General features: G+C 38.3%; 14 protein-coding genes, 3 long non-coding RNA genes and 1 pseudogene across 31 annotated transcripts; 11 read left to right on the top strand and 7 right to left on the bottom strand.

Annotated features, from left to right (window-relative positions):
* Positions 1–2698: 2698 nt before the first annotated feature.
* LOC126593838 (kinesin-like protein KIN-14S) lies at positions 2699–7180 on the bottom strand. 2 transcript variants are annotated; one of them, XM_050259978.1, is made up of 13 exons: positions 6987–7180; positions 6799–6882; positions 6555–6608; positions 6235–6371; positions 6045–6141; positions 5696–5959; positions 5294–5573; positions 4769–4930; positions 4363–4578; positions 4229–4266; positions 3975–4138; positions 3779–3892; positions 2699–3693 (listed from the first exon to the last, which is right to left on the bottom strand). In XM_050259978.1, exons 1-13 carry the CDS (start codon positions 6991–6993, stop codon positions 2923–2925), a joined length of 2388 nt encoding a protein of 795 aa, XP_050115935.1. In that variant the 5' UTR covers positions 6994–7180; the 3' UTR covers positions 2699–2922. The 2 variants fall into 2 exon arrangements, with proteins under 2 accessions (XP_050115935.1, XP_050115934.1); XM_050259977.1 differs by having other exon boundaries at positions 6235–6383; positions 6987–7179.
* A 715-nt stretch (positions 7181–7895) lies between these two features.
* LOC126593560 (uncharacterized) lies at positions 7896–10603 on the top strand. Its single transcript, XM_050259657.1, has 9 exons — positions 7896–8293; positions 8590–8677; positions 8952–9065; positions 9152–9234; positions 9501–9615; positions 9763–9854; positions 10000–10065; positions 10167–10260; positions 10349–10603. The coding sequence occupies exons 1-9, from the start codon at positions 8001–8003 to the stop codon at positions 10457–10459; spliced, it is 1056 nt and encodes a 351-aa protein (XP_050115614.1). The 5' UTR covers positions 7896–8000; the 3' UTR covers positions 10460–10603.
* On the bottom strand, positions 10577–17745 carry LOC126592336 (pentatricopeptide repeat-containing protein At3g05340-like). Its single transcript, XM_050258032.1, has 15 exons — positions 15667–17745; positions 15288–15357; positions 14977–15077; positions 14872–14889; positions 14464–14666; positions 14237–14383; positions 14058–14143; positions 13648–13757; positions 12323–12559; positions 12156–12236; positions 11662–11699; positions 11458–11537; positions 11214–11294; positions 11029–11137; positions 10577–10872 (listed from the first exon to the last, which is right to left on the bottom strand). Exons 1-15 carry the CDS (start codon positions 17644–17646, stop codon positions 10731–10733), a joined length of 3483 nt encoding a protein of 1160 aa, XP_050113989.1. The 5' UTR covers positions 17647–17745; the 3' UTR covers positions 10577–10730.
* A 490-nt stretch (positions 17746–18235) lies between these two features.
* Positions 18236–23562, bottom strand: LOC126592900 (mannosylglycoprotein endo-beta-mannosidase-like). Of its 2 annotated transcripts, none has more exons than XM_050258702.1 (11): positions 23292–23562; positions 22973–23111; positions 22662–22889; positions 22429–22523; positions 22122–22170; positions 21475–21705; positions 21147–21316; positions 20829–21033; positions 20043–20711; positions 19732–19959; positions 18236–19372 (listed from the first exon to the last, which is right to left on the bottom strand). In XM_050258702.1, exons 1-11 carry the CDS (start codon positions 23432–23434, stop codon positions 18566–18568), a joined length of 2964 nt encoding a protein of 987 aa, XP_050114659.1. In that variant the 5' UTR covers positions 23435–23562; the 3' UTR covers positions 18236–18565. The 2 variants fall into 2 exon arrangements, with proteins under 2 accessions (XP_050114659.1, XP_050114660.1); XM_050258703.1 differs by having other exon boundaries at positions 22429–22487; positions 23292–23561.
* A 433-nt stretch (positions 23563–23995) lies between these two features.
* LOC126592901 (mannosylglycoprotein endo-beta-mannosidase-like) lies at positions 23996–29722 on the bottom strand. 2 transcript variants are annotated; one of them, XR_007612824.1, is made up of 12 exons: positions 29408–29722; positions 28732–28870; positions 28405–28632; positions 28197–28255; positions 27777–27825; positions 27446–27676; positions 27138–27307; positions 26839–27043; positions 26051–26722; positions 25739–25966; positions 24797–25654; positions 23996–24763 (listed from the first exon to the last, which is right to left on the bottom strand). XR_007612824.1 is itself a non-coding variant. In XM_050258705.1 (11 exons), the coding sequence occupies exons 1-11, from the start codon at positions 29551–29553 to the stop codon at positions 24857–24859; spliced, it is 2925 nt and encodes a 974-aa protein (XP_050114662.1). In that variant the 5' UTR covers positions 29554–29722; the 3' UTR covers positions 24716–24856. The 2 variants fall into 2 exon arrangements, 1 of the variants encoding a protein (XP_050114662.1); XM_050258705.1 differs by having other exon boundaries at positions 24716–25654.
* A 3452-nt stretch (positions 29723–33174) lies between these two features.
* On the bottom strand, positions 33175–34124 carry LOC126592385 (uncharacterized). The gene is made up of 2 exons (XR_007612607.1): positions 33792–34124; positions 33175–33700 (listed from the first exon to the last, which is right to left on the bottom strand). It is a non-coding gene; the product is annotated as an uncharacterized LOC126592385 (long non-coding RNA).
* LOC126592384 (protein ACCELERATED CELL DEATH 6-like) lies at positions 33512–42589 on the top strand. Of its 3 annotated transcripts, none has more exons than XM_050258068.1 (4): positions 33512–33558; positions 40032–40709; positions 41021–41568; positions 41676–42589. In XM_050258068.1, the coding sequence occupies exons 1-4, from the start codon at positions 33549–33551 to the stop codon at positions 42336–42338; spliced, it is 1899 nt and encodes a 632-aa protein (XP_050114025.1). In that variant the 5' UTR covers positions 33512–33548; the 3' UTR covers positions 42339–42589. The 3 variants fall into 3 exon arrangements, with proteins under 3 accessions (XP_050114025.1, XP_050114024.1, XP_050114023.1); XM_050258067.1 differs by lacking the exon at positions 33512–33558 and adding an exon at positions 34129–34736 and having other exon boundaries at positions 39642–40709; XM_050258066.1 differs by lacking the exon at positions 33512–33558 and adding an exon at positions 34129–34789 and having other exon boundaries at positions 39642–40709.
* Positions 42590–42944: 355 nt separating this feature from the next.
* On the top strand, positions 42945–45633 carry LOC126593747 (protein AUXIN RESPONSE 4-like). Its single transcript, XM_050259862.1, has 2 exons — positions 42945–44444; positions 45119–45633. The coding sequence occupies exons 1-2, from the start codon at positions 43221–43223 to the stop codon at positions 45356–45358; spliced, it is 1464 nt and encodes a 487-aa protein (XP_050115819.1). The 5' UTR covers positions 42945–43220; the 3' UTR covers positions 45359–45633.
* Positions 45634–47402: 1769 nt separating this feature from the next.
* LOC126593565 (F-box protein At1g55000-like) lies at positions 47403–48667 on the top strand. The gene is made up of 2 exons (XM_050259664.1): positions 47403–47850; positions 48071–48667. Exons 1-2 carry the CDS (start codon positions 47440–47442, stop codon positions 48455–48457), a joined length of 798 nt encoding a protein of 265 aa, XP_050115621.1. The 5' UTR covers positions 47403–47439; the 3' UTR covers positions 48458–48667.
* Positions 48668–48770: 103 nt separating this feature from the next.
* Positions 48771–52667, bottom strand: LOC126593564 (vacuole membrane protein KMS1-like). Of its 3 annotated transcripts, XM_050259661.1 has the most exons (9): positions 52402–52667; positions 51831–52030; positions 51526–51604; positions 51016–51315; positions 50301–50458; positions 50010–50126; positions 49529–49708; positions 49409–49451; positions 49144–49287 (listed from the first exon to the last, which is right to left on the bottom strand). In XM_050259661.1, exons 1-8 carry the CDS (start codon positions 52451–52453, stop codon positions 49440–49442), a joined length of 1098 nt encoding a protein of 365 aa, XP_050115618.1. In that variant the 5' UTR covers positions 52454–52667; the 3' UTR covers positions 49144–49287; positions 49409–49439. The 3 variants fall into 3 exon arrangements, with proteins under 3 accessions (XP_050115617.1, XP_050115618.1, XP_050115620.1); XM_050259660.1 differs by lacking the exon at positions 49409–49451 and having other exon boundaries at positions 48771–49287; positions 52402–52665; XM_050259663.1 differs by lacking the exon at positions 49144–49287 and having other exon boundaries at positions 49408–49451.
* A 1078-nt stretch (positions 52668–53745) lies between these two features.
* On the top strand, positions 53746–60459 carry LOC126592335 (probable linoleate 9S-lipoxygenase 5; annotated as a pseudogene).
* On the bottom strand, positions 55994–58062 carry LOC126594424 (uncharacterized). Its single transcript, XR_007613268.1, has 4 exons — positions 57839–58062; positions 57669–57737; positions 56872–56931; positions 55994–56191 (listed from the first exon to the last, which is right to left on the bottom strand). It is a non-coding gene; the product is annotated as an uncharacterized LOC126594424 (long non-coding RNA).
* A 1411-nt stretch (positions 60460–61870) lies between the features above and the next one.
* LOC126594426 (uncharacterized) lies at positions 61871–65501 on the top strand. Its single transcript, XR_007613269.1, has 5 exons — positions 61871–62231; positions 62327–62428; positions 62550–62744; positions 63737–63800; positions 65423–65501. It is a non-coding gene; the product is annotated as an uncharacterized LOC126594426 (long non-coding RNA).
* Positions 65502–67741: 2240 nt separating this feature from the next.
* LOC126594423 (probable linoleate 9S-lipoxygenase 5) lies at positions 67742–72774 on the top strand. 2 transcript variants are annotated; one of them, XR_007613267.1, is made up of 8 exons: positions 67742–68422; positions 69336–69625; positions 69729–69978; positions 70161–70499; positions 70606–70691; positions 70825–70932; positions 71084–71725; positions 71767–72095. XR_007613267.1 is itself a non-coding variant. In XM_050260728.1 (8 exons), the coding sequence occupies exons 1-8, from the start codon at positions 67960–67962 to the stop codon at positions 72111–72113; spliced, it is 2340 nt and encodes a 779-aa protein (XP_050116685.1). In that variant the 5' UTR covers positions 67743–67959; the 3' UTR covers positions 72114–72774. The 2 variants fall into 2 exon arrangements, 1 of the variants encoding a protein (XP_050116685.1); XM_050260728.1 differs by having other exon boundaries at positions 67743–68422; positions 71084–71652; positions 71879–72774.
* A 4925-nt stretch (positions 72775–77699) lies between these two features.
* Positions 77700–82008, top strand: LOC126593283 (probable linoleate 9S-lipoxygenase 5). The gene is made up of 9 exons (XM_050259310.1): positions 77700–78197; positions 78741–79030; positions 79167–79416; positions 79504–79830; positions 79909–79994; positions 80113–80220; positions 80363–80667; positions 80755–81018; positions 81119–82008. Exons 1-9 carry the CDS (start codon positions 77795–77797, stop codon positions 81870–81872), a joined length of 2787 nt encoding a protein of 928 aa, XP_050115267.1. The 5' UTR covers positions 77700–77794; the 3' UTR covers positions 81873–82008.
* A 3588-nt stretch (positions 82009–85596) lies between these two features.
* On the top strand, positions 85597–89294 carry LOC126593284 (probable linoleate 9S-lipoxygenase 5). Its single transcript, XM_050259311.1, has 8 exons — positions 85597–86039; positions 86169–86458; positions 86616–86862; positions 86959–87297; positions 87387–87472; positions 87566–87978; positions 88079–88342; positions 88431–89294. The coding sequence occupies exons 1-8, from the start codon at positions 85664–85666 to the stop codon at positions 89182–89184; spliced, it is 2769 nt and encodes a 922-aa protein (XP_050115268.1). The 5' UTR covers positions 85597–85663; the 3' UTR covers positions 89185–89294.
* A 1070-nt stretch (positions 89295–90364) lies between these two features.
* LOC126592697 (DNA polymerase zeta catalytic subunit-like) lies at positions 90365–101957 on the top strand. Of its 3 annotated transcripts, XM_050258450.1 has the most exons (23): positions 90365–90651; positions 90917–90999; positions 91239–91296; positions 91598–91647; positions 91773–91885; positions 91964–92006; positions 92641–92709; positions 92945–93100; positions 93237–93408; positions 93507–93598; positions 93682–94050; positions 94343–95735; positions 96000–96224; positions 96501–96769; positions 97067–97209; positions 97522–98113; positions 98541–98687; positions 98838–99113; positions 99248–99355; positions 99889–100094; positions 100204–100507; positions 100759–101376; positions 101554–101957. In XM_050258450.1, exons 1-23 carry the CDS (start codon positions 90552–90554, stop codon positions 101725–101727), a joined length of 5760 nt encoding a protein of 1919 aa, XP_050114407.1. In that variant the 5' UTR covers positions 90365–90551; the 3' UTR covers positions 101728–101957. The 3 variants fall into 3 exon arrangements, with proteins under 3 accessions (XP_050114407.1, XP_050114408.1, XP_050114409.1); XM_050258451.1 differs by lacking the exon at positions 92641–92709; XM_050258452.1 differs by lacking the exons at positions 90365–90651; positions 90917–90999; positions 91239–91296; ... (2 more) ...; positions 91964–92006; positions 92641–92709 and having other exon boundaries at positions 92968–93100; positions 93241–93408.
* A 5396-nt stretch (positions 101958–107353) lies between these two features.
* Positions 107354–121012, top strand: LOC126592699 (FBD-associated F-box protein At5g18780-like). 5 transcript variants are annotated; one of them, XR_007612760.1, is made up of 5 exons: positions 107635–110631; positions 110718–111586; positions 111673–111843; positions 111932–113189; positions 113652–113681. XR_007612760.1 is itself a non-coding variant. In XM_050258457.1 (4 exons), the coding sequence occupies exons 2-4, from the start codon at positions 118323–118325 to the stop codon at positions 119727–119729; spliced, it is 1233 nt and encodes a 410-aa protein (XP_050114414.1). In that variant the 5' UTR covers positions 107354–110631; positions 118263–118322; the 3' UTR covers positions 119730–121012. The 5 variants fall into 5 exon arrangements, 4 of the variants coding, with proteins under 4 accessions (XP_050114414.1, XP_050114411.1, XP_050114413.1 ...); XM_050258457.1 differs by lacking the exons at positions 110718–111586; positions 111673–111843; positions 111932–113189; positions 113652–113681 and adding exons at positions 118263–119120; positions 119207–119380; positions 119469–121012 and having other exon boundaries at positions 107354–110631; XM_050258454.1 differs by lacking the exons at positions 111673–111843; positions 111932–113189; positions 113652–113681 and adding exons at positions 119207–119380; positions 119469–120991 and having other exon boundaries at positions 107613–110631.
* Positions 121013–121257: the final 245 nt, after the last annotated feature.

The following is a 121257-nucleotide window of genomic DNA, read 5'->3' as shown; positions in this document are numbered from 1 at the left end:
TTAAGAGATTCAACTGGTTTTTTATTATTTCTGACTTGAAAAACCAAACATTCCCTTTGATTTTCCTGGTGGAAACATGACCCGTATGGGCCCTCCTTTCTCTCTTATTCCTTCAAATTTGGAGATTTTCTTCTTTTCTTTGGGAAAGGGATCGTCTCTAGATCCATTCCACACAATCCTCCTCATTAAACAATCCGAACTTTTGAAATTTGAATTAATTTCAGAGTGAGTCCGTGTTTTAATTGTTAAATCAAATTTCAAGAATCTGAATTATTTGATAAGAAGAATTAGATGGAAGGGATCCGAAATCCCTTTCCTTTTCGTTGAATGGTGTTGATACATTGCCCATCATATACTATATTTAATTCCACTTGTACACACTCTCATAATAAATTCCTTCACGAAAATGATTTAGGACCATATGAGTGTATAAAAGTGTTCAAGGATTTCAAGGGTGCCAAGTATTTTATTTGTTTTTATCTATTTTTTCAACTTTGATTGCATTATTGGAGATTTTTAATTAATTAGGACCATATGAGTGTATAAAAGTGTTTACAAAATATACATATGAAAGTACAACATGCTAGGTTAGCTCAACATGAATTAGTCAAATGATTTCAGATTGAATTAAATTTTTGCAAGAATGATCTATGAATCGAGTCTTACAAAATAAATTGTTCAGATCGTTAAAATTCGACGTGAAATGGATCCCACAACTAATTCCTATTTTAAAAAATAATAATAAGGATCCATCTGCATAAAGTGCATGTATTTACCTAAAGTACATACTAGGGTACCTTTAAGCTATATATTATTAAAACCAGAAACTCCCATGCATGTGATTCGTTCCGGACATGGATCATCTCCGGATCTAGTTGTCCTAATCCACCTAGTTTCTAACTTTTAAAGTGGACCCTTGATCGTAGCCGGTGAATAAAATTTCAATAACTCAAATGATTTGACTATATGGATTAGAACAACTGGATCCGGAGAGGATCCATGTACATTCGTTCCCACTGAGAATGTGATTGACAAGTCTGTCAGTCTATGTCACTATAAATCACTCTTTACATAACATCCCACTAATTAAAGTTAACTTAGCCTTATTTTGCTTCCGACCATACCAACCATCATTTCATAGCATCACTCCACTAAGAAAGTCACTTGTTCAAGCCAATACAAAACTGGAAAAACTTACTCTTGTTGTCTACAGTTACAAGATTCAGTTAAATATTTATTAAATGCACTAATAATTCATCCCAAATTAGCAAACAATGCACACGTATGTCAATTTTGATTGCAAAAAATGTGGGGAATATTAGAATCCCAGCTCGATCATACTTAGCGAAGCTTTTTCAGCTGAAATGGCACCTTCACGGAGAGTGCATTTCATACCATCACTACTCTTTTGTATGTGTCTTGAAGACGACAAACACATTTATTTAGTTTGACGTTTGGTGTGTATCAATAATTCAATATCAATCTATATATAACACGTAACATCTCTCCCACTCTTCTCTAGTACTCCGTTTGAAGTTAACGGCAGTTAGAAACTTGAGGTGCAAGCAAATGAATCAAACAAAATACAAAGGAAAAATAAGTAGGACCATTTCCATGCTATAAGGTTATGACATAGACATGTTAAAAATTATTTTAGATACCAATCTAATTTGGATACTTAATAATGATGGCCAATTAGCAAACTCTGCATTAGACACCCAATACCAAAAGGACTACAGAGGGAGTGAGCATTAAGGTATAGTTGAGTTGAGTGTGGCTGCATTACTAATTAGGAAAATGAATAAAAGGAATGGAACTCATATGAGTGTACAATGGAGTAATAAAAGTGTTTACAAAATATACATATGAATGTGCAACGGGTCAGGTCAGCTCAACATGAATTATTTAAAACCGGCCCAATTATATAATATGCAGACTGTACGTAATTTTATGTCAACTGAATATTCAAAAAAGGTATTTATTACAAAAATAAAGTTAGGAGATTACTTTGTGTATACCCACAAGTTTTGAACAAGAATCAAAATCAAAAGGAACATTCTATATGTTTTTCAATAATTTGAACCACATTGCATTAGGAGTCTCAGATTTGTAATTTTGTTTTCCACTTTCATTAAGAAAATGTCATTTCCCCTTTCTTGAATTTCTCAGAGAAAATTTATGCTAACGGAAGACTTAGTGTAACACTAAGCGCAATTACGTTCTAGGATTTATCGCTGATGGATATTCGTGATTTCCGATTGCCGCCCCCCTCCCCCTCCCGAGAACTTGTATGAAGCTTCCTCCTAAACTTTTAATTTTAGCGGATTACCCTCCTTCCCCCTCCCCTTCCCTCCCTCTCTCCCCTCTAGAATTTTTACAATTAGTCAATTTTCCCATTGAACTATTTTAGCGGATTACCTCTCTGAACTTTTATAAATAGTCAAATTCCTCCTGGCGCTAGATTTTAATTTTTTTTAATCTAATTTTCTATCCATTTTGATTACATGGATAACACATGACAACTGTATGAGACCAAAAATGATGGAAAATTAGATGGATGAAAAGTTCTAAAATTTAACGCCATGGGAGAAAATGGCTATTTATAAAATTCAGGGGATAATCTATTAAAATTAAAGTTCATAGGGAAACTGGCAGCTCCATACAAATCCAGGGACAAATCGACAACTACCTCTTCTAATTTATGAAATCTAACTTTTTTTTCCTTCAACAAGAAAGTGCTACAAAGTGGTTTAACAATGAAGGCAAGAAAATACAAAGGGATATTATGGGTAGGAGAAAAATGAATGATTAGTAGGCAAGAAGCATACATTTTCAGTACTATCACAATAGTTTTACGGTAAAAAAGAAAAAAAGGATTTACTGTTTAAAGGTAGTTGAAAATATAGACAACGACGAATTGGTTCACCGCATGTCATTTGAACCTCGGAGAGGCAGTAACAGTGATGGCCTTCTGTTTTTCATGCCTCTCAGCTTGAGTGGACTCCAAATCACTGGTTTCCGTTGTAATGCAACTGCTGCCGGATGCCTCGCTGCCCTGACTGAACCAGCCAGTGTCGGGGGACTACCCATGAACTTGCTGCTTCTCCTCATTGTGGTTGGCGTTGTCTCTGCTTCCGACTTCAATTCAGGCATCGGAGAGAACAGCCTCGAATACCGTGACTTTCGTGGATCCCTTGCAAACGACAGTCTGCCACTGTTAAATAGAGAGGCAGAGGTGTGGAGGGGTGTTGTCATGTGAGAGTTCGGGTCAGGGCGATATGTAGCAATAGAGACTCGTCTCTTAGGCTGGAGAACCTGTTGTGTTGTTGCGGGTGGAGGTCTGACAGCAATGGAGATTCTTCTCGGTAAAATTTGGTTTTTCTGGTTTCTTCCTGCTAGTGCTGTTGTGGAGATGTTTTCTTTTCCGTCAACTGAAGATGGGACGGGAGTTCTAGAGATGGTTTTTTTGGGCGGTAAAGCAGATGATGGGGGCATGAAGTTGGAAATTCTTCGCAAAGGTAGCCTTGATCTTGGAGGAGCCAATGGCGGTTTCTTCTCTGCAGCAGTCTTCTGAGCTCCTTGTTTCCGGAATGATGATGCTGAAGACTGATGAGAAACCGCTGCGAAAGCTCTAGTCTCCTGTTTCAGTCTGGTCTTCCTTTCCTCAGCCAACTGGTTCTCAAGGTCCCGATTCTATGAAAAAAAATTCAGTTATTTAACAATGAACAAACTGAAAAAAACTCAATAAGAAATTCAAGTCGCCTTGAAGATAGATTACCTTTTCTTGTAGATTTCTGCAAATGTGTTCCCTTGAAGCAAGCCTCAACTGCAGAGACTGTATGCAATCCTGTAGTTTCTTTGTTTCTTTCTCGTCATGTTTAGCCTTTTCAGCCTGTTAAATTGGAATTAAAATTTTCGTAATGTGAAATCAAGATAAACTAGAACAAAAGTATGCTTTAATTTATAACACATACCATTTGTTTGTACTTCAACAGCTCAGTGAGGTCTGCTTGTTTGCGAGCAGGTCCACTCTCTATTCCCCGCACCCGGCTGGCAAAGTTCAATGAACACAGTGTCTCCCCAAGATCTGAGGCACTTGGGCTGATTTGGACAAACATCAAGGTTTTGCAATCTCCCCCTGCAAATCAAATTTCAATTAAAATCATGCATATATAACCGACTTTTAGGAGCCACTCCCCTGAAATGAATTATTACTATAAAGGCTCACCTAAAGAACTCTGCAGCATATGAGTAAGCTTCGAATTCCTGGTTTTTTTTCAAAAAATTGAAGTTTAGATATGGTAGCCAAATGTGTTTGTGTGTGTGCGTCTGTGAGAGAGAGAGAGAGAGAGAGAGAGTTGCCTGTAAGGAATGTGGGCTGTCTTGGATGCAAGGGATGAGATAACATCGCCAAGGGCCGAGAGAGATTTATTTATAAACTGAGATTCCTTCAGTCTTTCACCTTCAACATCAATCCTCCCCACACGTTCACTGCCAGCCAAGTCTACGAGCCACAGTTGACTCCTTGTCTTTTGCCCATTTATCAAGTTCTCCCCCTTCACCGTCACCCGTAACAAGCTGTAGAAAACAAATTTTCACTGAATAGTGGATACAACCATAGAAAGAAAAATTGGTTGCCTCATATTTCTTTATATTCACTCTGCTTTGAAACATTCAGTGTACTAGTGCCTTTTCATTTAATCTAGCAGAGAAAAAAACAAGAATCTGAAAACGAAGATATTTAGGAGATTTTGAGCATGAAAGTTACCAGTGAGAGCGGCTGCTCTGCTCGTTAGCACTGGTAGATCCAACAGACCTTGCTTGGCTTCCAGACTTTAGCAGTTCCCACATCTCTTCAAAGCCATAAACACGCTCTTCAACAAGTCCTGGAACATCTAAGGTTCCGTCTGCACATTGCTTTATTTCCAACCTTTGAACAGAAAACAAATAAGTACATCCATTAGGGATCAACATTATATCCTCCAACTGAGATTCTAAGATTGCCAAAGGATGTAACATAAAAAGGTTAGACAGTTAACAAACTTAAAATGCAATTAAACTCGTGGAAGCGCCAAGGGTGGTGAGGGTTAACTATAATCTATTTCTGCAATTGTCTATGTTAATTGCTAAGTAAGCATTTCAATTGTCAATCAGAGGCCAATTCGATTCTTCAAAATCTTAAGAGCCCAAATGATGCATATGATGATACTTGATTTGAATAAACAATTTTTCAAATGGCAAGGTTATGGTAGCAAAGCCTACTCAATTAACATCTATGCAGAAGAAAACTCACTTCTTTGTGGGTTGATTAGTGTTATCCACCAAGAGGTCCCTAATCTTCTCATTATAAACCTCCAGCATACTAACACATAACTCATATCTCATAAAGCCACCTCTGTCTTTTGAAATCCGAAACAACTCCTCCAGAGTCCTGTAGTTAACACCTCTGTTTTCAGAAGTACCCTCCATCGTAAAGGTCTTGCCAGTTCCAGTTTGTCCATAGGCAAAAATGCAGACATTATACCCATCCAACACCGAAGTCACAATAGGCTTCGTTTGAGCAAAAACAGCCTCTGCACATTTGAAAAGCTCAGCATCAAAGATACAAAATCTATCTAAAAGTTATCCATCGTAACAAAATCAACTGTGGAGTATCAGACAGTGCAATTACAAAATCGGTAGAGTTTTCAACTACCTTGGTTGTCCTCAGGTCTGAAGACATGGTCAAACTTGAACTGCTTTTTCGAGGAATCAGAACAAATGACCTGCAGCTCGTTATCTAGGGAGGATTCGAATTCAACAACAGAACCAGATCCGCTTGAAATTTCAGTTTGATTCAAAGGTCTACATCTGCAGAAAACTCGGATGTTGCCTTTAAGCTCAATCACTTCATTGTAAAGTCTCTTTCGCTCGGACGACTCATCTAGGTACTTCTTCTTTAAAAGTTCATGTTCCATACCTAGAGATCCAGAAACAACCAATTACAATCCAAGATAGAAGGAAAGTCAGAAAATAATCGTGAGTGATCAACACAAATGGCTCACTTAGTAGCTGAATGGTGTTTAGAACTGAAGGGTCCGGAAAGGAATTCGTTGTGAGCTTGACTTGATCAGACAAGACAGTATGTTCTTTCTTCAAATCCTAAAAAATAAGAGCAAAACCGAAAACTTTTAGTAAATTTTTTTCAAAGATTTAAAACAAAAAGAATGTACAAATGTTATATTAAAGAATTACCTGAATTTTGGTTGTCAAATCAGTGATCTTCTGCAAAACTGGAAGGAACCTTTGACATGGAGAACCTTCTGTTCCGTTCGACGCGCTACTCTCACCAATCAAATCAGAATCTCCGTCGACGGGTTTGGTAGCAATATCTGGAGTACAGTCTGAATAATGTTATAATTAGTGCCTGACTTCAACCACCACTCAAAAATTCACATTTCCATTTTGTTCAAATTAACCTCCTTGATTGAATTTCAAAATGTAACAGTTCAGTGGCAACAATTCCTAATTTAAATTACAAAATTAAAAGGGCAAGAATTGCAGAAATTACCCACCTTTGTCGCTCACATCACTGTCCACCCGGCTTGCAATCGTCTCTAGGGTTTTAACTGAAGAAAAAGAGGGATGCAATCAAATCAGAATATCTCCAAATTCTACATTTTCTTGGACTGGAAAATAAAATTAAAACTATAAGAAGCAGTAATCTTCGAATCCGAACCTCAAATTCAAACTTTTCTTGTAATTCAAAAATTTTTAAAAGGGGGAAATGAAATATAAAAAAAAAAAAAAATCATAAACCTGCTTCGGAGGTTGCGGAAGGCTTGGAGTAGTGATCTGGAAAGACGTCGGTGCAGTTTTCATGGAACATTTCCACCGTTTGATCTGAATTAAATCAGGAAAATTCGCGATTAATACAGCGTTCGCTCATCGATTTACCAAGAAATTAAATAATAAAAAAACAAGAAATAATTGAAGAGAGAGAGTACCTTCCATGGATTCGAATCGGAGCAAGAATCCGAGTTCTGGAGTGAGTGGGAGAGAGAGAGAGAGGGTTGTGAATGTTAGACAAAGATCTCAGAGAGCTAGAGAGAGAGAGAGAGAGAGAGAGAGAAGGAAAGAGAGAGAGAGAGAGAGAGCGTTTTGAGTTTTGTTTTCAGGGCCGGAGGGATTTGTGAGCGTAGGGTTTTGATTGCGTTGAAGTTTGAATTGAAGGGATCTTAGCCGTTGGTTTAAATGGTGGGAGCTCTTTCTTTCCAACGGCTATCAAAATTTTCTCGGTGGACCACTTCGTAATGGCCCAATAGGCCCAGTCACTGCGAAGGCAAACGACGCTTAGTTTCACGTCGTCTATAATATATAATAGGATGCAACATTCACGTTGTTTACCACTATAACTAATTGCTGCAAAATCGTTCAACTTTCAATAGATAAAGGAGTGTGATATCCACACATCTCATTTTACTTCTCACACACTTTTTTAATTTTTGGCGGTCGGATCGGATGAATTGAAGAAGATCAATGGACAGAAATTATCAAGGGATGTGTAAAATAAGGTGTGTAGATAGCACATCCCTAGATAAATAACACATTTCAATTTTTTTCACGTTATCTAACGCCAAAGAAGAAATTAACTATTTATAAAAGTTCAAGGGAATAATCTGACAAAATCAAAGTTCATAAAGAAATTGGCTAGCTATAAAAATATAGAAGGTAATCGACTAAAATTATAATTCAGAATAAATTGACAGCTCTATACAAATTCGAAAAGTAAATACACAAATACCTCTTATAGAAAACTATTCCCAAAACTTCAATGGTGCATTTTGTAATTATTCTAAAACATATAGTAAAAGGTATAGTTGGCCTTGATTGGTCTTCTTCCTAATTCCTATATAGATCTTCCTCAAGTCAATCACAAAATAAATAAAAAATATATATCTGATAAAAATATAAATCTCTGCAACTTTTGTACAAAGTAATTGGTGTAAGTGGCTGAGTTGATGATGGCTTCCTCCACATCCCCAAACTGCTTGTTTCACTTCAGCTCCCTCTCTTCTTCTTCTTCAGTATCCAACTCAACCACCACCACACATTTGCCCTTATCTTCTTCTCACTCTATCTTCAATGGCTGCGGTGCACTTTCCCTCACCAAATCTTCTTCCTCTTCAAGAATATCTGCCAAGTTTGATAAGTTCCAAGGTGGAACTCCCCAGGAAATTCTTCAAGATGCCACACCACCACCATCTCTAGAAGCTCTTGAGGAAGAAGATGGTGAGCAGGAAGATGATGACAGGTGAATTGTTTTTCATCTTTTTATACGAGCGATATTTTACTTTAAACTAATTTACAGTTGAAGGAGAATTCAAACTTGAATTCATAAGGAGAGCACATATCTCGAGTTTGTGATATGGGAATTAGTCTTAACAAATGAATCATTCAATTGTTAATTGGGTAAAGTTGTTGGACTGATTAGTTGTTGTGGCGTTTGTCCATCTCTCTAATATCTTAATTAACAAATCGTTAAGCCGTTAATTTTCGATCCATAATTTGATTAATTTGGATTGATGTGATTGTCTTGGTGCGTTTCAGCTGCTTGCCTTCTGACTTGGAGGGTGCAGTGCGTCAATCAGGTGTAGCAAGTGCAGATTTTGTGTCTTCAGGAGGAATGAGAGCCATAGTACGTGCTCTAACAAAAAAAATATAATCTTGTCGATAAAGGTTTAATCTTCTTGTAATGCAGTTTTGAGCATTAGGCAAAGCTTTATTAGAAAATAACATGTATTAGTCAAACATCGTAACGAACTATCTAGCTAATCTGAGGTATAAAACTTTGATTATGTTGTAGAATATGTGCTTAATTTTGTGCTGGCTGGTGAAAAATGGCGAGCACATTACCCGTTTTAGTTGCCAGTCTGCCAAGTTTGATTTGTAAATTCGTTATGTTTTCACAGGTTGAGCTTTTGATCCCTCAGCTGCAATTTCTAGACGAAGAAGGTGCACAAGCTGAGCTCTGGGAATTGTCCAGGGTTTTCTTAGATACGCTGATCGAAGAAACCGGCGGTCAGGTTAGTTGAAAATGTTTCTGTTGCTAACTGCCATTGGCTTCAACCTATAGATAATTTCAGCTGAGAAGTGCTAATTTGATTGCCAGAGAGTTAAAGCTGTGTTTCCTGATGCTGGTGCGGCAGCGCTTCTAAAATACCGTTGGAAAGATGCTGCTTTTGGATTCGCCAGGTGATTTATAATATGAGCGGTTCTCTTCAGTTGAATATGGGACTTAATGGTGCCATGTATTTACTAGCCATGGTTGCCTGCCATCAGTTTATTGTGTTCTTCCAGTTGAGTCCCAAATCTGAGACATGAGCATAATTAATATGGTTTAGTATTGTAGTTTAGTAGGTTGCACCCATCATTTGAATCTATTCGAATTTCTTTTTGACCTGTGCTCGTATGTTAGATTTCGCGCCTCATTATACAATCTTCTGTCGCCTTGCATTCAGCTTAAGTGACCGAAAGCCTATAACGAGTGAAGATGAGATTGTGGTTATGGTTGTTCCTGATTACCAGATGTTGGGATACGTCGAGAAACTTGCAGCTACTCTCTCAGATGACCCGGTAAGCTAGTGATTCTTCTTGTTTCTGAAGTTAAATTTACCTGATATAGACTCCATGCGGTGTAGAGACATGTTATTTTTCGGGTCATTTGGTTTTTTTCAAAGTACATCTCAAAGCAGTTTTCCTCATTTTCTTGTGAATTGGCAGCCAAGGCCTCTCATCATGTGGAACCCCCGTCTCATCAGCGAGGATGTAGGAGTTGGATTCAATGTTCGACAGTTAAGGCAGTACTTTCTCAGGTATTAATTTTTAAGAGACCCCCTAAAACTGTTGGTTGGATGAATATATTTGGCATCTTTACTTATTTTGGGTTATCGACGATCAGTTGTTAGACAGTTAACCGCCTCGTTGTGTCCTGCTACCTTCTGTATTTGTGGTCTGCAGAACTTTTACGACGGTCTACTCAATGAGGCCAATGGAATCTGGTGCTGTATTTAGGTGTTATCCAGGGTAAGAGATGTGAATATTGCATCAAATTCTTAATATTTAGATTGGCCCCTTTGGTCTACGGTTTCTGCGGCTAAGGTCTTGTTCCCCTGCTCATTTACCAGGCTATGGAAGGTGTTCTACGATGACAAGGATAGACCGAACAGATACCTGCTCGCGAAAGAGCTCATTCAGCGCCCCGATGCTGAAGAACTTGAGGTTGGTAGTTGATGCTAACTCCTTGACTTGAACAAATGAACACACAATGTATTAACAAGGTAAACGAATGCGATTTCATCTTTTGCAGATGATATTCGGAAATGTAGATGAGAGCTCAGAGAAGGGCCAATCTTTGTTTGATCAAGCTGCAGGGATGTTCTCTTCGCTAAATCGATTTATGAGGGTCATTTCAAGATAGAATTATAGTCTGCAACGATCTATCTCCTTCACTGTAACGCGATTGTATTATGTTTCGCTGCACAAACTGAAGTAGTGTTTGCTTTACATCTGATATTTTCCGTCGAAACAAATGAAAGACCGAAAACTTCACATTTTCGTATTACTGAAACCGAGTTCTGGCATAGATATTCTCGAGTACAGTAGCTTTAACGATCTAATTTACAGGCAACCCTAATCGACATTTCTGCTCTCAGTTTCTTCCTCCTATACAGTGGCATTGATTCCACAAATCAAAACCAATCAACATGCTGTGTCGAAGCCTTTGGCTGCTTCTTCGGTTTCTGATACCTGTTGTTCTCAAACATGGCTTTGACTGTAAGCGAGTAGAGCAAATCTGCCTCGGGCGAACTATCATACGGTGTGTTGATGATACTGCAAAATCAAGATCAACCACACAAAGGAAAAGTTAACGAAGGACAACAAACTGCTTCCTCGTAAAAGCGCTAATGAGTAAAAAGGCTTTAGTAGCACATCCAAACGAGCCGTGATAAAGGTAAAGTATGACAAGGTAAATAATAAATTAACCACCTGTCAAGTAACTCCTCCAAAATAATTCTCTGTGATGGAGTAACATAATGAATGCAACTTCTCGGGCACTGACCAACTGCAAGCTGAACTTGGTAATCATCCCCAAATCCTACAAACATTAATCAAAACCGGGTTTTAATCCGAAAATGTATCAACAAAGACGAAACAAAACGAAGGAAACGAACCTTGAGATGTAGCTCTTGCAGTCCCAGTTGCAGCATAAGTGAAGGCATGAGGGGCTCTTTGTACACAAGAATATGGACAACCTGCAGATTGTTATAAAAACAGAAAAAGTTCGACTCATGTTCTCTCGTAGCTAAGTTGGTTAGAGCATCCGTCTAGTAAGCGGGAGATCTTGAATTCGTCTCTTAACAAGATGATTTTTGTTATAATGTCATTTGTAAGAACAAGTGCAACTTAATTTAGTACCTTTTCCCACACAAAGAACCTCGTTAACAAAAACATCAAACGCTTCACATTCTGGATTATCAAAGGGATCTACACATTCCCTACAAAGCCAAGCAGAAATAGTGAGCTTAGCGAGCTATAACAACTCAATCATCCTTCGTACGTGCAAATCACAGTCTGACACATATGCGTAAGCAAATTACAAAAACTAAACACAAAGTTTACCTTTCTATTATCTCCGATCGGCTGTAACTCGATAACATCTGCACATATTTTATTAACCGCAATGATCACCAATTTTCATTGCTAGCAAAAAAAAAAAAAAAAAAAAATCTTTTTTATTTGAAAAAGGTTTTTATCTAAAATGATCCATGCGAATAACATAATTCTTCATTTTGGTCTCTTATAATGAAAACCGATGCAAGTGGTCCATGAGTTTGTCCAGTGTAATCATATTGACCATTTCGTGAAAAATTTGTCAATATCCTCGAAAGTTCTGTAATTTTGGTCCTTCTGTGATATTAACAGATTTTTCACGAAATGATAAAATGATTCACAGTAAATAAACTCAAAAACCACTTCTATCGATTTTCATTGACAGGACTAACATAAGAAGTTATATCAATGTCAGACACCGTTTTGGCTAGAAACAGTTTGAAAAATATTACGGAAACAGAAATTATAAATAAAAGTGGCATTTTTTAAGATAAAAGAATTACCTCATAGGCCTGAATTACACGGCGAATCATCATATCAGCATCTTTCCCGTTCCTATTTACATCTGGATGAAACTGCTTCACCTATTTTATCACAATAATAATATTTTAAATTAAAAATATGTTTTAATTGAAGAAACAAGAAGAGAAGAATCTGATGGGACAAATACTTTGGCGCGGAAGGCGGCTTTGAGCTCGGCGGCGGAGAAGGAAGGCTGGACACCGAGGATGGTGCAAGCGGTGGAAGTGGCGGAGAGAGGAGGAGCATCCTCTCTGCAGTTCTTCACTGTGAATTTCTGGCGGTTACGAGTTTTAACGGCTTTTTGAAATGGTAGAACCGGCGGTATCTTCCAACCGCACACTGATAAACCTTCCATTTTCGCTCTCTTCACTTCAATAAAGCACTGCTACTCCATTATTTAATGTTAGTAGAAGGGCCAAACGCTGCGTTTCAGTTGGATGGGCCCATCCTTGAATATATTAAAGTTAATTAACAGCATGTCCAATCGTACTCTCTAATTTAAGTCGAATTTTTATTAAAAATTATTTTTGGAGCTCCTTGTAAAATTCTCTTCCCCCAAAAAAATAAAAATAAAAAATCTCCCTATAAAATTCCAACTTCTCCCTATATTTTGGCTAGAAGCACATTTAGAGAGCCCGTTGGAGATGTTCTGCTAATTAATTGATATGTAGGCCTTTCACGCTGATTTGCATGGGTTTGATTCCATATATAAGAATCATGCTGTGTTATGAATTTGATTTTCATTTATAAGAATTAAAGTCAAATTTTCCGGCATGTTGTTATAATTATAAGAGAAATAGATTATTAATATTAGTAATAGTCATGCATGTACCTTTTAGTGTAGTGACATTGTGGGAAGGGGGTTTAGAACACTGACCTCAATGGCCAGGATAACACTCTTAACCATTTGAGTAACAAGTTTTTTTGTGAAAAAATAGTGCTAGACTAGACATGGCCATTATAATACTAGACATAGACAGCTAAACCAGTCATACGCTTTTTTCATATATAATACAACAATGTTATTTGTACCACATTTACTGATCACGTTGAGAAACTAGTTTACATATGCATTCTTTTGATCAAGATGTTTCCATTAAGAGAATTACATACACTATAAAAGGACTCTCATATGCCCCCCAACTTCACACACAAGCAAAAGATCGAAAGAAAGAACAACTTGTAAAAATTGAAGTTCTACTATATATCATCTTCCAGCCGCACTTGAAGTTGGAGCTTCAAATTCCTCTTATTTCCAGACATTTGTTTTCAACATTGACACAACCGAGGACATCGAGGGTCGTTGTGTGGACTCTCCTCTGTGCACATCATCCCTATATCAAGCCTTTGAATGCTGCATAGTTCTAAAGTACCAGGCGTGCCTCGTGAGTATGCCTCCAGCTTCAGTGTGGTGTCAACAACATCCAAAATCCGGCCTGGAAATGCAGAACTCAGTCACTTCCTTAAATCAACCTCACCCAAAAAACAAATTGCTTGTTGGTCTTTTGTCATCATCTCAAGCAGAATCACACCAAAGCAATGCACATGCCTTTTAGCAGATACCTCAATTCCCTGTCCATATTCTGTTTCACAAGCAATTTATAAAGATGGTTAACTCAATCAGAAGCAATTTCTCTCAATCGAAGAGTATAAAAAATCAATGTGATATGCATACCTGGTGGGATATAACCAATTGATCCGTGTAGAGAGCCCGTTGTTGACATGTTCTTTCGGTTGGTCAGTTGAAATGAGCTTTCCATTCCCAATATCTGCTACATGAGCCACCATATCAGTGCTGAGAAGCACGTTTTCCAGTTTTAGATCACAATGTATCACTTGGACTGGACAGCCTTCTTATGGATACTCAAAGCAATTGGCAATACCTGTAGCTATTGAAATTTTTTCGTTCAAAGTTAATTTACAAGCTCCTTCCTCTAGTCCACCAGGATAGAGATGCTCTCCCAGGTTCCTGTTGCCAATAAAATCAAGGATAAGAGAGTGTTCCAAGAATATCCTACGAGTCCAACAATTGACTTCTCCAAGAATATCTTATGAGTCCAACTTATTCTTCGAGAAGTCGATTGCTTGCAGGGACACCAACTTTCCAATGCTTGCTGGTAGTTGACCTTCGAAATGACTGTTTGGAAGGTTAATTGAGAAGTCTAATCTTGAAAGAAGGCCAAGCAGTACAGGAATAGAACCTTGCAAGCTGTTGACAGATAAATTAAGAAGCACCATCAGAGAACAGTAAGGTTGACGGGAAATTTACCGGATAGGTGGTTTTCAGACAGGTTAAGATATCTCAGCTGTAAGAGATTACCAAGTGAAGGTGGAAAAGACCCGCCAATCAATTTTTTTCCAAGATCCAGTACACAAAGGCTAGACATCTTCCCCATGTCATCTGGAATTGATCCAAGAATTCTGTTTTTGTAGAAGTATAACCTCTGCAAATTCCCAAGCTTCCCCATAGATGCTGGAATTTTTCCTTCCAACTAGTTGATTGACATATATAAACTTACTAATCTGCTTAAGTCTCCAACACTATCTGGTATACTTCCAGTAATGTCGTTATCCAGAAGATTGACGTAAAAGAGGTCTTTGAAAGACCGCCGACAGAAGATGGTACATTTCTTCTCCAACAAACATGAAGCAAAATGCAGTTTGTGAGAGCTGTTAAGAAACCAAGGGAAGAATTACCAGATCTGCCGCCACCACCTAAGGCATTGATATGACAGTAGAGAATCTCAAGGTTCTGTAGCATTCCCAACTCTGCAGGAACTTCCCCCTCTAATTTGTTCATACTGTCAGCTGAGAGAGATTGGAGAGGGTCACTGGAATCCTACCAGAAAGCATGTTATTGATCAGGTACAACTTCTGCAAGTTCTGGAGTTTGGCACCCAGCTCTGAAGGCATTTCTCCACTTAATCAAATATCAATCAGTGCAATCTCATGTAATGCAGTTTAGTTACTAATTGCTGCAGGTATCGACCCCTCATTCAATTAACTACTAGATTAGGATTTAATCATGCGGCCCCAGGCATTAAAACAATCAAGTTATCAATTCCATAAATGAAGATTACTAATTCATGGTGGCTTTTGCATTTGATACTGACCTGGCAAACTCAAATCTCCAGTTGTCCATAAAGAAGCAAATATCTTGACACCCAAAATAACAGATCTTAACTGCTCAATGTAAATGTAAAAGATAATAATTCATTATACCTTATGCAAATAGGTTTCTCTTTATTTGTCTACGAAATATTATGATAGGTCTGCAATCCCACATTTCGACAAGGTTCTTTTAATTTTATCCAGCCGCTGAGAGAAAATATTCTGGATGAGAAATAAAAAACCCAGCATGAAAAAATTCAAAAGTTTGACTTTATAAGGATAGATTAAACATAGAAAATTCGTATAATAAAGGAATGACAAACCTAAATCATTCTTATATGTCTTCATTTCGTTAAGAATGTAACAAAGAATCGGCTCTCATATCTTTTCATCTTGATCCAAATAGTACAGTATAAACCTTTCATCTGGTACATACCCTTCATCTGTCATCAGTCTAAACAGTTCGCCTAAAACCCTATAAATGGGCTCTGCTTGTGGATGCATCCTATCCCCAACAACAAAGCTCTGAACTTTCTTTTCAATCTCGATCCAACTAATACCCGTTTCTTTTGTCACCCCCATCTCCTTCATCCCCTTAATAGTCCTTGCTCTCTCTTTCCACCTTCCTTCAGAAGAATATATATTGGCAAGCAAAACATATGGTGCTGGTGTCTCAGGTGCTGCCAATAACAACTGGTCCGCAGCATATTTGCCAATCTCTGAATCGCCGTGAATGCAACAAGCACCAAGCAATGCTTGCCAAACAAGTACACCAGGATTCTCTGGTAGCTTTTCAATAAAACTTTTGGCCTCAGTGAGATGTCCTGCCCGACCTAACATGTCGACAACACAAGCATAGTGTTCTGGCCTCGGACTCATCCCATGATCTTCATTCATGGATTTCAGGAACTCCATGCCCCTTTCAACGAAACCAACATGGCTACAAGCATGAAGCAGAGACAGAAATGTAACATCTGTTGGTTGTACACCTTCCATATTCATCTTTTCATACAACTGTAATGCTTTTGAGCCATCTCCATGACGGGCAAAAGCTGCAATCATGGAATTCCAAGAAATTGAGTTCCTTTGAGGCATCCGACTGAACACTTTGACTGAATCCTCCAACTCTCCACACTTGGAGTACATATTTATAAGCCCATTGCCGACAAAAGAGTTTGAACCAAAATTCTTCTTGACAATTAAAGAGTGGAGCTGCTTCCCTAGACCTAAAGAAGTATCAACACCAAATACGCCAAGAACTGCTGAAACCATGTTTGGGTCAATGTCAATTCCTGCCTTTATCATTTTCACAAAAATATGGATTGCTTCATCCTCAAACCCATTTTGTGCAAATCCCACCAGGATAACAGTCATAGAAATCTCATCAAGTTCTTCCGTGGATTCAAAAATTTTCCATGCATCTTCCACACTACCACATTTTGAATACATGTCCATTAGTGCACTCTCAATGCACAACTCGGATTGAATTCCCAATTTCCATGCAAGTCCATGAATTTGCCGCCCTACACTTATTGCCTGCAAACCAGAACATGCCATGAGTAATCCCAAATAAGTCATAGAATTTGGATCCACCACTCCACCACTCATCTCCAAAAACAACTCCAAACTTTCAACATAGTATTCATTCTGTGCAAGGCCCGAAATCATCGCAGTCCATGTAATCACATTCCTCTCAAACATCTCATCAAACACCCGTCTTCCGGACAGAAAACACCCACATTTACAATACGATGTGATCAAAGCATTCCCCACAGCAGTTTCCCGCTCAAATCCGTTCAAAACCACCAAACCATGCATCATCTTATTCAAGTGACAAAACTCCGGCCCATCAAAAGCTGCTAAGATTGAAGTCAAAGTCGCTTTATCAAATCGATAACAACCCAATCCACCCATTTGCTTGAAGTAGCCAAAACCATAATCCAGCTCCCCATTCCTCAAAAACCCAGATATCATCGTATTCCACGAGACCGTATCTCTCACGCGCATATCATCAAACAGTTGGACTGCATTCCGTAATTCACCACATTTTAAGTACATTGATAGCAAAGAATTCCAAACAACAAGGGCATTGCGGTGATCATCGTGATTCTCAGGGTGAAAGAATTCAGGGTTCTTGATGAGAGAGGCGTGGAGGGAAGAACCCAGCTGAAAGTTGCGAACTTTTCCACAAAGAGAGAGGAGCAGGCTTATGTCGACATTGTTGAGGACCAATGTTGCCGTTGTTTGTGAATCCGGGTTCCGGTGGAGCTTGGTTTTGAAGGCGGAGATTAGAGAGGAAGCGCAGGAGGGGAAGTGGTGGGAGCTGAGGTTCTGTAGCTGAAAGACCCACCAGGATTTCATCCATGAAAAATGGGACACAGAGACCAAGTACTGACAGTTGAGGTTTCCGGATGCTGGCACTCAGGATTTTTATACGCGAGAACGGGTTCGATATCAAGGAAAGAGATACTCCCACCACCGTTACTGAATCAAGTGATTCAGACTTTCGAAATTTCCTCAAACGGTCAAAAATTATTATAGTTTTTAAGGAATCAAAATAGGTGGCCCGTTAGGTGAAATTTCAAAAGTCTAGATCACTTAATCCGGTGATCTTGGTGGAAGAGATAATCTCTTCCTCAAACTCAATACTTCGGGTTAAGAATTTTATACGAGTGATATTGAGAAGATAAATAATACTAAATTAAATTGTATTTAGTCAAGTGATACGCTCCTTGCAGTTGAATTTCGGGCATAGTATTTTTATTTATTAATGAGAATAGGTGATTTGAATGTAGTATTCTTCTAATATTGAGAAGAGAAATGTTGCTAGATTAAGAATTTGACGGTCTGAATAAATGCTATAATGTGAATTATAAGCTCTTTGAAGTTGAATCTCATGCTTCTTTTTTTTCTATTTCAAGGCGATGCAATCTTGGTACCTCCTCTAATATTGAGAAAGAAACACCATTAAACTAAGTACTCTTAATCACGTGAATTACAAGAAACACCATTAAACTAAGTACTCTTAATCACGTGAATTACAAGCTCCTTGTTGCTGAATAAAAAAATATTCTCAACTTATATCTTGATTCTATTCCAACCATCATTCGAGGAGGTTGACGTAAAATCTTTGTAGAAACAAAGAAAGGATAAACAAGACAAATAATGTAACATGTGGAAGTTGGAGCATGACACCTTGTTGGTCTTCTGCTAGGGGAGCAAGAACTTTTGTGCTAACTGTTACAAACAGCAAAGACTGATTGAAAAAAGAAAGCAATCTTTAACCAAATGAATGGACTGTATGGACGCCATGGTAATTCCATCCATCGAGAGTAACTCGAGGGATGACACCGGGATGGACCTCGAAGGAGATCTTTATCGACATAGCCTCACCTGGCACCAGTGAAAAATAGTTGTCCGAGTAATGAACCGGAAGGATTCTTGTGTCCTCTCCTTCCTTATGGTCCTTCTTCGCTCCATGTACAGAAAAATGAAGGAAGAAAGCAACGCCTATGTTGGCGCCGTTGATTTCAGCAACCCTCAAACCGTCAGTCTCCTTTGTGAAATGTCTGGATATTTTATGAAACCAGCCAACTTCAAGTTTTCTGTCTGCTCCATCATGTGTAGCTTCCAGCGACTCTACATCGAAATTGCCATCACCTTGATTAGTAGTGAAATTATTTTGAAAGGTCAAACTTTTTGGCTCTGGTTTCTTAGATGTGTTCTTCACGCACATATGCATTTCGTAGGTGGTTCCTTTGATGAAAACCTGAGATGTAACCTTGAGTGGTACTGTCTTCTTCCTATATGGTTCTAACAGCTTGTAATCCCCACCCGACAGATGCAACCAGTAAAAGTTCCTGGAAATAATGCGATAATCTGACTTGTGATACAGCTTGAGAAGAAGAAAGTAAACCGGCCTTGGGTTTTTAGATTTTGGATATTTCATCTCAGCAATCGGTACTGTTCTTTTCGGTGGCATTGACACCTTTTCGTGAACTTTGTAGTATGGGCATGTTCCATCTAGATCCCACACCAAGGCTTCTATAGCGATGTCGGATAGCTCCTCTGATGTAGTGTTGACAACCTGTTCAAGGGAAGAAGAGAAAGTCATCAGCAGATATTAAAACATGTATATGGTAAACTCTGTGAATAGCACGGTGTAAAAGAGATTATGTTCCACTGATAGGTGTTCCTTCTGTGAGGACTTTTCATTCTTTTTCTTTCGCTTAAATGGAAATTGTCCCCGAAGTTGGGTATGTTGTGAAGAAATCAGGTATTTGCAAGTCATTAATTAGTCTTCTCAAGAGTTTGTTCATTGCACCCAGTTACAGAAATGGATCAATGAACATTAGTTCTACTAAGATTCACATTCAACGTGAAAATATTAACGATTTCAACATCATGAAGGAGATAACATTTGAACTGTGTAACTCTACAACTTACCTCTATAAAATATGTAGCTAAGTTAAGCTGGACATGTATTGGCTCAGCAGCACAGCGACAGCCATAGAAACCTGCAGTTTGGTCCAGAAAGTGATCGTAAAGTTGACCTCTAAGACCTGGCCACGGATTTTGTGTTTTCCAAATCAAAACACCAGTGTATTTAGTCCACATTCGGGAAGTCCACCCCTCCAATAGAGCTTTATACTGGATGTAGTTAGCTAGTTGAGCCTGAGATGATTTAAAGTAAGCCAAATCGTCACAACAGAAAATCAGTCCAAAGTGCACCCTGAATAACCAAAAGAGTAGTTTACCTTTAAGCAAAAATCATCAAGATCTTTCGGCGACCCATAAAGCAAAATCTGATCATGAACCTTGCCTGGATTTGAATAAGGCTTGTACTTAAAATGTACCCACATGCCGTTTGGAACTTCTTCATAACCATTTGAAACCTTCTTAAACAACGGAATATGCCATGCTTCTGGAGGCATTGCCGCTCTGATGGTAGCTGCAACTGGTGTGCCTACAGAACCAACCGCAGGATTGAACCCATATTGGTAAAACCCATCCTTAAAGAAGTCTTCAGGATTTTGGATTTCATAAGGGCCAGCGGTGAAGCCTCCCTTTCCATTTGCAAATCCATCCCACAAGGACCCTTGAATGTAAATGCGTGTACCATCAAGATATTGGCTTGGATCCTCTGAAGTCAGGGACAACTTTTCAACAATCTTGCCACTCTCATTTGAAGAGTTTTCGAAATATGGATGGAGCCTGAGGTCGTGTTTCAAAGCTGTGTTGATATCGTCTGGTGGAATTTGTTCATTTCCACCCACCCAAAGGACAAGACTTGGATGGTTCCTTAGAAGCCTGATAGTATCTCTCGCACATAGCAAGAAAAGATCATGGTCCAGTGGACCATTTAGATTTGATACTGGTTTACCTCGTCCGTTGACATCTCCAGTAATCCAAAACTCTTGCCAGACCTACAAATTTAAAACAGCATCCATATGGTTCACGCGCTACTTAGCCCGTATTCCTCGATAAAACCTACCGAAATATGCAAAGCTGAAGGGAAAACATAGATAGAGAGGTATGCTTACCAGCAGACCATAAATATCACAGTAATGATAAAATTCTGGCCTCTCGGCCACTCCACCGCCCCAACAGCGTAGCATGTTCAAATTCATATCAGCATGAAACTTGATGGCTGTTCTGTAGCGCTCTTTTGAAAGTCGAAGGAGGCCATCTGACACTGTCCAATTACCACCACGAATAAAAATAGGCTGACCATTGACCTTGAACAACCTGAAGAGCAGATTATACAGGTAACAGAACATAAACACCAGAAAAAGAGTTGACATGTTCAAGCACTACATGTAACCAACATTACAGAAATAATGATACAATAAATCGAATACCTCCCGCCAGTGGCAGTATCAATGTGGCTCTCAATTTTGCGGAATCCAAATAATTGGTTCCACAAATCAGATTCTCCGTATCCCTTCACATCAACAGTAATGTCAACATTGTACAAGGATTGCTTTCCCATACCATTTGGCCACCATAAATTCGGCTTGTAGAAGAAGAGCTGTTAAATTATACTATTTAGAAATTAGAATACAGGTCTTGAAAGCTAAATCTAAATAGATAGACCAAATTGAATGAAAGATAAACACCAAAGTGATACTAGAAAAGTGTTGTGTTCTACTAAGATAATGAAAATGCATCATATATTCTTTCACGGACCTCAGGAAATGTATATTTCACCCGTGATCCAGCAGGGATTGACAAATGTTGAGTCTGAAGATGCTCTACTAAGCAAACGTTTCCTTCAAGTTCTGTTGTTACTTGGATATTCAAAGAACACTCAACAACCGAGGCACTTCTATTTTCCAACTCAGTTGTAGCATGCAAATACACCCTCTTGTAGTTGTCAAAAAACGATGAAACCAAGTGCGGATCAATTATTTTTACTGGCTGCACAAAAAAGATAACAAGAAAGAAAAAAAAGAACTTATAGTCTTATACAAATAACTGTAACTGAAAATTGGTATCTGAAGACGAAATTGCATGACCAAATACATTGTCTGTGCAGAATAATATGATTATGAAATTAGAAGAAATCACTATTGATCTCATCATGAATGCATCACTTATAGAGAGATTGTAATCTGATTCTGTTTGGAAATTTCAGGAATTTTAGATGCTCGGTAAACTGTAGATCAGAAAGCCAAAGAAGTACAATGAGACCAACAACTTTGCATATGATCAAACCATAAAGATAAAACTGTTATCCTTCCCTACGAAATGGATTTTGACATATCATCACAAAGGACAGTTAATCTCATTAAAAATTCTATGGTAGGAAGTGAATCATTATGAATAAAACTCACCCCTGTTACAGAAATTGACACCTCGTCCCATATGCCCGTGTTTCTATCCCTGCAACGTTATATAAGTGGGTTACAACTAAAAATTATTTTGCAATGATAATATCTATAGGATTAGGAAAAGGTACACCAGAGGATGCATTGGTTTTTCTGAGTAAACAATATAGGATACTTCTTGTATCATTTAGCTTTAAACAGGAGGAAAAATCTTCAACCAAAAAAAGAAACATGCTTAAACGTTTTCTCGCATCCCATATTAAAAAGAAGATGAAAAACAATTCATGATCAAAAAACAGTAAAACATCGTCACCTTATAGGACACATCCAATCCCAACCCTCCACATATTGTGCAGCTACATCTTTCCCTATCTGAAAGAAGAATTGGATTATAATAACGCACATTGCCTACATTAGATAATCAGCTTCTTCAGATTCATCATCGCTCGCTCTTGCATCAGTAATTAGTATAAGGATAAAACTTTGATCAGATATCTAGAAGAAATAGAATGTAGTAAAATAGGGTTCTTGGATATCGATCTGTACCTCGTGATCGCCACCCTGCCCTCCCTCAGGAGGAATAGTCCCTGGATTATCTGGGGGATAAACACGAATAGCAAGCAAATTCTGAGCATTGGGAAGCACTATATCAGTGACGTCAAGAGAATGCCTTTGAAACATCCCTCTTGGCAGGTCTTTTCTGTGCCCATTTAGATACACCTCGGCATAGTAATTGATTGCGCGGAAATTCAGATCCACAAACTGTGTGCTTGACTGAAAAACAAAGACTAGTATGGAGATCGTAATCCAACAAATGTTTCAGAAACTGCATTTATCATTCGAACGTATCAGCGTACCAGATTACACCGAAAAGTTGTAAAGAGCCAAAATGTATAGTACTGCCTCCCGGAGTCAGAAATGTCTATAATGTAGTCGTTTTGCAAAGCGTAGAAAGGATCGGGTACATCTTTCCCCTTCACCAAGGTTGCCAGAACACTGCGGATTCAGATTAATTAGCAGCAGCAAGTAAAGTTATTAAACCCATTTAAGAACTTGAGGAATTGAAGTTAATTAACCAACTTAAACCCAGAAGAGAACCCCAAAAGATTAAAGCTCGAAACGTTAATCAAATTAGACCACATTTGCTGAAATTTGAGAGAGAGAGAGAGATATTACGTTCCGGGAACGACGGCCTCCATCCAAGGAAGGGCGGGGGAGGGAGGGTGGGTGGTGGTGAGCTGGGTACCAGTGACGGTGACTTCCCTGTCCCTGGTGCCGATCCACCCCGAGTCCAGAATCGTCTTCCCTATCGCCGCCATTAAGTTCCAGCTAGCTCGGTTCAGCTCTCTCTCTCTCTCTCTCTCTCTCTCAGAATCTGAGTGTTTACACTCAGTCTCAGTGTACTTCGGTCGGTGGGTGTGCTGCTGAGGTGGGTCGTCAACAAGGATGGTGTATCATTTAATAGCACGTGATTGGTTGTTTCCAAGCCAACATCCTCTTCGGATCCTTTTGGTGAGGATTATGAAATATGTGAAATATGTTCGTATCGTATATCATGCCGTTAGTTTTTATCAAGTACTGTTTGTACTTAATTTTAAATAAAAATATTTAAAATAATTTCTGACAGCACGATGTATAATATACGTACGGTTGTATCCGTTATATTTTTACAACTGTATTTTGATTTTTTACCGCGCATTCCATACTCACATCCGGCAAACGACACCGTTTGGTTTCGATTTTTCTCGTCAATGGTCGTTTACTTGTGTTTTTTGGTTCAATCAAAGTTTGCTTGGGGTTGAGGAAAAGTTCAGCAATGCCCCAAAATTATCACATTTTCTTCTGGTTTTCACGCTTGAATGGACAGAAGTAATCCACAATTTGAACAAAAACTTGACAGATTTAACGGAATGAGGCAAATTGACACGCTTTAAAATATTAGAGTACTCGTAATCAAATCCAAAGCCTAGAAAGGAAATCAAAATAAGGTACTAAGCTCCGAGATCATTACTAAAAAGTAAGGGCCTGTTTGGTATCCTATTTGAAAATTTTATCATTTCTCAAAACATTTCTTGAAAACAATTTTCTTTAAGACTCAAAAAGGTGATTGGTTTGAGATTTAAAATTTTTAAATCTTACGACTTAAACTAGACAAAGAGATCTAAAAAGAGGGGGTCGCAAGAGAGGGAGAAAGATGAGAGAGGGGGAAAGAAAGTAAGAGATGATTGAAGGAAAGAGAAAGAAGGGAGAGGATCGGACGAGATAGAGAGGAAGATAAGTGAAAAAAAGAACCAAGATAATGAAGATAGCGGATTGGAGGAGAGACGAAAAAGGTAAAAAAAAAGAGGAAAGAGAAAGAAGAAAAGAGAGAGATGTAGATTTGGAGTGGAAGGGGAGAAGGGAGAGAAAAGAAATGAATGAGTTTAAGTTTAAAAAACTCTAAAAACTCACTTTTTATGTTTTTAGATAATAGACTATATTTTTGAGTTAGTCTTGAGTTCAGTTTTTGAAAATAGTCCTACCAAACAAGTTTTAAAGGCTTAAAACTTAAAAATTATTTTTGAGTTTAAAAAGTTGAATTCCAGTAGATACCAAACAGACCTAAAAAATTTCGCTCAATTTTGAAAATATTTCAAGCAACACTTGTTCTTTCTTTTTTTTTTTTTTTTTTTTTTTGCAACACTTGTTCTTCACTGTGTATAACTCAGATATTACAAGGGGCATAGACAGAACAGAACAACTCAATGAACTGTATGGACACCATGGTAATTCCATCCGGCGAGAGTAACTCGGGGCGTGACACCGGGAGGGACCTCAAAAGAGATCTTGATGGGCATAGCCTCACCTGGCACCAGTGAAAAATAATTGTCCGAGTAATGAACGGGAAGAATTCTTGTGTCCTCTCCTTCCTTATGGTTCTTCTTCACTCCATGAACAGAAAAATGAAGGAAGAAAGCAACGCCAATGTTGGCGCCATTGATTTCAGCAACTTTCAAATCATCAGTCTCCATTGCGAAACGTCTGGATATTTTCTGAAGCCAACTAACTTCGTTCTTTGCACCTGCTCCATCCTGTACACAATCCACCGAGGCTGTATCAAAATCGCCGTCACCTTGTTTAGTAGTGAAATTGTTTTGATAGGTTAAAGTCTTGGCATCTGGTTTCTTCGATGTGTTCTGGACACGGATATGCATTTCGTAGGTGGTTCCCTTGATGAAAACTGCGGACGTAAACTTGAGTGGCACTGTTTTCTTCCTGTATGGTTCTAACAGCTTGTAATCCCCACCCGACAGATGCAACCAGTAAAAGTTCCTGGAAATAATCCTGTAGTCTGACTTGTGATACAGTTTGAGAAGAAGAAAGTAAACTGGCTTCGGGTTTTTAGATTTTGGATATTTCATCTCAGCAATTGGCACTGTTCTTTTTCGGGGCACTGACACCATTTCGTGAACTTTGTAGTATGGGCATGTTCCTTCTAGATCCCATACCGAGGCTTCTATAGCGATGTCAGATAGTTCCTCTGATGTAGTGTTGACAACCTGTTCAAGGGAAGAGAAAATGATCAGCAAATCGCAAGGACTCAAACCACGTCTAGAGGGTTAGCTCCATGATAGCCAATTTACCTCTATAAGATATGTAGCTAAGTTAAGTTGGACGTGGATTGGCTCCGCAGCACAGCGACAGCCATAGAAACCTGCCGTTTGGTCTAGAAGATGATCATAAAATTGACCCCTAAGACCTGTCCATGGATTCTGTGTTTTCCAAATCAAAACACCGGTGTATTTAGTCCACATTCGGGAAGTCCAACCCTCCAGTAGAGCTCTATACTGAATGTAGTTCACAAGTTGAGCCTGTGATGGTTTATAAATTAAGTCAATCAATCAAAACAGAAATGGATCCAACGTGCACCCCAAATACTCGAGAGATTTGTTTACCTTCAAGCAGAAATCATCAAGATCCTTTGGTTGCGACCCGTAAAGTAAAATCTGATCATGAACCTTGCCTGGTTTAGAGTAAGGGATATATTTATGGTATTCCCATATGGGGTTTGGAACTTCTTCGTAATATTCGGAAACCTTCTTAAACAAAGGAATTTGCCATCCTTCAGGAGGCATTGTGGCTCTGATGGTAGCTGAAACCGGCATACCTACAGAACCAACTTCAGGATTGAACCCGTATTTGTAATAGTCATCTTTAAAGAAGTCTTCGGGATTTTGAATTTCATAAGGACCATCGGTGAAGTCCCCCTTTCCATTTGCAAACCCATCCCACATGGATCCTTGGATGTAAACACGCGTACCATCAAGATATTGGCTTGGATCCCTCAACACTGGGGACAAATCTTCAGTGGACTTGCCACTTTCATTTACCGATTTTTCGAAATGCGGATGGAGCCTGAGGTCATTTTTCAAAGCCGTGTTGATGTCATCTGGTGGAACTTGCTCATTTCCGCCCACCCAAAGGGCAAGACTGGGATGGTTCCTGAGAAGCTTGACAGTATCTCTTGCACTTAGCAAGAAAAGATCATGGTCCAGCGGACCATCTGGATTTGATACAGGGATACCTCGTCCATCGACATCTCCTGTAATCCAAAATTCTTGCCAGACCTACAAAAAAGTTTAAAGTCCAAAGCAGAGCAGTACATATTAGATTCACCCGAGATTTCCATGTCCTGTCAAACCTAGCAAACATGCACTTGAAAGCAAGAACAGGCATAACTTACCAACAAACCATAAATGTCACAGTAATGATAAAAGTCCGGCCTCTCAGCCAGCCCACCGCCCCAACAACGGATCATGTTAAAATTCATATCTGCATGGAACTTGATGTCAGTCTTGTAACGCTTCTTTGAAAGTCGGAGGAGGCCATCTGACAATATCCAATTACCGCCACGAATAAAAATAGGCTGACCATTGACCTTAAACAACCTGAATAGGATAATGTACAGGTTACACTACATACCAAAAACAGAGCACGCATGAATAATGAATCTATATAAAACATTGTCTATTTATATCATACCTTCCTCCTGTGACAGTATCAATGTAGCTGTGAATTTTACGAAAACCAAATAATTGGCCCCACAAATCAGACTCTCCATATCCCTTTACATCAACAGTAATAGATACTTTGTACAAGGATTGCTTTCCCATTCCATTTGGCCACCATAGATTAGGTTTATAGAAAAAGAGCTGCAAATTAACATTTAGTAATGAACACAAGTATCGAAAGCTAAGCCCAATAAATAGAACCGATTGAATAAAAAGATAAACAGAAAGTAATTGTTTCTTTTAGCATAATAAAAATGCATAGTATGTTCTGTCACGAACCTCGGGAAAAGTATAGTGCACTCGGGATCCAGCAGGGATTGACAAATGTTGAGTCTGAACATGCTCTACTAAACAAAAATTTCCTTCAAGTTCTGTTGTTACTTGGATATTCAGTGAACACTCCGCAGACTGGGTGCTCTTATTTTCCAACTCAGTAGTAGTATGCAAATATACCCTCTTGTAATTGTCGAAGAAGGTTGAAACCAAGTGAGGGTCAATTATTTTTACTGGCTGCATGAAATGGGAACGACTTCATTAAGTTATTTCCTAACAAGAATCAATTCATGGAAAATTCAATGACAGGAAATGAATCATTAAGACTAAAACTCACCCCTGTTACGGAAATCGACACCTCATCCCATATGCCGGTGTTTCTATCCCTGTATCATCAATATGCAAGTGAATCAGATTGCAAATCCTTTTTAAAAAGATAAGATCTGTATAACAGTATTCTGCATGGGCAGAGTACCAAATGGAACCGAGAAGAAACTTTCTAGATCAATTTGCATTAGAGTATAAACCAGAGAATGCATGTATATTATTGTTTTTTATCATCAGGAAATTCCGATGCAGAGCATTGATTTTCCTGCTAAACAACAATGGATAGTTTCATGTCTCAGTTTACTGGCAGGTGGTCGAAAAATCTTCCATGACATAAGAATAGAACATGCTGACACAGTTTCTCGCATCCCATTTTAGGAAGAAGATGAAAAGCATACACTCCCAACTCTCAATAGGAAAACGTAATCACCTTATAGGACACATCCAATCCCAACCCTCCACATACTGCGTTGCTACATCTTTCCCGATCTGAAACGAAATTCTAAAATTAACACTATAATAATCTCAGTTTGCACAAGCCATACATTTCATAATTAAGTTATAAGTAGAAGGTTAATCTCTGAGAAAAAAAAATGTTAAAGAATGTCATCAATAGGTTTACGGATATAGAGATGTACCTCATGATCACCGCCTTGCCCACCCTCAGGAGGAATACTCCCCGGATGATCCGGAGGGTAAACAAGAACGGCAAGCAAGTTTTCACCACCAGGATGCACTACATCAGTGACATCAAGAGAATGCCTTCGGAACATCCCTTTTGGCAGGACCGTTTTGTGCCCATTTAAATATACCTCCGCAGAATAGTTGATTGCGCGGAAATTCAGATCAAGGTGCTGAGTACCTGACTGGAAAATCGAGAATAATCTTATAAATCTTTCCGAAAGGAAACAACACATCGGAAGTCAACCACAAAGTCCATTTCATCATTTAAAAGAATAATGTACCAGTTTACAGCGAAAAGTTGTAAAGAACCAGAACGTGTAGTACTCCCTCCCGGAATCAGCAATGTCTATGATTGACTCGTTCTTTAACCCGTAGAACGGGTCTGGTACAACTTTGTTCTTCACCAGGGTTGCCAAAACACTGCCAAACTAAACCAACATTAGCATTGAGCTTCAAATTCTAGACCTTCATCAATTGGTAATCCAATAACAGTAAATGTGAGAATAGGATCCTCTCCGGATCTTCTTTGTGGGGATCCGGAGGATCAATCAATCGAGTCTGATCATCGTACATTGTGCAATTAGAAATCATTTTGAATTTTGAATTTAAAATTGAATACGCACGATGTACGATAAACAGACACGATTGATTGATTCCGGGATCCTCACAAAGTGAATCCGGAGAGGATCCAAAATTTGAAAAATGTCGCACGACAATTTCAACCAATTTTACCATTACAATTTTCCCCATATATCTATGTCAAGCAAAACAATTCGACAACTTTAAGGATTGAAATTAACTGTGAACCCACAAATACAAGATTAAAGCTCGAAACTTTAATCAAATTAAACCACGTTTACTTAGTTAATCACACTGAAACGTCAAATGTGTGTGTGTGAGACACACAGAGAGAGAGAGAGAGAGAGAGAGAGAGAGAGAGAGAGAGAGAGGGATTACGTTCCGGGAACAACGGCCTCCATCCAAGGGGATGTGCCAATTGAGGGAGGGTGGGTGGTGGTGAGCTGAATCCCACTGAGACTGACCTCCGTTGACCTCGCCGCGAGCCACCCGGAGTCCAGCTTCGTCTTCCCAATCGCCGCCATTAAAACCCTAGTAGACTCAATTCAGCTCTCTCTCACTCATCAGAGTCTTTCTTTCTCATTCCTGATCAGGGTGTCTGTGCGTGTGGGAGTCGGTGAGAGTGGGACAAAGATGGGGCAGTCTTCGGATCATCCACCGTCCTCAATTATTAGGATCATCTTTGAGTCGCCGAGATTGGATTTTAATGGCTGAGATTTCTATGCGAAACGGTTGTCCGTTACAATAATTTCACAACTACTTTTTGATTTTACCGCGCTCTACAGTCACCACCGCACGACGTCGTGTCGATGTTTTGTAGAAATGTTTCATTTATCTTGTGACATTGGTAGCCTGTGGATTTAAGTTTTCCTGCCCATTTCATACCCATGATATTTTCTTTTTCCCATAACTTCTTTCTTTTCATCATGAGGAGTTGAATTTAGGGAGACATAAAGGGAATGACAGATTACAGGCCATGTGAATCATTCAGCCTTTATTTACCTCCAAATTTGCTTAAAAAATAGTGTTTTCTGCACATGTTTTTTGTCTTCTGCACTCCTTTTTAGTTATTATGAAGTAAAAAATAATCAAGAAAATTATGAAGGTGACATGTGGATTTTTTGGTAAAAATGATAAAATTACTCTTGAGGCATATCGGAATTCCTATGAGCATGTAACGAACAATAACGGCTCAATCAAGAAAGAGTCAAAGATGATCAAAATGGTATTTATTCAAATCTCTCTCATCACTCTTCATCAAATCCTTATTCAAAAGGTAATTCCCAATTTTTCTATTTAATTTAGGATTAATTATCATGTTAATTGCAAAACATTATTTCACATAATATCTTACAATTATTCACACAAATTCACCATATATGGCCGGCCACTATTCTCCAAATAGGGCTAGCCACTCCTCTATAAATAGCCATATTCTCCCACTAAAAAAACGAATCATTTACTATCCACAAACTCCTATACACATTCTTTTCATAATTCTAACTTTGGCATTGAAGATTCTTAGGCCAAAACACCCCCCCCAATTCATCGTGTGGTCTTAATCTTAGGTGTTATTATTTTGCAGATGCATTTTCGTCAAAAGAGAAGACAACGGAAATTTATATCCACAGTTATGACTCTGAATTCTTATTTAAATTGTTTAAATTAATAATTAAGAAAAATATTTGTGCAAGAGGTGATAAAAAAAGAGTGCAGAAGCATTCCATCATGCGTGGTAAATTATCCTAATAACTAAACAGTCACATAGTTAGCTTCAATCTTCCTGCAAAACCCTACATTGTCCAATTATTTCAGGTTCAAATGCATCTCCGCTTTGGGACAGCTTGGTATTCAACAAAATTAAGGAAAAGCTTGGAGGATGCGTCGTTTTATGCATCCGATGCTTCACCCTTGTCCCCTGATGTCATGGACTTCCTTAGGGTGTATGTTTGCTATCTTACCGCATACATTTTAGCAGAATTTTACACATTTATCATATCATGAGCTTCATCACTGAATAATGATGGCTTGACTTTTTAGAGATTAAGCCCACGTGGAATCGTCCCTCACCTTACCCCTTTAATTTAAGCAAGTAAATTATATTTTTTAACTTCTTAAATAATACTACTGTTACTATATAATCTTATGAATTACGCGTGTCAAAATTCATCTATGGATTTCCGTAGCTGGTTACAAAAAAAACCTTTCTTTCTTTACAGAAATAAAACTGGTAGATGTCCCTGAAATGAACTACACCTCCGGTGAAATCTGTGTCAGGGGTCCCATCGTTTTCCAAGGCTATACTACACAGACGAGGTGCAGACGTACTTAACTCTGTTATGATTATGGTAGATACAAAGTTTATTACTATTGAGGTCTGGTTTGGTATTGAGGTGATTCTGAAAAAAGTGGGTATCAAAAAATGCTAACAGCTTTTTTGTGTTTGGTAAACATTCAGTTTCAGCTTTTTTTCACAGTTTTGGGTGAAAAAAGCCAAAAACGCAAAACCGAGCTTTGAAAAACTAGTTTTTTTTCACATCTGTTTTACATAAAAGTTTACCAATTACTATAATACTGTTTTTTTTCAAAAGCACTTTTACAAAAAAATTTACCAAACACCCTGCTTCATTATTTCACGGCTACTTATTCTCACAGCATAGCGAAAACAATTTTTTTTTCAAAACACAACAATACCAAACCAGCTATGAGTCTACCTGATTGTCCACTTTGAAGGGAAGAAGTGATTGACGACGATGGCTGGCTGCATACTGGAGACATCGGTTTGTGGTTGCCCAGAGGCCAGTTTAAGATCATCGATCGGTGAGATGATCTTACTAACGATCAAGGTATAAAATATCGATAATATCGGAAATATCGGTAGTTCAAAAACACGAAAATTTCAATGGAAATATTGGGATATTATCGATATCGATAAAAATTGAATAAAAACCACGAAAATTGTAAGAAAAAACTTGAAAATTTTTATTAAAACTTTGCAGAATGTTTATTTAGTTAATTATCTATTAGTTTATCACAAAAAATTGTAAGGAAATGCATTGCATGATAGATATAACTTATTTAAGTTGATTATATAGCGATATGACAAACATTGTGAGTGTAGAAAATATGTAGTAATTAATGAAAGAAGTTTAAATACCATAATCATTTATATCTAATGAATTAGTACAATATTTTACACTTTATACATTGCATGGTAAGATACAAGAGTGACTTAGCAAGGTTTAAAATATCGATGATATCGGAAATATCAGTAGTCTAAAAAAATATCGGTAGTCCAAAAACACGGAAATTTCGAAAGAAATATCGGGATATTATGGATATTTTAGACCATGCTAACGATTACATTTTATATTTTTACAGATGCAATTTTAGTTGGTACAGAGACTGAACTTCTTTAAAGGTATAGGGTTTAGGATAACTAATTAAGTGGACTAAACTCAACAATTAAGGTTCCATAGACCGGCACTAATATTACGACTCTTACATGAATAACAAGTTTGATGACAATTTATTTTGGTTAACCAATTGTATGGTTTAACCAAAATCATTCATATACTTTCGTCAAATGCTGTCGTGGTATGGAACCTTTGTAGAATTGACTTTGACGTATGAACAACCCCCCAGTCTTAGGGCTGGTTTGGTATTGTTGTGCTTTGAAAAAAAAATGTTTCTGCTGTACTGTGAGAATAAGCTCATTTTTACTGCTTCATGTTTTCAGCTTTTTTTCACCTGAAACTTTGAAAATAAGTTGTTTTTAAGTGTTTACCAAACACTTTTTTGAGCTCAGCTTTTTTTATACACACTTTTTATAAAAGCACATCAATACCAAACCAGGACTTACAATATTGTTAATATAATGTATGTATGCGGACCTTTTAAGGGAAATGATCCTCATTGTTTTTCAAAAAAGGGTATTAGTTGTGGGACCCCCTCCACAACTAACTTCAACGATCCTTGAAAAAATTCAATTTAATACAAAATCATTTGCCTATTTAATTATCACGATAAAATTTCAATGTTTCTTAGGGAACAAGGAATTCGTCAATTTCTTTTTACTCAATTAGATGCCTCAAATATTTCTGATTTTGCTAATTTTTTTATAAGAATAATTTAGGAAGTGCAACTGGAAAAATAGATGGTTTGGATATTTAAAGTTAAATGTGGTGTGGACCCTACAACTAATCCCTATTTTTATAAAAAAAAATAGAGATCCTGGCTTCCTATATGTATGTATGTGTGTGTGTGTACACATTAATATTTGGCTTTAGGTAGCTTTCATGATTGACTCCGAGGTACGAACAATCTTGCATCATCAGTTCGGAGATCGGACAACTTCCTCCTCCTCTAGTTTGCTTCTCATTAATTTTCTTTTCTTTTATTGATACTAGTTATATATAGTGCTTCCATCAATCTTTATTTTAGTCAGTTGGCCGAGGCACTGCTCATATACATCATGGCTGCTTCAAGTTCAAGAGAAGACATTGAAACCTTGGCAAAGATGGAAGAGGGTGCTGCTCATGATCATGAGCACAACGTGGAAGATATCGAGATGGCGAACCATGCATGAGCACTAGATGGAAGATATCAAGATGGCGAACACTGCAGAGCAATGGAACCAGGAGGAGGAGAGTATTGACAAATGCATGGATCCTGAAATATACGAGCATGCAGCAAATCTCAGTGATCCAAACTATACAAAACCTGAGAGCTCAGTGTAGAAATGTTCAAATAGATGAGCCACCTTGGGAGTTACATGATTTACTTGGCTGAAACCTTTCGAAAGCGCGGAAACAGACAGAAAATACAATTGGGGTAAGGTTCGGAATCTAACCAGATGGGTTTTGAGAGGAGGAGATCCGTGAGGCGGATTGAAGCCGAAGCTTAGTTCTTGTGTTGTGGTTTTTCTCAAGTCGAGGGCGCAGTGAAAGGGAAAGTTTACAGGTGAGGAAAGGATAACGATGAAAGCAAATGGAAAACGAAGGGATTTTTCAACCCTTTAAGGACGTGACAGCACCACGCCCATTTCTATCGTTGCAGGACCCCCGCCAACCACCAGCTACGGATACATTCGTAAATTCACTGTTCAACATAAAAATTAAAGCAGGTGTGAACAGAAAAATATTATTTCCCCCGCTACACTTTACTAATCATAATGACTAAATTCCACATGTAATTGTTATTACTTTGTTAGGCCTGGTGGTTGAGCTAAGAAAATAAAACAAAATAATGACTTCGATGTTCGATCATGAAGTATGAACATCTTGTTGGAGTAGGTGGCCAAGTGGCCAACTTTTAACTATAAAAAATTATAAAGAAAAAAGTGGACAATTAAACAAATCAAAAGAAAAGAAATGACAACATGATTATGTTTTCTTGTTTTGTGGCATGTTTTGTGGCTTTTTTTTAAAGCCATAATTATGAGGCTTTTTCGGATAGAAGAAATAAGGAAGGAATAGCTCATTTTCAGTAAGTGAGCTCATTTTTTGCCAAGAGCAAGGAGAGTTGTAGAAAGCCCAAAAGAAAGAAGAAGTTGCTGCTTCATTTGGTTAGTAATCATCCACCAAAGTAGTTGTTGTTGTAATAGCTTTGAGCTATATGTATAAAGAAGAAATTATTCATTATATTTCTTCCTCTATTTGTTTCTTTGGTGTGTGAGAGCTATTGGGTGTATTGGGTTATTTGGGTTGTGAGATTGTCAACACTTTGTAAACTCCCATTTGGTTGATAGTGGATTATTGGGTGAGCTCCTACTGCTCCGAGAACGTACTCTAGTTACACTGACTGTTGAGGAACCTCGTTAAAATCTTGGTGTCTTTAATATTTTGTTCTTGCATTTTCATTAGATAAATTTCCTGTGGGTTAGCTTGAGTTGGTTCTAACGGGTTTGGTGCTATCCTAGCACAACAATTGGTATCAGAGCACTGGTTGCTCTTGGGTACTGTCTAGTTGCCAAAGATGTCAGACGGGCAAGATGAGAATCCTTTTGGAAGCAGCTCCGGGTTTGCAAGAACTACGGTGCAAAATGCAAAGTTAGAAGTGGAAAAGTTTGATGGCACAAACAACTTCGGGATGTGGCAATGTGAGGTCAAAGATGTGTTGGCTCAACAAGATCTACTTGCCGCTTTGGGAGAGAAGCCGGAAGCTATGTCGAAGCCAGAATGGGAAAAATTAAATTTGTGGGCTTGCTCTTCAATTCGGTTGTGCCTTGCAAAAACTCAGAAGTATTTTGTGATGCGGGAGATATTAGCAAGTGTGTTGTGGCAAAAATTGGAAGACAAGTATATGACAAAGAGTGCAGAGAACCGGCTACACTTGAAGAAAAAGCTCTACCGCTTCCAATACAAAGAAGGTACAAAAATGATTAGACACCTTGATGCTTTTAATAAGTTGATTGCCGACTTGTTAAATTTAGATGAGGATATTAATGATGAAGATAAGGCCTTAATATTGTTGAATTCATTGCCGGACTCTTATGAGCATTTTGTTACCACTATTATGCATGTAAAGAAATTGTGAAATTTGAAGATGTGTCAAATGCCTTGATGAATTATGAAATGAGGCATAGAGATAAACATCATGATAGTACCTCTGAAGTTTTATTTGTTAGAGGTAGATCATCGGAGAAGAGATCATCTTCTAGTAGGAAAAAATCAGTCTCGACCTAGAGGAAACTCTAAAGGTAGAAAACCTTTGGAAAGGGATGAATGTGCCTTTTGTCGTAATAAGGGCCATTGGAAGAAAGATTGTCCTAAATTGAAGACCAAAGGCAAAGAAAGTTCTGAAGCTAATGTTGCTGAGGTTGAAACAGATTTTTCTGATTTTGCTTTAACCACTTCCTCATCATTTGATTGTGCTACTAAGTGGGTGTTGGATACGAGTTGTACTCATCATATGACTCCTCACAAGGATTGGTTTTCAAGCTTGAAAGAGTTTGATGGTGGCGTTGTGTTCATGGGAGATGACAATCCTTGCACAACAAAAGGGATTGGTACAGTTCGTTTGAAGTTGCATGATGGCATGGTTAAAGAGCTGACAGGTGTTCGGTATGTACCGAATTTGAAGAAAAATCTTATTTCTTTGGGTACTTTGGAATCCAAGGGTTTCAGGTTTCATTCAGATGGACAGACATTGAAAGTTACTTATGGTGCACTTGTTGCGATGAAAGCTCCTAGATGTGGCCATTTGTATTTATTGCAGGGAAGCACTGTGACAGGTGAAGCATCTGTAGTCTCTGAAAATATGGGCACATCTGATTCAGATACTACTAGATTGTGGCATATGAGATTAGGCCATGCCGGTGAGAAAGCTTTACAAGGGCTTGTGAAAAAATGTCTTCTAAAAGGTGCCACGACTTGTAAACTTGATTTCTGCGAGCATTGTGTCTTGGGGAAGCAAACTAGAGTGAAGTTTGGTACTGCTGTACATCAGACGAAGGGCATTCTTGATTATGTGCATTCGGATGTTTGGGGTCCTACAAAGACTCCATCTTTGAGTGGTAGACATTGGTTCGTGACCTTTGTTGATGATTATTCAAGAAGGTCTTGGGTTTACACTATGAAGCACAAGAGTAAGGTATTGAGCATTTTCTTGAGTTGGAAGAAAATGGTTGAGAACCAGACTGGGAGAAAGATTAAGATTTTGAGATCGGATAATGGTGGTGAATACACATCCGACCCTTTCTTTAAAGTTTGCAAAGAGGAAGGAATTGTGAGACATTTTAGTGTTCGGGGAACTCCACAACAAAATGGAGTTGCATAAAGATTGAATCGAACCTTGCTTGAGAAGGTTAAATGTATGTTGTCTCAGTCGGGTTTAAGCAAGTCATTTTGGGCAGAAACAGTTAATTATGCATGTCACATCATCAACCGGTTACCCTCAGCTGCTGTTCAGGGTAAGACACCAATGGAGATATGGACTGGAAAACCTTCTTCTGATTATGACTATATCCGTATTTTTGGTTCACCTGCTTATTTTCATATGACTGAAAATAAAATTGATCCTAGAGCCAAAAAGGCTATCTTTCTTGGTTTTAGTAGTGGTGTCAAAGGTTACAGGTTGTGGTGCCCAGAATTGAAAAAACTTGTAATCAGCAGAGATGTGACATTTGATGAAGAAAGTATGTACAAAGTCTCTGAGAAGAATGTGAAAGATGTCCAACAGGTGGAGCTTGAGAAAGTTGCTTCTGGTACTTCAAATCCTATTTCCGCTGATGTCGAAGCCACTACAAGTGAAGAAGTTGGAGACCATGAGGATGTTGAAGAAGTTGAACTTGAAGATTCTATTCAAGTTGAAGAGCAAGTTTCACCTCAAGAGTCTATTGCCAAGAACAGAGGAAAGAGACAAATTACCAAGCCAGCTCGGTATAGTGACTATGTTGCTTTTGTTCTTCATATTATCATTGATGATATTCCATCCAATTTCGAGGAAGCCATTGAGAGTGAGGAGAAGGAGAGGTGGTGCAATGCCATGGGTGATGAGATGAATTCTCTCTTGAAGAACAAGACTTTGGAGTTAGCTAAATTGCCTAAAGGCAAGAAAGCTATCGGTTGCAAATGGGTGTATGCCAAGAAGGAAGATGCTGATGAGAAAGCAATGTGAGATTCAAAGCAAGATTAGTTGCTAAAGGGTATGCACAAAAGGAGGGCATTGACTACAATGAAATCATTTCTCCGGTTGTGAAGCACTCCTCAATTCGCATTATGTTAGCTCTTGTTGCACAATATGATCTTGAGCTTGTGCAACTTGATGTGAAGACGGCTTTCCTACATGGTAATTTGAATGAAGAGATTTATATGTGTCAACCGGATGGGTATATAGTAAAAGGGAAGGAGAATTTGTTTTGCAAATTGAAGAAATCACTTTATGGCTTGAAGCAATCTCCAAGGCAATGGTATTTGAGGTTTGATAAATTTATGAGAGGCCAAAATTATTCTAGAAGTCAATATGATCATTGTGTGTACTTCAAGAAGTTGCAAGATGGGTCTTTCATTTATTTGTTGATATATGTTGATGATATGTTGATTGCCTCAAACAATGTTGAAGAGATTGAAAAATTGAAGAAGCAAATGAAAAATGAGTTTGAGATGAAAGATCTTGGTGAAGCAAAAAAGATCCTTGGCATGGAGATCACTAGAGATAGAGCGAAGGGTTTGGTTAGTTTGAATAAAAAACAATACCTTGAGAAGTTGATTCGGAAGTTTGGAGTTCATGATTCAACCAAACCGGTTAGTACTCCTTTGGCTCCTCATTTTAAATTGAGTTCTCTATAGTGTCCTAAAACTGATAAAGAGAACCTGCAAATGAAAAATATACCATATGCAAATTTGGTTGGTAGTTTGATGTATGCAATGGTATGCTCTAGACCGGATATTGCTCATGCAGTTGGCATGGTGAGTCGATATATGTATAATCCAGGTAAAGAGCATTGGCAAGCAGCTAAGTGGATATTGAGGTATCTCCATGGTACTCGAGATGTTGGTTTATGCTTTGAGAGAGATGACTCTAGTATTGGTCATTTTGCAGTTGGTTATGTTGATTCAAATTATGCAGGTGATCTGGATGGAAGAAAGTCTACTACAGGCTATGTGTTTACTATGGCTAAAGGACCAGTTTGTTGGAGGTCCATTTTGCAGTCGTCTGTTGCCTTGTCTACTACAGAGGCTGAATATATGGCAGTTGCTGAAGCTATAAAGGAGGCCATTTGGATACATGGGCTGATTAGAGATTTGGGGGTTGATCAGAAGCAAATGGAGGTACATTGTGATAGTCAAAGTGCTATTTATTTGGCTAAGTATCAGGTTCATCATGCGAGGACCAAGCACATAGATGTGCGTTATCACTTTGTTCGTGAAATTGTTGGTGAAGGGGAAATCATTCTCCAGAGGATTCCAACTAAAGACAACCCCGCTGATATGTTGACTAAGGTTGTTGGTGTAGCCAAGTTTGTTCATTGCTTGAACTTGGCTCATATTTTGCCTATATAAAGAAGGCGTTGAGCAGTAGGAGTTTTGGAGCATTTGGCTTCGCATGAGTTGTTCTTTTGCTAGTGTTTGGGAGTGTTTTTGTGTTGGTTGGCTTATCATGGTGATTTCGGAACTTGGCCAAGGTGGAGATTGTTGGAGTATGTGGCCAAGTGGCCAACTTTTGGCTATAAAAAATTATAAAGAAAAAAGTGGACAATTAAACAAATCAAAAGAAAAGAAATGACAACATGATTATGTTTCCTTGTTTTGTGGCATGTTTTGTGGCTTTTTTTTAAAGCCATAATTATGAGGCTTTTTCGGATAGAAGAAATAAGGAAGGAAGAGCTCATTTTCAGTAAGTGAGCTCATTTTCTGCCGAGAGCAAGGAGAGTTGTAGAGAGCCCAAAAGAGAGAAGAAGTTGCTGCTTCATTTGGTTAGTAATCATCCACCAAAGTAGTTGTTGTTGTAATAGCGTTGAGCTATATGTATAGAGAAGAAATTATTCATTATATTTCTTCCTCTATTTGTTTCTTTGGTGTGTGAGAGCTATTGGGTGTATTGGGTTATTTTGGGTTGTGAGATTGTCAACACTTTGTAAACTCCCATTTGGTTGATAGTGGATTATTAGGTGAGCTCCTACTGCTCCGAGGACGTACTCCAGTTACACTGACTGTTGAGGAACCTCGTTAAAATCTTGGTGTCTTTAATATTTTGTTCTTGCATTTTCATTTGATAAATTTCACGTGGGTTAGCTTGAGTTGGTTCCAACGGGTTTGGTGTTATCCTAGCACAACACATCTTACTAACTGTATGACCAGATCTTGCATCATCAGTTCGGAGTCGGACATCTTCCTCCTCCTCTAGTTTGCTTCGCAATTTCTTCTTTTCTTGGTATGAGTTATATATAGTGTTTCCATCAATCTTTATTTTGGCCAGTTGGTCGAGGTAGCGCGCATATACACCATGGCTGCTTCAAGTTCAAGACAAGACATTGAAACCTTGGCAAAGATGGAAGAAGGTGCTGCTCATGATCATGAGCACGGCGTGGAAGATATCGAGATGGTGAACACTGCAGAGCAATGGAATTGGGAGGAGGAGGAGGAGGAGAATATTGACAAATGCAGGGATCGTGAAATACGCGAGCATGCAACAACTGTCAATGATCCGAACCGTACAAGACCAAAGCTCAGGTCAGAAATGTTCGAACAGAGAAGCACCCTTGGGAATTACTTTATTCACTTGGCTTCAAGTGTGGGCGATCTGGGGAGTGTCAAACTGATAACTGAGCTACATCCGTCGCAAGTCCTGAAACAAAACAATGAAGGAAACCTTCCACTTCATTTAGCAGCAACCGCAGGACGTCTATCTACGGTCAGCTTTCTGGTGGAAATTTCCCAAACTAACAATTATAATCTACTGGTTGAGAAGAATACGAGAGGGAACACCGCGTTGCACGTTGCCATGGAAAATCGCCAAAAAGAGGTGGCTAAGTTCTTGATTAATAATGACGAATCGAGGTTTTCTCCAAATATTTATGGCAAGACTCCCTTGTCCATGGCTGCTGAAGCTGGGAATGTTGAGCTCTTTGAACATATGATATTTGGCAGACCTAGTCGGTTGCCCCTTAACAATTTTCCCGAGGAACGATGGGAAGGGAACTCAGTTCTGCGCGCTGCCATTCTAGGAAGGAACAGAGGTAATTTCTGTGTACCACAAATTTTATTTGACCTTTTTTCTGTTGAAATTGTAAGGGAGATCAGTTCGTCAGTGTTGTATTATGTCCGAGTTCCAAGTGATTCGCGCCAGGTTAATAAGGAACATAGTTAATTTCTGACGAACATCCATTCTTTCTGTGTTTCACTTTTATATATAAGTGATGCTAAACACACAATGTTGTGGTTCACCACTTCTATTAGAGGTTGTGTTTAGCAGGTATGTCAGTTTTGAGTGTCGAAATAGCATCGTTGTTTCCTTTTCTTCACACAACTATTCGTAAAATTCTTGTAGAAATCATAAACATAGTCCTGCTATGCATTTCTTCATCTCTAGTCGGGGCAACGGATGAAGAGGGGATAACTCCTCTCACACTTGGGGCATATATAGATGACTTTGAAACTGTTAGCACCGTGCTAGCAACTGTCGGAGGTTCAGCTGCCGCAAACAAAGAGGACAAAAATGGCTTCACTCCCATACATTTGGCTTCCAGAAAGGGCCACATCACGATTGTTGAGTTGCTTCTCAAACATTGCCCACCTCCGAGGAACTTACTTGACAAAAACAACTGGAATATTCTTCACACGGCAGTGTGGCATCGAAGAGACAACATGGTCAAATATTTTCTTGGCAAGTTTGAGTTTCAAGAGTTGATTAATCAAAAGGATAAATTTGGAAACACTCCTCTGCATTTAGCCGTACGGCAAGGGTACCCAAAGACTGTCAGCATTTTGGCATCAAGCAAGAGAGTTAACTTCAGCGTTAGGAACAATGAAGGCCACTCAGCAATGGACATTGCACGAATGTCCTTGATGGGCGAAAAAACCTTGTTTCTTCGCCGGGTAACTAATTTCCTCAACACATTTTATTTCCTGAACGAGCGCAGATTGAATTTTCTCAGTGTTCAGAACAATTCCCTTAATTAACTGCAATTTCCTTCTCCTTGCAGCCTCTAACGGTCATGGCCTTGACATTAGCAAGTGCTTCGCGTTCTCCAGAGAAGAGTATTTCTTCCAAAGTAAAGCCAACGGAAGCTAATTATTTCAACGTCACGGAGCAAAGGGGAGCATTTCTTTCTGTTGTCCCCGAGGACGCTAGTAGCCATATACAGACTGTCAATAATCTCCTACTGGTGTCAACACTCGTAGCCACTGTAACCTTTACTGCTGGCTTCACCATGCCAGGTGGATATATGAGCTCTGGAAACAACGAAGGCAAGTCAACTTTGGTTACAGATTGGCTATTCCAAACATTCTTGATATGCAACACCATAGCAATGTATAGCTCAATCACTGTTGCAATTGGTCTTTTGTGGGCGCAGACGGGTGATATGAGTTACGCTTGTTCAAAAGTTGGACCACCAATTTTAGGCTTAGCTCTTTCGATGATGCTTGTGGCGTTCATGGCTGGTGTTGCTTTGGTAACAAGTAACCTTACTTGGCTTGCCATATTCGTCGTCATCACGGGTTCAATCTTCCTCGTCATTGTATTACTGTTGCTTGTTTCATTGATCATCCCGATTTCTACCAAGCATCGCATTACATGTTTCGTTTTACGTTGTGTCTTCCATATGTTACTGAACATACCCAAGTATGACGATGTTGACGACTGATTATGAAAGAAGATTGAACTTTGGATTCGAAATCTATGCCATGGAAAGTTACAAAGACAAAGCATGTTGAGTAGGGTGTGAGAAGTAAGAAGGATCTTTGCGTGTCCTTCATGTATCTGTTCTGTATGTTTTCATAAATTGAAAGCGTAGGACGACTGTAGAATGCCAATAACATTCTCTTACTTAAATGTAATTTTGCCCTAAATTAGTTTATGAGTGCTTGGAATACCAAAGTACGTTACTTAATTCAATTGAACAATTTAATAATTTTGATAAATATCACTGCCTCCGGAGCACAGCATGTACAAGCTCATATATTTGACTGGCTTATCGTTGTCACTAGCTACTATTCTTCCCAGCCGAGCATCATAACTTATGTGGCCTAATTTTCTTACTTAATACAACATTAAAATTGAAGTGTGTTTGCCTAGTCATTGCCCATAATAAGAAAAAACTAGTTTAATTAATAATGGCATTATTGGAAGTCATCTGTCTAACACGCATGCATGTTTTTCTATGGCAATGGAGGTAAAGAGCGGGGCTCCGAACCGGAGCTCTTGTTTCGGAGCTCCGAAGAAGGCTTGGCGGAGATGGAGAGGTGCAATTTCGGATAGTCAAGGGCGGGGCTTTTGGAGAATGTCAGTCTGTATGTGTATACACAGCGTAACGACATGCCGTTTCCTTCTCACCTGAGAGCTCCAACGAAAAAGCACACACCAAAAGTCGGACCTCTGCTTTTTTTTTTATGCTCCCTCTCTCTCTCTCTCTCTCTCTCTTACTTTCCCACTTTACTTTTCAGTTCTAATCCGCAGATCAAAAAACCAACCGAAATCCCAGTTCAATTCGAACTCCCCATTTCCCGAAAGCTTCAAGCTTTTTTCAATGGTGACCATCACAGAGGAAAACGAAGGCCAACACCGCCGTGACCCGAAACCGAAACCGAAACCGAAACGGTCGTCACCAGAAGAGATCAAGCCAACTCCACCACCAAAACGCACTTCGCCGCCGCCAAAACCACCGCAAAACTCTCAAAATCCATTCGCTTTCTGGTTCTACTGCACTCTCACTGTCTCTCTCGTCACCGTCGTCTTCATTTCTCTCTCCTCTCTTTCTCCGCAAGACCCAAAGTCTTGGTTTTTGAGCCTGCCAGCCGCTCTCCGCCAGCACTACTCCAAGGGTCGCACCATAAAGGTACAAACTCACCCGAATCAGAACCCGGTTGAAGTTTTTTGTACTGAGAAAGGGTCTGTGGGATCGGAAAATGTTGTTATTGTTCATGGGCTGGGACTCAGCTCCTACTCTTTTCGAAAAGTTGTTAAATTTTTAGGGTCCAAAGGGGTTCGTGCGGTTGCGTTTGATTTGCCCGGAAACGGGTTTTCGGACAAATCGGTGGTGGAGGTTGGAGAGGGGGAAACTGGGATTTTAGGGAGGTTTTGGAATGTATATGGTGAAATTCAGGAAAAGGGTTTGTTTTGGGCATTTGATCGGATAATCGAAACAGGGCAGATGCCGTATGAGGAAATCGAAGCTCGGGTTTCAAAACAGAAGGTTGTGAAGCCGATTGAAATGGGTCCTGAGGAGATTGGTAAGGTGCTGGGGCAAGTAATTGAGACGACAGGTTTAGCTCCTGTGCATTTGGTGTTGCATGATTCAGCTTTGGGGATGATTGCCAATTGGGTTTTGGAAAATGTGGGGTCGGTGAGGAGCGTAACGCTTATTGATACCTCACCCAGATCGACGGGTGCTTTGCCTTTGTGGGTTTTGGGAGTGCCAATGATTAGGGAGTTTGTGCTGAGGTTTTCACATGCTTATGCTTGGTTGGTTAAAATGAGTTGCTCAAGGGGGATTGATGTTTCGGATGTCGATGCACATAGACTTCTGTTGAAGGGTAGGGATGGGACAAGGGCCATTGTTGGGATGGGAAAGAAGTTGAATCATAGCTTTGATATAGCAGAATGGGGGGGCTCGGATGGATTGAAAGGTGTGCCAATGCAGGTGCTTTGGTCTAGCAGTTGGTCCAAGGAATGGAGTGAAGAGGGAAACCGTGTTGCAAGTGCACTTCCACAGGCAACTTTTGTCACCCATTCCGGTGGGCGGTGGCCTCAGGTGAGGATTCGATATATTCATGAACTACTGCTTGTTTTTCTTGTATGTTACAAGGCTAAAAATCTCAATATTTAGGATACGTTTGCCTATGTCTTGGTTTCCTTGGAATAATACTGTTAAAAATTCTATATGGTGGAAATTATGGAACTTATTTAGCGATTAAACTTGTTTCCAGGGGACACAAGACAACACAAAACACTGTCCCTGTTTGGTTGTGAAATTGACTATGTACTGCATGTCACTAGAAATTTATGACTTAAAATTGCTGTAAAAGATTACGATATAATGGTATATTCACAAAGAGCATCGGTTGCTGGGTGGAGGAGGCTAGCTCTTGGACAGCCAGCCGAATCAATACAAACCGGATAGTTCCTGCTTGAACATGTAGTTGTTAAGCGGTTTGTGGAAGGATTTATGCCTATCTTACCAATGTTGTAGTCGATAGGTCAGGATACCTAGTGTATTGGGACAATGTTGTTAGTGAAATCAAAATACTTAATGATTTTGCCTACTTTATGCAAAGGAGTTTGATTTTACTTTCCATTTTTACAGACCAACTTCGTCCTGTGTTGAACAATATGGCATGTAGTTGAAGAAATCACTCTGTTTCGAGGTCTTCTCATCGTCGGTTGTGGAAGTTCTAATAAGCTGTTCTATTTATTTGGTTGATGCAGGAGGACGCAGCTGATGAGGTAGCTGAAAATATTTCTTATTTTGTGTCCTCATTGCCTGCAACTGTCAGAAAGGTTGAAGAAGAGCCGATCCCCGAGCATATTCAGAAAATGCTCGATGAAGCAAAAGGCAGCGACCATCATCACCATGACCATGGTGACGGGCATGACCACCATCATAGTCATGGAGCTAGTTATCCTGATGCGTACGGTCTTGGCCATAGCCATGGATTGGCAAGTTGATGAGTTTTATTGTGTTTTCAACTTTTTCCCAAGTCACCATGCGGTTGAGGTAGAAAGTAGATTCAGGCCACTGGATTAATCCATTTGCTCTGCCATCAACGGTTGGAAATTTTCCTCGATCAGCCGACCCCATCTAGTGGGATAAGGCTTTGTTGTTTGTTTGTACAATATTCCTCGATGAAGACGTTTGTTCTGCTGAATCTTTTAAGTTTGTGATGTATTGTATTTTGTATTCTGAATTTAAGAAAGGAAGCTGGTTGATATATGTGATCAAATATGATACTTCTTTTTACCAAAAAAAAAAATATATGATACTTCTGTATTTATATACGTAGTAGGAGTGTGAGACCTCTCATTCTTCCACTTCTGATAATGTATATTCATTACATAAATTTCTATCGTTCAACTTCTTAGTATTTATTTGAAGATCATTTTTACAAAAATTCATTCTAATCAGAGATCATTTAGTCCTCGAAATGTATGGAAGAAATTGCTGGTGTGAGTAGTAAGTAACATATTCAAGATGAATTGTTCATTTATTTAATACATTTGGATGACTAAACGATATTCGATTCGGATAATTTTTTGTAGGAATGATTTTAAAATGAAGATTAAGAAGTTCAACAGTTCCGATTATGGAGTTATACGATGAAGATGTGTTATCTGTAAAATGTGACGTACGTGTATTCCCAATGGGGGAACATAAGTATTATTTTTTGCAGATATACACCTTGTCTTGTATTGATTCCACTTTCTCCCATATAATTTCCCTTTGGCATTCCCATTTTCCCCATTTAGAATTTCCTCCACTTTATAAAATGGGCAAAGGAAGATTTTTTTCCTTTTTCGATAAAAGGTAAATTTTCATTACCAACAACTTACATACAAAAACAAAAGCTCAAAAACACAACTAACACAAACAAAAGATGGCCCAGCACAACAACAATCCAACTCAAGGGTTGAGCCTGAAAAAGAAAAGCACATAACAAACTGAAAACCCCTAGTTGCATGGTTCCCCGGCCACCGCTAAAGCATGCTCCGTCGACAACGAACCAGCATCCCATCATACGCCAAAGGTGAAAACCAACCAAGTCCCAACGTCAAAAAGAGAAGCAAACGTCGTCGTCATCAATTGAACTCCACACAGAACCAATCTGCCGCCACAATTGGTAGAAAATCGGAGAGGACGTCAGTGGAACCACTGACACCAATGGTAGAACAATCGGGGAGAAATTGAAACACTCACAGTGAGAAAAGCTCTCACATGGAGAGAAAACTAATGTTGTCCAAAGAAAAATTCTTAAAACAAATAAGACTAATTATAAGTATATCTTATTGAAGTAAAATCATTTGCTGCCATAAATTGTTTCACATTTAAAGTATAATTGACTTGCCAGGTATATGCATGATATTTTATAGGGAACTTTAACGAAAAGTATCCGGTACTGTTCACTTTAACGAAAAACCACATTTTTTCACTAAAAAGTCAATCCTGGTACTATTCACTTTACCCTTTATTTTGTCCTTATCATTAAAACTCAAAGTTTTCAAGCCCTTTTCATTAGTTTTCCTTATTTTATATTGCTAGAAAGACCAATTTATCCTCAAATAATATCAAATTATTTTCGATGTACTGTCATATTTGACTAATTACAAAGATTTAAATTGTGAAAATTATGTGCAATTAACCTCTTTTTTTTTTGGTCAAAGTGAAATTAACTTTGTTCAAACAACACAATCAAAACAGAGCAGGGACCAAGTATTTACTTGGAACTTTATAAGAAGAAATTAATATTTTCAATCGAAAACTTAAGTTGGTGGATTAGAAACAAAACGAAACTATGAAGACGAATATGATAAGAAAAAAAAAGTAGATGAGAGAAAAGTGAAAATCCGAATAAAATACGAGGACTGTTGGTGAAAAATCGGTGATATTTCTGTGGCCCAAAACTTCTTTATATGGCCCAAACAAGACAAACCGCAAGTTTTTTGGGCAAGTTAGTTGACCGTTAGATGCCCGCCTTTTAATTCTGTTTTATAGCCCAAAACTAATCTCAATTCTCTCTCTCTCTCAGACGACAATGGGTTGCTGCGGGGACGAAGAAAACGACAACGACATCGTCAACCCTCTTTACTCCGACGCCGCCGCCCCAACCCTCGGCGACTCCTCCGACTCCACCACCACGATATCCCCTATGAACTCTCACTTCTCGGCCTTAACTTGCCGCGACACCCTCCGCCTCATCTTCGAGAAGCTCCCAATTCCCGACCTCGCTCGCTCCAGCTGCGTCTGCCGAGTCTGGAGCTCCGTCGCCTCCGATCAGGAGATCGTCGCCAAAGCCTTCAAAGCTCCTTGGAATCTGAAGGAGGTGATCGGAAAGCCGGCGTCTTCAAGCTTCTGGAGGGACAATTCGATCGGAAAATTCGCCATCTCGCACCGGATTGTCCGCGGGGACAGCGTCGCCAGCCTCGCCGTCAAGTATTCCGTTCAGGTACGCAAGCATTTTGGTTCTTAATTCTTATCGTCTGTTTGGTTGCCGAGAAAAATGAAAATGGAAAACACTTTTAGACCAGTTTGGGACTCCTTAGGTAGAAAACATTACATAGAAGTGCTTCTATAAAAGAACAAAAGTCGAAATTTTTGTTGAAAGTGCTTTTTGGAAGAGCAGTTGGAAGTGCTTTGAAGCACATAAGTTCTACAATTTCTTTCAGGTGATGGACATAAAACGATTGAACAACATGATGAGTGAGCACGGAATATACTCTCGGGAGAGATTGCTGATTCCGGTAAGCAATGCGGAGATCCTTTCGGAAGCTACGTGCTATGTTGAAGTGGATAATTATGCTAAGAGAGAGGTGGCTGTGTTGTATTTGGAGGGCGGCCCCGACCCGAAAACCATAAACAGCGGCAGCATCTCTTCGTGCTCTGTTTTGCAGAGCAAGAAAAGAGTGGTTGAATCACTGAGGAGAAGCCTGCGAGTGGATGATGCAACTGCAAGCTACTACTTGTCCATTGCCGATGGCGATCCAAGAGCTGCAATCTCTCAGTTCTCCCAAGACCTTAGGTGGGAGACCAACACCCACCTCGGCTCTGCTTAGGGCTGGTTCGGGACTGCTTGTGTCATAAGCGCTTCTGCCAGTAGCGCTTTCGCCAAGTGAATTTCAACTTGTAATGCTTGTTCTATCAGGCAATGAATCGACTTCAAATGTGTATAAGTGTTGTGATTTGTAATTGTATCCACATTGTCAAAGTGTTGTTATTGATAGAAAGCTTCTTGATTTGAATAGAGAATAGCGTTCTGCTTTTCATTTTTTGATTAACTATCGTTCATGAAATTTGAACTCAGAATCTCCTCCAACAAAGTAGAGACTACATGTCACTAAAATAAACGAAATGACGGTGGATATGGAATAGCAAAACATAAAAATGTCTTGATGGATTTTATTCCATTGCATTTCCCAGAATGGGCAGATTTCTAAGATACAAAGTCAGATCAAGAATCGCCGATAAACTTCCCCCTATAAATATGATACATGTAGATACTTCTACGGGTTAACCTATGTTTCATTTCATGTTTTATACGTACAAATTGAAAGAGAGATAAACGGGTGGAAGCTACGGGAGAAATAATCGCGGCAGATACAAAAATCCTGCCGCTAAACTCCAATGCCGTGAATACCAGATAAGGAAAAATATAACCAAACCGGAACAGCCTTCGGAAGATTCAATCAGAGGCTTGGCTGCAACTAGCAATACTTTTTTGTTTGGATGTATGCAGATTGTTCGACAACGCAGTCAACTCCTTTTCATGTTCTTCCTTGAGAACGCTTTGTGCACTTGCCGTCACAATCTTGATGAAAAAGTTCATGAGCATGAGCCACACAACAGTGTTCCAAATCGAACTAAATGATAAGTCCCACTTTTTCTCCTGAAAGCAAAAAATGTGCAAAAGTTATATGTTACGGACAAGCATGCCCGCTTATTAAGTACTCGAAACAGAAGTACCAAATTCCTCGGGTTCAGGAACGTGTATACAGAATTCAATCTACCAACTGGCCAATAGATTGCATTCCCCCACTTTCAGTCCAAAATCTGCCCGAACACTGTTGTTGGAAAATGAACTTAAACACAACATATAGATGCTAAAGCCGTAATTCAGAAAACACTACCTCGCTGTTAGAGGCGACTGGAGGTGAGGCGTGTATATACTTTTCTTTCATTGTATGTAATTTGGTGATGAGGTTGGGCACAAACAAACCAAATCCAGGGAAAAAGCTGAACAACCAAATCAATTTATTTTCTACCAAGTCGAGAAGCTGATTGTTGCAAACTGAGATGATGAAAACTGTCTGCAATTACAGGGCAACATAACCGCCTCAATTTATGTAAAGTTAAATGCAAGGAATCTTTAAATAGGAAATTATAAACCTCGGTAAGCATGTTCGGTAGATATAAAAACAAAACAATGTTTAAACATCTGATTGGACAAGCAGGATCCAATCAGTGATGCACAGATTGTTTTAGAAAAACAGTTCTTAGAACTCATCATAAATGAAGCAAAACACCTCAAAATAACAAGATAAAACCTCTGCCAGGACGAGCAGGCATCAAGAGGCTTCAAAATTTGATATATCTTATAAGTTCACAAACCTGTATGTGAGTCTTAATAAATGCCTTTCCAATCAATGTTGCTAGAAAGAACGTCCAAAATCGAATGCCAAATTGTCCACACAATATCCCAGCAAGGTCAAATAGAGGGTTGGGCACCTGAAATTTATTTTGAATAAACACCCTTAAAGGTCTAAAAAATATTTCTAAAAAATAAGAGCCAAGAAAATAAAAAAGTGCTGCACTGCAAAAAGGATAAGTACAACATGTGTTGAAAGAACGTTGCAACTCCACGGGTACAACTACTCAGTAGCATTAAGAAAGAAAAATTACCGAAGCAAGAACTAATATAGTTAAAAAGTTCAGATATTGTGTATGTGAAAGAAGCCATGATTTCATCCGGTTGAGGCGACTAGCTACCATTCCACTGTCTTCAGTTGATGAAGAATCCAATTCTTTCATGACTTCCAATTTTTGACCTGATATACTAGCTGCACTTAAGTATAGATAAGGAGAAATTCAGAAATTTGTTCAGGGTAAAATTAGTGGTTTAAAATTTCAAACGTATCCAACTCACTCATCCTTACGGTCGGCAGTCAGATTAAAGAATCCAGAAAATTATCCTGACTTGTAAAGGGCCATGAAGTAAGTAAAATATGAACATCGCCACATGCGTGCACACAGACACAATTTTCATCATAGTGCCTACAGTTCTGAATTAAGTAATAGCCAGACATAAAAGCTAACAAGGTACCTATGATATATGTCCACAAATTGAAATTATAGTAAACTATTCAACCAACGGCAGCATTATGAACTACCCAAGAAGTAAAAAAAAATTGTACTTTAGAAATGTAGAATGTTAAGGCATCTTATGATCTTTGTACATGCAACTAAGTAACCACATATGCTCAAGATGCATCTATACAAATAAGAACATAGATAATGTGAAAAATTATACCAGATGAAGTTTTTCTAACAGGTTGTTCTTGACTAGATATTGCTTAATACAAAGATGACAGAGCTTAGCTTGTTGTTTTGTACTCACCAGCTCTTGATATGAAATAAGGAGGAAGCTCCCCCAGTGCAGTTCCAACTCCCCATAGAATAGCCTCTAACTGAACCTGAGGCAATATACTGCTAAGCGGAACCCTTGAACCGTGCTGTGATAACAATAGGGGTGTCCCATATTCAGAGCATTCTCTATCCAGCCATGAAGGACCACTTCTCCACTGAATGGTGTCATATGGGGCACTTTTTATGTCAACTCTGCCACAGTGCACGGCTTTCATGGTAAACAGAGCTACATGAGGCCCCAAATACAGCACAAACGTGTGCAAACCAGATCCTGCACAAAATAGTGATACAAGAAAAAACATTCAGAGTTTTGTGACAAATGTGCTACCACAGAATTTAAAAAAAAGAATCAATTGCAACTTCTCCATTTGGTTTAGTGTGTAATATAAATATGTTTCTACATGAGAATTTGGAGACAGCACAAATCCATCAACCCGAAACTCACAGTTTTCATGCTAGTTTGAATATAACTCACACTTACCAAGACCAATAGATGATGCTACACCAAGAGCCAGCCACCAGAGTCCAAATTGCAGATAACGAATAAGCTCCCGGATATGCTGCATTTTGATTAATTGTAAAATCAATAAAGGAAAGTCCAAAAGTATATCAACATTATGCAATAAACATGCTCGATAAAGTATATATAATGCAACATTCATGGGAAATCTTTATCCCAACAACCCATACAAACAATATTAAGCAAACTATATTAATCAAATAACGGTTACTCTAACTAAAAATCTAAATGCAACTGAACAAAAATGTCGCCCTGCGAGTAAATACCTCTTGTTGAGATCCACCAACTGTCGCAGTGATCACTCCTATACCTCCTGCTAACATAATTAGAAGCAGAAACCAACCACCTCTCGCCATAAAACGCCGAACATATTGGCCAATAGCCAAATTGAAATACTTTAATGTCTTTAACGGCTGCGTTGCAAGCGTTAAATTTTCTAGTTCCTGGTGATGCTTCAAACGGAGTTCTGCGAAATTCAAAGATTACAGACAACCTTCAGATTTTCAATCTGAAAATTGGAAAAAATAAAACTACTTTCCTCAATTGGAATTTGATTAAACATTTAAAGAGTTAAAAGAATCAAACTTTTTGTTTTTATTTACCTACCCATAAAAGTTTGATTTCCATTTTATTTAAAAACGTACAAAAATTGAAACCTTCGGTTTCCATTTGATTTCCCCTTTCATAATTAGCTACAAAATTATAAAAATAAATTAATTAAATTCAGATTATTTTTGCTTCCCGAAAATTTAAAATTACACACCCCCACAATGTGATTGTGTAATTGCAGAGAAAATTATGAAAGGAATTGAAGAAGCTGCGTGCGATTTAACTCACCGGAGATGGAGGAATCCGTGGAATTCGACGAGGCTGCGTCGGTGGGATCCATTCAAAAACCCTAAAAACTGAATCGATACGTGCGATTTGGAATTTTTGGATTGGAAATTAGGGATTCGTAGAGAGAGAAATCGAAGAGCGCGAAAAGTGGAATCGAGCTGCTGGGACGCGGGGAGAGAGCGAGCAAGCACGGTTTAGCGTGTTTGTTGGAGACTTGGAAAGTGCCACGTATAGTGTAGGTTTTGACTCGGGTCGGAATTCTGTTTCTTCCGTTATGCTGACTTGGGCAGTCGTGACATATGCAGATGGACTTCAAAACGACGAGCGTGGAAAGGGAAACGCAGGTTTTTTTGTTGTTGTTGAAAGGGAAAACGTAGTTTGTTTTTTTTTTTTTTGAAAACTTTGATTATAGTGGTAAGATTTGTGTTCGTAGTTTAGTTTCGACCCTTTTAGATCATCTTTAATGGATATGTCAAAATTTATGAACTAGAACATTTTCAGAAAGACAAAGTTTTATTTTCGTATTTAAGAGATAAAAAGAGAGAAATCAAAATATTTATAATTTTTTTATTTCAAAATATTCGATAGATCAGTGCAATCATAACCATTAAAACGAGTTTAATCTAAAGGCCTAAATAAAGTCTAAAAATATTATCTTTATATATATATATATATATATATATATATATATATATATATATATATATATAGGAGAGGGATACGTGACACTATTTTTTTTATATAACTTTTGGCACACATCATTATGGAGCTCGCTTTGTAATTATTTCAACGATCCAAACCGTCTATCTTTTATATATTGTTTGAAAGATCATATCCAATGGATTTTGGTCACCATCACTTAGCCATCCTTACAAGTAATTTTGATAAGTTGTGCTAGACTTCTTCCAAAAAAAATACCGATGACTTGGCACCAATTATAAAAATAATAATAATAACTCGAACGTGCCTCCATTCATTTAAAATATCGCGGTCCTTATTAGTTCATTTTATTGATTCACCTCATACAAATTAAGAGTTCATATTTTTCTTTCTCTCTCTTCAATGCCCGAATCTCTGGATCCTTGAGCTCCGGAAAGAGAGGATCTCGACTCCATAGCAGATGAACATGTACTGAAACTTCTCCTAAAAATGCTCACTTTTCGTTTTCCCTATAAATACCACAGCGCCCTGCTGCACTCTTCCATTACCAACTTTCAACTTTCGATTCATTTCAGCACCCACCTATTTTCTTAATTCACAAAAACATATATATTCTTTTGGTTTGTAACTCGCAATAACATATGTTCTTTGCTTAGTTCGTATAAAGCAAAACAGAAGAACAAAATGCTGCAGAATATTGTTGGGAAGCTCGCAGGTCACCAGGAAAATGGGAATCATGGAAAGATCAATGGGACTGTGGTGCTGATGAAGAAGAGTGTTTTGGACTTCAACGACATCAACTCTTCGGTTCTCGATCGCGCACATGAGTTGATCGGCCAAGGGGTTTGCCCTGCAGCTCATCAGTGCCGTTCATGCTGATGATGCCGGTGAGTTCATTCTTTCAGTGAAAGTTTATAGTTTCTATGGTTTTTTATGTAAATGGTAAGAATGCATGATTAGGGAGAAAATTGAATATTTGAGTAGAGGTTTCATCAAGCCTAGAGATCATTTGAGTTTTGTTTTAGATTGGTTTAAGATTTGAGCCTTTGCTCTTGATTATCGTTTCATTTTTCTTCTGCTTCTTTTTCCTTGATGCAATATTTATCACAAGATTAATCACTTGTCTTGGTTTTTTCAGAATAATCGATATTCAAACACACAAAATTGACCAAATTACTGACGTACATTCAAATACAAGTAGGTAATATACAACTGTAAAATTTACTTATGTTAAATATTATGTCGTGATTAACTTTGCATGTCTAAATAAGATTATTGTAATTGATATGGGAATGAAATTCTGATAGCAACTGTTCTAGTTTGTTTCGAGAGGGTACCTTTTTTTTTTTTAATTCATTTTTTTATAAATTTTTTCTTTGTACCTTTTACTTGGCTGGGAATGGAAACTGATTTATGACACATCTTCAAAGTAAACGACTTGGGTCACAAAAATTAGTCTCTTTTTCCCTTTAATATTTAGGTTCTAGAATATGAGTAAAAATACAACCAAGCCTGCTTCCACTCATGAGTCCTATTTAGGCATGAAGGGGGACCAAATCATAAATTTGGATTATGAAAATAGATCATATGCTTAAAGTACAGTAGGAACATTATAAACTTTTTTTTTTAATAAAATAAGTTCTTAAATTCATCAAAAACTGTTAATTTTATCCCTACTATATAATCCAAAGCTATTCTATTAAATTTTTCATCAACTAAGTCACGTGACTTGCATGTGACACATTTTAGAGGGTAATACCATCATTTTCTTTCCTACCATCCATAACGTTGCATATTGGTTGTAAATCTAATTTCTAATTTACTCTCCAAAGTAAACTACAGGCTTGGAAAACTATCAATCTATCTTCCAAAGTATATCACATGCAAGTTGCGCGACTCAAAAAGTTGGATAGAATACATTTGAATCTAATATTAGGGATTTAATTGGCAGATTTTAACTAGTTTAAGGATTTCTTTTCAGAATTGTTTAGGGACCTAATTTTCACACAGATAATAATTTAGGGACTAAATATGCACAACTTTTAATATTAAGGGCACTACAGTCAATATATCTTAACAAAAATCAAAATTATGACTCGTTTGGAAGTGCTTTTAAAATGGTTGAAAGCACTTATGGTAAAAATATTTTTGGAATCAATTCTTAATAAGAATACAAGTAAATTCTGAAGAAAAAAAACACTTGATGTGCTTCCTTCGAGTGCTTTTAGAACCCCAAAAATATTTAAGGACCTAATTTTCACTCGCATAATAATTTAAGGATTAAATCTACACATTACTCTTAATTAAAATGCAACTAGGTCTAATTCGAGTATGAGTTGCAACCAAAACGTATATGGTAGAACTTATAGAGGGGTCTTTAGAGGTATTATAGACAATATAGACAATATACCTTAACAAAAATTAGAATTAAATATTAATGGTGCACAACATGAGGAGCTATATAAATAAATATATATATATATATATATATATATATATATATATATATATTGGGTGGGGTGGGTAGGGCTCTATGATATGGACTAATTAGTCTGGTTGTGATTATGTCATGATAACTTGATAAGTAGGATTAGAAAACTGGTATTGGTTAAGTTCAAAAATTGACCTAATTAAGCTTGTGAAAAATATGATCATGATTTCTAAATCATGGTCATTAGCCATTCCCTTTGTTGTTTTTCTTAGTGGTCATGTCATTGACTGATTAGACGGGTAAATTCTTACCTTTTATAGCCAACTACCTGTCTAAGCCATCAGTTTAACCTGAAAATGAAGCACCATTCAACTGGAGATGGCTTTCAAACTGACACGCCCCGATCCCGATGTCCTAGGGACAAAGGGATGGTCACGTGCTGGCCGACACCCGAAGGGTGACGAAAGCCATTTATTGAGTGCAAATGCTGACAACAAGGGATAGATAAGACTTATAAATATAAGAGAATAAAGAATATGTATTTAAGGAACGTGTTCAGAGCACACATCTAATCTAGAATATTAAAAGAGTTAATATAAAAATTGAATGAACACAGAAGTGGGTCCTACACCGAGAGGACTCGAAGATACCGATGCGGAAGTGCCTGGATGCCGGGATTGTATGCCTCGATCCTAAATCCTGAAGGGGGCGCAAAACAAACATGAGTGGACCAATTTGATATAAATATAACAAAACAGTTATCAACGTACTAACCCCCAAGTTTTATGAAAACACATATATAATGATAAACATAGGTTTTCCGAAACCTAGCATGATGTGCAGTGTCTCAAATCATAACTTGTATATATAATAATCACTAGTGAATTGTCCGATAACCCCCAGGCCCCATGCCGGCTCCCCGTCTCTGAGCAAACAGTCAGAGGAAAATACACTTCAGGTCCCATACCGGCTCCCTGTCCCTGTGCTAAATAGCCAGAGGAAACACACTCCAGGCCCTATGCCAACACCAAACCGTCGCCCGGGACGGACCGGAATCTATCCCTACGTCCCGTAGCGGAAAGGACCACTAGGTAAGTACAAAACCATTGAACATACATATATTGAAAAACAACTTCATAGTATAAAGTCATCCATCATCTATACTATAAAGAGGTGTTCAAAACATGTTCTAAATATCATATCGTCATCCATCAGATATTCTATAAGAACACGGGTTATAGGAAAAATAGTAATAATTTAAAGTAGCCTCAATAAGCATGTTATCTCACAAAACGTTTCATAAAACGTAATCATCAAATCATGCTTTTCATGTATGCATTTCTACTATAAAACATGCATTTTAGAATGGGTCCACTCACAGTACTTAGTTGCCAAAAGCTGCGCCACTAGCGAAGACGGAAACGTCACAATAATTGCCCCTAAGCACATTAAAGAGTCCAATAAATAAAACTATATAATAGCAATTGAATTTGGGAAAACGGACATTGGAAACGGATCCAGAACGTCGAATTACCCTAAGAAGGGTCCCGGACGAAAACCCGAAAAGTCAACCCTAAAGTCAACGTTGACCGGGGGTCAACGGTCAAACTAGGTCAAACGGGTTTTAGGCTTGAACCCGGATTAGGGTTTAGAGTTTAAATAAAAATAGGGGATTTGGGATTGGATGGGTTTAGGGTTTTAAAGGATTTTAGGAACCTAGGATTTTTGGGTTTAGGGTCCTAAGGTTAAAGGGTTTAGTGCTTAAGGCCCTTAAGTTAAAAGGGTTTGGGAAAGGGCTGAAAGCCCATTCAGATTGGCCCAAGGCCTTAATTCTAAAACAGGAAATAAATAAAAACCTCAAAAGGTTTTTGGGTTGGACTAATGGGCTGCGGGCCCTAAATCTAATGGCCCGAAGGCCTTTTGGGTCCTAAACCAATAACAAATAAATAAAAACAATAAAAAGGATTGGGCTAGGGCTTTGGGCTTATGCAGTACGGGCTTAAGGCCCGTGGGTTTGAGAAACGGCCTGAAGGGCCTGGTTTGCCAAAGAAGAAGGCCGGAAATTCGGCCGGAAAACCACCCCACTTTAAACGGCCATAACTTTATCACTACTCAACGAAATTAAGCGAGACAAAAATGAAAGTTGTAGCCCTGGAAGAGACGAAGAGAATGATACCTCACACGACGTCTAACTCGCCGTTGTTTGGCCGGACATTGCCTCGAAATCCTCGGAGGTCGCCGGAAACTGGGTAAGATTCAAATGAGTATAACTTCTTCAATACTCAATGAAATTGAGTGAAACAAAAAGGAAAGTTATAGTACTCGACAAGACGAAGAGATTGATACCTTGAACGCCGGCCAACTCGCCGTGGTTGGGCCGGAAATGGCCTCGAAAGCCGTCGGACTCGCCGGAGGTTATTTTCTTGGTTTCGCCGATTTGCGCAGAGGCAAGAGGAAGAGGAAAGGGACGAGGTTTAGATGGTGAGTTCTCAGCAGATGGCGTGGCTGAGTGTTGATCGGGGAAAAGAGTTGCAGCGAGGGAGAGAGATGAGGTCCGAGAGAGAGAGACACGGGAGAGTGAGGTAGAAAAGAGAGTTGAAAGAGGAGAGAGACCGGGGAAAAACCAAAAAAAATCATAAGGTGGGTCGCACAGGCTCACCAATTAAGGCTTTAAAACAATTTTTTAAAATATAAAAGGGGTTGGGGTGTTTCACCTTTTTTTACTACAGTTTCTCACTTTTTACCACATCCTCTTTTTTTTCCCTTGAATATTCTGAAGAAACAACTTCAGATTTGTTCATAACAAAACTCGAGCGAGTTAAGCCAGTTGTACATGACAGTGTGCTAATTCCTTTTCAGTCGAGTTCAAATTCCACTCTTTGTACATCAAAGTAGTTTGTAATATTGCATTATAAAAGATGAAAGTAGAACTTGAGCATGAACTTGGTATATTTTCTTGAATGATAATTATGATTTGATTTTTTTGAGTTAATATATAGAAGTATTTTTTTGAACTTGGTATACTTTCTTGAATGATAAATTATTTTATGACTAAATAATAGATGTGTTTTTGTAGGAAATGGGAAACTTGGAAAGCCAGCATACTTAGAATATTGGGTAACCAAAATCACATCTTTAACACCAGGAGAGTCTGCATTCAAGGTTACATTTGACTATGACGAGGAAGTAGGAGTTCCAGGAGCATTCTTCATAAAAAACAACCACCACAGTGAGTTCTTCCTCAAGACCGTCACACTCGAAAATGTTCCCGGCGAGGGCCGTGTGCACTTCGTTTGCAACTCTTGGGTGTACCCTACTGAAAAATACACCAAAGACTGTGTTTTCTTCGTCAACAAGGTAACGAATGATTTGCACGCTTCGTTAGTATCTGCTGTGACTTTTATTGTGAGGTTGAAAATATATGGTATCCTAAGCTAAAGACTAAAGTTCATGCCTGCTATATGTTTGTGCAGACTTATCTTCCAAGCGAAACACCACTGCCGTTGCGCAAACACTGAGAAGAATAACTAGTACATTTGAGAGGAGATGGAAAAGGAGAGCCCCAAAAGTGGGACAGGGTTTATGACTATGCTTATTACAATGATTTGGGGAAACCTGATAAGGGTGCCAAATACGTCCGTCCTGTTCTCGGAGGGTCTAGTGAGTACCCTTACCCTCGCCGTGGAAGAACTGGCCGACCACCAACTGAGACAGGTTAGCCATTTCTAAATATTGCTCTTTTATTTTTAGAGTTAATAATGAGCAGTCATAGTTAATCTAGTTTTCAATTAATGACGACTATCTTCACTGAGATTTTTCTGATCTTATTGCATGCAACAGATCCTAACAGCGAGACTAGTCTGCCGCTTATTAAGAGCTTAAACATCTATGTGCCAAGGGATGAACAATTTGGACACTTGAAGTTATCAGACTTCCTGCAGATCTCATCAAAATGTAAACACAAAATCTATGCTTTCTAACTTGGAAATGATTTCCGCACACTTTTTTTCTCTGCTTGCAAACCGTGTGTATTTCTAGCGTTTGAATTAAATAAATCAAAAGAGAATCAAGGGGCATAAATAAACCATGGTGTGCAAAAGGAGAAAATGGGGCGTGGAAATTATTTAACTTAGTAATAATATTCATTTCTTGTTTTGATCATATTGCTTTGCCTTTGATCAAAACAGAGGAGTGGCAGTGAAGGATGCAAATTCTCCACACGATCTTCGCTTACTGATCCAGGACTACCCGTCTGCTGTCGATGGGATTGAAATCTGGTTTGCCATAAGAACATGGGTTGCAGACTACTGCTTTTTCTACTACAACGACGACATAATCCAGAAAGACGCTGAGCTCCAATCCTGGTGGAAGGAGCTAGTAGAGGAAGGCCACGGTGACAAAAAAGAAGAGCCCTGGTGGCCGAAAATGCAGACTCTCGAAGAGCTAGTCGAAATCTGCACAACCATCATATGGACTGCTTCTGCGCTCCATGCAGCTGTCAACTTCGGACAGTACCCTTACGCAGGGTACCTTCCCAACAGACCTACCATAAGCCGAAAATTCATGCCCGAAAAGGGAACTCCAGAATACGAAGAGCTCGAGTCCAACCCGGACAAGGCGTTCTTGAAAACAATCACTGCTCAGCTGCAGACAATGCTTGGCATTTCCCTCATTGAAATTTTGTCTAGGCACTCTACTGATGAAGCGTACTTAGGGCAGTGAGACACGCCCGTGTGGACAGCAGATGCCTCGCCATGGAAGCTTTCAACAAGTTTGGAAAGAAACTGGCTGAGATTGAGGACAGAATTACAAGTATTAACAATGATGAGAAGTTGAAGAGCCGCGTCGGACCGGTGAAGGTGCCTTACACATTGCTGTTTCCTACTAGTGGAGGAGGACTTACTGGCAAGGGAATTCCCAACAGTGTCTCAATCGAAAGCTTCTGTGATTCTGCAATCTGCATATAATTATAGAATTAGGTATACTTAATTAGTATTAAGCAAAGGTTACATGTGATACCTAATTCTATAATTATATAATTATATGCAGATTGCAGACTTCAAAGGTTAAATAATGGGAGTCCCATAATTATAGAATCAGGTACATATGAGACGGATCTGTAGCACTTCAAAGGTGTAGGACTCCCATAATTATAGAATTAGGTATCATAATTCTATTAATTAAGCAAAGGTTACATGTGATTCTGCAATCTGCATATATCAGCATGAGATGAAAATAAGAAACTTTAGTCTAATAAATTTCTTTGAGAGGAAAAACATTCTCCTTAAAAAGCACACAATGTTAATCAACTTAATCCTAATGTTAAAAATATTTTGTGACTATAAGAAAATTAACCCACGTAAATATGCTAGAATTTGAAATCATCAATCAAAGTAATCACTTAAGCTAGCTAACAACTAATTTTCTACAATGGTATTTTAATTTGCAGCTTTATTAAAAGTATTAATTGAACTAACTCCTTATTGTAATTAAAAAAAAGAGTAACTTTTTATTTCTGTTATTATATATATATATATATATATATATATATATATTTAGTCTCTTCTTTCATTAAAAAAAAGTCATTGACACTTTCATAAGAAAACTTCATTAATTTAATAAAATTTTACACGTATAGTTATACAAAAAAATGTTTTTAGAACTTAACGAACCAACTTTTGGTACATTTAGATTTTAAATGTACCAAGAAACAAAATGTACAAGATACCATAAATCAAACGTACCAAGATTATATATAATCAAATGTACCTCTAATAAAATTGTAGAAAAAATGTTTAATTAAATTCTAAAAAAAATGATGTTTAATCAACCAAATTAAAAACGATGTGCTTATATCAAAACTGTGATATCCCGTTTCGAGATTTATTTTATTTTATTCTCAGTAATAGTGAAATTATCAAAATACCCTTAAGATGCTATTTAGGCATTCCACGTGGATCTCAACTTTCTTTTTATTTTCCAATCTTATTTTACTATTTTTAAATAGTACTCATTTTTAGAAGACATAATTATAAACGAAACTCAATTTAAAGTTATAATAAACAAGTTACGTTAAAAAAATATGTAAAAGTACCTGAGACAAATTCAAAACGCGAAATTTTCTCCTTGTGCAGCGTCTACCGCTGCATGAAATCTTTTTGGAACAAGAGTCAGCTACGTGCAGTTTTAAAAGCTTCCACTTGTGTCTGATGGGAATTCAAGACATGCAATGCAAGTGTCATTAAAATAATAGTTTTATTAGTTTTTAAAATGTCTTTTCCTTTCACTATCCATCAAACATCATCTCCCCATCACATTTTAACTTTTCTCCTCACCTAGCCGTTTCAGGCTTCTCCCTCTCTCTCACTTTCTTTTCTTTTGACCGGTTCTTCCACTCTCTCTCATTTCCCTTACACTTTTTCTCTCTCTCTACCTACTTACCACCATCAGACACTTCTTTACAGTTCTATTAAAATGTACTTTTACTCTCTCACTCTCTTTCTTCTTCTTCGTCCCTGCAACCTCAATCTCTTACTAACTCCCGAAGCTTTCTCTCTAGCTCCATCAAAACCTGCCACCACCAGCACTCGTTCCTTCACAAATTTAACCCCAAATCTTGATACTTCGAACCTTTGGGACATAGGGAACACGACTACAGCTTTGCATGCAGCATCAGAGCAACTCCGAGCGCTCTGCCATTGAAGATCGGAGAGCTTCGAGCTCTTACTCTTAATCTCAGGTGGGATTCTCTCGTTCTCTTCAACTTCTGGGCTTCCGTTTGTGATGGAAATGAATGTTATGTTAAGTTCAAACTTGAAATCCGTGTGTTTTTAGCCCTGTTATCTTCTGCATGTGCATGCATACTTTCCCCGACAACAAACTCCGGCGACCTCCGTGGCTTTCGAGCTATTTTCCGACCAAACCACTTGCGTCTTGGTAAGCTTCAACTCTTTCTCAAGGTTTTCTTCAAGTTCTAACAAGGTTTCATGCATTCATGTGTGTTTCAGTACGTTTGAGAGATGAATATCTAACCCACCATTTTTCCGGCGAGTTGTAGGACTTTTGTTCAAAACCCGGCCAAATCTCTTTGGTTTGGTCGATTTTGAAATCACAGAACTCTTTCCCAAAGTCCGAAGAACTAGTTTCAGGCAGTGCATGCTCAAATGCATCAAGTTTGTGCGAAACTCAATTTTGGCCCTGGCTTTTAAGCCAATTTCCGGTCACCTCCGACCAAGTTTTGTTTCCCCGAGAGGTATAAAAATGTTCCCCTCGTCCTAAGCTTCGTTTTGATACATCTTGTGTGAAAAATGGTTGAGAAATGACTCTGTTGTGTTATTTTAGAAATTGACATTTTGGATGCCGTCCCTAACTATCAATATTCTTTGATTGAAACCTTGTTAGTTTTTAGTTTTTTATTGAGGTCCTGACATTAATGTAATAATGTAAGTTACTATATTTTTTAAATTAAAAATTAAAAATTGAAATTTATAATTGTTTATATTAATGAGATTTTAAATAAAACCCATAATTTATGGGATTAAAAATAATAAAATATAAATTATACTCTCTATTATATTGTGTGTGTATGTATGTGTGTGTGTGTACATATATGTATGGGTACATTAACCAAAATTAACAAAAAAAGTTATTGTACCAAAACATGGATACATTCTCAAATCAACGAAAAAAAATGTACCCATATAAGTTTAAACATAGATTAAAAAATTTGAATGGATTTTATATTAAAAAAGGGTACATTTTACATATAACAAATTGATATATTTGAGAATGGGTACATTTAAGATTAAAAAAATTGAAAAATTATATGAATGGGTACATTTAAGATTAAAAATTAAGAATCTTTTTATATATAAAAAAAAACTAATAGGTACAAACTTAATTTAATTTAATTTTTTATTATTTTGGAAATGTTTGAATTGAAAATTAATTAGAAGTTTAATAGAGGTGTGAGTATTAAACCCTAAATTAATTACTAATTTTTATATTAAAAAATTATATAATAAACATGTAAATTCATTATCACATTAATGCTAAGGACTTGAATCAAAATTTGATAACTAATAAGGTCTTAGTTAATAAACAGTAAGAACTAGGGACCGGATATTAATTTTTCCTTTTAGAAATTTCCGACAAAAATCCAATTCTTGTGCAAACTAGGGGAAATTAAGTTTAGTGCACTAATTATTATTAGTTTAGTGATTAGTGTAATAACTTCATGTATAGGAGATGATCACCTAGAGAAGTACCGCGAGCAGAATAGTTGGACGATTACAACCTACGTGTATCTGTGAGCAGGTATTTTCGTTTTATATGTATGCGTTTTTCCGAACAACTGTTTTTAAATATATTCTGATGTGACATGCCATGTCTAGCTTTACAAATAAACTTTTAGTGCACTTTATGTTTTTAATATTATTTTTGAGCATAAACTGTGGCACGACATCTTTACGTTTTATCTGCTTATTACTGCATGTTTGCACGGTGTCTCTTAGTTATCTGTATTGTCCTTGGCCAAGGACTAGCTTCACGTGTAGTTCACATGCACCGTTTACATTCACTTTGGATCCAGAGTTAGGTGTCAACTTGTCCTGTATGATGTGTTGGACTTATATGTGATGCGACTAGTGCAGCTCACGTTATGTAGTACTAGAATGTAAAACCTACACCCAGCTTGTTCCACTATCTGAATACCTCTGTAGTGGACTTGTGTGCCTACATAAATTAATGAGTATTGTTTTCTTGTGATATCGATTTGAGATTTAATGTTGAGACATCTTGTCATCCTACATCTTACTACATACTATTATTATAATATTTTTGGGAAACTATATACTTGTTTTACAATGAGGGGTTACACTTTTCGAGTTTGAAATCATATAACTCTTTCCCAAAGTCCGAAGAACTAGTTTTAGGCAGTGCATGCTCAAATGCATCAAGTTTGTGCGAAACTCAATTTTGTCCGTGGCTTTTAAGCCAATTTCCAGTCACCTCCGACCAAGTTTTGTTTCCCCGAGAGGTATAAAAATGTTCCCCTCGTCCTAAGCTTCGTTTTGATACCTCTTGTGCGAAAAATGGTTGAGAAGTGACTCTATTGTGTTATTTTAGAAATTTCTGACAAAAATCCAATTCTTGTGCAAACTAGGGGAAATTAAGTTTAGTGCACTAATTATTATTAGTTTAGTGATTAGTGTAATAATTTCCTGTATAGGAGATGATCACACATAGGAGTACCACAAGCAGAATAGTTGGACGGTTACAACCTACGTGTATCTGTGAGTGGGTTTTTTCGTTTTTACGTATATATATATGCATGTGTTTTTCCGAACAACTGCTTTTAAATATATTATGATGTGACATGTCATGTTTAGCTTTACAAATAGACTTTTAGTGCACTTTATGTTTTTAATATTATTTGTGAGCATAAACTGTGGCATGACATCCTTACGTTTTATCCGCTCATTACTATATGTTTGCACGGTGTCTCTTAGTTATTTGTACTGTCCTTGGCCAAGGACTAGCTTCACGTGTAGTTCACATTCGCTTTGGATCCAGAATTAGGTGCCAGCCTGTCGTGTTGTATGATGTGTTGGACTTATCTGTGATGCGACTAGCGTAGCTCACATGATGTAGTACTAGAATGTAAAACCTACACCCAGCTTGTTCCACTATCTGAATATCTCTATAGTGGACTTATGTGCCTACATAAATTAATGAGTATTGTTTTCTTGTGATATCGATTTGAGATTTAATGTTGAGACATCTTGTCATCCTACATATTACTACATGCTATTATTATAATATTTTTAGGAAACCATATACTTGTTTTACAGTGAGGGGTTGCACTTTTCGAAAAGGTTTTTACAAAACTTTATTTTCAGGCACACTCACCCTTGTTTTTCGCCCCTCCAGGATTTTAATGGCGAAGGTTACGTGACAACGAGGATGGTTGGCAAAAGCTGCTATGTAGGAGACTTGTCCTTTCGGTATAAATATCATTACTCTTCATTTACTGCAATTTGTCTATGCTCTGACAGCACTTGTGTGGTATGGGTTCAATCCCCGCTCACATGCGTACTCCAAATTAGTCACTTTTAGGTTTTAATTTATCCACATTTTCCATATCACTACACTTTATGGCTTCGTCGCCTCCCAAGTGTCGGCCATCACATCGCAATTTGGGTGTCCAGGTGGACATTCCGGGTACGGATGTGTCAAAAACCTCCCAAAAAATTATATAAAATAAATGAGTACAAACTTATTTAAATTTATTTTAAATTTGTAAATGTTTTAAATTGAGAATTAATTAGCAGATTAATGAAGGTGTGAATATTAAAGCCCTAAATCAATTAACCAATTTTTGTTTTAAAAAAAGTTATATAACTGACAAGTAAATACATTAATACATTAAGTTTAGGGATTTCAATCAAAACCTGAAAAATAATAAGGTCTTAATCTTTATAGAATAGATTTTGATGATTGCAATGGCACTCTTCAATTAAACGGCTAAAATATGATTATGTTGTGTTAGGTCAACAAATATGATTCATTGCCAATGCTTTATATCATATTTTTATAACAAAATAGCAAAGTTTATTATATACTTCTTCAATATTACTTAAAACGGTCTAGAGGGTTTGTCCTTGCATATGTGATTTTATGTTTGAATCACTCTTTCTCAATACCACTTTATATCCAAAAAAAAAAAAAAAAAAAAAACTTCAACCATACGGCCAAGACGCCAAAATGTCAAATTCAAAGATGCAATATTTATATGTATTTAATACAATTATTTTCTGATAGTCACATATAATTCATATAAATATATGTATTTGATACAATCACTATCGGACCGGACCGACCGTTCAGATGATGATTGTATTAAATACATATAAATATTATAGCCAAATCCCGAAAATCAAACCAACAAATCTAAAGAGGCAAAACTAAAACAGACCTAAGCTGCACATGCAACACACGCTTGTAAAATTCTTAAGATTACAAAATGACTGGATGTTTAAGTCATCACCAAGTCAACACCGGAAAAAAATTAAACATTTATTGGATAGATTAGTTGGTGAAGTGTAAAAAAAAGACACGCTTGTAAAATTCTTAAGATTACAAAATGACTGGATGTTTAAGTCATCACCAAGTCAACACCGGAAAAAAAATTAAACATTTATTGGATAGATTAGTTGGTGAAGTGTATAAAAAGACCATCACTTTATCGCTTCGTTACCTTCTAGGTGTCGGCCATCACATCGCAATTCTGGTGTCCAGGTGGACATTCCGGGTACGGGTGTGTCAAAAACCTCCCAAAAAATTATATAAAATAAATGAGTACAAACTTATTTTAATTTTGTAAAGTGTTTTAAATTGAGAATTAATTAGCAAATTAATGAAGGTGTGAATATTAAAGCCCTAAATCAATTAACCAATTTTTGTTTAAAAAAAAAGTTATATATCTGACAAGTAAATACATTAATACATTAAGTTTAGGGATTTCGATCAAAACCTAAAAACTAATAAGATATCAATCAACATAACATGAACAGCTAGAGAAAGAATACTAATTTTTCCTCATCTTTATAGAATAGATTTTGATGGTAGGAGGATGATTGCAATGACCCTCTTCAATTAAACGGCTAAAATATGATTATATTGTGTTAGGTCAACAAATATGATTCATTGCCAATGCTTTATATCTTATTTTTATAACAAAATAGCAAAGTTTATTATATACTTCTTCAATATCACTTAAAACGGTCTAGAGCGTTTGTTCTTGCACATGTGATTTTATGTTTGAATCACTCTTTCTCACTACCGCTTTATATCAAACAAAAACAAAAAAAACAAAACTTCAACCGTACGGCCAAGACGCCAAAATGTCAAATTCAAAGATGCAATATTTACATGTATTTAATACAATTATTATTTGATAGTCATGTATAATTCATATAAATATATGTATTTAATACAATCATTATCAGACCGGACCGACCGTTCAGATGATGATTGTATTAAATACATATAAATATTATAGCCAAATCCCGAAAATCAAACCAACATATCTAAAGAGGCAAAACTAAAACAGACCTAAGCTGCACAGGCAACACACGCTTGTAAAATTCTTAAGATTACAAAATGACTGGATGTTTAAGTCATCACCAAGTCAACACCGGAAAAAAATTAAACATTTATTGGATAGATTAGTTGGTGAAGTATTAAAAAAGACCATCACATTAGGCCAAAGACTGACCTGGAAATAAGTACCTAAGTATTTTTCTACACATACATACATTGAACATGAGATCACAAATCCCTTAAATATACCACAATTACACATCCTTCTGTCATTTCTGCACACTAAGTGAGAAGTTCAAACCTAAGTTTTCAAACCTTCTCTATATTTTCAACTTTTATTTTTTAGTTCTTGAAGCAGATCAAAGATGCTGCATTGCAAGTATCTCAATCCTCTGAGCTTCAAGACGAACTCAGTTGTTGCAGCAACAACCAACACAATCTCTCTATGTTTCTTTCTATTCTCTCGCCCAGCTAACAAGCAAGCTCTAACCCGCCCATCTATCTTCCCAGTTCTGTTGCCTACGAGTACTATGAAATTGCATGGTTTCTCGTCGATGATCGATGTCACGAGATCTCCTCGAATGTTGACTTTAGCTTTGGCAGCTGCCAAGACATCCCAGAACATCACCACCATTGATGAGTCACGCCCCACAGAAATGGAGGAAGAGAAGACGGAAGTTGAGACGGGTTACAAGGGCAAGAAGATCAAGGGGAGAGTGGTGTTGATCAAGAAGAATTTTCTGGACTTTAACGACCTTAAGGCGTCCGTGCTTGATCGTGTTCATGAGCTGTTTGGCGAAGGGGTTTCGTTGCAGCTTATTAGTTCCGGTGAGAATACAACTTTGCTTTTTAGTTTCCTTCTTGATAACAAGTATTTATTCGTAAAATTGTTGAGTATGTATCTGTTTAAGGGCTGGTTTGGTATTGCTGTGCGTTGAAAAAAATCTGTTTCTGCTGTGCTGTGAGAATAAGCGGCTATGAAATAAAGCTGTAGAGTGTTTGGTAAATTTGTTTGAAAAAATGCTTTTGAAAAAAAAAAAAAGCAGTATTATAGTGTTTGGTAAACTTTTATGTAAAACAGATGTGAGAAAAACCGGTTTTTCAAATCTGGGTTTTGCAGCTTCTTGTTTTTGGCTTTTTTTTACCCAAAACTGTGAAAAAAAAGTTGAAGCTGAATGTTTACCAAACACAAAAAAAAGCTTACCAGCTTTTTTCAGAATCACCTCAGTTTCAAACCAAAAAGCTTACCAGCTTTTTTTAGAATCACCTCAGTACCAAACCAGCTAAGAATGCTGCTTTACATTTTCATACCAGAACCCGAAAAGAGAAAACAGAACATTTGGAAGCCAACTACCAGTCTAACTGATTAGACGGGCAAACTCTTACCTTTGGAAGCCAACTAACAGTCTAAGCCACCAGTTTAACCTGAAAACAAAGCACCATGCAACTGGACTTGGCTTTCAAACCTTTTTTTTTACTACGGTTTACAACTTTTTACCACATCCGATTCCTTTTTTTTTTCCTTGATTATTCCGAAGAAACAACTTCAGATTTGTTCATAATAAAACTTGAGCGAGATAACCAGTTGTATAGGGCAGTGGCAGTGTGCTAATCCCCTTGCAGTCGAGTTCAAATTCCACTCCCTGTAAATTAAAGTAGTCTGTAATATCAGATTGTAAAAGACGAAAAAAGGAACTCTTGAATGATAATTATTTTATGACTAAATAATGTGTTTTTGTAGAAAATGGGTTGAAGGGGAAACTTGGAAAGCCAGCATACTTGGAAGATTGGATTACCACCATCACATCTTTAACACCGGGAGAGTCTGCATTCGAGGTTACATTTGACCATGAAGAGGAAGTAGGAGTTCCAGGAGCAATCTTAATAAAAAATAATCACCACAGTGAGTTCTTCCTCAAGACTGTCACTCTCGAAAATGTTCCCGGTGAGGACCGTGTACACTTCGTTTGCAACTCTTGGGTGTACCCTACGGAAAAATACACCAAAGACCGTGTTTTCTTCACCAACAAGGTAACGAATGATTTGAACGTTTCATTAGTGTCTGCTGTAATTTTTTTTTTGGTGAGGTTTAAAATATATGGTAAAAGCTCATGCCTGCTATATGTTTGTGCAGACTTATCTTCCAAGTGAAACACCACTGCCGTTGCGCAAATACAGAGAAGAAGAACTAGTACATTTGAGAGGAGATGATGAAAAAGGAAAAGGAGAGCTCCAAGAATGGGACAGGGTTTATGACTATGATTGCTACAACGATTTGGGGAATCCTGATAAGGGTGCCAAATATGTCCGTCCTATTCTTGGAGGGTCTAGTGAGTACCCTTACCCTCGCCGTGGAAGAACTGGCCGACAAAAAACTAAGACAGGTTAGCCATTTGTAAATACTACTCTTTTATTTTTAGAGGTACCATAGTTAATCTAGTTTTCGATTAATGATGACTATCCTTAGTGTTAATGTTTACCAAAAAGTAAGACTCGATATACTAATTTGGATTTTAATGAACTGGAGATGTTATGATCACTAATTTTTCTGATCTTATTGCAACAGATGAAAAAAGCGAGAGTCGTCTGCCGCTTGCTGAGAGCTTAAACATCTATGTGCCAAGGGATGAACGATTTGGCCACTTGAAGTTGTCAGACTTCCTGGTTTATGCCCTGAAATCCATAGCTCAGTTCATTAAACCGGAGCTAGAATCCTTGCTCGATCAAACTCCTAATGAGTTTGACAGCTTTGAAGATGTACGTAAACTCTACGAAGGAGGCATTCCATTGCCTGAAGGTTTATTACAGCATATTGGAGACAGCATCCCCTCGGAGATGTTCAAGGAGATCTTCCGAACTGATGATGCAAAGTTGCTCAAATTCCCAATGCCTCAAGTGATCAAAGGTAACGACAATATTTTGAACTTAGAGGTTTACAAACAATGGCCCACAAAATAAAGCACTATTTTCTTTGGTCTAAGTTCTAACTCTGATGCTTTGGTTTGGCGAAGAGGATAAGTCTGCTTGGAGGACTGATGAAGAATTTGCAAGGGAAATGCTGGCTGGAGTGAACCCTGTCAACATTCGTCGCCTCGAAGTAATCTTCACATATCTTTTGTGTGATTTTTTGCAATGATAATGAAATAAATAGACCCGAGCAAAAAATGACTATCTAAAAGTCAAGTTTATTATTTGTTTCATCTCTAATCATACTTCTAATCAAATTTTAGGAGTTTCCGCCTGCAAGCAAGCTAGATCCAAAAGTTTACGGTGATCAAACCAGTACAATAACCGAAGAACATATAAAGAACAACTTGGATGGACTAAGTGTGGATGAGGTAAAATCTTTGATTCATTTCGTTTGAAGGTTCAAAAAAAAAAGAAAAAAAAACTCACATGCCAAAGCTGTTACTTTGAAATTAGATAATGTGAGTTAAAAAAAAACTCACATATCAAATTGTAACGATGAAATTGAAATTGGTTGAACAGGCACTCAAGAACAACAAGTTATTCATACTAGACCATCATGATTCTCTGATGCCATACCTGAGGAGGATAAACTCAACTTCAAACAAGATCTACGGAAGCAGAACTCTTCTGTTCTTGCAAAATGATGGAACTTTGAAGCCATTGGTGATCGAACTGAGCTTGCCTCATCCCAATGGAGACCAATTCGGTTGCATTAGCAATGTCTACTCACCAGCAGAACAAGGTGTAGAAGGCTCCATATGGCAACTGGCTAAAGCTTATGTGGCTGTAAATGACTCTGGATACCATCAGCTTATCAGTCACTGGTTGAACACTCATGCAGCGAGTGAGCCAGTTGTAATTGCTACGAACAGGCAACTTAGCGTGGTTCACCCAATTTACAAACTTCTGCATCCTCATTTCCGTGACACGATGAATATCAATGCATTTGCCAGGCAAATCCTCATCAATGCTGGCGGTATCCTTGAGACGACAGTTTTCCCTGCTAGGTATGCCATGGAGCTGTCATCAGTTGTGTACAAGGATTGGAATTTCACCGAGCAAGCTCTCCCTGCAGATCTCATCAAAAGGCAAACACAAAATCTATGATTTCTGACTTAAAAATTATTTCCGCACACTTTTTTCTCCGCTGGCAAACCCTGTGTATTTCTAGTTTTTGAATTGAATAAATCAAAAGAGAAAAGGGCATTAATAAACAGTGGTGTGCAGAAGAAGAAAACGTGGCGCGGAAATTATTTACCATAGTAATATTCATTTCTTGTTTTATTTATAATGCTTTGCCTTTGATCAAAACAGAGGAGTGGCAGTGAAGGATGCAAATTCTCCACACGGTCTTCGCTTACTGATTGAGGACTACCCGTATGCTGTCGATGGGATTGAAATATGGTTTGCAATAAGAACATGGGTTGCAGACTACTGCTCTTTCTACTACAAGACCGACGACATAATCCAGAAAGACACCGAGCTCCAATCCTGGTGGAAGGAGCTAGTAGAGGAAGGCCACGGTGACAAAAAAGACGAGCCCTGGTGACCGAAAATGCAGACTCTCGAAGAGCTAGTCGAAATCTGCACAACCATCATATGGACTGCTTCTGCCCTCCATGCAGCTGTCAACTTTGGACAGTACCCTTACGCAGGATACCTTCCCAACCGCCCTACTATAAGCCGAAAATTCATGCCCGAAAAGGGAACTCCTGAATACGAAGAGCTCGAGTCCAACCCCGACAAGGTGTTCTTGAAAACAATCACTGCTCAGCTGCAGACACTGCTTGGCATTTCCCTCATTGAAATTCTGTCTAGGCATTCAACTGATGAAGTGTACTTAGGGCAGCGAGACACACCCGAGTGGACTGTAGACGCCGCGCAGTTGGAAGCTTTTGACAAGTTTGGAAAGAAACTGGCAGAGATTGAGGACAGAATTACAAGTATGAACAATGATGCGAAGTTGAAGAACCGCGTCGGGCCGGTGAAGGTGCCGTACACATTGCTGTTTCCTACTAGTGGAGGAGGACTTACTGGCAAGGGAATTCCCAACAGTGTCTCAATCTAAAGCTTCTGTGATTCTTTGTTTGCTAATAACAACTGTTTGAGCTAGTTTTTGGGCCCTTAAGCTACTAAATTATAAAAACGAAGCAGTCTCAGCATAACAGAAATTTGATACTTTATAACCAAGTATGATTTTTTTTTCTGAATGCCTCTATCTCTATCCGTTTCAAAATTAAAATAAAAATCATCACAACAGAGAAAAGATTTTGCAAAAACCAAAAACACAATAAAATTGAAACAGTCAACTGCCTATATAAAATGGTTTAAATTTGTCTCAAACTCTCACCATTGTACCATAAAATAATGGGGAGTCCTACACCTTGTGAGAGTCCAACACAAACATTTGTCTTGTTGTTTTGGATTACTACTGTCAATTTGTAAGACTTCAAAGATAATGTATATAGGCACGGATCCGTGACATCATTTTTTTCCCACAAGTTTTGACACACATTTTTGTGGAGCATATTTCGTAATGTACTTCAGCTATGTGAACCGTTTATCTTTTAGGTCTTCCCTCACAGATCATATCTATTTTGTACCATAAATCGCCCAAATCTGAAACCATATGATCATTGGATTAAAGGTTTAGGGTTTCTTTATGTAACAATATTTGTCCATTTTGCACTACAAATGAATGTTTTAATGATCTAGGATTTATATAACTTTTTTTCTTCAAATGATCTATAAATGATGTTATAAAAGATAAACAATTCAAATTATTAAAATATATTATGTATGTACCCCACAAAAACATAGGTTAAAAATTGTGTAAAATAGGTTGCGCCATGGTCCACCCCGTAAATATAGGTTAATAGTCTTTAAGTAAGTGAAACCTTGACAAGTCCAAGAAAAGAACTTTGCAAGTTCATTGCATATCTAAGGTTTTACACTTTTACTTGACTTGGTCTAGTTGTCTTCTACCGTGTGGCTTGACTTTTTTTTTTTTTTTTGAACGATACCATGTGGCTTGACTATAAACTTATAATGTGAAAGCTGAGGTAGGTGGATATGACTTTCATTATTTAAATTTAATATAATCAGTAAATTAATTTGTTTCAGACAAGTTATAAATGTTCTTCAACTTCATAGATGTTGATACAAATGGGAACACAATTTGCTATGGCTTTTGCATTATTTATTCATAAGTTCATACCTATTGCATGTAAACTGTCTGTCTACCATTCCCATTGACATTTGATCACTTAAAATCTGTATATATTTATATTTTAAATGCAGAAGAAGAACATAGCTAATTATGTGATAGGTTTTATCAAAAGTGGTTTTGACTTGGTTTTGATGAATTCTTAAACGGTGAGAGTTTGATTTCAAGTCCGCCTTGACTTATTGTATTTTTTATTTATTAATAAATTCATCTCATAATCACTTTCTATAATAGTAATGTTAGAGTTAGATTAACGTTGTTGCTATAAAAAAAAATTGTAGCAATAGTCCTCGTTGCTATAAAAAAAAATTGTAGCAATAGTCCTCAACTTTAACTCAATTGGAGTAACAATCCCCCAACTAAAAATCTATGATTATTAGTCCCTTAACTCGTCAAAATGTGCAACTATGATCATTTTCGTCAACTTTGTTAGAACTTCCATCAAAATGAGTCACGTGTCACGTATGTGAGATTCAATCAAAGGGCAAATATGAAAACCAAAAGAAAAAAAAAATGGAACAATAGTCAATTAACTTTAACCCAATTGGAGAAGTTATCCCTCAATTTTAACCCAATTAGAGTTATGGTCCCTCAACTTTGATCTAATTATAGTACTGGTCCTCCCAACATGACTCATTTTGACAAAATTCTGATAGAGTTGACGAAAAGAACAAAAGTTGCACGTTTTGATGAGCTAATGGACCAATAGTCACGAATATTTAGTTGAGGGACCATTGCCCCAATTGAGTTAAAGTTGAGGGACTATTTCTACAATTTTCTCTATAAAAAAACAATAAAAAAAAAGCCTAAGCAAGTGGCATTTTACCATAGTAGTGGAAATGTGTTGAGTCATTGCGTGACGGCGTGTGTCCAAACCTCGTCAATGGCTCATCTAATTTACTGATTATATATAGTTGTGGGGCATGCATGTATTGGGTGACGCTACAGAGATGAAAATTTTAAATCATCTTTCGTAAACTACATGATTTGATGATTGATGGTTGAACTCCTTATTTAAGTCATTAAAAAATGAGCCTAACTATCAATCCTACATCACGTAGTATACAAAAATAATCTACAAATTTAATATTCCCAGTAATTTCTCCTGCATTACTCACAAAGACATTGGATTCTTCAAATGAATAAAGAAAACCCAAATAAGATTTCAAACCCTGTGAAAATTCTTTTTAAAATATGACAGCTTGGTTGAATTTTTATTTTATCAATATTAGATTTTTTATAGAAAATATTTTAGGGAACTTTAACGAAAAGCACCCGGTACTGTTCACTTTAACGAAAAACCACATTTTTGCACTAAAAAGTCAATCATGGTACTATTCACTTTACCTTTTATTTTGTCCTTATCATTAAAACTCAAAGTTTTCAAACCTTTTTCATTAGTTTTCTTAATATTTTATGGTAGGTGGGTGACAATTACACCCTTTAAACAGGACACAATATGAATCCATAATGTTGAGTCCGAGTCTGACTCTCTGACAACGAAATAAAGAACAAAAATGAATTTATGTGGATACAGCATGATTAGGTTGATTAAATTTATCCGAAATTTTGTGTGGCCGTCATGAAATTTTAATTATGTATTATATTTATATTATAATACTTAAGTTAGTAACAATGCTTACGTGTTCGAAAGTGTGACTGAAACTCTAGAAATTTTTCTATATGTGAGGTGATAGAGCTGTAAACATTTGACACGCATCTGTAAACATTAAGAGTTATCATATCACCATCATCATTTATCATTGAAAGTTCAGACTATTATGATACTATCACCAAAATGCAAGAGTGGGTCTTTAAAGTTGGTGAATTCAAAGACCTCACATTGATGACAAATATACTTTGTTGGGTTTCTTCATTGACTCTATTAAAACTGGTCTCGTGGAATCTGAATGCATGGTTGTCATTACGTATGTATTTGATGAGTAGCTAACGCGTTATAGAAGTCTCTACTTAAGAATTTTTTAAATTGATTAAGTGTACAAATTGTTATTTGATGCGACAGAAATATCAATCATATTGTCACTGAAATATTACAAAACTTCGATGATTTTGTTAGTGTAGGAGAATCCGGTTAGGATTCTATTGGACTAGATTTTGTAAATTCATGTAGTTTAGATTTATTTGTATAGTTAGTCGCTTGACTAGTATATATTTTGTATATTGTAAATCTCTATGGACTTACGTAAACGTGTACTCAGATTTATTTCCAAATATACCATGTTGGAAACTTTGAATTATATACTGTCACCGACTTGTGAATTTGTGGTGCAACTAAATGGTGTATTTTAGGCTTTTAACTTATGCAAGTAACTTTCTACAAAGTATTGAAAAAAGAACGTGAAAAAGAAGACGACCTGTAATTGCCTATTTTCTAGAGAACCTAACTATTGTTGAAAGGGGTGTGCTATTCGCATACTTTTTTTTACTTCTCACACACTCTTGTTAATTTCTTGTCGTTGATCTTCTTCAATTTATCCAATCCGACGACCGAAAATTTAAAAATGTGTGTGAGAAGTAAACAGGGATGTGTAGATATCACACCCCTTGTTGAAATCTGTCTATATTTGTTGGTGTGGTAAACGAGAGTTTCTAGGGCTATCGCTTAAGGCAATTCTCTTACGGAATAGAACTAACGCGATTACATATTAGAATCTGAGCATATAACTCAAAATTAATTGGCTCATTTTTTGACGTGGAATTACAATCTTTACACTTAACGAGATCAAGTTACAAGAGATTCTATTATTTTGTAAAATTAATATAATCATTAACGTAATCAAGCAGTTCGACCGAAAATTTTACCTTGATAGGGAGGGTTGAAGCTACCTTAAAAGGACTAAAACATTAAATCAACCCTAGAAATAGAAAAACACCGAATAAGTTGGTGAAGTTTAAAGACTTTCCACTTTCTCCCGTTTAAAGACCAAAACATGAAAAATCAAGATTTCTAGCACTCATTCATTCAAATGAGAAAGACTGTTATAACAAAGATACATCGTTCCGTGATGATTCATATCAATTTACAATGATACTTGTAATTTTTCACATATAATTGTATTATTGCCAAAAAACGCTACAATATTAGTATAGCCGTGCATGGAAGTTAGTCTCAACTTAATGAGAAATTTTTCAATGTATCATAAATACAGCCCGATACACCAAGTGTTATAACATAATTGGAGATAAGGGTAATAGTACAAGTGGTTTGACCACTTGTATAATGACGTTTTGTCACATCCCGGCCCGGGTTCTCATCACATCCTGGACTCAACTCCACCGTAGCACGATATTGTTCTCACCACATCCCGGGCTCAACTCCACAGTAGCACGATATTGTTCGCTTTGGGCCTCAACCACGCCCTCACGGTTTTGTTTCTGGGAACTCAAGAACTTCCCAATGGGTCATCCATCCTGGGATTGCTCTCGCGCGAACTCGCTTAACTTCGAAGTTCCTATAGAATCCAAAGCTAGTGAACTCTCAAAAGGTCTCGTGCTAGGTAGAGATGAGAATATACATATAAGGCTTACAGGATCCTCATCCCTGGGCAATGTGGGATCTTACACGTTTTGTAGACTGGGCCGTGTTTTTTGATACACTAAAAAATTTCTCCAATTCAACTAGAAAATTTTCATTGTGCCCGGAACAAAGATGGTACACCGCATGTTATTATATAAGTAGATGAAAATTTTATTTTTCAAGTTTTTAGTTTTTCAACATAAATACCTTACCATTTGTATAATGACACGTCATATATCATCATGTGTTCTGGACATGAAAACCTTTCCAATTTTACAAGACTGAATGACCCATTAAAAAAATTGGAGGATTATTCTATAATCATTGAACAGTGAGCTACCAGTTCCTATAAATACCACCAACCCTTCCTTCACATTCTTCACGCTTGTCGGTGTAGTGAGATCTTCAGTTCAAACACTTTTTCTAATATTACTTCCAACTTTTTCATATCTTGAAGCAGACAAATATGCTTCATGTTCTTCTCAAGCAACTCAGTCCTCTTAGCTCAGTTGTTGTTGCAGCAGCAACAACCAACAATCCAGATCGTTCCACGTCGGTCAATGGCAGACCAGGATTGCTTCGAACGACTGATCCCATGAAAGTATTCCCAGCTGGTTTCTTGTGCATGACTGATGTGGCACGATCTCAGCCTTTGACTGTGGTTTCATCAGCTGCAAAGCCATCCGAGACCATCAACGTTGATCATCGCCCGAAAACTGGGGAGAAGAAACTCAGAGGTACAGTGGTGTTGATGAAGAAGAACGTTTTGGAGCTCAACAACCTCAAAGCTTCAGTTCTTGATCGTTTCGATGAGCTACGGGGTAAAAGAGTTTTACTGCAGCTCATCAGTTCTGTTAATTGTGACCCTGGTAAGAAGTTTTTACTAATTTACTTCTTTTTTAAGTTCATGGAGTACTAGTCCTTGAACTTGTTATAATATGCGCAATGGTCATTTCACTAACTCCGTTAGAATTTCATCGAAAATAAAGGGTTTAAAGGAGCACAAACAGATGAAAGTTCTAATGGTGTTAGCCAAAATGACAATTTCTTTACATTATTACAAGTTCAGAGACCGATACTCACGAATTTTTAGTTTAGAGATTAAAACTTCAATTGAATTAAAGTAGAAGGGCCAATTGCTTAAATTATCTCGTCCACAAAATATGTGAGTTTTAGTACAAAGGAGGTTTCGAACCCTAAATCTGTAGCCTACTCCCACTCATCGTCCTAATCGCTCCGATTTTGCGTGTTCAGGAAAACAACGGCTTTTAAGCTTCCATATTTTTTGTTGTACTGTTTCGGTAAAGAAGTAAATAATCAGTTAAAAAACATGTTGTTTTAGCTCTTAATGTCAGAATCCAAAAACAGAAAACAGAACATCTCAATTCTCGGTTTTGTTTTGATATGTGTAGAAAATGGGTGGCAAGGAAAAGTTGGAAAGCCGGCATATTTGGAAGATTGGATTACCAAAATCACTCCTTTAACAGCAGAGGAGACTGCATTTGATGTTACTTTCGATTGGGACGAGGAGATTGGAATCCCGGGAGCATTCATAATCCGAAATGAGCATCACAATGAGTTCTACTTGAAGTCTCTCACACTCGAAGATGTTCCTGGTGAAGGTCGAGTCCACTTTGTTTGCAACTCATGGGTGTACCCTGCTGAAAAGTACAAAAAAGACCGTGTTTTCTTCGCTAACAAGGTAACAATATATAGGATTCATGAAGTTCTTAACTTCCAATTGAATTTTATGTTTTAGCTGATGGACTGTTATGTTATGCTCAATAGTCTTCGGTAAAACCGCAAGTAAGGTTTACGAATTATATAAATTTGCGCAGACGTATATTTCAAGTGATACGCCGGTGCCATTACAGAAATTCAGAGAAGAAGAGCTCAAGAACTTGAGAGGAGACGACGATGATGAAAAAAGAGAGCTTCGGGAATGGGACCGAGTTTATGGCTATGCCTACTACGATGATTTGGGAAAACCATATAAGGGTCTAGAATATGAGCGTCCAACTCTCGGAGGGTCTAGTGATTTTCCTTATCCTCGCAGAGTAAAAATCGGAAGACAAGCAACTGAAAAAGGTAAGGCAATCTTCCCTATTTCTCAGCCACTGCTCACATGAAAAGATGTATTGTGTGATCATGACTAATTTGCTTTAATCTTAACAGCGAGCCCCATGATGCTTCCTGTGAACATATTTGTGTACGTTCCAAGAGACGAAAAATTTGGCCACTTAAAGACGTCAGACGCAATTGCTTATGCCCTGAAATCGATATCTCAGATCGTTAAGCCTGATGAGCTAGCAACTCTAGTTGCCTCACAAAACGAGTTCGGAAGCTTGAATGATGTACTTAAACTCTACGAAGGAGGAATACGGTTGCCCGAGGGTTTACTGAAATCCGTTAGGGATAACATCCCTTTAGAGACAATCAAGGAACTTTTTCGACTTGATGGTGAAAATTTCCTGAAGTTCCCTGTGCCTCAAGTGATCAGAGGTATAAGATATTACTTTCAACGTATCTTCATTTACTTCTTTCTTTTACCTGACTTGTCTTTTGAATGATTTATATTAGAGGATAAATCAGCATGGAGAACTGATGAAGAATTTGCAAGAGAAATGCTGGCAGGAATAAATCCTGTTACAATTCGTCGTCTCCAAGTAAGATATTGTCTTCTTTTGTTTTGAAGAAAATATGAGACACTAGAGATTTTACATTTGAATCATAATAACTTCGACTTTTCATCCCTGATAGTTATTATTTTTGAATAAACTGCAGGAGTTTCCGCCTGCTAGCAAGCTAGATCGAAAAGCATATGGGGATCAGACCAGTCTAATAACCAAAGAAAACATAGCTCATAACTTAAAAGGACTCAGCATAGACGAGGTAATACTATTGACTAGTTTCTTTCGAAATTGAGTTTGAAGTTTGAACCAAGTAGTCCTGAGGTTGCTTTGCAAGTTTGCAACCTTTTATTCTCGTTATATTCATATTCAAAATAATTACTGAAAATTACTTTCTGCAACAGGCAATCGATAACAAGAAGTTATTCATATTAGACCACCATGATTCAATAATGCCGTACCTGAGGCGCATAAACACAACTTCAACGAAAACATATGCAAGCAGGACACTCCTCTTCTTACAAGATGACGGGACTTTGAAGCCATTAGCTATTGAATTAAGCTTGCCGCATCCCAACGGGGATCAATTTGGTTGCACTGGCAAAGTCTATACCCCCTCTAGCCAAGGTGTTGAGAGTTCCATTTGGCAACTTGCTAAAGCTTACGTGGCTGTGAATGACACTGGTTACCATCAGCTCATCAGTCACTGGTATTACACTCGAAAAAAGCCTGCCAAATAAGTTCATTGCATTTTTATTTTCAAATGAATCTTTTATGTGTTCTTGTTTTGTTGCAGGTTGAGAACTCATGCAGTGATGGAGCCATTTATTATAGCAACAAATAGGCAGTTGAGCGTGCTTCATCCGGTTCATAAACTCCTGCATCCTCACTTTCGTGACAATATGAATGTAAATGCACTCGCTAGACAGGTTCTCATTAACGCTTCTGGAATACTAGAGACGACAGTCTTTCCTGCAAAGTTTTCAATGGAATGGTCGTCTGCAATGTATAAGAATTGGGTTTTTCCTGAACAAGCGCTCCCCGTAGATCTGACCAAAAGGTAAATCTTATGACAGTAACATTAATCATATGTGCATTTAGAAAAAAAGATGATAGCGTTTAAGGTAATTAATTAAGCATCTATCCTTTGCTTTGTTCAGAGGAATGGCAGTTGAAGATTCAAGCTCCTCGCACGGCGTGCGCTTGCTGATAGAGGACTATCCATATGCTGCAGACGGGCTTGAGATATGGTTTGCAATTAAAACATGGGTTAAAGACTACTGCTCCTTCTACTATAAAACAGACGAGACTGTCCAAAAGGACTCGGAACTCCAGTCCTGGTGGAAGGAACTCCGCGAGGAAGGTCATGGTGACAAGAAAGATGAGCCCTGGTGGCCAAAAATGCAAACTCGCGAAGAGCTGATAGAATCGTGCACCATTATCATATGGATTGCTTCAGCCTATCATGCAGCAATCAATTTTGGGCAGTACCCTTATGGTGGATACCCCCCAAACCGACCAAGCACAAGCAGGCGATTCATGCCTGAAGAAGGCACTCCTGAATACGAGGAGCTCAAGACAAACCCCCAGAAGGCATTTTTGAAAACATTCACACCAGAGCTGCAGACCCTTCTTGGCATGGCCACAATCGAAATCTTATCAAGGCATACGGTTGATGAGGTTTATTTGGGGCATAGAGACACCGCAGAATGGACAACGGACGCAGACATATTGCAAGCTTCTAAGAATTTCAGAAACAAGCTGAAAGAAATTGAGGAATGCATAAAGAGAAAGAACAAGGATAAGAGATTGAAGAACCGTACTGGACCGGCCAAGATGCCATATACACTGCTCTATCCTTCGAGTGATCCCGGACTTACTGGCAAGGGAATTCCCAACAGTGTCTCAATCTAATGCTTCTCTACTTCGTATCTTATTCTTGGCTTGCTATATATAAGTATATAATTTTTTTTGTCAGAATAAAACTAAAATTATTCATGTAATTTCTCTGCAAATAATGATCAAGTACTTCCTTGTTACTACTCTATAAGATGGTCATCAATTACGCTTTTCTTCGCCTTGTCTTCCACTTCCTCCGTCCTGAAATTTCACCGGAGAGTGATCAGTGTACAAATGTCGACCTTGAAGCCAGCTTTCTGAAGCAATGCCCCTATCTCAATATCACTTAAAGCGGTATAGAGCGTTCCTCCTTGCATATTAAATTATATGTTTGAATGTTCTCTTTCTTAATATCACTTGTATCTAACAAAAAAAAACAAAATTTCAAACGTACGGTCAAGATGCCAAAGCGTCAAATATATTCAAAGCTACAATACTTGCATGTATTTAACACGATCATCATCCGATTAAATATAATTCATGTGAATACATGTATTTAAGACAATCATGATTGTCAAAATGATGATTGTCTTAAATATATAAAAGTCTAAAGTGGAGATAAGTTGCGCGTTCAACGGACTCGTAAAATTCTTGACAATACAAAAAGACCGGATGTTTAAGTCATCACTGAGTCAACCCCAGAAAAAGAAAAATTAACATTTTTTTTTTGTCAAAGGGAAAAATTAACATTTATTGGATAGATTAAGTAGGTGAAACGTAAACAACGACCATCACATGAGGCCAAAGGCTGACCTGGTAAAACTGTCCAAGTCTTTTTCTAAAGTATTGGACCACTATCTTGTATTAATATGTACAAATATCAGTGGCACCATTTTTCTTACACAATTATTAACACACGATTTTATCGTCTCACTCTGTAATATATTTTAAGAATGTATGTATGTATAGATAGAGGCCTACTGGTGTCCACTTTGTTTGCAACTCATGAGTCTATCATGCTGACAAAAAAGGCCGTGTTTTCTTTGCAACTCATGGAGGATCATATTTGATATATCCGCTATAAGTAGTCAATGTTTAGTGTAGTAAGGAGATTGTGCTTGATAAATCTGTTCACTTTATAACCAATATGAATATGTTCACGTCTACTAAAAAAATTGGTTAAAATTGCTTGATTATAATTTTATAAACAACGCAAAATGATTAGGTCTTAAAAGTAAACCACCAGAAATAGAAAATAATACAGGTGGATTAAGTTGATTACGTCTAAAAACCCCTTCACATGCAGGGCAAGTAGCACATAGGTCTTTTTAAAAGAAATGAGAGACGATTGAACAAGATAATTGATTCTTTACAGATAGATAAGTAAGTGGTTTTGGGGATGGTTATTCGTTCTTTGAACAATTCAACGGGTATACATGTATAGCTCTTAATGGGCAAAGAATAATTAAAAATCGTGGCTACAATAGTTTTATCTCTAACATAACAGTTGGAGGCAAATACCATTGACGTTGGCTACCACCACCAACATCAAATCCTCTCATAAAAAGTGCTATTGTTGCACCATCAACACCAAAGACGTAATAAGAGGATTTGGTGTAGTGCAGTTTCATAAAAGAAAGCCAACTAGCTAAAATGCTAATTAAAACGAGAGAGAGAAATGTCAGTTCTATTGCCAACCTCCAATCTATTAACCGGACCATCTAAATTAAAGACTTGTTTGCTCTAACACGAAAAAAATTGTTGAGGTTATTACGAGTCCTAGTATTTAATAGCAAGCGCTACAAAACTGTGTAACAGTTTAGCAGCAAGCAACCGTTTCAAAATATTTGATTGCTTTACGCCGACTATAAATGTTAAGGAGAATCTCTCAAAGTATGAATTTTTATGAATTTTCTACCACCTCACAGTTTAACGTTAATTTTTATGCCAACATTATAAAACATTGTGCTAAAAAATAAGGTGACAAAGAGTCAATAGCGAGTCTCACTTTTAAATTAATCTCCTTAACATTCTCCACACCCAATAATAGTGGTCCATCATGAGTTTCCCCAAAGGGTGTCATTACATAATCTAAGATTGCTAACATTTGTCTATATTTGTTGGTTTGGTAGATAGCCTAAAATTTGTTAAGATGGAAATGGTTGATTACTTGAAAGTGAAACACCTATCACCAAATCACACATGGTCAATAGAAAACAGTAAAGATATAAACAGAGGATTTGTACAACTAATTTGAGAAGAAAAAAAAAGTGCTATAAGAAGACCTAATGTTGCTTAAGTTATATAATTGACCCGCACCACGCACCACGCACCAATCCCGGTCCAGACACCGGGATGACCATGCTGACCGATACCTGAGACATGATGCGAGCCTTCCTATCGTGCTTATGTTAAAAATATGTGAACATGCATGCAAATTTGTGTCGAACACAATTTTTATAAATAAAGTACATATCTTTAAAATAAAAATATGAGAATGCATGGAGATGTTTAGAGCATAAGCACGATAGGATTTTCTTCTGCACCATTGTGTCGGTCTTGATATTATTATGACGTTAGAACCTTGGAGTAGGAATGTCTTTTGGCACGATTGTTCAATCTTTTGTTTATCTGAATATCATCTTGTCTCATATCTGAAGTATGAATATCTGTGGCGTCATTTGCCTCATCGACAACGTACAAGAATGATGATGGCTTGCGTCACCTTACGGAGGTCGGCCAGCACAAGATCATTATGGTGTTCTTTGGACACCGAAATCGGGACATGTCAATGATTTTACTTTAAATTAATTTAAAGGCAATTTGAGTGTGGCGCATAGAGATAAGTAAACAAAAACAAAGAGGGCAAATATGAATACGTCCACATATGTTCAAAAAATTGATTAAAGTTGTTTGAATTATAAACAATGCAAAACGACAATAAAAGTGGTTCAAAAGATTTGAACTTGTTCACCCAAAAACAAAAACAAAGAGGGCTGTAGTTCATTGAATCATAACAATGCAAGATCATGACTTGTTCGACATTCAAACCCTAGAAATGGGAAGAAACGTAGTTGGATAACTTAATTGTAAACTAATCTAAATTGTAAGGGGAATCAGAGACAAGATTTGCTATGTACTTATATGGTCTTGGGCTACTCTTCATATTGTCAATTGGTTTTATTATGGAACCTCAATTTCATCATGATATCAGAGCGGGTTGTCCTCATGTGAAGCCAAACGGCCACATGCGCTCCACGTCACCCAATTGTTGTCCACGTGTAGGTTTGAAAATCCGCCACACGTGCGGGGGTGTGTTGAGAGTTGTCCCACATCGGTAAGGGACAAGGTTTGTTATGTACTTATATGGTCTTGGGCTACTCCTCATATTACCAATTGGTTTTATGGTGGAACCTCAATTTCATCAAATCACACATACAGAGAGGAAGGTACATGTCAAATTAAACCATGAATAAGGTTTGTTATGTACTTATATGGTCTTGGGCTACTCCTCATATTACCAATTGGTTTTATGGTAGAACCTCAATTTCATCAAATCACACATACAGAGAGGAAGGTACATGTCAAATTAAACCATGCAAATTCATGACTTGGTCTTTTAGTCAAACCCTAAAAACTGCAAGAATAGTAGCTGGATAAATTCGTTACGTATCGAAAACCTTCACATGCAGCCATGGCAGGTAGCACAAAAGTCTTTACAAATGTAAAAAATAACGGTTGGATTAAATTGAAAATTATTGAACTCATTGACCTTTAAATACCACACATGCTTCTCTCATCACACTTCAGAGATCTTGAAACCTTTCTCCTTCTGTTAACATTTTCCGTTCTCGATTTCGATAAAGATGCTGCATTCCAAGTATCTCACAGCTCCTTTGAGCTTTCGGAGACAATGTCCGCCTCAGAATTGGATGAAGAACTCAGTTGTTGCAGGCAACAACCTTTCATCACTCAATCACATGAGACCAGTACTTTTGCCTATGATTACACGATCTCAACCGTTGAAGCTATCTTCAACGGTTGTTAAGGCATCATCCCAGGACACCACCGTTGCTACGCAGCCGAAACATGAAGGCAAGAAGATCAAAGGGAGGGTGGTGTTGATGAAGAAAATTGTTCTCGACTTGAACGACCTTAAAGCTTCGATTCTTGATCGTGTTCACGAGCTGTTAGGCAAAGCGGTTTCTCTAAGGCTCATTAGTTCGGTTAATAGTGACCCTGGTGAGAACTGAATATATAGTATTTTGCCTTTCAAGTTCATAGATTAGATACATAAGCTCCTAGTTTACTTCTTAAATACTTAAAATCGACATTTTTTGGATTTTTGAATTTGATATGTTCTTTTTGTAGAAAATGAGTCGACAGGAAAAGTTGGAAAGCCGGCATACTTGGAGAATTGGGTGACTACAATCACCCCCTTAACAGCAGGGGAGACTGCATTTGATGTTACTTTCGATTGGGACGAGGAAATTGGAGTCCCGGGAGCATTTATAGTTAGAAATTATCATCACAGTGAGTTCTACTTGAAGACTGTCACCCTCGAAGATGTTCCTGGCGAAGGTCGAGTCCACTTTGTTTGCAACTCATGGGTATATCCTGCTGACAAGTACAAAAAAGACCGTGTTTTCTTCGCTAACAAGGTAAGGAAAATAATCATTTCAATGAGCAAAAGTCCCCCACTAAATCAATAGATTGATTCATATATTTGTACAAAAAAGACCGTTTTCTTTGCTACAAGGTCGTTACATCGCACAACGTCCCCCGGTAATTAACAGATTGGTTTATGTGTTTGTGCAGACTTATCTTCCAGGTGATACACCAAAATCACTACAGAAATTCAGAGAAGAAGAGCTAGTAAACCTGCGAGGAGACGATGAAGAACGAGGAGAGCTTCAGGAATGGGACAGGGTCTATGACTATGCATACTACAATGATTTGGGGAATCCAGATAAGGGTCCCGAATATGCGCGTCCAGTTCTCGGAGGGTCTATTGAGTACCCATATCCTCGCAGGGGAAGAACAGGAAGACCAGCAACAAAAACGGGTCAGTAAATAAAATTCACTTCTCGCGCCGTCACTACTCAAACTCGGTATTATTAAAAAAGAATAGTCGCTAAGATGTTTATACTTGTCTTGATAGATCCTAACACCGAGAGCAGGCTGAAGCTTATCCAGAGATTAAATGTATATGTTCCGAGAGATGAACGATTTGGACCCTTAAAGATGTCAGATTTGCTTGCTTATGTCCTGAAATCCATCCCTCAGGTCCTTAAACCTGAGATAAGAGCTCTACTCCTTGGTAACAAAAACGAGTTCGAAACCATGGAAGACGTACTTAAACTCTATGAAGGAGGAGTAGAGTTGCCTGATGGGATACTAAAACACATTAGTGATAGCATTCCGGAGGAGATGTTCAAAGAACTTTTTCGAACTGACGGCGAAAAGTTCCTAAAATTTCCAGTGCCTCAAGTGATCAAAGGTAATACAGTATAATGTTGTTTGTGCCTTCAGTTTCATATCTGCTTTTCTTTTTAACTGATCCTGATATTTTAATCATTTTTCTACTAGAGGATAAGTCGGCATGGAGAACTGACGAAGAATTTGCAAGAGAACTGCTGGCTGGAGTAAATCCTGTTACAATACGTCGTCTCCAAGTAATCTTAGCTTTCGTGATCTATTATGTTGTATACATTTATTTTTTCTCAATTGTTCATCCCTAATCGCTATAATTTCTGCATAAACTACAGGAATTTCCACCGGCTAGCAAGCTAGACCGAGAAGCATACGGGGATCAAACAAGTCAAATAACCAAAGAACATATAGAACATAACTTAAATGGACTCAGCATAGATGAGGCAATCAAGAACAAGCAGCTATTCATATTAGACCACCACGATGCATGGATGCCGTACCTGAGACGGATAAACACAACTTCCACCAAAGCATACGCAAGCAGAACACTCCTTTTCTTGAACAATGATGGGACTTTGAAGCCAATAGCTATTGAACTCAGCTTGCCACATCTGGATGGAGATCAGTTTGGCTGCATCAGCAAAGTCTATACTCCGTCTAGCCAAGGCATCGAGAGTTCCATTTGGCAACTTGCTAAAGCTTATGCACTTGTAAATGACTCCGGCTGTCATCAGCTTTTCAGCCACTGGTATACCCCTTTCAAAGAAATAACAGAAAAACAAATCGTAGCATTTGCAATAGCAACATAAATTCGTAAACTTTTAAATTTATGTTCATGTTTGTTGCAGGTTGAGAGCTCATGCAGTGACTGAGCCATTTGTGATAGCGGCAAATAGGCAGTTGAGCGTGCTTCACCCGATTAATAAACTTCTGCATCCTCATTTTCGTGAGACTATGAATGCAAACGCAGCCGCGCGACAGGTTCTCACAAATGCTGGTGGAGTAATAGAGGAAATCATCTTTGCCTCAAAGTTTTCGATGGAATGGTCGTCAGCAATGTACAAGGACTGGACTTTTCCTGATCAAGCACTCCCCACGGATCTGATCAAAAGGTAACATCTTGGTTAGTAGCATTTTTCAAGTACATTTTTCATCTACAATCGATGGCAATTGAAAGTACGTTCCATTTTCTATGTTCAGAGGAATGGCGGTTGAAGATTCAAGCGTGTTACACGGCGTGCGTTTACTGATAGAGGACTACCCATATGCTGCGGACGGGCTTGAATTATGGTCTGCAATTAAAACTTGGGTTAAAGACTATTGCTCCTTCTATTACAAAAATGATCAAACGGTTCAGAATGATTCGGAACTCCAATCCTGGTGGAAGGAACTCCGCGAGGTAGGCCACGGAGACAAGAAAGATGAACCCTGGTGGCCTAAAATGCAGACTCGTGACGAGCTGATAGAATCATGCACAACTATCATATATATTGCTTCAGCCCATCATGCAGCAATCAACTACGGTCAGTACTCGATTGGTGGATTCGTCCCAAACCGCCCAACCATAAGCCGGCGGTTCATGCCTGAAGAAGGCACTCCAGAGTATGAGGAGCTGAGGGCAAACCCTGACAAGGCATTCTTGAAAACGTTTGCACCTCAGCTGCCGACACTTCTTGGAATGGCCACGGTGGAAATCTTGTCAAGGCACCCCGCTGATGAGCTCTATCTCGGACAGCGTGACACCGCGGAGTGGACAACGGATGCAGACATACTGCAGGCTTCTGAGGATTTTAAAAAGAAGTTGGAAGCGATTGAGGCCAAAATTGAAAAGATGAACAAGGATGAGAGATTGAAAAACCGGTTCGGACCGGCTAAGATCCCTTACACTTTGCTGTATCCTTCTAGTGAACCTGGACTTACTAACAAGGGAATTCCCACCAGTATCAACATCTAAATCTTCTGTGTTTTTTTTGTCTATATTGTATCTTACTCATCTTATATGTACTTCTTTTTGTTTGTAAGAATAAGTTTAGAAATACGAATTCGGTACTTTTAACGACTTCAGCTACAAGCCTTTTTTGAATTTTGAATAGACGAAAAGGGTATCAGAAACCATGTCATATTACCTCCTTTTCGGACAATACTGCTCTGCTTAAAGGGAGTGAATCCGGTTAGGATTCTCTTTCCCTCTAGGGTTAGGTTTTCTACTCCTAGTTTTTTTTTCTGGTCCTAGTTGTGATTGTTACTTGTGTGATAAGTTAGCTCATTTGCCAAGGCATAAATCTTTACATAATTATCTCTAGAATTACGTTATAATCGGAATCGTTGATTTTCTTTACCATCGTCTAAAGTTTATGCAATTATGAAATTGTTGAGTCATATATGAATCAATGAAGCAAATTAACGGTGTATCACTTGTTACATTAATTGTCCATTTGTTCGACAAATATAAATGCCTAAACGTCTCCAAATCAAATGAATTTTTCTAAAGCAAATGGTTTCAGCTATAAAATGATGCTACACGTTGATGGGGAATGAGGAAAGAATCCAAACAATTGTGGTGGGCAGTAGTAAGAGTAATACTTACTGAATCCATTTGAGTGTACGAACAAACAGTTCTAGCAGTCCACCGCACTCAAACCCCACTAGTTATCTGTGTTTTTTTAAGATTCACTTGCATCTTTGTTAAAGATTGATATCAACGTAATTTCACCAAAAGAGTTTTTAGTAATTTTAAAAATACTTTCAAATGAGTCCTAAGCAGCATAACCATAAAATTCAATTTCTTTACCAAATAAAAAAAAAGAATTTTATTCAGTTTTATACTAAAATGGTAATGGAGAGCCAAATTTTAAACTAAATTTGCAAACCAAATAATTGTCACCAATAATAAATAAGGAAAACTAACGAGTCCAAAAAAACTATAGTTTTAATGAAAAATGACAAATAAAAGTGTAGTAAATAGTACTAAAGAAAAATAAAAATTTAATTTTTTGTTAAAATAAACAGTACAGGAAATATTTAAATTAAACTCCCAGCAATCGCATCATTTGATATAAAAAAAATTTGATCACTTTAACATTATCCGAGTAAAAAACCATGTAGGATACAAAACTACAAAAACAGTTGTTTTTCAAACATAACCGCGGACTTCCTGCGCCAAAATTTGGTGCTTCTTCTTCCTCTTCGCATTTCAGGAGAAAAAGCTCCCCAATTTTTAAATCCTCGGTCAAAAACTCCACTAAATTACTAAATAACCATACTTCCTGCTTCCTTGCGCTTCTGCTGGCGGGTTCAATTCCGTAATTTTGGAAAAATCCGATGGCGGCTTCGGACGCTTTCAGCGTACGGATCGTCTCCGTCGACTACTACATGGCGCCGCCGATCCCAGGCCTCGATATCTCTTACAGTAGCTTCCAAGGTACGATTTTCCCAGCAGAAACGACGCCGTTTGCTTGGCTAAGCTCATAGCCTCTTTCACTCTGCGTTTCATTGAACTTGGACTTCAATTTCTTCATTTTTTGGAAAGTAGATTTCAATTTCACTGATTTTTGTTAACAATTGGTGCAAACAAACTGATAATTAAGGGTTTAATCTTCAATTTAGAGAAATTGGTAGTTCGTTGAAAATTGTAATTTTTGTGTGAATTTGTTGTTAATTGTGGTTCAATTCAATTATTTTTGAAGGTGGGAAGGTGAATGAGGTGCCAGTTATAAGAATATTCGGCGCCACGCCGGCTGGTCAGAAGACTTGCTTGCACATTCATAGAGTAAGATTGTTGCTTATTTCTTCATTTCTAAGTATAATTTTTTGGGTATTTCTTTCCCTGCTTTCAGGTACGCAAATTGAACAGTTTGGATAGCTTTATTTATTGTCTTCGGATCATAAATTGCCACGTTAATTTTGCATATTGGTCGACGGGATACATGTTTCTATGTAGTTGTGCTGCTACTTTGCCTTTTTGGCGCTTATTTCTTCGGGCAAATTAATATCTTTTATGATGTGCAGGCATTACCGTACTTATATGTGCCATGCGCTGATATCCCGATTCAGCTGCACCAGAAAGGTACATAGTGTGTTTCGAACTAGGCCAGCACCCAAAAGTTGAATGCTTTACTGGGTTGGTGTTATTTTTAGACTTACTGTGTTCTGTTTACCTACTGTTATTAAGAAGATATGAGATGCCCTGCTGGAATTTTTTTTGTAAAGCTCATTTTTTTTGAGGAGAATATACATTTGTGTCTATTCTTGTCTGAAGTTTAGGGTTTGTTAAGTTTGACCTCCTCTGTAGTTATGCTTTTAGCATGTCGTTTGAAGTCTGATTTGATACAGAAATATATTATTTTCCTGTTTGTTTGACGGCACAGGTGATTCATACACACATGATGTAGCTCTTGCTATAGAGAAAGCTTTGAAGGTATGCCTCATTGAATCAGATCAAGTACACATTTATTCAGTGCATGTTATCTGGTTTACGGTTCCCTGCTTCACGTGTCTGGTACTGAAATACAGTTTTAATGTGTTTGGTGTGAACACTTACAGCTCAAAGGTAATGCTGGTTCAAAGCGACAGCATGTACATGGTTGCAGCCTTGTCCAGGCTAGGAAGCTTTATGGTTACCACTCATCGGAGGAGTTGTTCGTGAAGATATACCTGTATCCTAATCTTGTTTCTATGGATGTATATCCTTAGTAGTCTAGGAGTACAATTGAACACCTTGACAAGAAACTAAGCTACTATCCCCATGATGTCTCTCGTGCTGCAAGTCTTCTTCTGGTACTATCCTCATGATGTCTCTTGTCTGTTTGAGATGTATTATTCTTACTATTGAGTTTTGACGGTTGATGTGTTAGAGATTTCTTCCCCATTCATTGTGGTAATTGATTCTTTGATGTGAAGTTCTCTTTAAGTGCTATCAATTCTAATTTTATAGTCTATAAAGTAGTAAACAATGCGGTTTTTTATTATCTTACATTTTTTAAGTGGAAGCATTTCATTGGAGGTTGTGAGTTCTCAATGATGATTCTGATTCTGTCTTTTTATTTGTTTTATATTTCCAAGTGTTAAACTTGTTAAACTATTTCTTTTGTAGCATGTGCACTTCTGTAAAACCTTTTGTCAACCAAAGATATTGATTCTTGTGGGCCTTAAAACTGATTCTTTGCAAGATTTCACATTCTGTATGGAAATGAGCCTCTTACTTGTGATCATAACCCTTGCGCAAATTTCTCAATCAGATTTTCGTTGAGCTTTTGTTGACCTTCTTTAGATTTAAATGAAATTTGATGATCATGGATCGTTATATGGGTGTATGTTTGCTAGTCACATTATTTTTTGGTCTTGATTTAGCTTGAATTATAAAGTGGACTGAGTGGATGCTTGATTTATCATTCTTATCATCGGTTTTCAGGGAAGTTCAGTTTTTGATAAATGCTTACAGCCTCATGAATCTCACATTCCCTTCATTCTTCAATTTATGGTATATAACTTACTGCTTATTATTTTTTGCTTTGATTTTCAGTTCGTAAAATTGTACATGTTAGCATTTGGTTGCTAGAGGACTAAGTGCTCCCAAAGTTTAACTATGATGTATTTGTCTTTTTTAATATTTGTACACATCTGGTTAGGTTGTTTTGAAAAGGTTCACATATCTAACCACAGTTACCACCACTGTCCTTACAACCTCACTTATAAATTCATATCCTTTTTGGTAGGTTGACTACAACTTGTATGGGATGGGTCATCTACATGTATCAAAGATTAAATTCCGTCATCCAATACCAGATGTTTTCGTCCATAGAAGGTCTGTTTACAATGGACAGCCTAGTCAGGACATAGATAAAACGACTTGCATGTCTGCTGATTTTCAGGTCAACATTTTCTCTTTTCTGCATTTCATATGTTTGAATTGACATTGTTGGTATTTATGCTTTTGGCCAGGATTTGATGAGCATGATTGTAACTTTGAATAATGTTCTTGTATGATGTTTTGGATTTTCATATCAGGCAGATATACGTGGCCATCTGTCTTTGGGTTCACCTGTTTGGATATCTTCTACAATTCCAGTTGATTGGACATGGAATTCTCCTGGTGAATTTGAAGGTTCCTCAGATACAGATATTAACAGCATTAAACGTCAAAGTATTTGTGAACTTGAGGGCGATTCTACTGTAGATGGTTCGTTTTTATTCTCAGCTATGCCACAGAGATTGCATTATCTTTCTTCATCCCTGTTCTTTAGCTAATCAAATCTTTACTACTTTATGGTTTCACAGAGGTTCTTAATCAGCAGCTTAAGATGTATACTTCCCTCTCACAAACTTGTTCAGATGTGAAGATGGTTCAGTCACTTATACCAATTTTGGAGGTTAGTCTTCGTCTCATTCATTTGCTATATTTAATTTATTGTTATGCGTCTTATATTTGTTCCTTTCTTTTTTTTGTCCTTAGGAGTGTGAAAGGACTGGAATACATGAGGCAGCAATACCACCTGATCCTGCCAAACCACTTGCTGAAGAAGCTTTGAAAACTCTCTCGGTTGGTCTTGAATTTGACAACAAGCTTATTAAAGTGCACAGTGAAGCTGAAAGTTCTCTGTGTCGAACTCAATTAAGGAAAGATGTAAGGTCTGTGGAGCCGATGGCATCTCAAAAAGATGAAGGAAACTTTGCTGGACCCCAAACTGATAATCTTATTGATGGAGAAATAATTGGATCTCTCCCAACACAAGATTCTACTAAAGATAGTGTTCCAAATGCCAAACTATCATTGAATAAGGAACTTCCATCATCACAAGTAATCCCGACGGTAAACATGAAGGTATAAAAATCCTGATTATGCATCTCTTTCATCGCTGATGCTGATTTTTCACTCTTGGGAAATTATTTTCTTGGCCCTGTGAATATACAGGGGCTTGGCTAGTTTATTGCATTTCCTTTTATGGAACTTATTACTGCAAGTTATTTGGAACCGTGTAACTCTTAACGACTAATGATTCAACGCATAGTTGTGATGTCTTTTGTAGGTTGTTAGAGGTTAGATTCTTAGGTGAAGCCTTTCCTTCTGATATGTTGTGTCTTGGCCTTGATAGGAATCATATGTTTTCTCTCAGGTTGCAGATAGTGAAGCACTAGGTCTTCTTAGATGGCTTGCCACTTCTCAGGCCACTGATGATATAAACTCTGATGACGAACTTGTTTGTGAAACAATTCTTAGTCCCTTGTTGCCGGCAACAACAATTGACAATGTTCTAAACAAAGCTAATGTGGATTATGAGAATGAATCCCAAAAGGAGTGTCAGGACATACTTGATTCGGTTGGTGATATGATTGACTTTGAAAGATTGCAAGAAAGAGCTTCTTACCCTTCAGATCGAAAGAATTCTTCAAAAAGTTCGTCTGAGTATGTGATTCCCCAGGTGGATGGTTGTGGGGATGACGATTTCTCAACTCCTTGTAATGGATCAGTTGGAAGCTTTTCTGAAATAGAGGGGATGAGTGAATTTAGGACCTCCAGCCATCAGGTGCAAGATGCTAGCTCCATCTTCAATCATAAGCACAAAAGGAAAAAATTATGGGGCTCTTTACCTTTCTCTGAGACCTCAAAGATGAAGACAGAAGGGGAACATGCCAGTTTACACATTGAAACAAAGGACCCTAGTGGTACAAGTTCTTCTGAAAATGAAGTGGGAAAACGTGCAGGCGCTGGAACTTGTGATGCAAAAGACAGTAGTATGTTGGCAAGATGCTCTGTGAGGGACTTGATGAGGAGAAAGCGATCCTACCGAGTTGAGCCACCTGAAAGTAGTGGGAGGGAGGAAAACGAAGACACACTTCTCTGCGCAAAGCATTTAGATTTTCAAGTATCAGGTGCTGATGAGCTTGACAGGAAGCCTCACGAGTCTTCTAACTTCAGGCTATCATTAGCTGACCAACAATCAGGAAGTTATAAGGCTTATATATATGATGCTAAACCAACCAATCCTGGTTGTTCTCTGTATGGTAAACTTCCACTGTGTTCTAGCAATGACAACATTTTACATGCAAGTACGTTAGATGGAAAATTGGATTCCAATGTGTTGATTGGTGAAGAAGTTGGTGCTGGTGCAATGGCTCAATTTCGGAACTCCTTGATTACAGGCCCTTCTCAAGTTCCTTCTGTGAACAAAAGAATGCATACTTGGTCTGCTGAGCATGAAGTGGCTGATGGAGATGGTTATGTTGAAAGTGGCTTTGAAAGCTTATCTTCCAACGGTGGAGTATATGAAATGTCTTTTGAGAATCCCATGGGTGCAAATGCCACAACTGTCAGTGCTGTTCTAAACAATGAGAGGTCTGGTGTCCAAAAACTGGGTAGGGACTCTGTTTCATCTGGGCTCAGACACTCACCGTCTGAGGTCATCTATCCGGATGATGAGGACTTAATTGGAATGACATTCCACAAGAAGCCTCCTGTTCCAGACTGGAAGGACAGGGCATCTAAAGACGCTTCATCTTTATACGATGGTATTACTAGCATTTGGTTAAGAAATATGTTTTTCAAAGAGTGGAAGTTGAAAACTTTTAAATATTGACTGATGATATTAGCATAAATGCCTTGTGCTTTGCATCCTTTAATATCGTCACCATTGATTCTGTCTCTGACATTAAGTTGGTTCATTCATCATGCTTAGGTTTTAGGAATTATTCTGTTGATTGGATTTGGTTCTGATGTCATGCTGTAGTGCTTGCTAGAAATTATTGCTGACCAGCCTATGTTTTCTATTCAAGGAAGAGCCACGGATGACTATTTCCCCTTCTTTGTGGGAGATTTCCCGGACGAGAAAGAAATTCAGAACAAGTGTGTTAGAAGTGAATCTAGCTCTCATGAAGAATCTGTTATGGGTGTCCCTACTCACTATCAAACTGATGGCTCTTTCTTGTATTTGTTAACACCTGCAACTTCACCCCCTTCTGCTGAAAAGGTGAATAGATGGTTGTCAAGTGATGAAAAAGGTATTTGCTAGAATTTTGTAGATTGAGGCTATTACAATTAGCTCTAAATTTTGGTTATGGACTTCTAGGCGCTACTTCTGATAGCAATGTGCCATTATCAATGTGTGAATCTGAAAATGATAAATTATTTCTTTTCTTGAAAGATATTAGACCTTAGAAAGTACAAATGTTTTCTCATGTGTAAACATTTTCTACGATCTTCTAGGAGTCTGACTAGTTTACAGAGTTCTTTGCTTAATGATTGGGACTAAAGTTCACCTGGATGTGGTTCTGTAGATGATGTTCCACCTATTCTCCCCCAAGGATCTCAAGAGAATCATGAAAATCATGAAGAAGAAAGTAAACATTTCTGCACTGACAGGACGGGAATAGCACAAAGAGAAGGAGATGCTGTTAAAGTTCAAACAAACTCTGAATGCTCACAAGATAATTCTCAGATTTCTGGCCCAGATGGGAGATCAAAGCTCACTCCTCTTAGTCAAATTGGATTCAGGGACCCTGCAAGTGTTGGCGCAGGCCAACAGCTGACATTGTTAAGCATAGAGGTATATAAAGTAGAAGTCTCCTCTTATCAAAACACACAGCAGTACTAGTGTCTACTTTTATTTTTCTTGCTCTATCTGATTTAGAAAATCACAATGATTTTTGTGGAATGATTTGTGCCTATGTTTTAGGTTTAGTGGGTTGTAATATTGTCAACAATTCTTTTTGTTGCTTTATGTATAAGGTTCATAAGAATATTGTGATTAAATTTTGTATATTAAGTTTCCTTGAAACTTTCACTAGTTCAAATGTTTATTAGCATTTGCATTGATACAACTTGAATGCAACATTGGTGACAGGTTCAAGCAGAATCAAGAGGAGATCTTCGACCTGATCCTCGGTTTGATGCCATCAATTTTATCTCTCTTGCTATTCAGAATGATAGTGATCCTATTGTTGAAGTTCATGTGCTTTTGCACAGTAAAGCTGAAGGTTCTCAGAGGTAAAATCTTATTTTTATACTGAAATTTGAATACTTATCTTTCTTCAGATCTTTCTTCTACAATGAGTATGATGGTGCATCGTCCTGGTTGGGATATTTGTAATGGTTGTTTCATTTGGTAGTGACAATTTGGATGTTTTATATACAGTGGAATTTGTGGCCTTAAATTTTTCAGGCAATATGCTTAAATAACTGGAACATTATAAAACCTTTTGTAATATTTAAGAACAATGAAGATATACATATCAATACCATTTTCTAGGTAGTGTTGGCTGGCATTTTATAGTAGCTTACTGTGTGTTTCTTTTGCAGGAGTCTTGATGGAATTTCTGGCTGCAAGGTGTTGGTTTTTTATGAGGAGAAGTACTTATTTGATCATTTTATGAAAATTGTGTGCCCATTGGACCCAGATATTTTGATGGGTTGGGATATACAAAGTGGTTCTCTTGGCTTTTTGGCAGAAAGGGCTTCATATCTTGGTATAGGTTTACTCAACAAAATATCTCGGGCACCATCTGAATCCAAGGTGGAGGGTGCAGATTTAGAAGTTTTGGAGAAAGCAATACAAGATAAAATAATTCCTGAGGCAGTCATTGCCAATTCAGTTGTAAGAGAAGATCCAGTAATTGAGGATGAATGGGGAAGAACTCATGCCAGCGGTGTCCATGTTTGTGGTAGAATTATCCTTAATATATGGCGACTGATCCGTGGTGAAGTCAAGCTCAATATGTACACAGTTGAGGCTGTTGCTCAAGCTGTGTTGAGGCGAAAAGTCCCATATATTTCTAATAAAGTACTGGCAAAATGGTTTTCAAGTGGCCCTGGACAAGCCAGATATCGATGTATTGAATATGTAAATGAGAGAGCGAAGCTGAGCCTTGAAATAATGAATCAGTTGGACATGGTATGGTAACTTCTTGCTTTGGTAATATATATAATTTCTAGCTTGCTTCCTCTGTATGCGCTTGTATGTGTGTTTCATATGTATAAGCATTGAGCAATGATATTAAGAGGCTGCTTTTTAGGTGCCTTTTATCCTTTTTTTCAAGCCTGCATTTCATCGGTTAGATTGGCCTATTCTTATATAAACTTTTCTGTCCTTTCTTTCCATTTGGGCATGATTAAAGTATTTCAGTCGTTCCAATAGTTCTTCCATTTGGTCTTTTGAGATTAAACTTTTCATTTTTATGCTTATCTGATTAGTCTTCTAAATAAATGGGTATCTGATTAGCTTTGCTGAGCTGATAATTTGTCAGAGTAATGTTTATTCTCTTTTATATTTTTCTATTCCACTGCCCTTTTTATTAAGTTCATCATGACTATTTTTGCAGATAAATCGAACATCAGAACTTGCACGTGTCTTTGGCATTGACTTTTTTTCAGTTCTTTCTAGAGGTTCACAATACCGTGTCGAATCCATGTTTCTGAGATTAGCCCATGCACAAAACTATGTTGCCATATCTCCTGGGAGTAAACAGGTTCTTACAAGTTATCTTTTACTCTTTCATTTCCCTCCTAATGATGCCCGCTGGTGGATTGCATTTTTCTATTGTTCCATTGGATTCTCATGCAGCCGTGGATGATATATTAGACCATTTGATGACTGTATGATGATTAATCTTTTGTAGGTTGCTTCTCAACCAGCAATGGAGTGCATACCTCTTGTCATGGAACCAGAGTCTGGTTTTTATGCAGATCCAGTTGTCGTGTTGGATTTTCAGTCTCTTTATCCATCAATGATTATTGCATACAATCTTTGCTATTCTACATGCCTTGGAAAAGTTGTACCTTCAGAGGCAAATACACTTGGAGTTAGTTCGTTTTCACCAGATCCCCATGACCTTCATATTTTAAAAGATCAGATTCTGCTTACTCCAAATGGTGTCATGTACGTACCCGAGAAGGTACTATTGTCGTATTTGTTTCTGTTTTACAGATTTAATGCAATCATACGGAGCATGCATTACAAGTTGATCATGCACTCAGAAGAGGGAGGAGAGAGTAACTTCCGTTTCTTGCTGTGAATCATGTGATACAGGTTCGCAAAGGTGTATTACCCCGTTTGTTAGATGAAATATTGTCAACAAGAATAATGGTTAAACAAGCTATGAAAAAGCTGTCTTCTTCACAGCAAGTTCTTCACAGGGTACGTTGCGTTGTTGAGTATAAAGTTTGTGTGGTTCCTCTTTAGTTCTCAGCACTAGTTGTTTGATATATGGATATTGTCCCTTACAATATATGCATATGCTTCAATTGTTAATTGATTCGTACTCTTCTGAATTCCAATATTTGATTCTTTTGTGACCTATACCAAGATAAAAGAAAGAAGTTCTATTCAATCAGCAAAGTTTCGAAGCTTTGATTTATATTCTGTTATTAATTTTGTCATCCTTCCTTGGATTGCATGTCTGGTGTGGATGTGGTTCAGTTGAAATGTGTTGTTGAATGAGAAGCGACAAATGTCTTTCGGTTGAACAAGTTGTGGGTCCATAATTTATCAAGGAAGCCTCAAATTATGATGCAAATTTACCACTTCATTAGTGCTTTTTGAAAGAAATGATTCTCATAGATACAATGAGTTGTGACATTTTGGAAATTCATTTTTCCATGGATTGTGCTCTTTTAAGTACATAAGGGTTTGAAATTATCATTTTTACAAGGCATCACATTCTTTTCCAGATTTTTAATGCAAGACAGCTTGCTTTGAAGTTGATATCAAACGTAACGTATGGCTATACTGCTGCTGGGTTTAGTGGCCGCATGCCTTGTGCCGAGATTGCAGACAGTATTGTTCAATGTGGCCGTAGTACACTGGAAAAGGCTATTTCATACGTAAATGCACATGACAAGTGGAAGGCAAAAGTTATTTATGGCGACACAGACAGGTATCAGTCAATTTGTGTGATTGCTTGTGGGTCAACGGAGATTTTTGTACAACTTCTTTCTCTTTTATTCGTGCTGAGATGGGAAAATTAACTGGCCTTATGTTTGTAGCATGTTTGTCCTCCTAAAAGGACGCACTCTTGAAGATTCTTTTAAGATTGGCCGCGAGATTGCATCTGAAATTAGTGCTATGAATCCGCATCCAGTTGCTTTGAAGATGGAAAAAGTTTACAGCCCGTGCTTTCTCCTTACTAAGAAGCGTTATGTTGGTTACAGTTATGAAAGCCCTGAACAGATCAAACCTATTTTTGATGCTAAAGGTATTGAGACAGTTCGTAGGGATACATGTGCGGCTGTTGCCAAGACAATGGAACAGTCTTTGAGACTTTTCTTTGAACATCAGGACATGTATGAGGTACAAGCACATGCGTCATGAATTCCTTTTCTTATTATATTTCAACTGGTTTGATAAGAATCAAGGCCAAAAAGGAAAAAGAACAAGATGCCTAATAAATTAGAAATACTGTGTGGTGAGTCAATCCATGCTCCCATGTTACTTCTTTAGTTTCATGGCTATCTTGTATTTGCTGGAGCATTTTGCCTGAAATATTGTTTTGTTGACTTTATTTTCCATGGTTGGGTGATCACCGCCGTTTTTGTGCGTAGGTCAAAACATACTTACAGCGTCAGTGGAAGCGAATCATATCAGGAAGGGTGTCTCTTCAGGATTTTGTATTTGCAAAGGAAGTTCGCCTAGGCACCTATCGGGCAAGTTCTATTTCGTCACTTCCACCAGCTGCAGTTGTTGCCACAAAAGCTATGAAAACCGACCCTAGGGCAGAACCACGTTATGCAGAGCGAATACCTTACGTTGTGATCCATGGGGAGCCTGGGGCTCGTCTGGTTGACATGGTCGTGGATCCATTGAATCTCTTGGCTATTGATTCACCGTACAGATTAAATGATCTTTATTACATCCATAAACAGATAATCCCAGCTTTGCAGCGAGTGTTTGGGCTTCTTGGGGCTGACTTGAACGAGTGGTTTTCAGATATGCCCCGGCCAGCCAGGGAAGCCATTGGTAAACGCGCCTTTTATGCTTCCAATCCACACCGAACCAGAATTGATTATTACTATCTTTCAAGGCATTGTATCTTGTGCGGGGAGTTGGTCCAGGGATCAGCCCATCTATGCAATCAATGTTCTGAAAACAAAAGTTGTGCTGCTGTAGCTGTAATTGGAAGAACTTCGAAACTGGAGAGAGAGATGCAGCAGCTTGCTGCTGTAAGTTCTTTGATCAGTTTTTTTTTTTTTGTTTTTCGTTTACGACACATAACCTCTCCAATTTTTTTCATTCTTTCTTAGAACCTTTGCTTTTGTATCCTTCAAATGAATTGTTACATTGTTTGACATACATTATTGAAATTCGCTTTTACGGATATCAGTTCTCTTCTCTTGCAGATCTGTCGACATTGTGGAGGAGGGGACTGGGTCATAGACAGTGGCATTAAATGCACTTCTCTTGGATGCTCGGTGTTCTACGAGAGGCGTAAGGTTCAGAAAGAATTACAAGGGCTCGCTTCTGTTGCTGCAGAAACCGGTTTCTACCCGAAATGCATGGTGGAGTGGTTTTGAAGACAGCAAGAATTTTTTTTCTTCTGGTCTTTGGCCGAAGGCTGTGTTGTTGTATGGTCGTATCAGTTTTTTATTTTAGTTTTGGTGTATTTATGTGTTTAGCCATGATGTGGTAGAATATTAGTAGGGTCCAAATGCGTCAAGTAATATGATTTTTTTAATAAAATACTAATGGGGCCGTAGAGATGGGATTAGCAATCTCATACTTTTCAGGAGTCTCGCCAAGATCACCTAGCGAAGCACTTAAGCCTACACGAGTCCGACTTATTCTCATTAAAGTTAGTCTTGCTCATACCAAACATGGAGTAGTAATCTAGCTAAGCTAGTCCAGTAAAGCTTAGTAAGGGCAAACAGTTGTACATGGAAGTGCTCTTTATTGAACAGTCAATGGTCAATGTTGAGCAAAAATTGTTACGAAAACAAATAATTCACTTCACACAATTTTACTATCGTTCATTTTTTTAAAGAGAGTTTTATTAAAATTTGAGTTTGATCCATTCTAGATTAGGCATTTGTTAATTACGACCCTTCTTTTGAGAAAGGAGTACCTTTTGATTTTAACATGAAAAATATGAAATTTGGGGATTGTTGTTTTTATTTGATTTTAAGCTTCAACAAAAGAAAATTCAAAGAACTTAGCGAAGAAGGCTTTGGTGTATCTAACACAATACGTTGAAATGAAGGAAAGCTTATTTATTGATATCCCCGATAAGCTACAAATATGTACATATACATGAGTCAAAATAAACACACAAGAGGGAGCCTTCACAAAGGTTGCTTAGGAGAAGTCTCAGCAGTCGGTAGAGCCCCAGAAAGAGAAGGCACCGGAGGGGGATCATTTGGAGCCTCAGTACTGGACAGAACCCTAGAAGGAGGAGGCATCAGAGGTTGATCATTTGGAGCTTCATTACGCGGTACAGCCCCAGAAGACGAAGGCAATAAATGCCTTTGGAACAAACCCACAAATCTCTGATGATCAAGTAAAACCTGACCATCAGTTTCCTTCATCTGGTCAAGCTTCCTCTTCATGTTTGTAGCATAGTCATGTGCGAGCCGGTGCAACTGTTTATTCTCATGCTTGAGCCCTCTAATCTCCTTTTTGAGACTCATCACTTCAGCCGCCAATGATTCAACTTGGCGGGTTCGAGCAAATAGGCGTTGGGCCATATTAGACACAGAACCTGCACACTGAACATTGAGAGCCAGCGAATCCTTAACAGCTAACTCATCAGACCGTTTGGAAAGTAGTCTGTTATCTTTGGGAGTGAGAAGGTTCCTGGCCACCACCGCAGCGGTCATATCATTCTTCATCACGGAATCCCCAACGGTAAGAGGACCAGTAGGGGAGACGAAGGATGGGCGCTATATGTTGTCTGGAGAAGGCGGGGCTGCCTCTTCAACAAGGTTCAAGTCAAAACGACGGTCGGAGGGGCCAGACATTTTCAAAGGTGTTGAAGAGAGAAGAGGTCGGACAAATCAAGATCTTAGAAGTGCAAATGAAGCTTCTACTGGTGGAGATTCAAGTGTGCTTTGGAACTTAATGCCAGCCCCTATAAAAATCTGCACTCGACGGAGCTTCAGAAATCGAAGAGGCGCCTGCTCAGAAATCGAAGAGGCGTTTGCTTTCTCAAAAGTTGGGCTGCTCAAAGACTTCGAAGGCTGATCTCAGAAATCGAAGAGGCGCTCGCTTTCTCAAAAGCTGGGCTCCCCAGAGACCACGAGGGCCGATCTCAGAAATCGAAGAGGCACCTACTTTTCCAGCCTTGTCAGCACCTGTCACACGCACACTCAGCTTTGCGGAAATTATGGGCATTCTGTCGAAGACTTCTGGGGAAGTAGAAAACACATGAATCTTACTGTTCAATCACCCACTTCCCACACGCAACAATAGCTCATGGGTACCACAGATAACTTTGCCAAAGTTCTCTGCCAAAGTTGAGCACGTGAAGCTTGCAGCTCCCACTACATCGCTCTGACCAAGAAGGGTAAAAGAATAGCAAAGAAACAGCACTAACAAAGTTTAGACCCATAAATTTTGAAGGTCTAGCTACCATATTACCCACAAGGGTAAAGGAACAGTACCACTGCTGGATAATTGGAAAGTCCCTGTGTGTCAACCTCTGTGCTTCGTGGCAAGGTAGACTAGCAAACATGCCCAACCTTTACTCACATTCGAGAAAACACTCCCAATAAGATTGCTTGCTCCAAAATTGAAGAGGCACCGTCCTCCGAATCTCGAGAGCCAGACTCCCAACATGACTACTTTCTTAAAAATCGAAGAGAGGGTAAAGGAACAGTACCATTGCTGGATAATTGGAAAGTCCCTGTGTGTCAACCTCTGTGCTTCGTGGCAAGGTAGACTAGCAAACATGCCCAACCTTTACTCACATTAGAGAAAACACTCCCAACAAGATTGCTTGCTCCAAAATCGAAGAGGCACCGCCCTCCGAATCTCGAGAGCCAGACTCCCAACATGATTACTTTCTCAAAAATCGAAAAGACACTGCTCCCCGAATCTTCGAGAGCCAGACCCCCAGCATGATTGCTTTCTCAAAAATCGATGAGGCATCGTTCTCCGAATCAATCGAAGAGGCGCTCGCTTTCTCAAAAGCTGGGCTGCTTAGAGACCACGAGGGCCGATCTCAGAAATCGAAGAGGCACCTACTTTTCTAGCCTTGTCAGCACCTGTCACACGCACACTCAGCTTTGCAGAAATTATGGGCATTCTGTCGAAGACTTCTGGTGAAGTAGAAAGCACATGAATCTTACTGTTCAATCACCCACTTCCCACACGCAACAATAGCTCATGGGTACCACAGATAACTTTGCCAAAGTTCTCTGCCAAAGTTGAGCACGTGAAGCTTGCAGCTCCCACTACATCGCTCTGACCAAGAAAGGTAAAAGAATAGCAAAGAAACAGCACTAACAAAGTTTAGACACATAAATTTTGAAGGTCTAGCTACCATATTATTACCCATAAGGGTAAAGGAACAGTACCACTGTTGGATAATTGGAAAGTCCCTGTTTGTCAACCTCTGTGCTTCGTGGCAAGGTAGACTAGCAAACATGCCCAACCTTTACTCACATTCGAGAAAACACTCCCAACAAGATTGCTTGCTTCAAAATCGAAGAGATACCGTCCTCCGAATCTCGAGAGCCAGACTCCCAACATGACTACTTTCTCAAAATCGAAGAGAGGGTAAAGGAACAGTACCATTGCTGGATAATTGGAAAGTCCCTGTGTGTCAACCTTTGTGCTTCGTGGCAAGGTAGACTAGCAAACATGCCCAACCTTTACTCACATTCGAGACAACACTCCCAACAAGATTGCTTGCTCCAAAATCGAAGAGGCACCGCCCTCCGAATCTCGAGAGCCAGACTCCCAACATGATTACTTTCTCAAAAATCGAAGAAACACTGCTCTCCGAATCTCGAGAGCCAGACCCCCAGCATGATTGCTTTCTCAAAAATCGAAGAGGCATCGTTCTCCGAATCTCGAGAGCCAGATACCACAGACCACTTTTTCAAAGTGCTCTGACAGAGTTAAAACATGTGAAACTGGCAGCTCCCACTACCGTGCTATGACCAAGCAGGGTAAAGGAATAACATTACTACTTGTTAGGGAGACTCCTATATATGTCGACCTCCATCCCCAACAGACAGGCAGACCTGCAAAAATGCTCAACCCTTCATCATATCTGAGAGGGCACTCCCAACGAAGCCTTTCGAAATATTCAGCTTTCTTTCCCCCCGATAATACCTCTGCAAACAAGCTATACTAGAGCAAGAATATCTCATATCATCAGGGTTAAAAGCAAGAGTATCCCATATCATGCTTTTTCCCTGTCTTTTCCTTTGGCCTTGTTTTTACCTGCAAGACAAGGAGAAAGAGAGCAATCAGTCAGCACTTGGAATCAAGCTTCCAGCCAGGAATTGACTGCCTGGAACCCCTTACCTGATTACTTACCTGGCATTGCTCTCGAGTACTCATCTTCAACACCTTATGTTTCCAGGGAAGATTCCGCATCTGCTTGAGGAACAGATAGGGCAAGTGCGAAGGATACAAGGAAGCATGTGGAGACAAGCGTAACAGCACACGTGCCGATACATCCATTACTCTGTCAAAAGCAAACGTATCCCATATCAGCAGGGTGGAACGTACTCTAGATTTGATGGACTTGTTTTGACCCTCAAATTCTTCAGTCGGCCTTATACTCTGGAGGAAACCAGAAAACCCTCCAGCTCAGTTCAAGAATAAGCCTGTGGAAAGTTACTTCTTCAAAAGCAAAAGTATTTCATATCATCTCTTCTCATTTTTCTTCTCTTTATCCTTCATGCTGCTACAAGATGGGGAGAAGGTGAACAATCAGTCGAAACTCTGATTGCTTACCTTGTCTGTCACCTCTTTCAGCAGACCCCCTAGCTCGGCGACTTGGGGGACTCCTACTACATGGTTTGTATCGCGCTTGACCAAGCCTGAAACTACAAGTAAGCTTCAAGTGAAATTGATACATTACCTTGTGCATCTCCACCAGTTAAAGATACCACCCCTGGATGGAGGAAGAGTACTTCCAGAGAAGATGCCACATCTACCTATGAGACAGATAAGGCAAGTCAAGACGACACCACACTCTGATACTTAGAAGTTTCGTGATTACGAGATCATTCTCCCACAATATTTCCTAATGTCATTTGTACTAAATCATTCACTTGTACTCACTAAAGGAGAGCTTGAACCTATGTACTTGTGTAAACCCTTCACAATTAATGAGACCTCTTCTATTCCGTGGACGTAGCCAATCTGGGTGAACCACGTACATCTTGTGTTTGCTTTCCTATCTCTATCCATTTATATACTTATCCACACTAATGACCGGAGCAATCTAGCGAAGATCACAAAAAGCGACCGTTTTCGCTACCTAGGATCTATCTTGCAAGAGAACGGAGAATTAGATGGAGATCTCAACCATAGAATACGAGCGGGATGGATGAAGTGTAAGAATGCATCCGGCGTGTTGTGTGACCGTCGTAGGCCACTGAAGCTCAAGGGAAAATTTTATAGGACGGCAATAAGGCCAGCGATGTTGTATGGCACAGAATGTTGGGCGGTGAAGCATCAGCACGTACACAAAATGGGTGTAGCGGAGATGAGGATGCTTCGTGGGATGTGTGGGCACACGAGAAAGGATAAGATTGGGAATGAGGATATCCGAGGTAAAGTAGGAGTAGCCGAAATTGTAGGAAAGATGAGAGAAAATCGGCTCCGGTGATTTGGACATGTGTAAAGAAGGCCGAATGACGCTCCGGTTCGAAGATGTGACTACGGGACAGAGGTTCAGGGCCGAAGGGGTAGAGGAAGACCTAGGAAAACTTTGGAAGAGACTCTAAGAAAAGACTTAGAGTACTTGGATCTAACGGAGGACATGACACAAAACCGAGCGCAATGGCGTTCTAGGATTCATATAGCCGACCCCACTTAGTGGGAAAAGGCTTTGTTGTTGTTGTTGTTGTGTTGTTTTTATTTGATTTTGTGATTGCACCTAGGTTGAGCCCTAGATTGCCTACGTACCCTTTTAAGGGATCAAGTCACTCAGTAGTTTATGATTTGGTTTGGGATTTTTAGTGAGTGAATAACCCACTAAAAAAGATTTGGTTTTTGGTTTATTTGGATGAATTTGGTTGAATAAACCAGGGATTCTGTTTTGTATTTGGGCTTTACGGTTGTGTCTAAAATATGGTAATAGATTGCCTATGTATCCTTGATATAATCAAAACGATGTAGTTCACAATGATTTAGTATTTTCAATTAGTGGATGACACCCTAAAGAAATATTTGTATTTTTTAGAGCCATTTGAGCCTTGTAGCGACTTTATCTTATATGAGACTTGTCGCTTCGTACCATTTGAAAGTTGACGAGGCTTCGTGCCATTTGACATTTGATATGGCTTTGTGCCATTTAAGACTTGACGTGGCTTTGTTCCATTTGAAACTTTTGCCTTCCGTGCTCTAGTTGAATTAAGAAAAGAAAATATCTTCCGTGCTCTAGTTGTATCTTTTGGCTCGAGCTTTCCTTTTGGTTCAAGTGTTGGTGATCGTCGGTTGCGGGTGCAGGTTCAGAATTGCAACGATGATGATGCGGATTCAGGGATTCCTTTTGTTGACGGAATTCCAGGAAATGACAAGCTTGCTGCTGCCGCTGCCGCTGCTTGTGACCAGTGACGCAGCGACCGGGGGAAGTGGGGAGGTTGCTGCCTCTCCTGTTGCGAGGCTTGGTCTGAACCTTCCTTCAGTTGCGGAACTCCAAAGGCCTACGGCTTTATACTCTGGTTCGAAATCGCCATGATGGATACCCCGTTGTTGTTGTTGTCGTCGACAGAGAAGAAAGAGAGAGAACCCAGACGGTTGTGCTGATTCACGGGAGAAGCAAGCAAGCCTTCCTCTGGTTTTACTCCATTTTTGCCGAGGAAAGAGAGGGAAAGAGTCCCTGGAAGTTTGATGCGGAAGGAGCAGTTGCCGAGAAGCCAACAGGATCCTCTCCGGATCGGTGAGGATTCTTAAAATCTGTAAATTGAAGTCTGATTAATTTTTATCAAATACTATTTGTATTTAATTTTAAATAAAAATATTTAAAATAATTTCTGATATCGAACGAATATGATAATATGATTTAAATTCGTCAAGAAAGATTTACGAACCCGTCTTTTCTTATTTTGAAAAAGAGAAATATAAGTGGTGTAGTCAAACTTGGATTTGAGAAGTTTTAAAAAAACTTTCAAATCTTAGAATAGTTAATTAAATTTTAAAAGATTTTAGAATTCATTAAAATTCAGGTAGTCAATTAAAAGATTTTAGAATTCATTCAAATTTAGGTATAGTCAATTAAAAGATGTTAAAGGATTTTAGAATCCATCCAAATCTGAATGTATTAAAAAATTAAGATTTTAAAGGATTTTAAAAAATTATGGATTTTGTAGGATTTGAAAGCAAAAACTATATATAACCAAAACTAAAAAAATCCAACCTCAACCCCCTAGGATTTCAAATCATTCCCCCACATTCTATTCAAATTCTTTAAAAAATCTATATAAATTTTGTAAGAGTCTTTAACATGGTTTTAAATATCGATAATATCGGCGATATTTCGCCGATATTATCGTTTTTCAGAGGCTTCGATATTTTTTCACATATATGTCTCATTATCGTCAAAATATCGCGATATTATCGAAAAAGTCGTCGTGGATCCGTCGTCGGAAAGACAGCCGAGGCTGCATCGTCCCCCTAGCTGCCCAGATCTCTCTGCAATCCAAGCTCAAACCTAAGATCTACGCCTCAACGACGCCGATTCCCCGCCGTTGTCGAAGTCGCGGCGAAAGATCCACAACTCCAGAACGGATCGAGCTCGTAGTTGTAGATCCACAACTCGTGGTCTGTCCCCACGGCGAAGCAGGCGTGGTCTTGGGTTGAAGTAGACGGGGAACAGAGACGGAGGCGAGCGCGGCGCCGGCGGGGCAGGCTCCGGGGGGAGGAGAAGAATGGGTGGTTGTTGTGGAGGTTGAGGTTGGGGTTTGGGGGCGATTGGGGGTCGTCGTTGGAGTCAACGACAGAGGTGGGGTTGTTATCGGTGGGATCGGTGAGCAAGGCGGAGAAGGATCAAGAGAACTCAGAGTTCCTGGGTTCGCCGACGAGGCGGAATACGCGGACCAGGAGGAAGGCGAGGGAGGAGGAGAATGCCATGTGGAAGAAGGATCGAGAAAGGTCTCTGTGCGTGTGTATGGGAGAAGGGAGAAGAGAGAATGATCGAGAATTCGAGAGATCTGTCGATCTGTGTGTGTGTTTGTGGGAGAAGGGAGAGGGATAGGGAGAAGAGAGAAGGTTCCAGATATAAGTCGTGTGTGCGTGTGTGGTGTGCGTGTGTGGTGGCGTGTGTGATCCTGTGTGTGCGTGTGTGTGTCGGTGGCGTGTGTGTGTAGGTGGTGTGTAACGTTGTGAGAAAAGAAAAGCATGGTAAATAATTCAACTTTTACATCTTTTAGGAATGGTACAATGTATAAAGTGTAAAATATTGTACTAATTTAATATATATAAATGATTATGGTGTGTTTAAACTTCTTTCATTAATTACTATATATTTTTTACACTCATAATGTTTGCCAGCTCGCTATATAATCAACTTGATAATGTTAAATCCATCATGCAATGCATTTCCTTCCAATTTTTTATGATAAACTAATAGATAATTGACTAAATAAACATCTTGCAAAGTTTCAATAAAAATTTCCAAGTTTTTCTTATAATTTCCGTGGTTTCCATATAATTTTTATCGATATCGATATTATCCCGATATTTCCATCGATATTTCCGTGTTTTCGGACTACCGATATTTCCGATATTACCGATATTTTCTTCCTTGGTCTTTAATCATCTTAAATCTTATCAAATCTATCATTTTTAAAATCCTTTAAAATCTTTAAAATCTTTAAAATCTTAATTTGACTAAACCCTAAAATGTCCACATGCGAAGTTCTAAAGAAAAGAAAGAAAGAGTTAAATAACCTTTACTGCTTTTGCTCCCTTCTACTTTTGTCAATTTCTGTGTGCTGTTATGCTCTTCTGTTTTCTCCCCCCATTTATCGACTTGAGGGTGACAGAGGAAGAAAATCGGAATTAATATTAAGTTACGTATCTTATTATTTGTTTGTATAATAATACATATATCACTTCGTGTGTACTGATCATATTGAAATATCTATCCACTCAAAGCATCTATTCTTTTCTTCTCCCTCTGGCTCCGCCACATTTCTTCTTTCCTCCCTCTTTTTCCTCCGTGTTGCAGGTGTAAAGCTCATCGCAAATCCTCCAAAACAAGCTCATCATCTTCACCCTCTGGCCGCCGTTAAGCAAAGGTAAGCTTTTCTTCCCCTCTCTTGCTCTCTGTGTCTTTCCTCCGGCTATCAAAGGTATCCTTATACCGTGTTATTTTGTCGAGCAGGTAAAAGGAGAGCCAAATACATCGTATAAATCGATCTGCTAAAATCTCTCATTCTCTCTGTAATGGAGACTTGTAGGGCAAGTAAGAGTAGTGAAAAAGTTCCGAGAGTTAGCTTAGAGTTTAGGGTGGATAGGCTGAGTAGTCTTCCAGACGAAATTACTCATAGAATCCTCTCGTTGCTTCCATTTGGAGACCTCTCTCGCTTTGGGAGTTTATCCAAACGCTGCAGGGAGCTCCATTTGTCAACTCCCAGTTTCAGATTAGATTTGTCTAAAGTTGATATATCAACCTGTGATAAGTGGTCTAGGTTCGCAAATTCTGTGGATAGGTTCTTAGACCATCGTGGGGAGAGCAGAATCCTTCACTTTGGTATTAGATTCGACGTCCGTGAACATATTTTTGGAAATGAAACCCCATGCATTTGTGAGGGGGTAGGACGTCGGTTTATTTCGTGGATCGAAAATGCTTTAAGGTGCAAGGTTGAAATACTTGACCTTGATATCAGTAGGATCCATCTAGCGAATGGGGTAGGTGATATCACCATTGAAAGCTCATCACTAAAATCATTTAGTATTTCGAGCAACAGTTGGACAGTTCGTCGACTTAAAATCATCGGTCATAAGCTTGAAGATGTACGCATAGATTGGCGTTCGGAGTGGTGTACAACAGTAAGCATATTTGCTTCAGATGTCAAGAATTTGGAGTGGGATGGGATTACTGTCAACCACCAGCTCGGGACCTTAGAAAGGGCTGAGCTTTCTTTGGCCGATATAATACGTAGAGATCTATCACCTGATGTGAAGGCAGTTGACTTCCTTACCAGCGTGCACCGGGTTAAAGCTTTAACTCTAAATCACAATACCATCAAGGTAAAGACACTACTCTTCAGGCTAAGTGTTATACGAAACATAATTTAGAGTGAGATGTTTAATTCTTCTTTTTAAATAAACTGCAGGCTTTGTTCAAGAAAGGAATACCGCCCTTAGAGAACGTTTTTTATTTCTCTATGAAAATTGGAAACTTTAGTATTGAATTGGTGTTGGCATTGGTCCCTATTCTTAGGGCAATGCCTAATTTAACTATCTTGGACGTGAAGTCTTCGCCGCCCCGTTGCATTCTAAATGAAGTAAGTAAAATGTTCGGTTTGACAATTATCATTAGTTTCTTGATATGTTTTTGGAACTTTGCAATTGATCTACCTGCTTCCTTCTCAGTGTTCAGGTCTTACTATGGAATACTGGAGGTCAAGCAACCTTCCTTTCCTCTCTCAGCTTAAGGAGGTAACCGTAGACCTTAATCGACACTTCTACGGGACCAACCAAATCGAGTTCATAAGGTTTATCCTTGAGGATGCTCAAAGCCTGAGGAAAATGGTGATTATTCATCCATTAGGCCTTGGAAAGGGGCATCTGAAGAGGTTGAATGAAAGTGAGAAGACTTCCAATGCTCGCATAGTCTATCGCAGGTTCAAGTAATCACCAGTTTCCCTACCAAACGCTCAGATATGGTTTCCTGTATTTCGACGTAAGCAGTATGGTGCAGATTTACAAGCCCCACCTGCTTAGCCTGCACGTTGAGAGGGTCTTGAGGGCTTTTGGGGATATGGTTTTGACAAAGGCGAAGTGGGCTTGGGGGAGATTTGGATTTCCAAGTTGAAGATCCAAGAAAAGAGCAAAGTGCAGATTGGGGATTTCTAAGTTGAAGATTCAAGAAAAGAGTGAAGTGCAGTTAAGAATGATTCTGAAAAGAAATCCAGACACTCAAGAGGGGGGAAAAGTAAGATTTCCAAGGAAGATGATGTTGGCATTCGGGAGGCGTCTTCAACTTTAGAGTCTTCTCAAACTATTATGTATAGAAGTCCTAAAGAAGCAAGAGAGGAATTCCATGGTGAGAAGGCTGATAAATCAAATGAGCCAATGCTGAGATCCTCTCTTAAACCTTCGGGGGCAAAAAAATTTAATCGCTCTGTTACTTGGGCTGACGAGAAGGTGGAACATAGAATGAATGGTTATGATACATTTGGCGGTATCCACAAACCTTTTCTTAAACCTTCAGCGGAAAATGAAGCCGGTTGCTCTGTTACTTACTGGGTCTGATGAGAAGAATGATAGCACCAAGAGTAAAAATGTTTGCGAGAGAAGTGCAAGGTGCCAAAGAGGGTTCTGGTGTATTAGGGAATTTGTAATGGCAAGATGATGAACGTTTGGAATCTGCAGAATTCTTGGCCATGGAATTGAGGCAGGCAGCAGAAGCTGTTGCATCTGGAGAATCTGATGTCAATGGTGCTGGTATGTCATTGTTTGGTTTAAATGTATTTAGTAGGTACTATGATGCGTGATGAACCAGGACTGGAAAAGATATCTTTTCAACTTTTTAGTTCATAGGGGCTACTTTCCATTTGTTGATTTTACATGTATTATATTTACTTATATTCAGTTTCGAAGAAAACCATAGCTATCCTTGCACGTTCTGGTTAATGTCAATTCAATTGTTAAAAATAGAACCTAGAAAGTGATTACCTTTAGCTCTGCAGTTAAAAATAGAACCTAGAAAGTGATTACATTATGAAATTACTTCTCCAAACAGAAAAATGTGCCTTATTCTCATAAAAAGCACATTTTTCTGTAGATCGTTCACATTTTAGTTGAGGGTAGATGCAAGCTGACAAGATAGAGCACTGAAAGCTCCAGAGTAATCTCGCTGGAAAAGAATTACTAACAAGATGTGGCATGCATCCCTTGGGAGTGGCAAGTTTCAGGAATAGAACATGCCCATAACTGTAGGAATGAAAATATGACTTTGCATGTAAAACGTATGGAGTCCAATCAATCCATCTCAGGACATACCAACAGATTCAAATGCCAGCTATAATGGCTAACAACATAATATGACCAGGGACAGCAAACTATCAGAGGACCGGTTGTTTTCCAGAAGATAATAAGAATTCAATGACAAAATGGAAAATGAAGCTGAGTTAATGGATGAAGTGAAGTGTCTTTCTTGTAATATGGTCAGCAATATCTCTCAGTGCCCGTAAATGGTATGGCATTACCATATCCAGTAGAAAAGTTCAAAAGACAAACTTTTTTGAGCAATCACATAGACCAACACCCACTGACACATTAGCAAGTAGTAGTAAGTACTCAAGGAGAAATTTGATGAAATGATTATATATAAGATTATAAAACCCTACTTTTTTCACTGGTTTGTCTGAAACTGTATAACTGTTGCATAATGATTTCGCTGGTATGTATTTTGAGTAACAAAATGTGTGTTCATCCTCCAGTGAGGTGGATGCCATTTTTTTTATCAATGTATGGAAATCTAAGAATTCCACACTAGCAGATATTGCATGGTATATTAAAAAGCTTGGCTTGCACATGACATTTCACATTTTCCTTATTGTCCCCCTTTATCCAATCTATGTTAAAGGATATAAATCCAGCTATGGCATATACTATGAATTACTGCCTCAGCATAAGATGTAAAACTCGTCCGTATTAGGAAGATGGAATTATGTATTTAATGCTTCTTACCTCTGTCTCCGGATGTAATGGTGACTGCAATATGATTAATACAGTCTGCAGAGTCTTAAGTTGAACACTTTCATCAGCCATTTCGGCATGCTGTCAGAAAAAGCAAAACTAATAACTTTAAGACGGTAATGGGACTAGCCATGGGATATTAGCTTTTTTAATCACCAAAGTCCGATAACACTCAGCTTCACAGTTTTAACTGTTGTGCGGAACGTCAAATATGAAACCAATAAGTTACAACGTCAAAATATGATAAGACAAATAATCCAAATGACACAAGGATTTATACTAGTTCGGCGTAAGCCTACGTTCCGTTCCGAGACGGCGAGGAAATTCCACTAATTCAAAAGGAGATTACAAATAGAGTTTTAACTCTTAAACCCAAATCCCACGTACATCCAATAGCTCTCACTGAACAATTGGAGAAGATGGACAAACATCAGATACCATATCTTCCAAAAGCTACACAACATGTAGCAGCAACATCTTTGATTAGGGATAACTAACAAAGGGGGATTACAAACAAATGGGAATGAGCAGCACTGTTTCAAATGGGGGAGCCGAACGCTTTCCTTGGTATGGCTCTCATCTGATGCCGCTCCCCCATCTCTCCCACATTCGGCTACAACCTTTATCCATATAAAAGCATCCAATAAAAAATCCAAAGTAAAGGACCATAACCTTCATTTTTCTTTTTAACAAACATCATCATTGTGTCTTTACTCATGATGATGTACACTAAACTTTTCTTTGTTTAGTTTACTAGCCGAAAGACATTTGGCTTGTTGTCTACTTGGCCACTAATTTGGCCACTATCCAACATTAACTTCACAAACCATCAAAAAGATTCTCAGTATGCTATCATTCTGCGCAATCTCACCGGGACTCGACAAAGTACGAAGCTGCAAGTTTTACATCAACAAATTAATAAAACAAACTTTGCTGCTTTCCTCTAATAATAGTCCAATTCCATTACTTTGTAACCTAAGTTTACTCCTGGCTAAATAATTATCTTCCCCAACTAGCTAATACCAGATACCGTTTCAGCTTCAATTCCGAGAAACAGTAAGTACTTTCCACAGTAACTCTTTCAGCTTCGGCATCCAAAAATCACAATACCATTAACTTCAGTAGTCATTTCCTTCATTTCCTCCGAGTCAACCAAACATTTGAATTTTCACCAATGACAAAGCATACATACATTCTCACGCATTCAAGCATTAAGAACAGGTGTTTGGAGAATGACACCTTGATAATTGCGTGCTCAGTGCCGTCCTTGACGGCAGGGTAGCGACAGCGGGCTTCGGCGGAGAGCGCGCGAAGATCCGACTCCAAAACCGCCGTGAAAGCCATTGCCGGATAGAGTTCCTCGGGGAAGGAATGGATTGCAGCGTTGCGTGATTAGTCAGTGTGAGATCATGGTGGAAGAATTGAGGAAGCGGGAACAAACATATCCACTTATTCATCAATAATTATATGATTCATATCAATAATCATATGATTCATATCAATAATCAATACCCATATTACATTATAATTCTTATAAAGAAAGTCAATTGAGCAAACATTTATGTTAAATTAGGAATTGATTATTTAAATTTAAAAAAGGCACAAGGCACGACAGTGGGGGTAGGAATTGGGGAAGTGAATATGTGAGGGTTAATTGGGACGAGTGGCCCCCCTTGTGTTTATTTTTTTGTTATTTATTATGCCCAAACGACGTCATCCAACATTTATTATTTTTACAGTTTTAAAGGCAAACGAAATGATCGTCATTTTCACGGACTTGTTTATAACAAAAGAAAACGCGGCTGCTACAAAGATATGCAGCCTACAGCAGCCATGACTTCACCTTGCAGGTTTTTCGATGACATCAGAGAGGTGGACTGTTGTTCCTGAGCTTGATTTCCAATGAGAGGATGATGAGCGGCCGCCCGTCTCAAACCTTTTGTAGCTTCACCACTGGTTTAAACTAAACTAAGCTGGACTAACTTAGCGAATCATTTAATGTAGTGTCGGATTAAAAAACAAGATAATTAAGGAATTATAATATTATATTAATTAATACATGTATAGTAATATTTTATATTATTTAATATATATATATATTATTTTATATTATTTAATATTATTTAATGCATATTTATTATTTATTCACCTTTGACTTTTTAACTCCTGAAAGACAACCCCTCTCGAAGCATATTTTCTTATCTTTTTTCTTGCAAAACGAAGTGTAAAGCTCATCGCAAATCCTTCAAAACAAGCTTACCGTCTTCACCCTCTGGCCGCTGTTAAGCAAAGGTAAGCTTTTCGTCCCCTCTCTTTCTCTCTGTGTCTCTCCTCCGGCTAGCAAAGGTATCCTTATACTGTGTTATTTTGTGTTGGAATTTATTAGGTTTATTTAGGAAATTAATTGGAGATTTGATTTGATTTTGTAGTAGGGTATTTTTGGCATTTGTGTATTAGGGTTTCTTAGGTTTATTGCTCTATAAATAGAGCTTGGAATTTAGTTTGAAATCAAGTCATTCACAATGTAGTCTCTAGGGTTTTTGTAGCCGTTTCGGCATTCTCAATTTGTTCAATAAAATTCCTATTATTTTGTAGTCTTGTTTGTTCCGCACTCTGATATTCAACTTGGTATCAGAGCAGGTTTGATCCTTTGGGATTTAATCTGTTCTTGATTAGTGTCCATTTGTTTGTATCAGTTTTGTTTGTCAGTTTACTGGGTATTAGTTTCGTCCGTCGTCTTCCGCTCATCCGTAGTCGAAGCCATTCTTGTCACCACCACCGCACTGCAATATGTCCAGACAACCCGCACCACCATCTCCGCATCTCCGCTCCTACATCCACCTGTTCACGGTACCCGCACCGACTCCTACCAGTCGGATCTATCACAACCCTATGAAGTCCCCTTCTGCAGGTTGACTTTGCACTAGAAGTTTTGAAGCTTGCTGCAATTGGTTTTGCAAGCCTTGTCTGCTGCAATCGGTTTCGCCCAGAAGAAAAGAGAAGAAAGAAAGAAATATGGTATATTTGGTTGGATTTTTTTTTTTGTTTGTTCGGCATCGGAATTTGCATCGGCATCTACATCTGCATTGGCATTGACATTAGCACTGGAATTTGGAGTTTTGCATCCACATCTTCTGTTGGCAAACTCATGTCGTGTACCGCCATAAGTTTGACGGGGGTGTTGGAAAATATTATTATTTAGTTTATTTTAATGTTTGGTATTTTGGGCTTAGCACGTTAGAATTAGGTTTTGTTAGAGATTAGGGTTAGTTTATTATAAATAGGGTGCTTTGTTATTCATTTGAAATCAAGTCATTCACAATGTAGTCTCTAAGGTTTTTGTAGCCGTTTCGGCATTCTCAATTTGTTCAATAAAATTCCTATTATTTTGTAGTCTTGTTTGTTCCGCACTCTGATATTCAACTTGGTATCAGAGCAGGTTTGATTCTTCGGAATTTAATCTGTTCTAGATGGGTATCAATTTGTTCATCCATTTGTCCACTGCGTATCAGTTTGTCATGAAGTTGGTTCGAAAGTTCACAATTGGCATGGAAATCTTGCACTGGCATTGGCATGGAAATCTTGCACTGGCACTGGCATTGGAATCTTGCATTGGCACCGGTGAAATTCCATATTGAAATTGGCATCGGAAATTAGCATAATGAAGTCTTGCAACCGCATCTGCTTGTTGGCAACCTCATGACGTGTACCACCATGAGTTTGACGGGGGGTGTTGGAATTTATTAGGTTTATTTAGGAAATTAATTGGAGATTTGATTTGATTTTGTAGTAGGGTATTTTTGGCATTTGTGTATTAGGGTTTCTTAGGTTTATTGCTCTATAAATAGAGCTTGGAATTTAGTTTGAAATCAAGTCATTCACAATGTAGTCTCTAGGGTTTTTGTAGCCGTTTCGGCATTCTCAATTTGTTCAATAAAATTCCTATTATTTTGTAGTCTTGTTTGTTCCGCACTCTGATATTCAACTTTTTGTCGAGCAGGTAAAAGGAGAGCCAAATATATCGTATATATATCTGCTAAAATCTCTCATTCTCTCTGTAATGGAGACTTGTAGGGCAAGTAAGAGTAGTGAAAAAGTTCCGAGAGTTAGTCTAGAGTTTAGGGTGGATAGGCTGAGTAGTCTTCCAGACGACATTACTCATAGAATCCTTTCGTTGCTTCAATTTGGAGACCTCTCTCGCTTTGGGAGTTTATCCAAACGCTGCAGGGAGCTCCATTTGTCAACTCCCAGTTTCAGATTGGATTTGTCCAAAGTTGATATATCAACTTGTGATAAGTGGTCAAATTCTGTGGATAGGTTCTTAGACCATCGTGGGAAGAGCAGAATCCTTCACTTTGGTATTAGATTCGACGTCCGTGAACATATTTTTGGAAATGAAACCCCATGCATTTGTGAGGGGGTAGGACGTCGGTTTATTTCGTGGATCGAAAATGCTTTAAGGTGCAAGGTTGAAATACTTGACCTTGATATCAGTAGGATCCATCTAGCGAATGGGGTAGGTGATATCACCATTGAGAGCTCATCACTAAAATCATTTAGTATTTCGAGCAACAGTTGGACAGTTCGTCGACTGAAAATCATCGGTCATAAGCTTAAAGATGTACGCATAGATTGGCGTTCGGAGTGGTGTACAACAGTAAGCATATTTGCTTCAGATATTAAGAATTTGGAGTGGGATGGGATTACTGTCAACCACCAGCTCGGGACCTTAGAAAGGGCCGAGCTTTCTTTGGCCGATGTCATACGTAGAGATCTGTCACCTGATGTGAAGGCAGTTGACTTCCTTACCAGCGTGCACCGGGTTAAAGCTTTAACTCTAAATCACAATACCATCAAGGTAAAGACACTACTCTTCTGGCTAAGTGTTATATGAAACATAATTTAGAGTGAGATGTTTAATTCTTCTTTTTAAATAAACTGCAGGCTTTGTTTAAGAAAGGAATACCACCTTTAGAGAACGTTTTTGATTTCTCTATGAAAATTGGAAACTTTAGTATTGAATTGGTGTTGGCATTGGTCCCTATTCTTAGGGCAATGCCTAATTTAACTATCTTGGACGTGAAGTCTTCGACGCCGCCCCGTTGCCTTCTAAATGAAGTAAGTAAAATGTTCGGTTTGACAATTATCATTAGTTTCTTGATATGTTTTTGGAACTTTGCAATTGATCTACCTGCTTCCTTCTCAGTGTTCAGGTCTTACTATGGAATACTGGAGGTCAAGCAAGCTTCCTTTCCTGTCTCAGCTTAAGGACGTAACCGTAGACCTTAATCGACACTTCTACGGGTCCAACCAAATCGAGTTCATAAGGTTTATCCTTGAGGATGCTCAAAGCCTGAGGAAAATGGTGATTATTTATCCATTACGCCTTGGAAAGGGGCATCTCAAGAAGTTGACTGAAAGCGAGAAGATTTCCAATGCTCATGTAGTCTATCGCAGGTTCAAGTAATCACCAGCTTCCCTACCAAACGCTCAGACATGTTTTCCTGGATTTCGACCTAAGCAGTCTAGTGCAGATTCACAAGCTCCACCTGCTCAGCCTCCAAGTTGAGAGGGTCTTGAGGGCTTTTGGGGTTGTGGGTTTTGACAAAGGCGAAGTGGGGTTGGGGAGATTCGGGATTTCCAAGTTGAAGATCCAAGAAAAGAGTAAAGCGCAGATTAGGGATTTCTAAGTTGAAGATTCAAGAAAAGAGTGAAGTGCAGTTAAGAATGATTCTGAAAAGAAATCCAGACACTCAAGAGGGGGGAAAGGTAAGATTTCCAAGGAAGATGATGTTGGCATTCGAGAGGCGTCTTCAACTTCAGAGTCTTCTCAAACTAGTATGAATAGAAGTCCTAAAGAAGCAAGAGAGGAATTCCATGGTGAGAAGGCTGATAAATCAAATGAGCCAATGCTGAGATCCTCTCTTCAACCTTCGGGGGCAAAAAAACTAAATCAAATGAGCCAATGCTGAATTCCACACCAGCAGATATTGCATGGTATATTAAAAAGCTTGGCTTGCACATGACATTTCACATTTTCCTTATTGTCCCCCTTAATCCAATCTATGTTAAAGGATAAATTCAGCTATAGCATATACTTTGAATTACTGCCTCAACATAAGATGTAAAACTCGTCCGTATTAGGAAGATGGAATTATGTATTTAATGTCTTAAGTTGAACACTTTCATCAGCCATTTCGGCATGCTGTCAGAAAAAGCAAAACTAATAATAACTCTAAGACGGTAATGGGATTAGCATAATGAGCAACAGCGTCATGAGATATTAGCTTTTGCAAGCACGAAAGTCCGATAACACTCAGCTTCACAGTGTTAACTTCACAAATCATCAAAAAGATTCTCAGTATGTTATCATTCCGCGCAATCTCACCGGGACTCGACAAAGTACGAAGCTGCAAGTTTTACATCAACAAATTAGTAAAACAAACTTTGCTGCCTTCCTCTAATAATAATCCAATTCCATTACTTTATAACCTAAATTTACTCCTGATTAAATAATTATCTTCCCCAACTAGCTAATACCAGATACCGTTTCAGCTTCAATTCCGAGAAACAGTAATTACTTAACTCCATTGCTATATTTTTCACAATCTTTCAGCTTCGGCATCCAAAATCACAATACCATTAACTTCAGTAGTCATTTCCTTCATTTCCTCCGAGTCAACCAAACATTTGAATTTTCACAAATGACAATGCATACATACATTCTCACGCATTCAAGCATTAAGAACAAGAGTTTGGAGACTGACACCTTTATAATTGCGTGCTCAGCACCGTCCTTGACAGCAGGGTAGAGACGGCGGGCTTCGGCAGAGAGCGCGCGAAGATCCGACTCCAATGATAAACAAAGTTCGAAATCTAAGCTTCCAGGCACAACACTCACTGAAGATCAAAATCGAATCAGTCAAAAGGAAGACTTAGCTAAAACTTCCCAACAGTCAAATCCTTTGGCTGTTCAATGAACTTTGAATTTAAAT

Source organism: Malus sylvestris, chromosome 12 (genome assembly GCF_916048215.2).
Source record: "Malus sylvestris chromosome 12, drMalSylv7.2, whole genome shotgun sequence".
Classification (NCBI taxonomy): Eukaryota; Viridiplantae; Streptophyta; class Magnoliopsida; order Rosales; family Rosaceae; genus Malus; species Malus sylvestris.
This window is presented reverse-complemented; position numbering and strand designations above follow the sequence as displayed.

Excerpts from the sequence above, each read along its gene's own strand:
- LOC126592697 (XM_050258450.1), top strand. The coding sequence starts at position 90,552 with ATGGCGGCTTCGGACGCTTTCAGCGTACGGATCGTCTCCGTCGACTAC. Across the intron at positions 93,409-93,506 it reads GGGCGATTCTACTGTAGATG|AGGTTCTTAATCAGCAGCTT; the intron begins GTTCGTTTTTAT and ends ATGGTTTCACAG. Across the intron at positions 98,114-98,540 it reads TAATGAATCAGTTGGACATG|ATAAATCGAACATCAGAACT; the intron begins GTATGGTAACTT and ends CTATTTTTGCAG.
- LOC126593565 (XM_050259664.1), top strand. The coding sequence starts at position 47,440 with ATGGGTTGCTGCGGGGACGAAGAAAACGACAACGACATCGTCAACCCT. Across the intron at positions 47,851-48,070 it reads CCGTCAAGTATTCCGTTCAG|GTGATGGACATAAAACGATT; the intron begins GTACGCAAGCAT and ends AATTTCTTTCAG.
- LOC126593560 (XM_050259657.1), top strand. The coding sequence starts at position 8,001 with ATGATGGCTTCCTCCACATCCCCAAACTGCTTGTTTCACTTCAGCTCC. Across the intron at positions 9,235-9,500 it reads GCTGCTTTTGGATTCGCCAG|CTTAAGTGACCGAAAGCCTA; the intron begins GTGATTTATAAT and ends CCTTGCATTCAG. Across the intron at positions 9,616-9,762 it reads CTACTCTCTCAGATGACCCG|CCAAGGCCTCTCATCATGTG; the intron begins GTAAGCTAGTGA and ends GTGAATTGGCAG.
- LOC126592384 (XM_050258067.1), top strand. The coding sequence starts at position 39,977 with ATGGCTGCTTCAAGTTCAAGACAAGACATTGAAACCTTGGCAAAGATG. Across the intron at positions 40,710-41,020 it reads CATTCTAGGAAGGAACAGAG|AAATCATAAACATAGTCCTG; the intron begins GTAATTTCTGTG and ends AAATTCTTGTAG. Across the intron at positions 41,569-41,675 it reads AAACCTTGTTTCTTCGCCGG|CCTCTAACGGTCATGGCCTT; the intron begins GTAACTAATTTC and ends TTCTCCTTGCAG.
- LOC126592901 (XM_050258705.1), bottom strand. The coding sequence starts at position 29,553 with ATGGCGGCGATTGGGAAGACGAAGCTGGACTCCGGGTGGCTCGCGGCG. Across the intron at positions 28,256-28,404 it reads GGCAAGGCGGTGATCATGAG|ATCGGGAAAGATGTAGCAAC; the intron begins GTACATCTCTAT and ends ATTTCGTTTCAG. Across the intron at positions 27,308-27,445 it reads TGCACTATACTTTTCCCGAG|CTCTTTTTCTATAAACCTAA; the intron begins GTTCGTGACAGA and ends GTTAATTTGCAG.
- LOC126592336 (XM_050258032.1), bottom strand. The coding sequence starts at position 17,646 with ATGAAATCCTGGTGGGTCTTTCAGCTACAGAACCTCAGCTCCCACCAC. Across the intron at positions 15,078-15,287 it reads TGGAGATTTGAGTTTGCCAG|AGCTGGGTGCCAAACTCCAG; the intron begins GTCAGTATCAAA and ends AAATGCCTTCAG. Across the intron at positions 11,700-12,155 it reads GTGTAATTCAGGCCTATGAG|ATGTTATCGAGTTACAGCCG; the intron begins GTAATTCTTTTA and ends AAATATGTGCAG.
- LOC126593283 (XM_050259310.1), top strand. The coding sequence starts at position 77,795 with ATGCTTCATGTTCTTCTCAAGCAACTCAGTCCTCTTAGCTCAGTTGTT. Across the intron at positions 79,831-79,908 it reads TGTGCCTCAAGTGATCAGAG|AGGATAAATCAGCATGGAGA; the intron begins GTATAAGATATT and ends GATTTATATTAG. Across the intron at positions 79,995-80,112 it reads TTACAATTCGTCGTCTCCAA|GAGTTTCCGCCTGCTAGCAA; the intron begins GTAAGATATTGT and ends AATAAACTGCAG.
- LOC126592900 (XM_050258702.1), bottom strand. The coding sequence starts at position 23,434 with ATGGCGGCGATAGGGAAGACGATTCTGGACTCGGGGTGGATCGGCACC. Across the intron at positions 19,960-20,042 it reads TTGATGATTTTTGCTTAAAG|GCTCAACTAGCTAACTACAT; the intron begins GTAAACTACTCT and ends AAATCATCTCAG. Across the intron at positions 19,373-19,731 it reads TAGCTACATATTTTATAGAG|GTTGTCAACACTACATCAGA; the intron begins GTAAGTTGTAGA and ends TCCCTTGAACAG.
- LOC126593564 (XM_050259660.1), bottom strand. The coding sequence starts at position 52,453 with ATGGATCCCACCGACGCAGCCTCGTCGAATTCCACGGATTCCTCCATC. Across the intron at positions 50,127-50,300 it reads CTATATTAGTTCTTGCTTCG|GTGCCCAACCCTCTATTTGA; the intron begins GTAATTTTTCTT and ends AATAAATTTCAG. Across the intron at positions 49,709-50,009 it reads TTATTAAGACTCACATACAG|ACAGTTTTCATCATCTCAGT; the intron begins GTTTGTGAACTT and ends CTGTAATTGCAG.
- LOC126592699 (XM_050258454.1), top strand. The coding sequence starts at position 110,780 with ATGGAGACTTGTAGGGCAAGTAAGAGTAGTGAAAAAGTTCCGAGAGTT. Across the intron at positions 111,587-119,206 it reads TAAATCACAATACCATCAAG|GCTTTGTTTAAGAAAGGAAT; the intron begins GTAAAGACACTA and ends AATAAACTGCAG. Across the intron at positions 119,381-119,468 it reads CCCGTTGCCTTCTAAATGAA|TGTTCAGGTCTTACTATGGA; the intron begins GTAAGTAAAATG and ends CTTCCTTCTCAG.
- LOC126593284 (XM_050259311.1), top strand. The coding sequence starts at position 85,664 with ATGCTGCATTCCAAGTATCTCACAGCTCCTTTGAGCTTTCGGAGACAA. Across the intron at positions 86,040-86,168 it reads TTCGGTTAATAGTGACCCTG|AAAATGAGTCGACAGGAAAA; the intron begins GTGAGAACTGAA and ends TTCTTTTTGTAG. Across the intron at positions 87,298-87,386 it reads AGTGCCTCAAGTGATCAAAG|AGGATAAGTCGGCATGGAGA; the intron begins GTAATACAGTAT and ends TTTTTCTACTAG.
- LOC126594423 (XM_050260728.1), top strand. The coding sequence starts at position 67,960 with ATGCTGCATTGCAAGTATCTCAATCCTCTGAGCTTCAAGACGAACTCA. Across the intron at positions 69,626-69,728 it reads GTGTTTTCTTCACCAACAAG|ACTTATCTTCCAAGTGAAAC; the intron begins GTAACGAATGAT and ends ATGTTTGTGCAG. Across the intron at positions 70,692-70,824 it reads TCAACATTCGTCGCCTCGAA|GAGTTTCCGCCTGCAAGCAA; the intron begins GTAATCTTCACA and ends ATCAAATTTTAG.
- LOC126593747 (XM_050259862.1), top strand. The coding sequence starts at position 43,221 with ATGGTGACCATCACAGAGGAAAACGAAGGCCAACACCGCCGTGACCCG. Across the intron at positions 44,445-45,118 it reads CCGGTGGGCGGTGGCCTCAG|GAGGACGCAGCTGATGAGGT; the intron begins GTGAGGATTCGA and ends TGGTTGATGCAG.
- LOC126593838 (XM_050259977.1), bottom strand. Across the intron at positions 6,609-6,798 it reads TTCCGCAACCTCCGAAGCAG|TTAAAACCCTAGAGACGATT; the intron begins GTTTATGATTTT and ends CTTTTTCTTCAG. Across the intron at positions 4,579-4,768 it reads CAGAGCAGCCGCTCTCACTG|CTTGTTACGGGTGACGGTGA; the intron begins GTAACTTTCATG and ends TGTTTTCTACAG.